The sequence below is a fragment of the Lissotriton vulgaris genome, chromosome 3_1, assembly GCF_964263255.1.
Source record: "Lissotriton vulgaris chromosome 3_1, aLisVul1.2, whole genome shotgun sequence".
Lineage (NCBI taxonomy): Eukaryota > Metazoa > Chordata > Amphibia > Caudata > Salamandridae > Lissotriton > Lissotriton vulgaris.
The window spans coordinates 335,286,579-335,430,757 of NC_141689.1; the positions used below are offsets into that span (position 1 = coordinate 335,286,579).

A 144,179-nucleotide genomic window follows, 5' to 3' on the forward strand; every position below is an offset into this window, starting at 1 on the left:
AGTGCTTGAAATACGATTCAAATATCTGCGTAAAGGAACTTCAGAAAAAACGACATCAACATTTGAATAATAATACTGTAATTTTCCAGTTTTATAAAATAAACTAGCTAAAATGCTACATGAAATACCATAGGTCAGAGGTAAGTGATGGTAAGTGACCCCTTCAGCTACTGATGTGGGCAACTTCATGCACACGTAGCAATCACTGATTTCCATAGCTTCTACATAATGTACTAACAAATTAGCAAATACATTTAAATGAATTCTATTTCTAGCTTTTCATCTGGTGCTTCTAAACCTACCCCAAGTTGCTTAAGACTGACTGCTTTCTCATGTGTATGTGTATCTACTTTCTTTGGTGAATCTACTTGCTCAGGTATATTAGTGCTATTCTGCATTTCTTTGCTCATTAGGTAAGGTATAGCTAATGTCAATCCAAACCATACTATAACTATTATAACTATACTACAAGTGCATATTCTACAACATGTCTTTAGACAATTTCTTTTTGGTCTTCCATTAACATTATAATCAGCCATTTCTGACTAAGGAGATTTTATCCCCTCTTTGTAACTTTTCCACAGACTTTAACCTGTGATTCTTTTCTCAAGTTGGTCTCACTTCTTCGTCAGTCTGATCAACAATCAGTTCGTCGTCACTCAATTCTAGATTTTTGAACTCTTCAAGTATGACGTAGGTCCATCCAGGTCCTTTGAACTTGTTATTCAGTCTTTTCAAACGTGGATTTCTCCTTCTTGGTTGCCCTGTGAAAGGTCCAGCTTGGCTTGATATCTCATTTACTTGCTCTGGATCTTCATTTATTGTGTTAAGGCGAAATTTTAGTCTTTTGACAAAACCAGGCCACTTATCTCCCTTTCTAAGTCTTTTGGCTGGCACTGTGCTTTGATTTTCTTCAGAAGCTCCTTATTTTCGTTCAGTTGTGGCACTAATTGTTCTTCATCAACTTCTGAACTCCTCTCTATCTGACTTGGTCCAGGGCTTAATTTTGTTTCTTCTGCCTGGATACTAATCTGGCCTTGTTCAGGATTTTGCTGTATTTGACTTTGATTTTGACTTTGTTCGCCTTCTTCTTCCTGAATACACTTTTCTACACCTATCTGGTCCTGCTCAGGTCTTTGGATTTCTTGATTGTCTTCTGCCTGAGCTTTCGCCCTAATACCTATCTTTCCCTCTTCAGACTCTGGAGTTCTGGCCGGAGTTTCAAATGTCTGAGTACACCGATCTTTGCTTATCTGGTCCTCCTCAGAATTAGTATTGACTTGGAATTCTGTAATCTGAGTACATTCTTCTATTCCTGACTCATCCTCATTATCACTCTGTCTGTCTAGATAGGTTTGACTTCTGGTTCTCACAAAGTCTGTAGGTATGTCGACTACTGGAATCCATTCATCCTGACTGGTGCTCGGTTGTTCCTCATCAACTACTTCGGGATCAACTTCTTGAGACCCCTCAGCTGCACAACCTTCAGCTCCAATATCATCAGGTTCAGTCACTGTCTTGGTATGACTCGCATGGATCCAGTTTGGAATTCCTCTGCACTTTACAGCTGTGGTGGTAACCAATATCACTTGATGTGGCTCTCCCCACCTTGGTGCTAGGCAAGATTCTCGAGTATGTTACTTTATCACTACCCAGTCACCTGGATTCAGGTCATGTGCTGGAGTTGATTGTCTGGTGACAGCGTCTTCCCCAACCTGATGAGAGATAGAACGCACTTGGTCAGCCAGTTCTTTGCAGTACTCGAGCACTAAATCATCAGATATATTTATCAGCTTGTGTCCTGATACACATTCCTGCCTCATTGCTCTTCCCATGAGTATTTCACGGGGACTCAAGCCAGTGTTTCTGTCTGGAATGCTTCTGAGTCCCATCAGAACAAGAGGTAAAGCAGCAGGCTACTCCAATCGGGTAGATTCATACATCTTTCCCAATTGTTCCTTGATTATGCCCTTCAGTTGTTCTACCACTCCAGAAGCCTCTGGGCGGTATGCACAGTGCAGTTTTTGCTCAATTTGGAATGCTTCACAGATCAGACTAATTATTTCATTATTAAAATGAGACCCTCGGTCTGATTCAATTGTTACTGGAAAACCAAAACGTGGTATGAGTTCCCTCAATAATAATTTAGCTACAGTGATGCTATCATTCCTGCGGGTAGGGTAGGATTCCACCCACTTTGAAAACAGGCAGACAATGACAAAGACGTACTTCAATCCTCGGCATGGGGGTAACTGGATGAAATCAATATGGAGTCGTATGAAGGGATCTTCTGCCTTTCCAATTTGTCCTGGCAACACTACAGTTCTCTTTCCAGGATTAATTTGTTGGCATGTTAAACATCTCTGGCAAAGACTCTCTGCTACGTTCCTGAATCTCTCATTGAACCAACTCTGTCTAAACTGCCTAATCATCACGTCTCTACCTATGTGTGAACTTCCATGATACATCCTAGCCATAGGAGCAAGCATACAATCTGGTAACACAGCTCTCCCATCGAGATAGACAATAACGCCATCCTCAGCCCTTCTCCGACATCCTATTTTCTCCTACTCTTCCTTTTCCTTCATTTCTGCCTCATTTTGCAAATCTCTCACTTCTTCCCATGTTTTCACCCTTTCAAGCAACATAAGTTGACAGCTGTTTCAATGTGCATTGATTTTCTTATTTATTGCCATCTTATGTTTGGCACAATGCTGGGCTAGTTGGTCAGCATATCCGTTACCTGCTGTCACCCTGTCATTTCCAGATTGGTGAGCAGCACACTTGACCACAGCTACTTCTTTTGGTAATTGAATTGCTTCCAGCAAGTCTTTTACATAATGTCCATTCTTAATAGGAGTACCAAAAGAAGTCGGAAATTCCCTTTTGCATCCATTGTTGGCCAAAGTCATGAACAACCTCGTAACCATACTGCCTGTTAGTGTATATGGTTAATTTCACATTTTTCCCAAATTTGCAGGCTCTTGTCAATGCAATTAATTTGGCTACTTGTGCAGACTTGACTCCAGGTAAATAGGATGCTTCCACTGGACCCCACAGAGTACATACAACATAAACAGCCCTTACTCCTCCTTCTTCCTGTCTCATGCATAAGCCATCCATGAACAGCTCATATTCAAAAGTTAACAATGGCTCTTCCTTTATGTCTGGACGGGGTTTAGTACTGTATTCCGGGAGGTCGGTGCAATCATGCTCAACTTCCCCTTTCACCTCTTCAAAGTGTGAATCAGGTAACAGTGTAGCTGGATTTAAGACAGTGCATCTAGCAATGGTCACATTTCCTGCACATAGAAGAATTTGCTCGTACTTAGTCAGCCAACTAGGAGTCAAATACTGAGTATGTGTTCTGGTTAACAGAATCACCACTGAGTGTGGGACATATACAATTACAGGGTGTCCCATAATAATGGATTCACTTTGCTCAAGACTCATGCAGGTTGCAGCTACTGCTTTCAGACATCCTGGCAATGCAGATGGCACTGGATCTAGTGTGGATGAAAAATATTAAACAATAAGTTTTGGTCAAAACAGACAATGCACAATTGTCACGTGCATCACAAAACAATGCAAATTCTTTTGAATAATTGGGCATCTCTAAGGCTGGAGCTGAGCAGTGACAGTCTTGCAGCTTCAAGAAGGCAGTCATGCTTTCATCATCTCGCTCTACTGGGTCTTTTGCTCTCTTTGTTGTCATCTGTATCAGGGGTTTAGCCAGGACTGCAAATCCCACAATCCACTGCCTGCAGTAACCTACAACTCCAAGAAACATTCTGATTTCTTTCTGTGTTTGAGGTAGATTTGTGTTTCTGATTATTTTAATTCTTGCAGAGGTAACTCTTCTGACACCTCTCTCTATCTGGTGCCCCAGATATTTTACTGATGTGGTGCAGAATTGCAACTTCTCAGGTGACACTTTATGCCCTCCTCCTGCCAAATGATTCAGCAATGCAATGGTATCAACAACACAGTCATTTCCAGTCTTAGACGCCACCAATAGGTCGTCTATGTACTGCACCAAGACAGACTGTCTGGGTAGAACAAAAGATTCAAGAAATCTTTTCGATCTCTCATTAAACATCGATGGACTTTCTGTGTACCCCTGATGGACACGGTTCCAAACGTAGACATGGTCATCGAATTTGAACGAGAAAAGATATTTGCTATCTGAATGTAATGGAATGGAGAAAAATGCATGGCACAAATCAATTACCGTGAACAATCCGGCTCCCCACAGTATCTGATACAGAATTACTGCAGGATTTGGCACAACTGGACAACCTGGGACGACAATTTTATTAACTTTGCAGAGGTCTTGTACGACCCTATATTTCCAGCTCGGTTTCTTTATGCCAATTATAGGTGAATTACATGGACTGCTCATTATTTCCTGTAAAATGCCTTGTTCAACCAGACACTTTATTTCTGCTGCAATGCCTGCTTTTATTTCTGGGCTCATTTTGTATTGTCGAATATTTGGGTAAACTGCACCTTCTTTTACTGTCACTTTTACTGGGTCAACATTTGCCAATAATCCTACATTTTTCCCAGTGAAATCCCACACTTCAGGATTCACCGTATGCTGTAATTCTTTTGGGAGATCTTCCACTAGCATCTTTTAATTTTCAGTTTCTTGTTTGGCTAACATTAATTTATAAACTCCATCTTTATCTGGGGTTTGAATTTCAACACCACTTGGGGTACAAAAGATTGTGCAATTTATTTTACACAATAAGTTCCTACCTAATAGATTCACTGCACTGGAGTCGCCCACCACAAAGATTTCCATGGGTTCTGTAACAGGGATACTAATTTGTTTATTAGAAACGCCCAGTACTTGGATCGCATCTCCCGAGAGGGGTAGGTTTGGAACGTCTGCTGTTCTTACAGTAGAACGGGTAGCGCCAGTATCCAACAAAAAGGTAACATCATTTCCCTCAAGTTTTCCCTCAATGTATGGACCTGACTGATCTACCGGCAAGGATGCACCAAGCACGCACTCCTCGTCCTCCCCTCTCAGGCAACGTCAGTAACTATCTTCCTCAAAAAATGTGTCACTCAAAAGAAATTGTGATGTCACTGCGTCTCTCCTTCCACTTCCCTCCCAATTTGTGGTATTCACCTTGTAATTTGCTTGGCTCCCAGAATCTGGCATAAGTGCAAGCGGTAACTGGTTCTGTATTACCTGTTGCTGTGGCCTCCTTGACACCCCATTCTGTGACTGTGAATTTAAATTATCATTTTGCACATTGTTACTCAATACAGCCTTACACTCATTCCTCCAATGCCCCATTTTTCCGCACCCATGACACCCATGGCTTGGCCTGCCAGAAGATTTTATGATCTTTAATTATTTTGCGAAATTTCTGGCTTTAGCCCTGACACAAATTGATAAATAAAATGTGTCATGTCTTTCGTATCAATGCTTTCCAAACCACTGTACTGCTTGAATTCCTGTAAAAGGCGTTCATAATATACATGTACTGATTCATCTTTATTTTGGGTAGTTCTGTCTATTCTTGTTCAATCTGTTTCTTTTGGGGGTACATTCCCTTTCAGAAATGTTATGACTTGATGATACTTTTTGATCATGTCATCTGATGGTGCCCCTGTCTTTGGATCTCTAGGGTACTCGTCATTAGGCCAATCAATAGTGATCTTACATTCTGTCCATAGATCGGCGGGGACTACAATATCAAACAACCCATCTAAATCTTTCAACAATACTTTTGAGACTTTTACAAACCTTTCGACTTGCCTGTACCACTCTACAGGTTTCTCTCTGAGTTTTGGGAAATCATCTGTAAATGATAAAATATCCTGTCGGGACCATGGGACATGCACATAACCTCCCCCGGGCACTTCTCTCATTGGGCACAATCTTTCTACCTTTTCTGGTTCTTTTAATAAATATTCATTTGTAATATTTTTTGCTTGAGCTTCCGCCTTTTTCTTTGCCCATCTAGCTTTCCATTTGTCTAGATCACCCCACTTTTGCAATAGGGACAGTAGCTCCTTGATTTGCACTTTACGTCCTGACACATTCCTGTTTTCTAAATCTTTCTCAGAAAATTCAGCTCTGTAAGGTTTCTATAACACTTTAGATTTTCCAATATCAATTCCCATTTCAGAAGCCAAACTCATTAACTTTTCATGAAATATTTTTGTATTTCGAGTGATACTTCGACATATAAACAATAATTTGTCTTCACTGAAATGTGTTTAACCTGTCCAATCCCACATTTCCAGCAATAATTTCTTCTAATTCAACTCTTAATTTAAAAATATCCAATACCTTTGGCTTTGATTTTGGCTTTTCTATTTCTCTGGACCATCTCTCTATTTCTTCTGGGGATACTAAAGTAGCGCTTCTTCGACCTGAGGATGTTTCCATCGGTACCTCTCTAGAGCTTCCGGAAGTGTTTTTCCTGATCGAGTCACCCACTGGTTCCCTTGTAGGTAAATCCATCAGGGAAATCACTGACTCGCATTCACTTGCTTGATCATCAACTATCAAGGGTTCTTTTCTAGATTGCACTACAGGTGTAGTCAGAACGGGAGGTTTAGAACAGGACTGCTTTGCTCCATATAATGGAACAACGGGGCCTATGGTTACCGGAATGGTCAAAACTTCAGGACTCGTATTCAACTGTAAAATGTTGTGAATTAATTCACTTCTCTATTTATTTATGGCTTCTCGTTCCCTCTCTTGTAGAACTTTTTCTAACGAAGTTTCATGCGCTACTTGCGGAACCAAAGGTGGTTTTAAAAATGGGACGCTAGGGTTAACTCTATTTGCTTCTTCATGGTAAGGTGGCGGACTTTTCATTAACAGATCCTCCGAGTAGTAATCATCTGATTCACCACTAGTCATTACATTTCTCGTTTTCTCTGGGCACTTACTTCCTGATGGTTCCTCTAAAGTCAGTACAGGATATAATCCTTCTACTAACATAGACTGTCTTCATTTGTTTATTTCTTGTCTCTTTAGGAAATCTGGGATAAAATGTACTCCAATTTCTGTCGCTTCTAGGTCTACCTCGCTCAAAAGCCTCAGATTCCCATTCTTATAATGCTTCGTACTGAGTTAATCTAGGTCTGGGATCTAGTTCATTCATGTGTGTTCTCAAATTGTACAAAATTCTACCATTAAAGGTACCATGTTCTGGAAATGCCAAAGCACCATCATCTTTTGTGTACTCCGTCCAGTTCTCTAACCACACACAAGTGTGGTAGCCCCTTTCTACCATCATGTATGATGTGGGCGTATTTGGTAGTGAAATAATAATCCCTTCTCTAGTTTTAATCGTTTTATCTTTCTTAAAGAAATTTTTAATTTTCTTATAAAGCGACATTTTTCTCTCTCCTCCGTACATGATATGAGGTCTTCCTCTTATGAATTGCTCTTGTGCAAAATCTAAGTACCTCCTATCGGGTCTAAGTCCTTCACTTCTCTCTCACCCTCTCACCGCATTTTACGTTGGGAGGCACACTGGTATACCGTCCCCCGGGTCCCGCTGGACCTGTCCTTAAAGCGCTGGTCGATGTCATTGTGCCCCGTGCCTTGAGGTTTTCCAGATTCCTTCTCTTGGGTGACTTTAACATCCATACGGAGGTGGGCAAGTCATCAGACTCCAAATATCTGTTGGATTCGCTTGGCCTGGCCCAATTAACTCAATGGGTCACAATGCCCACACACGCCGGGGGTCATACCCTGGATGTGGTGTGTTCCAATTTTTCTTTATCGGTATCTGACCCTGAAATTCTTACTTGGTCGGATCATAGGCTGATCAGGTTTTCCTGGTCCTTAGAAAACCCCCCTCCAAATATAAGTTTACTACCTGTCCCAAGAAGATCAACTTGTCTGCCCTCTCCAATGCCCTTTGTATGGGTCGTCCTATGTTAGGCCAGGAATTGACAATTGCTGTGCAGACCTTTAACACCTGGATTTGCTCGGGGCGGAGTCCTCCTCCAAAGGGAGTACTAGATCTAAAATGCGCTCCACCCCCTCTAAGCCCTGGTTTTCGCCGGCCTTAAGAGAGCTTAAACTAGGTTGTAAAAGAATAGAAAAACGCTGGTGGCTTGCCTACTGCCCTGCCGCTAAGGTGTTAATACGTTCTGTTCAGAGGGAGTACTATGCTAGCATCAGGATGGCTAAGAGCGAATACTTCGTGGGTAGGATCTCTAAGGCCAATATTAACAGTAGGGACATTTTTGCTATTGTCAACAGCTTTCTTGCCCCTTGCGCCGAGCAACCAGAAGTGCCATCTTCTTCGCGCTGGTGTGGGAACTTGTCGTCATTCTTTGAAAACCAAATAGCAGGGATTCAGGCTAGTTTGCGGACCACCTGTCTTAGTCAGAGCCTCTCAGCTCCTGTTCATTCCTCGCTTCCTTCTTCTAAGGCCTACACCTTTGAGGAATTTGTTCCACCTTCAGAAACTGACATCTTAGCAGTTTTAAAATCCTTGAATTCAGAATCACTTACTGACCCCTGTCCCACACGTGTTCTCGGCTGGGTGGCCGAGGTGGTATGTTATGAGGTCACCGAAATTGTGAACCTTTCCTTTAGGTCTGCGACAGTTCTGGAATGCTGAAAGCAGGCCAAACTCCTGCCACTGTTGAAGAAAGCGGGTTTAGATCCGGAAGTTCCAGCCAACTACCGGCCAATTTCGTTATTGCCAGTGTTGGCCAAGGTTTGTGAAAAGATTGCTTTCCGCCATTTGAATACTTTTGTGGAAACATCTAATGCCCTTCACCCGGCTCAGTCCGGATTCCGTGCTGCTCACAGCACTGAATCGGCATTGGTGGAAATTTCAGAGGCCATTAGGGACTGTTTGGACGCAGGCGGCAGAACGGCTCTAATATTATTGGACGTCTCTGCAGCGTTCGACACGGTTCCCCATCAGCTTCTTCTTTCTCGTCTATCAGCCATTGGCATCACTAGTCTGGCTCTAGAGTGGCTAACTTCTTTTCTTTCTCTCCGGACTCAGCAGGTCTGGTTGCCCCCTTTTGCGTCATCGGCTAACCGGGGTGCCCCAAGGGTCAACTTTAAGTCCGTTATTGTTTAACATATATGTGACACCTATGATTGTCTAGGCTGAACAGCTGGGGGGCAAAATAATAGCTTATGCCGATGACACACAGCTGTTGTTCACCTGGCCTGCTATGGATTTGGATGTTGCCTCTGCCCAGACTTGTCTCTCCTCAGTTTTTACTTGGTTGGCTTCTGCCCAGTTAAAGTGCAATGAAGATAAAACCAAAATCTTACTGTATGGGCAGTTTCCTTCACATTTTAGAGAATCCCTGTGGCCCATGGACTCTCCCTTCCCTAGCTCCGTGGGTAACCCGGCAAAAAATCTCGGGTTGTGGTTTGGGGAAGACTTAAAATTTGAGGCCCACATTAAAAAACTTACCTGCGGGTGCTTTGGCGCCCTTGTGGCTCTTCGGAAATGTTTTCCTCTTCTACCTAGAACGGCGAGAGAAACAGTGGCGAGAGCGCTTATTCTCTCTCGCATTGACTATGCCAATGCCCTGTTTAGTGGCTCCACGGCATATCTGACTAACCGTCTTCAGATAATCCAAAATGCGACTGCCAGACTCCTTTTTAACATCTCAAGGAGGACTAGTGTTCGTCTCCATTTGCGTAGTCTGCACTGGCTTCCGGTGTTTCAAAGGATTATCTTTAAGACCCTGACTTTCGCCCACAGAGCCATTCATGATCGGTTGGCGGTTCCACTATTCAAACATTCTCGTTTTGGTGGACAATCCATTGCTGTTAAAGCAGCTGTGGCCTGGAACTCTCTACCTTTGGCCCTTTGCGCTAATCAGAACTATTCGCTCTTTAAAAAAGCGCGTAAGCCTCACCTGTTTAAAATGTCATCTTAATTCTTTGTCTTTTTTCCTGTAGCCTCTGCCCTGCTGCATCGCCCCTGTGCTCCAGGATACTCCAGTAGGAATTGAGCGCGCTATAAAATCCTATATAACATAACATAACATAACTGTTGGATCTAAATGCCACATATACTGAGGATTTTAATATGCAGCTACACTCAATTGTTTACTAAATACTTCACCAATACCAGTGCGTTTCTTATTTTCAAGAACCAATCAGCAATTAGAATCCAAATAATTTTTGACCAATAGTTGCGCGGCTTTTCTCGTGAGACAAGTTCCCACGCTCCTGCACTCACCCCTCATTTACAATTATTACCTCAGCTATACACCCGCTGTCTCAACCAATACCAGCGCAGCTCTTGGTAACATCAGAGCAGCTCCGCAACTGACTCCCTCCTTTGCAAGGTAATACATAAACTTATTTCTTTTCACTTTTAAATGCAATATTCATTATTTAACAATGTAAAAACATTTGTCACTGTGCCTAAGTGACTAAATTCAAAGGAAAGAATAATTTCTCTCACTGCGAGTGAATCCCTTCAGCCTACTCTTCATACACAGCGAGTAGATCCCTTCCGCCTACTCTTCATACAAACATTAGAGAACCTGTTACTCTCTCGGGCTTACCCTTTCTAGGTGATATAAGGCCAAAGTTTCACCAGCGAAATCCTTTGCTATCATTTATTCACTCATTTATACCAAAAATCCCTAATCAGTGCTTCCAGTTTTACCATGCACTTACTTCCTTAGGCAAGTGACCTCACTGCAGTGTGGCTTCCATTTATCACCCGCTATACTGCCCCCAGGGATTCCAAAACAAACATAGAACAATACAAACGGGTTTTGGATAATACATTAATCAAATACAATCATCTGATCAATACACGACTAACTACCTATCTTAACTAAACCCTAACCATCATACTGCTACCAAAAGAATACTGATAGACCGCAGGCTCACCTGCTCGTTTTACCATACTCACCTGGGCCCATATAAAACATAGACACTTTGAACAGGTAAACCTACGCTTAATCAGAATTTTATTATTATTTTAACCAATTAGGACCTATACCATTATTCTTACGAATCCTTTATTTTTTTTGTCCTCATTTTCCACCCTGGTCGTTCCGTCAAAGTCTGGAGAGAGTGACACACTGCCTCAGTACACTGGATGGGTGGGCTATTGGTTAGATAGTGTTCGCCTATCAGTGATGTCAAAACCTCCAAGACCTTTATCCAAAGACCATAGGCGAGCCACCATATTAGGCATGTATCCCAGTGATCAGGGCGCAACCTGATATATCTAGATATGCCTAGAAAGGAAAAGAAGGAAAGGGCAGCCTAATCATTGGACAGGGGGGGGGCGGGGGCCCATCCAAACTCTCACTGTTGGCCCCACTTCAAAAGAAACCAGAAGGCTTGTTTGTTTTGGTTGCCCGATCTCATTAGGTTTAGTCTGGAAACCTGCAATACTGTTGCCCGCCAGTCCAAAAAAGAGGGTGGGATAGCGTCCTTCCATTTCTTACAGTCAAGTCAAGATTTATTGTTTCCAATTATTAAAAATTATTACAAATACATTAGAAAATCATTCAATAAAAAATGTGCATGAGTTTTGTCATATTAAATTGAATAGTCCATAAAATGATTAAGTTCTCACTTATTTAATTTCGGTTGAGTTCTTCTTGCTTGGCCGATCTTCTCAAGTGTGCATTTCCTGCGCTTTTTAATAAATACTATCTTTGTCTATCAAGTGTTGGATTTAGCGTTTTCAACTTCTCTCGTCTCCCCAATTTCTGCTTGTCGTAGGAGAGATTGTACTTTCCTCAAGTATTTAACCCCCTTACAGGCCAACCTGGGGGACGATCCATCCAACCATCGAATTATAGCTTGCCTGCATGTTCGAATGTTCAATTGATTAAAAATATTTTTTAAAAGCTGTCTCCTTAAGTCCATAAGAGCTGGGCAAACACATAGCAGTTGGGTTAATGTTTCATTTTGATAACCATATAGGCAACATTGAGGTCAGTGTAACTACCTTTCCAGGATGGTAACAAGTCTTTTGAAAGCTGTAAGCCCAGCTGATGTTCTATATATCCGTGTTTTAGTGTCATATTAAAGTGACTTTCTAAATAAGGCTGAGGCTTTATCCCGGAGTATGAATTTATCACTGTCCACCCATGTCGTTGCTTCGAAATTATTGATTTGTCTTCCAAATAGGATTTCCATTTGACAGCATTATTTGTTATTTTGTCGAAGCTGGTTCTATCTGACATCGAATCCCATGTCGATTGGATGCCTATGCAACTCAAGGATTGGGTCAAGAAATCTCCCCAACTGTGTGGCGTATGCTGTTTCTGCTGGATTTCGATTTCTTCCCAACACAGGCTATCCAGTGAGCCTTCCTCTGACAAACGTACTTTATGACAAAATTTCACAAAAGTACCCATGCTGCGAAACTTCTGATTCAGCAGGCCAAGTTCTAGGAGAACCTTCGCAGGTGAGGCTGATTTTGGGAGGTTTAAAGCCGCCTTGTCTGTCTTTGTTTGTAGGCTGTTTAACAACCCTGCCTCTTTGCCACACCAGGTGACTAATTCATATGACAAAGTGGGTATGGTTTGCGATTTCATCACTTTAAGCAGGTGTGTATAATTTGGGCAACTTCATTTGTTCTGTAATTGCCGAAATGCATATATCAGGGAATGTGATTTTGCCTTTAGATCTATTTTATGTTCCTTGTTAGCTAGGCCTCGCCCCAGTTTTTGACCTATGTACTTGTAGGATACTTCCTCCTTTATTAGGGTACTATTTGCGTACCATTTAAATGTCGATTTTTTCGGGTCTACTAGGCGAACCACTTTGGTTTTCTCTGTATTTAGTTCCAAACTTTTGTGCTTCAAGTAGGTTATCAGGTTGTTAATCATTCTTTGGAGTCCTATTGGGGTTTTACTCAGAACAACAATGTTGTCAGCATACTGCAGGAAGGGAATTGGGGTTTTTGCCAAGTATGGTGGATGTCCTTCCCCCACCTGCATGTGTCTGACAAAGTCCGCCATGTAAAGATTGAATAAGCTGGGGGCCAGGACGCAGCCTTGTTTTAAACCCTGTTTCGTGCTAATTTCGTCCGTAATACTGCTACCGTCTACCAATTTAACTCTTGCCCATGTTTCACTATGCTGGCTTATTATTGCCCCCAGTAGGTTCTTCGGTATTCCCCATGATCTTAATTTTTCCCATAATCTATTTTGGTTCACCCTGTCAAAAGCAGCTCGTAGGTCTATAAAACATGCAAACAATCTGATCTTCTTTGTTTCTGCTTTTTCCTTCAGGAGAGCCAGGGTTGTTAGGTTTGTCAGTGTGCCCGTCCTTGGCCGGAAACCCGTTTGGAACAAGGGTATTATGTTTGTACTCCCCATCCAGTCTTGGAGGTGTAGCAATAAACAAGAACCGTATAGTTTCGCCTCCACGTCCATCAGCGATATCCGCCTATAGTTTCCCGGCTTGTTATGATCGCCTTGCTTGAAAATAAGGTGTATTATACTCCCATTCCAAGACTTGGGAATTTTATTCTGGTTGTAGATTGAGTTAAAAAGTGGTGTTAAGTATTCTGCCCAGAACTCAGGAGAATGTTTAAAAATGGTGTTTGGGAGCCCATTGGGACCTGCTGCGCCCTCTGTTTTCAGGCGTTTTATTATTCCTTGTAGCTGTTCAACTGCTACAAGGGTGTCTGGGCCTAGTACTGAATCTTCTGATTTTTTGGGAGGTATGGTTGGCCTATTACCGATGTTATCTTTGGTCCAATTTTCATTATCATGCGATGACTTCCTCATATCTTTTACCGGAATTTCTTGTGTTCCTAAAATATTTTTCGCATGCTCCCAGTTTCTAGCGCATATTTCGCACTCTTTTTTGCAATGCCATTTTTGTCCGTCCTCCCTGTCAATAAACATATTTTTGACAAACTGGATCCACTTATTTTCTCCAATTCCTGCCTCTTGTCTTAGAAGGTTTCCCTTTGTCAGTTTGTTAATGATACCCCAGAATGTCCGGCCATTTTTGTATTTACCAGCGATTAGTAGTTCTGTCCAGATTTCTTCTTGGTATGATTTTTTTTGCATTACTCAGCAAAATCCTGTATTTTTTTCGCATGGCCTTTAATTTTGCCTTATCCGGTTTCTTTCCGTTTTTCATCGTTATTACCTGCTTACGGACTTCACGTGTGATTTTCCAATTTTCCTCCCGAAGGGTGATGTTGTACCATGCCTTTTTCCCGGTATTGGGTCTTACGTTATTCAATTTCGGAGTTGGGGGATTTCTGGTTAAGACATCACATAGATGTTCCCATGTTTTTATAGGGTTTTCTTTTTCTTTTAATGTGAGTTTGAGCAATTCTTTTTTGAAATTGTTCATTGTTGGTTTTATATCCTTTCCACCCCATTTCAATTTCAGTAGGTTGAATTTTTCAGTATGTTGAATAACGGTATTTACTTTTTGGATTTTGTTGGCCAAGATTTTGATTTTGGTAATTAGTGGGAAATTATCACTTTCTGTGTGTTGCCCCACCGAAAACGTGCTTACCATCGGCATCAGGTTATTGCTCATTATTGTGAAATCTATTAATGATTTCCGATTGCCGCTTAAGAAGGTTATTGGTGTAACTACGTCCCCCTTTTCGTTGCCACTCAAAATTGAAAGGCCCAAGTCTCCGAAATCTTGAGTTATTTTATTATATTTTTTTTAATTACTATTAAAGTCTCCTGAGATGATCATGGAATATAATTTGTGTGAGCTTTGTAGAGCCCGGATCAAAGTCATTAATGTTATCAGTTTTTCCTTTTTCTGTTTCTTTTCCGGGTGTATATCGACATTGAGTACTAATAGGTTTTGAATGTGTAGATTTGAATCGGGCTTCACTGTGAGTTTTATTGCCTGCAACCAAATTACCCCAGTATCTACTTCTTCCACTTGCCATCTGCCTGCTGGGTGATGTATGTTGTTAAGCCTCCTCTCGGGTGCCCAAATTTTGAGAATTTTTCAGCTAGAACATGAAACTCTATGTAACCGGGGATGGATACTTGGCTCAAATTCCAGGTTTCTTGTAATAGTATTAGGTCATGTTGTTCCAAGAAATTTGCGGTTTCGTGATCTTGCCCTATACTGTTGAAGCCATGGAAGTTCCAAGAACAAATGCTGATCGTATGTAAGTTCAAAGCGATTATTTGGTCCTTACATTTTAGGTTTTCTTCCCGATTCTTTTTGGTTGCAAAATGTTATCCGTAGCTGTAATTTATTGTTCTCGTTCTTCTCTTTAGGCTAGCTAGGAACTCTTATTATTCAATACCTTTGCAACCCAAGACCAGTCAGTGCTCTTTTCCAGCATACATTCTTGTTCCTCTGATATTACCTGTCTCCTTATACTTTGTGATGTTTTTTGTGGAGTTACTGAACATGCACACTTTAGGCATGATTTCTGGGTATTTCCCTCTTCCATTCCGTCTTTCCTGTTTTGATGTTTTTTAAAAGGGGAAATGGATATTTTTTCCGTTGATGACGCCTCAGCCCCATTCTTTAAAGGATGTATTCATAGCGAATATTCTATCTACTATGTCCTTGGACAACCAGGTAGGTAAGGATTCCTCTACCTCTGGGTTGTTTTTATTGCTTTTAAATTCTACTGACAGAAGATCTTGCGATGATATATCGTCTAATTCTGGAATTTCTTTCAAAAGCCGCATTATGTTTCCTCTGTTCAAAAAGTCTTGTCCACCAGTTGTCTGGTATTCCGGTACAAATGACAATTTCTCAGTAGTTTCTCCTTATGATTGGGTTACCAATTTATTCTCTTTTTCAACCTGCCGTTGTGTAATTTCTATTATTTCTCCCTTTACATTCATTATTCTACCTAGCCCCTGAATGTTTTTTGTTCTTTCTCCAGTTGCATCAGCTGTTCTATATGGCTGAGAGATGGGTACAATGGTCCTGCATGTATTCAACTTATTCTCTTTGTTTTTTATATCTTTGCCTTTGTCATTCTTTGTGTATTTGGGTATCTGTGTATGCAGTATATATTGGTCTATTTGATGAAGGTTGCAGGTTCGTCCGTGACCATTTGATTTTATTATTATAGGTGTTCTTGTTTTTCCATCTTTGTTGACTATTTTTATGGGTTGCCCTTGGATAATTTTGTCGCTTACTTTTTGTTGTGTTTCCTCGTTCTTCGGGGAGTTTTGGGTCCACATATCTCGCTTCGCTTTTTTTTACTTCACATGTTGGGGTTTCGTCTATCCGCTGTATCATATCTACCCGATTTCCATAGTCCTCTTGACCTAATCGCCTTTCTTCACCTTCCACTTTGGTCCAATCTTTGTCTTGTAATTGTGTAATTTTATGTTTTTGAGTAACCAAATTTTTACTTCCTTGTGTGTGATTTAGCTGTGCGGACATGTGGCAGGTCGATGATTCCTAAATCGAACTGCATCCAGTCTCTGTACCTGACTGGGTTGATTGATCTGGCGCCCTTGTCTATTTACTTTGAAACGTTTGCTTCAGTAGGTAATTTCTCTTTCCTTGAGGTGATATGGTGGAAGATGGGGTACGTGTGAACATTTATCGGAGGTGGGTCCATGAGCTGGTTCCTCCCCTACCTAGCGCGTTTTCTTTGTCTTTTTGTTAACTTTGTTTTTATATTGTCTGTTGCACTTTGTGTGTCATCAATTTGACGAGTATTACGATCTAAATGTTCCTCGTTTATCTTTGTTGTCTCTCGTTCAAGGTTGTTGTTTTGGTAAAGTTCTTTGACTTCGTTTGGATCCCGTTTTCCTCTTCGATTTCGTTTATCCCTCTAGGGCTCATGTTATTTTTTTTTTACTACTGATGACTGAACTGCCCTTAGGATATCTTTTAGTATGTCCGGTAGGTTTGACAATTTGTCCACCAATTTACCACATACGCAGCTTGGCTGGAAGAGATATGTGTGCTGTACCATATCTACCCTCCTCGGTAACAGTGTTGCCATATGGTCCTATCTGGTGTTTATACCTGAAATGTGACCAGCAATAAGGTTTATTAGATCGATCTGAACATCCATTTTATCAAACTGGAAATTCAGGGCCTTAATAGCCTGATCCAAGGTATTTAATAGTGTTTCACTCCATGGGACCTTGGCCGGTATTTCCAGGATGTCTGACACTTTTTCTGACCTGCTCATAGAGGAGATCGTGATTGGGGACGTCAGGTTTAGTTTTTTTGGCCATCATTTGGTTTTTTCATGGATCTCATCACGTTTGTCGGGGTTTTTATCTGAATATAATGGTGTAGATTCCAACCTTTCTTTACCACCAAGTCCCTTTTCCTGATCTTGTACTGGTCTATGTCTAGCTTGCAGACCTTGTTTGGTCTTGGGATTTTCTTCCAATTGGGATTGAGTGAGATTTTCTATTTCAATTTGTCTGTCCATACTTATGTCGTCGGGTAGGGAAAAGGAGGTTGGCCACGTGTCCTCTTGTATGGCAATATGCTCAACCATCATTTTTCTTCCTTTATAGGTGGATTGTCCTTGTCCTTATCCATGCTCGTATTTTCCACTTCTTTTTCATGAACTTGGGAATTGTTCTTGTGTATTTGAGCTGATACCACGACTGACTTACAATCGTCAGAATTGCTTTTTGACTTGGCTGTAGTCTGAGAAATGTGTAACTGGTTTGTTGGTTTATTTGGAGGATCATTCTCAGTATAGATTTTCTGTACTTCTTTTTCCTCCTTTTACTCATTAGTTGAAGCTGTTCAATCTTATTTATCCTTGTTGCTGGTATGATTGGACTTGGTAAGTGGACTTGTTCTTGCGTTTGGCCATAAATGGCCGCCATGGGGTCCTTCAGGAAAAAAAGAATTCCAATCCCAATGATTTTTTTGGACTAGTTGTTGACAGTTCATATGCAGATACTAGTCTCTCTCTTTGTTGTACGGCCTTCTTCTTCTTTTGGGTGCCCTGATCTTTATCTTCTTCGTTTTTTTGTGTCTCGTCGCTTATCTCCTGCCGCACTTTCCCAGATCTCATTCTTACCAGCTTACTTAATAAGAACCACCACCACCACCGCTGACAACTTCAAGCTGGGGTGCGGTATGAGGTGGAGTGGGGCGGCTTGGACATGGCTTGGACACGGCTCACAGAAGGTTGGATCAGCTGCCGTCTGGGAAGGGCAACATAGTGGCGTTGTGGTATGTGGCAGTATGACGGCTCTACCCTACTCAGAGTACAGTGTTTCTATGTTTCTATGTTTTGCTTTTATGCGGATTGAATGTGAACTACATGCATGACATATGTGACAGGGGCATTCAATTTTAGGCAGCACAGATTGCAGGGTGCTTACTGTCCAGATCCTCTGACCGGTCACTTTCCTTTCTTCCACGAGATTTTCCAAGCCCCCTAGTGTCGGGATAGTTGTAATAAATTGAAATGTAGTTAGTGCCCTCAGTTTGGAATAAATCTGGCGTTTCCCCCGGCGTCTGCGCCCTTCTGTTGGAGAGCCACTGAAGGGCTAGCGGGAGCGAGCGGGGCACGCAGGGGGGCCACTGGTGAAGTCGGACCTAGTCACACCAGCCTAGACCACCACCCCCGGGCTCTTACTCCGCAGCTGCCTCTAACGGCAGACGCGCTCGCAAATTCTCTGGTCAAACATGGCAGCCCAGAGTCAGTTCTGTAAGGTTCTGAAGAGTCTTGCCTTGATTATGGCTTAGCTGTGGGCACTGGGCCCCCCGATGCTGCTCCAAGGAACCCCGCGGCAGAGGGATGGCAAGGGCTGCACTGGCCTCCCCTAGTGGTGGTCCGGTTATGGGCGGTCGCTGCTACGCGGTTTACTGGTGCGGATTACTGGTTACTAGTGCCAGTTGCAGGTTGCTGATGTGGCTGATTTTCCGTCACGGGTGCTCTGCGGAGTCTCGAGTCTTGAGAGTCCTTTCGCCCCTGTTTTCAGAGTTCAGAGTACGGGGCTGCTCCTTAGTACCGCGTTGTCCGCAGCGCCTCACGAAGGGACTTGCACAGAGATATCACAACGGTATCGCGATTTTCACTGTTTTCGCTGCTTCACTGGAGTTTCTCTCACTCCTCTGTGGCTCCCCCGGTAACCTACTACTTCCGGTGCGGGGGTGGGGAGAGTAAGGGAGAGTAAGTGGGATTCCGGGATTGCGGGCTGCAGAGAGGCTGCGGGTAGGGAAGATGGTGGTAGTGGTACAGATGCTGGGGGAGAGACGAAGAAAGCAGGGAAGCAGGGAAGCCGCACCAACCTGCTCAGCTGCTCGACCCCGTCCTGCGCGACTCCGCCTCCGCTTCCTACTCCGCTCCTTCGCTCAGCCACTCGATCGCTCGACCCCCGGTAGCTCAACCCTGGTTTGGCCCGGGTCGGGTCCTCGCCCTATTCCGTGTTTTTTCCGCGTAACGCTACGTTCTTTCTCTGCGTTACTGCTGCAGCGGTCCGCTCCAACTCCTGCCCCTCCCGGTGCTACAAACTGCTTGCTAACGTGACTCCTCCTCACTCATGAGCAGTCTGGTCAGAGAAATCTTACAGATTTCTCTTCTGGCCAAGAGGATGGTATAAAAAAGAAGATGTTTAGCAGGACCCATGACACCCTCCATCACACCAAAAATTGCAAGTGCGGGATTTAAGATGGGGAGGCCGAGAGAAGTTGACAAAAGACTGCTTATGGAGTCCCAAAAAGGAGACAAAGATGGGGATTCAAAAAACATATGAAGATTAGAGGCGGCTATTGCCCCACACTTCATACAAGATACCGATGATTCCTTTGAGAATTTTGAGAGCCTCTGTGGTGAATAATAGGCCCTGTGCAGGGTGTAGAGCTGATTCCTTCGAAGCAATGCTGGTTTGACAATTTCCCACAGAAACTTCAAGGAATTAAGCCAGAGGTATCCCACATCCTGATCCAAAAAGGAGCTCCCCCAAAGCTTATCGGCCAGTTGAAATTCACCATCAATCTCCTCTAGAATTGCATGGTACCAAAAAGAGATTTCCTTTTTAGCCGGGATTTTATTAAGAAGTTGGAGCTCAAGGTGGTTACCTCCCCCTACTGGGAATCTGCCCTTAGTGGTAGACTGTGACTGAGCCCAGCTGGCCATCTGAAGGTATTTAAACCTAGAAAGGTTTGAACCGACTCTATCTCTAAGAGATTCCCAAGATACAAGAACCCCCTCTACTAACAGGTCACCCCAAACCTCCACAGCTGCCTCTCTCAAGGGCAAAGCAAGAATGTCCTCAAGCCAACCCGGGCACCCAGGTGAGTCCCACAGAGGTGCCTTACTAGAGAAATACCCTAGCATTACCGAATTACGCAATTTGACACACGTTCTAGCCATTTATTGTGGTTCTGCTGTTTTTTTCATTGCCTTCTGTTTTATCATTGCTGTTGTCCCCCTGTGCCTGTGTGCGTAATTATTGCCTTTGTATTAATTTTATTGTCGTCCCCCTGTGCCTTGCCCACCCCGCTCACCGCTTCCCGCCGCTGTTCACGCGGCCACGCCCCCTTTTGTTTGTGTCCTCCCCGCTCCCGCCTCCCAGCTGTTCCTTCCTCCCACTTGTCCATAAATGGCGACAGCGCGGCGCAGGTGAGTGTAACCTGTTCTCAGGACACCCCCGCGCCGCACGGCCACCAGCTGTGTGAGTGCCCCTCGCCCCTCCCTGCTGCTCGCAGCCTCGTTGTGCTGTTTTGCCGCCCTAGCTGCCTGCCTCGCTGCCCCCTGCCCCTCCGTCGTGCTTTCGTAATTTATTGTGGTTCTGCTGTTTTTTTCATTGCCTTCTGTTTTATCTTTGCTGTTGTCCCCCTGTGCCTGTGTGCGTTATTATTGCCTTTGTATTAATTTTATTGTCGTCCCCCTGTGCCTTGCCCACTCCGCTCCCCGCCGCCGTTCACGCGGCCACGCCCCCTTTTGTTGTGTGTCCTCCCCGCTCCCGCCTCACAGCTGCTCCTCCCTCCCACTTGTCCATAAATGGCGACCGCGCGAACGCGTAGCGGTCACGTGCAGCGGGCGCACCGATTGTGCGCCAAAGGTGCGCCAAAGGCAAGCCCGTCTGCGCCAGTCCGTGCCTGGACCGCGCCCAGTGCCAGGACCCCTGGTCCCCAATGCTGCAAGACGACCCGACAGACCTACGACTCCACGGCCCTCAACGCACTCAATGCCGGCCGGAACCCCACCTGCTGCCGGGCTGCCCCGAAACGCCAACGCCGACGACACCTTCGCCACCGCCGAACACCTCCACTTCCAGATTCACACCGACCCAAAGACGACCCTCAGAGGCACCCTCATCTACAGACCCCCAGGACCACGCACACAATTCAGAGAAGACATCACGGACTTCATCAGCCCACACGCCCTCCCCTCCGCCGACTACATCCTCCTAGGGGACCTCAACTTCTACCTGGAGAACACCAAGGACCGCAACACCGTCACCCTGCTGGACAACCTCGCCAACCTCGGACTCAAGCAACTGGTCAACACCCCCACCCACTATGCCGGCCACACGCTTGATCCCGTCTTCTCATCCAGCAAGCACATCACCTTCAGCCACTCCACCGGACTCCACTGGACCGACCACAGCTGCGTCCACTTCAGCTTCAGAAAAGCCACAACCCACCACCACCCGCAACAGGTTCCTCACAGGAGCTGGAGCAAGATCACCGCCGACCAGCTCACCACCTCCCTCAGCCAGAACCCACCTGCCAGCACATCGGACCCCAACGAAGCAGCCCGCAACTTCACGCAGTGGCTGACCGCCTGCGCCGACGACCTCGCACCACTGAAGAACCCTCCCAGCAGACCCAGAAGCAAGAAAGCCCCCTGGTTCACCGACGAACTCAAGGACTCCAAGAAGACCTGCCGCACCCTCGAGAAAACCTGGCTCCTCGACCAGACCACTGACAACATGACCGCCCTCAAACACGCCACCCGCAAGCACCACCAGCTCATCCGCACCACCAAGAAGAAATCACTGAAGGAGCGACTGGACAACAACGCCCACGACAACAAGGAACTCTTCAGCATCGTCAAGGAGTTCTCCAACCCCAGCACCGGCAACAACGACATCACCCCTTCACAAGATCTCTGCGACTCCCTCGCCTCGTTCTTCCACCGCAAGATTGCCAACATCCACAACAGTTTCCACGCACCCAACCACCGAACCAACGCACCCCACCGCCACCCTCCGCACCTGGACCACGGTGACCACCGAAGACACAGCCCGCACAATGAACACCATCCACTCCGGTTCTCCAACCGACCCCTGCCCCCACCACGTCTTCAACATGGCCGACTCCACCATCGCACCCCAACTCCAGGACGTCATCAACATCTCCTTCAACACTGCCACCTACCCGGAGAGCTGGAAGCATGTCGAGCTCAGCGCCCTACTGAAGAAACCGACAGCGGACCCCACTGACTTCAAAAACTTCCGCCCCATCTCGCTCCTCCCTTTTCCTGCCAAAGTCATCGAGAAGATCGCCAACAGACACCTTGCCGCCTTCCTCGAGACGAACGGTTCCCTCGACCCCTCGCAGTCCGGATTCAGAGCCAACCACAGCACAGAGACCGTGCTCATCGCAGCCACCTACGACATCCGAACTCTGCTCGACAACGGGGAAACAGCAGCACTCATCCTCCTGGAAAAAACACACAAGGGTTGCTAAGGTCAATAGTGGCCTCGGATGTCTACCGTGTACTTAAAGTATAGAGGTATAGGCTGTAAGAATGAGAGGAAAGAGCAGACGTGAACCCATCAGCCCACCCATTGGCGGAACTTCATCATCTGGGTTGGAAGAACACCAGCCTGGTGTCTACTAGGTGTCTCACTTAGGAAGAAAATGTGAGTACAACAGCTAGTATGTAGTTCGCCAAAGATGTAGAGTTGGGTAATAGTATCTCAAGGGCTGTGGAAAGAAGAAAAGTTGCAGTGTAGAAAGCTAGTGTGCTATAAAGAAAGTGGTGAAATAAAATTGACTAACATGGTGCCTGCAAAACCTTTATTGAGACGGTCACCATGGTGCCAAAATTAAAAGCAGAGTGAAAATGGATATAAACAAATATTACCATTATGAAGTAGATTAAACGGTCGACATGTTTCAGCCTTGAAAGGCTTTCTTCAGGACCTCATGGAACACTACTGCAACAGTGATTGTGAAACTCAAACTATATACCATGCCAAAACACATTAACCTACCAGTATTTTGTGGGTGAATTGGTAGGAGATGAAGTCATGGTAATTAAATTTATTCTGCTCCTGAAACAAGAAAACAGTGTATATACCAGAATAAAGTACACGTGTTATGAACATTAACAAGTAAATCTAATTTAAAGATTTCAGACATAAAGGACCACAGAGCCAAGACTCTTTTACTATAATCTAATTAATCAATTAATCACTCACCCGCACATTGGCTAGGAGATGGCCTCACCTCGCCTGGCGCTCGCTCAGGACAATGAGGCCCCGCTCTAATAAGAAATAGGGAGAAAAAATACCAACAGAAAAATTGATGGAAACTCTCTATTTCTATTACCACTAAGTGTTTATAAAAGAATAGTGTAGCAGGACATTGGTGTCTGCTGGCCAGCTAAAAACTGATGTTAGATCATTTTATCAAATCTGTGAAAGAATTTTAGGGTTCTATATGTAAATTCCCCATATCCTAATAACTATACACAAGCAGACCCAAACATGAATCTCTTGTAGTCTTAAATTAGGATTTAGTAAACTTAAGTTAGAACAGACTATTGAGCTAAAAAACAGATAAGGCTGTTTAGCTGAAAAACAGTTTAGCTGCAAAACAAAGAAGAAGAAGCAGCAAGAAGAATCAATGCTAGTAAGGTCTATCCTCCCCTGGAACCATCAAAGGTATGTACTTGTAGACTATGACCCAGGAGCTAGCAAGCACTCACCTGTCCGTCGGTACCTCGAAGCCCTACTGAGACGAGGGGAAGGTAACTCGACGGACAGGGAGAGCTGTTTAAACGGCATCCAGGCGGACCAGAGAGTGAGCCTGTCAATGCCACGGAAAACGAAGCAAGAAACACACCCTTTGTATAGTTTCGAAGCCCTAAAAGCAATAGAACAGTTGATAGGGTCCCGCCGTGTACAGACAGTGCTGATTGGTTAAAGTCTTGGCCAATCGTGAAGTCAAATCCGTCAGTTGTTTTGTGAGAAAGGGAAACTGTATTATCAACCTTAGAGGATTTTGTGCGGAAAGTAAGCTTGAACTCCAAAACGCTATTCACGTCGGGCCGAAAAGGGATACAAAACCCGATTGTAAGCGCTATATGGAGAGGTAAACAACCGAATAGGCAAAAAGCTGGTTGGACGCAGCCGCGCGGCGGCAGTCCGGATTGGTCAAACTCTAAGACAATCAAGGAGCCGGAACTACGGAACGTTATTCGTGTGTTCGCCGCCCTTGTCAGTATGTCCCTGATTTATACGTCTGTGAGCTGGAGTGTCAGTGAAAACTATACTTGTATCTCTGCACTAGATAGCATTATATGGGGCTAATAATATGAGGGGCCGCAGATAGCTACGGGACTACTAATGAAGCCTGGCCACATGTAGACGCAGCTGATTGGACAAGGCCGTACAACGGCTACCCTAATTGGTCGAACCCCTGGAGTCAGAGCCTAAGAGCCTCGGAGCAGGGTTCGTGAATATACCCCATGGTCAGCGCGTCTTTGATATGATCGCTGTGAGCATATTCAGTGTAAAATTATGGCAAAAGGAACTGGACCCGGATTTATAATGGAGTCCAATTGACCGTATGTCAAAAGTGCACCAAGGGCCTATGTAAAGATACACGAGGTGTTGATTATGGCCACCTCATTTGCGTGTGTTATGTATAAAGATCATAAGCGTCATGATGCACGGGGCATTCAAAACACATGCGCCGCTCAACCGTATACGGAGCGATATAGTTCACCACTACAAACCACATATATAGTAGAACTAACCAGTGTTCTGATACAGCCTAATGTATAGGTGCCCTAGTGGAAAGGTGCCCTATTAGAAAACCTCAACATAATCTTCCGTGAAAATTCAAAGTGAATTCCAGGGAAGGAGTGTCCTAGATTAGACTTGTGTAAATAGATGTGGCCAGTGAATAGATGTGGCCAGTAAGGACGTACATTTTTGAAGAAGCAAAAATGTTTTACAGAGGGCAAGGAAAAACTAGTGAAACCAGTGACTCTAATCTGACACATGGTTCGCAGATGATGGACTGCATGTTGAAAGACTGGACTGACAGGCGATCTTCTAATCATGGGAGAAGAACGCAAGACCTGTGTGTAAAACCAAAATTATTGTATGGAAAGATGCATAATCACTACAGGATAAAGTGAGGAGTACTTCAGGCATGTGATGGCCCGGTCATAGCCATAATCTGAGTTATCAGACATCCTATTACACACGTTAAATTTGAATCCAAGGGATCTCATCATTCAGCCCGTTTGTTACACAGTTAAGCCGGAAAATCAATTTTTGTTCTTTAACGAACAGATAATGGGCTACATCACTAGTATGTTGTGGAATAAAGGGTTTCTCAATTACAATCCACTTCAAATCGTCAACGTTGTGTCTCATGGTCAAAAAATGGTTAGTGAGACGTGTTGCTTGGCGATTACACCTAATGGTGCTCTTATGCTCCAAAATCCTGAGTCTAACCTTCCTAGTAGTCATCCCTATACATCGTATGGAACATGGACAGGAGATCATATATATCACCTTTTCGCTATTGCAATTGGTGCGGTGTTTCAAGATCCAGGGACGGGCTGTGCCGATGTCCAATGTTAGAGTTTTTTCAGTTTGAGGACAAACAGAACAACAGCCACAAGGGTAATGACCCTGAACTGGTGGAAGGTTCCATAAAGTGTTGGTAGGCTCAGGTGGAGGCATATGTGGTCTCGTGTGTACTAAGCCATCGCGGAGATTGGAGCTTTGTTTAAAAGAGAACATAGGGCAGGGTATGGAAACTCCAGCAGTGTTTAGGATGCGCCAATGTTTTCTGTTGATCTTTTGTACATGAGTCGAGGCAGTGCTAAAGGTGGTTACAAACGTGAGCTTTTCAAGGGGAGGTTTGGGAACTGGTGGAGCAAGCAGAGCATCACGATGGTTATTAGAAGCCCTCTTTTTTGCTTTGCGTGTGATGGAAGGTGGGTAGTTTCGTTTCTTCAATTTAGTGCTCAGATCTTGAGATAGATCAATATAGTCACACATTTCTGTACAGTTCCTACGTACCCTCAAGAACTGACTAAAGGGTAGGTTCTCCCGTAGGGAACGTGGGTGGTGACTCTGAAATAGAAGCAACAAATTTCTCGCCATAGATTTGCGATAAAGTTTACTGGCTAAGTGGTCATCTTTTGGAAAAATCAGTAAGTCCAGAAAGGGGAGCTCGGTTTTACTGTATTCAAGTGTGAATTTCAAAAATTGATTCTGGACAATCAATTTTTGAAATTCACACTTGAATACAGTAAAACCGAGCTCCCCTTTCTGGACTTACTGATTTTTCCAAAAGATGGCCACTTAGCCAGTAAACTTTATCGCAAATCTATGGCGAGAAATTCGTTGCTTCTATTTCAGAGTCACCACCCACGTTCCCTACGGGAGAACCTACCCTTTAGTCAGTTCTTGAGGGTACATAGGAACTGTACTGAAATGTGTGACTATATTGATCTATCTCAAGATCTGAGCACTAAATTGAAGAAACTAAACTACCCACCTTCCATCATACGCAAAGCGAAAAAGAGTGCTTCTAATAACCATCGTGATGCTCTGCTTGCTCCACCAGTTCCCAAACCTCCCCTTGAAAAGCTCACGTTTGTAACCACCTTTAGCACTGCCTCGACTCATGTACAAAAGATCATCAGAAAACATTGGCGCATCCTAAACACCCCTGGAGTTTCCATACCCTGCCCTATGTTCTCTTTTAAACGAAGCTCCAATCTCCGCGATGGCTTAGTACACACGAGACCACATATGCCTCCACCTGAGCCTACCAACACTTTATGGAACCTTCCACCAGTTCAGGGTCATTACCCTTGTGGCTGTTTTTCTGTTTGTCCTCAAACTGAAAAAACTCTAACATTGGACAGCAGCACAGCCTGTCCCTGGATCTTGAAACACCACACCAATTGCAATAGCGAAAAGGTGATATATATGATCTTCTGTCCATGTTCCATACGATATATAGGGATGACTACTAGGAAGGTTAGACTCAGGATTTTGGAGCATAAGAGCACCATTAGGTGTAATCGCCAAGCAACACGTCTCACTAACCATTTTTTTACCATGAGACACAACGTTGACGATTTGAAGTGGATTGTAATTGAGAAACCCTTTATTCCACCACATACTAGTGATGTAGCCCATTATCAGTTCGTTAAAGAACAAAAATGGATTTTCCGGCTTAACTGTGTAACAAACGGGCTGAATGATGAGATCCCTTGGATTCAAATTTAACGTGTGTAATAGGATGTCTGATAACTCAGATTATGTCTATGACCGGGCCATCACATGCCTGAAGTACTCCTCACTTTATCCTGTAGTGATTATGCATCTTTCCATACAATAATTTTGGTTTTACACACAGGTCTTGCGTTCTTCTCCCATGATTAGAAGATCGCCTGTCAGTCCAGTCTTTCAACATGCAGTCCATCATCTGCGAACCATGTGTCAGATTAGAGTCACTGGTTTCACTAGTTTTTCCTTGCCCTCTGTAAAACATTTTTGCTTCCTCAAAAATGTACGTCCTTACTGGCCACATCTATTTACACAAGTCTAATCTAGGACACTCCTTCCCTGGAATTCACTTTGAATTTTCACGGAAGATTATGTTAAGGCTTTCTAATAGGGCACCTTTCCACTAGGGCACCTATACATTAGGCTATATCAGAACACTGGTTAGTTCCACTATATATGTGGTTTGTAGTGGTGAACTATATTGCTCCGTATACGGTTGAGCGGCACATGTGTTTTGAATGCCCCGTGCATCATGACGCTTATGATCTTTATACATAACACACGCAAATGAGGTGGCCATAATCAACACCTCGTGTATCTTTACATAGGCCCTTGGTGCACTTTTGACATACGGACAATTGGACTTCATTATAAATCCGGGTCCAGTTCCTTTTGCCGTCATTTTTCACTGAATATGCTCACAGCGATCATATCAAAGACGCGCTGACCATGGGGTATATTCACGAACCCTGCTCCGAGGCTCTTAGGCTCTGACTCCAGGGGTTCGACCAATTAGGGCAGCCGTTGTACGGCCTTGCCCAATCAGCTGCGTCTACATGTGGCCAGGCTTCATCAGTAGTCCCGTAGCTATCTGCGGCCCTTCATATTATTAGCCCCATATAATGCTATCTAGTGCAGAGATACAAGTATAGTTTTCACTGACACTCCTGCTCACAGACGTATAAATCAGGGACATCCTGACAAGGGCGGCGAACACACGAACAACGTTCCGTAGTTCCGGCTCCTTGATTGTCTTAGAGTTTGACCAATCCGGACTGCCGCCGCGCAGCTGCGTCCAACCAGCTTTTTGCCTGTTTTGTTGTTTACCTCTCCATATAGCGCTTACAATCAGGTTTTGTATCCCTTTTCGGCCCGACGTGAATAGCGTTTTGGAGTGCAAGCTTACTTTCCTGCACAAAATCCTCTAAGGTTGATAATACAGTTTCCCTTTCTCACAAAACAACTGACGGATTTGACTTCACGATTGGCCAAGACTTAAACCAATCAGCACTGTCTGTACACGGCGGGACCCTATCAACTGTTCTATTGCTTTTAGGACTTCGAAACTATACAAAGGGTGTGTTTCTTGCTTCGTTTTACGTGGCATTGACAGGCTCACGCTCTGGTCCGCCTGGATGCCGTTTAAACAGCTCTCCCTGTCCGTCGAGTTACCTTCCCCTCGTCTCAGTAGGGCTTCGAGGTACCGACGGACAGGTGAGTGCTTTCTAGCTCCTGGGTCATAGTCTACTAGTACATCCCTTTGATGGTTCCAGGGGAGGATAGACCTTACTAGCATTGATTCTTCTTGCTGCTTCTTCTTCTTTGTTTTGCAGCTAAATTGTTTTTCAGCTAAACAGCCTTATCTGTTTTTTAGCTCAATAGTCTGTTCTGACTTAAGTTTACTAAATCCTCATTTAAGACTACAAGAGATTCATGTTTGGGTCTGCTTGTGTATAGTTATTAGGATATGGGGAATTTACATATAGAACCCTAAAATTCTTTCACAGATTTGATAAAATGATCTAACATCAGTTTTTAGCTGGCCTGCAGACACCAATGTCCTGCTACTCTATTCTTTTATAAGCACTTAGTGGTAATAGAAATAGAGAGTTTCCATCAATTTCTCTGTTGTTATTTTCTCTCCCTATTTCTTATTAGAGCGGGCCTCATTGTCCTGGGCGATTGCCAGGCAAGGTGAGGCCATCTCCTAGCCAATGTACGGGTGAGTGATTAATTGATAAGTTAGATTATAGTAAAAGAGTCTTGGCTCTGTGGCCCTTTATGTCTGAAATCTTTAAATTTGATAATATTCATAACACGTGTACTTTATTCTGGTATATACAATTTTTTTTGTTTCAGGAGCAGAATAAATTTAATTACCATGACTTCATCTCCTACCAATTCACCCACAAAATACTGGTAGGTTAATGTGTTTTGGCATGGTATATAGTTTGATTTTCACAATCACTGTTGCAGTAGTGTTCCATGAGGTCCTGAAGAAAGCCTTTCAAGGCTGAAACATGTCGACCGTTTGATCTACTTCATAATGGTAATATTTGTTTATATCCATTTTTCACTCTGCTTTTAATTTTGGCACCATGGTGACCGCCTCAATAAAGGTTTTTCAGGCACCATGTTAGTCAATTTTATTTCACCACTTTCTTTATAGCACACTAGCTTTCTACACTGCAACTTTTCTTCTTTCCACAGCCCTTGAGATACTATTACCCAACTCTACATCTTTGGCGAACTACATACTAGCTGTTGTACTCACATTTTCTTCCTAAGTGAGACACCTAGTAGACACCAGGCTGGTGTTCTTCCAACCCAGATGATGAAGTTCCGCCAATGGGTAGGCTGATGGGTTCACGTCTGCTCTTTCCTCTCATTCTTACAGCCTATACCTCTATACTTTAAGTACACGGTAGACATCCGAGGCCACTATTGACCTTAGCACCCCTTGTGTGTTTTTCATTAGTCTCTAGGGTAGGGTGCTGTTAGGTCTCTAAGCTTTCACCCCTTCCAGACCCTCTCCACATTTTGTATTTTCCCACTCATCCTCCTGGACCTCTCCGCAGCATTCGACACTGTCTGCCACCGCACCCTAGTCCAACGTCTCAGCAACACCGGCATCCAAGAGAAGGCACTGAAGTGGATCATCTCGTTCCTCGCCGGAAGAACACAGAGAGTCCGCCTCCCCCCGTTTCGATCCGAGGCCACCGAAGTCATCTGCTGCGTCCCGCAAGGATCATCACTCAGCCCCACCCTCTTCAATGTCTACATGAGACCTCTCGCTACAATCGCACGGCAACACAACCTCAACATCATCTCCTACGCCGACGACACCCAGCAGATCCTCTCCCTCACCAGAGAACCCGACACCGCCAGAACCAGCCTCCACGAAGGGATGAAAGACGTCGCCGAGTGGATGAAGAACAGCCGTCTGAAACTGAACTCAGACAAGACGGAAGTCCTCATCCTGGGACCATCACCCTCCACCTGGGACGACTCCTGGTGGCCCCCAGCCCTGGGCACCGCCCCCAAGCCAACAGACCACGCACACAACCTGGGCTTCATCCTGGACTCCTCCCTCTCGATGACCAGACAAGTCAACGCCGTCTCCTCATCATGCTTTCACACCCTTCACATGCTTCGCAAGGATCCCGATCAAAACCAGGAAGACGGTCACCCAGGCCCTCGTCACCAGCCGACTGGACTATGGAAACACCCTCTACGCCGGAACCACAGCCAAGCTACAGAAAAGACTCCAACGCATCCAGAACGCCTCCGCCCGACACATCCTGGACATCCCCCGATGCAGCCACATCTCCGGCCACCTGAGGGACCTGCACTGGCTCCCCGTCAACAAGAGGATCACGTTCAGGCTCACAAGTCTCTCCACGACCTGGGCCCCAAGTATCTCAACGACCGCCTGACCTTCTACACGCCCACCCGCCAGCTACGGTCTACCAGCCTCGCCCTCACCACCGTACCACGCATCCGAAGAGCCACCGCCAGAGGCAGATCCTTCTCCTACCTGGCGGCCAAGACATGGAACTCCCTCCCAATCCACCTTTGGCTGACCCAGGACCACCTCGCCTTCAGGAGACAACTCAAGACCTGGCTGTTCGAGCAGTAGTGGACCCCTTCCCCAAGCGCCTTGAGACCCTTCCGGGTGAGTAGCGCGCTATACAAGTGTTATGATTGATTGATTGATGTCCTGTAAGACCTTTAGTTTTATTAATTTTTTTTAATTTGGGGTCCCCAAATTTGAACAAAAACCCCTCCTGTAATAGGTTTGCCCCACTGAGCATAGCTCTGAACATAGAACCAACCCCGATGTTACTGGGCGTCTTCAATAGCATGCGTGAATGGGTAAGTTGGAATGCCCACGCATTCAGTTGAAGATCCGGAGCAGCTGTACCTCCCTTTTCCATTCGGCACCTAAGTTTTTTCCAGGCGATCCTAGGTAAATGGTGAGCCCAAATAAATGAGTTAATATCACTCTGTAACTTAGACATAGAAGAATGATCAAAATAAAGAGGGATTATATTAAACAGAAAAGTGATTCTGGGCAAAATAGACATTTTTATTAAATTTACCCTTCCCAACATGGATATGGGTAAAGTAGACCATGATCTCATAAGTTTCCGACAGTCTTTCGCTACTGCAGAAAGATTAGTTTCAGCTATTTTACTGACATCGTGGACGATATTGATACCAAGGTACCTCATATTCAAACTAGACTGCACCCCTGCAACTGACTCCTCCATGTTCTAAACCATGATCTCTGTTTTAGAGGCATTAATCTCATATCCAGAGATTGCACCAAAGTCCTGAGCCAATGTAATCACTGACGGAAGGGCTGTACACAATTCCAAAGAAAAGATCAAGATGTCATCCGCATACAGGGCCACCTTCTTCTCCCACTCCTTGTACCTAAAAGGCTTGATAATCAGGTCATCCCTCAGTCATTGGGCGAAGGGTTCAATATATAGGTCAAACAGGAGAGGGGAGAGTGGACAGCCCTGACGCGTTCCCCGTGTAATGGTAAAAGGGTCAGTCAAGGCTCCATTCACCAAGAGACAGGCAGAAGGATTCTGGTATAATAATCTCACTGCTCGACAAAATTTGTCTCCGATGTTAAACTTACCTAAGACCCCCGACACGTATGACCAGTGCACCCTGTCAAAGGCCTTAGTAGCATCAAGCGTGAGAACAGCCAAAGGAAGAGAGTCCGTGGAAGCCATATCAATAGCCCCTATCAGGTCATATCTAAGTTCAAAAAGTTGTCGACCATTAACAAAACCCCTCTGGTCTTGGTTCAAGATGTTACCTGCTACTGACCCCAATCTATTGGCCATGATAGAGGCAAAGATTTTGTAATCCATGTTAAGGATGGAAATCGGTCTGCAAGACCCGCACTGTGATGCAGGTTTAACAGGTTTTAAAATCAGGGTTATGGATGCATTGTCCCATGATGCTGGTAGTGACATCCCTTCCTGGAGGATCTGGTTGAATAGGGTAGTTAAGAAAGGAACAATGGCCTGCTCCAAGACCCTATAGATTTCAGTGGGACGGCCATCTGGGCCTGCCGCCTTACCCTTCTTACTACTAGCAATGGCCGCTTTGACCTCATCCTGCGAGATCGCCTGATCCAGACAGGCACGTTGTTCCAAGGTCAGCAAAGGCAATGGTATCTCCTTCAAACAATCTTTAATACTATTCAACTCAAAACATTTATCCTCCTTATAGATTTTTGAAAAAACAGCCTACAAATCGGACGAATCTCTTCATCCGATGTTTATACCAAATTATCATGGGTGATTGAACCAATGTTATTTCGTACCTGATCAGTCTTAGATTTCCAAGATAAAAGTCTACCTGCTCCCTCCCCATTTTCAAAATGAGCGATTTTGCTTGCTTCCCACCTTTGTAAAACACGTGTATTTAACACTGTGTCCAGGTGTCCCTTTACACGCGTTAACTTGTTGCGTAACTCCTGTAATGTATCGAGCGAGGCATCTGAATGTAAATCTATTTCCCCTTGTACTTTAACAATTTCAGCTTCACTGGTGAGTACCTCCTCTCTATATAGTTTCCTCCTATAAGTAGCCCTACTGGTAATTTGGCCCCTTAAAAAGGCCTTATAGGAGTCCCAGACGCAACCTAATGAGGCTGAACCAATGTTCACTTTCATGAACCACTCCGTTTCATTCACCAAGGAGGAAATCTCCTCTTGTTCCAAGAGAAGCGAGCGATCAAACGACCAAATTCTGGGAGAGGCTTGGCCAGTGCCTACCATTTCCATCCATACAGCTGAATGGTCTGACAGATGTGAGGGAAGGTAAGAGATGGTTTTTACTACACTTTTCAGGGTCTGACTGATCAAAATGAAATCAATCTTTGATTAATGATGATATTTATAATTACGAAATGACACGCCCAGTTGTTGTCCAGACTTTAGTCTCCATATATCCAAATAGCTGTACTGTTTCATAGTATCCAATATGAAGGCCCTGGTTTTAGAAGGTATTGAGGCCCAAGTATTTGATGATTTATCGAGGAGGGGGTATAAAACTATATTGAAATCTCCGGCCAGGATAATAGGTTCTGGATACAGTAATAAATGAGAAAAGATGGATTTAACAACAGAGGGGTCATCATAGTTCAGACCATAATATCTGACAATTGTAATTTGTACACCAGGAATATTTACTGATACAATGACCCATCTGCCACCTGGGTCTACTAATTTAGAAATGAGACAAGCGTTTGCTGATTTCTTAAAAAGTATTGTGACCCCCCTAATATTCATGGTCTGAGTTGTAGATATAGATAAATCGATCCACCTATTTTCTTTAACCAGGGAGAGCATCTCAGATTCTGTCAAATGTGTCTCCTGGAGCACAATGACCTGCGCATCAGAATCACGAAGATATTGCAAAATATTGTCCCTTCTAGGTCTGATGCGAAGGCCATTAATATTCCAGGAGAGAATCCGTAAACTACTCATAGGTAAAGTTGCCTCCCCCTTCTGACAGAAACCCCCTAAGCCCATCCAGAACCGCCATATTTACACAAGAAATCACTCTATAAGAAAAAGAAGAGTACAAGAACGTTACAGAGGAAAAAATGAGGACATTTGTAGGTTTTTTACCTTGCGACACCCACCCACCTTCCCCGTGCCCTAGTGTACCCACCTACCCTCCGTGGGAAACACTTGCCCTATCTATCCGGACCTAGTCCAGAAAGTAGCGCCCCACCAGACTCCGGCAGCTCTTTACTCCTTACCAAACAAGAAGAAAGGGAAGAAGAAGCAGATAATATGCTGAAAAATTAGTGTCAATTCCCACAAGAAAATAATTGGGAGTCAAAATATATATTTTTCCCCATTTTTATTTTTATTTTTCCACCTTTTAAAATAACCTCTTAATGCTCAGTATACACAAGATATAAATATATAAATGCCCAAGCACTATCCTACCAAAGCTAAATTTACCCACTGTTGAATTTGATAATCAGAGATAATCAGAGAGAGGAAGACCTACTGAAGATCTACTGAAAGACTGGGACCAGCTCAAAGCTAACCTGATGGACCTTCCTCCTTACCCAAGTCCAGCAACAATTCATCTGCAGCCTGTACAGATCTTTGTTATTATGCATTATCCTTTGTGTAGCTGGGAACTTGAGTTGTGCTACCGCCCCTAGCTTCCTGAAGGCGTCCAACCTCCTCCCCAACTCCCATTGTTTGTCCTAGGTCGCCCTAGATAGATCTGACCTTATCTGAAAAGCAAACCCCTTGCCACTCAGGGATTTCTGTTTTAGGGCTTGGTTAAGGATAGATTCCTTAGAGAGTAGGTGTGGAAGTTGACTAAGATCTTCCTAGGCTTGGATCTTTGTGGGTTCTTCCTAAAGGGGTCCCTATGGATTCTTTGTATATCCGTGCCTAGATCTTCTACCGACTGATCAAGCCCTAAGAAATCTTTTAACAGTATGGTGACATATTGCTTAATATCGGTACCCTCACTCCCCTCGGGAATATTAAGGATTCTAAGGTTATTGCGTTGAGCATTGTTCTCAAAGATCTCCATTCTTTCACACAAGGCAAGATCCTCCTTTTTAAGATGAACAATGTCAGCTTTGGCTTTATCGAGATGAAGAGAGAGGCCCACCACAGTATCTTCTAGTGCCAACGTCCTAGTGTTAAGTCCATCTATTTTGCTCTCCAAGGATTCACAAAATTTTCTGATTTCTGTCTGGTTAGCAGTTAAGACTTCGAAACCCCTTTTTATATCCAGTGACAGAGATGAAAACATAGTTTCCAGGGAGGTTGCTTCTGATCCACCTCTACTTCCACCCTCAACCTCAGAGCTGTTTGCCGTTAAGGCCATACGCTCCTGCTGAACCACTCCCGACTCCAATGCCTATGTTGTCTGCTGTGATTCTAATGCAGGCTCATCCAGTACTCCCATATCTCCCATCACTGACATTGTAACCTCTAAGGTTTCTACAGTTTCAACAGTGCCCGGGACCCCACCGCTGATATCGCACTTATCTCCCCCTAATGAACCCCTTGCCAGATCCATGGTGCAGGAAGGGAAAGAATGGGAAGAAGGGGGGGAGGGAAGTTTGCCCTCACAAAGCTCTCTCTTTCGCTAGATCTAGGACTGGTGGCACAACTTTAAAATAAGACCTTAGAGAGGGCGTTACTTTTGTGCCAAGGGCGGCAGTGATTTTAACCGCTTTTGTCGATTTACGGCCTTTTGAGCGTTTAGCTTTCACTTCCCCACACAAAAATGTAGAGAAGTTGTCTCTCTTACAATAATGGATAGAGCCACGATTTTGGGTTTGAGACTGAGCCCTTGTACATCTACTTGTCTCCAACGAGGGGTCCTCTCACCTCTTTCCAGTTACTTTGGGTCTTGGCACCCCGCCTTCCTCTTTTTTTCACTGCGCCTGGCCCTACCACAATTACCGCCTCCTGCTCTAACGGGGACCCGGCTATGGCGTCTATCAATAGTTCACCGCTCACCTGAGTCTGACTTTGGCTTTGTTCCTCCAGCAGGTGGAAGCTCACAGCCTCAACCTCCGTCTTGCCTGAAATGCCTCCACCTTCGGAGGTCCCGGAAGCACCGATGCTGCCACGGACCCAAGTGCCCCGGAGGAGGCTCCGAATCTGACGCCCTCTTCGAAGCTCCAGTGTGGCCGACCCCCACCGCAAGAGACCCGGCGGCAGGAGAGCTGCTGTGTCGAGACACATACGCGGTCGGGAAGCAGTGAGAAAAAAACTGTCTTACAGGGTAGGCCGGGAGCACAAACCCGCAGAAAAAGCACCGGCACGCCGAAACGCCGACCCGCTGACACGCCAAGTCGTCAAAGGTAGGGATTAATTTCTTTTAACCAATTCACATTGAAAAGTGTCTCATCTCTGATAAATTCATCATTTCATCAGCATATTGGCACAAAAGATAAAATCCTATGGCACAGATTGAAGAAAGGAGAAGGAACTACGAGAGCCCTAGTGTGGAGCGCTGCGGCGGCGCAACTCGCTGCCGCCATGTTTACCCCCAGACACAATAATCTTACCAATTCTTGTCACCGGTACCTAAAGTCCTAAGGGATCAAGGGAGTTAGAGTAGTAGGTAGTAAATAAACATTTGCACTCATTAAAAATAACCACAGACTCTGGAAAAGTTTTAACACTTTTATCTAAGTAAATTATTAAATGTCAGAGTCCATACTAAATTAGTCACAACTTGTTCAATTAGGAAGAATATAATCAAAGCAAGATGATGCAACATTATTATGAGACTTTCTTTAAGAATTGAAATATAGGAAGGGTATGAAAAGGGAAACAGTACAATGATATACCCACATGAATTTTATATTTACCTAGAATGGTGTAAAGACCAACCCTGGCCACGGGCTGGGATAAAGAACAGGACTTCTAGCAGTTCAGATGCCAGTAAAACAGCACAGGTGTAGATCAGGACCAGTGATGACCAAATCAGGATGGATTCAGGTTGGAAACAGGTACCCTCAGCTAAGTGCAACGCCAGCATCACACCCCTTACTGCGGCTAACAGTTGGACCCCGATTGGGTTATCGAATCTTCTCACTCAGGAACCCCGATTGGGTTATCGAATCTCCTTCCCAGAACCCCGATTGGGTTATCGATTCTTCTGACAGAGTGCTTCGCCAGCAACTCTGCTCTCGATCGCCTATTGAGTGCGTTGGGTCAGTGACAGATCAGCTATTCGGACAAGTCGGACAAACTAACTTGCTAAGCCTACCTTAGATATTCAATTTTCCAGGGCAGTGTACCACCCCCCAATGTTGCAAATACGTGTATTCCCTCAATTTGATTGGTCAAATGACGAGGAGAGGTCATCACACCATACCAGTTATGAGGTCAATGGATTCAATAATGCACATTATTTTCCCGCCCATAACTTTAATTTTCCCATGCATTTTATTCCACCCAACAATAAATGTTCTAATAGTAAATACAATGTTAAACAATTTATTAAAGCTTCGTCCTCTCGAGAGGTCGTGGGGTGAGTTTCCCACGAGCATCTTCAAGCCAGACTGTCGTTGGCATAGATTTAATGCCATGGCTTGTGGACTCTTGAGAACGCAGCACATGCGCAGTCGCGGGAACCAATATGGAGCAACATTGTACTTGATTGGTCCAAACACGAAGAAATAGCAAAGTCAAAGAATAACAGTTTTAGAACAAAGAATACATGAATGCACTGTATACCACTTATCTCTACTCTACTCCCATTACTTTATTTTAACTACAGCGTTAGGAATTAAGCAGAATGAGCAATTTAATAAAAACAGCAATGCAAGCGTTAGCACATGAAAACATAGAGCAGCCATCTTTAGTTCTAGTGTGCAGAAGCAGACATTTCCCACCAAGCTAAGAATACATCACGTCACGTGAGTGTGAAGGACGCATGCGCAGAATTGTTCCAACGTTGCGGCGGCCATTTTAAGATACTCGAGTTACGGTTAGTAGAAAGCACATTGAAAAGCTTCCCCTAGATACTAGAAATGTTGTGTGGTGCATTGTTAGTAAGACAAAATAGGTTTATTAGAATATTATATATTATTTCGAGAGGGTTGAATCATCAGGACCCCATTGCCTGGGGGCACAATTTAATTAATTAGGGGAGGGGGCAAATGGCCCCCTCCCCAAGGCTATATTTGGCTCCAGGATCCCACTGTATTTTCTGAGGGGAGGGGGAAGGCATGGCGTTACTCCCTGAGCCTTTAAAAGGCAATGGGAACCCCATCTCCCAGAGCGCTAAAGTACTTCAGAGGGAGGGGTGGTATGCAGCCCCCTGACCTGAGCCTTTATTAGCCCTTGGGACCCCATCCCCTGGTGCACTTACTGTGTCCCGGGACACAGTCATTTCCCTGGCCGCACACACGCATGCATGATAACTTGTGTTTGCTCCTGAAAATGGGAGCAAACACAAAGTCTGCTCTCAGCAGGTATGAGCTTTAAAAATGCTCACGCCAGCTGAGAGCAGACTTTAGTCCATTGCCCTGCCTGCACTTATGAAACAGTGCCTCATAGAAAAGATATAGCTCCCGCCCGGGAGCAGTATAAATATCGGTTTCCTGCGGGCGGAAGCAATGCTGGCTCCCACAGCATGCAGGGAGCTGTCTGGAGCTCTGGGGGGCCCTGGGGCTCCCCCCTCGGCCCAGTGTGTATGGTGGGTGCCCTGGCAGGCACCCACCTTAAAATAATTTAATCCCATAGATGGGGTCTCTGGGCTCAGAGAAGGGGTCCACATGGCCCCTGCCACTTAAAAAAAATATTGGGGTCCCCAGGGCTTTTTTAAGGATCTGATAGGTGGGGCACGGTCCTCCTTCCCTCATTTAACAGATTGGCCTCTGAATCTTTGATGAAGGTGAATGCATTGTTGATTTATTGGAGCGCAATCTCCTCTGTAGTGACTGTCCAAGATGAGTGGATTCTTTCTTGTCATCTCCTGGTCTGAGAGCAGAGCCAAGGATTCTACCTATCAATTGCTGCAGATTATGCAAAGGCACCAAATAAACCTACAAGCTCCACCGGTTTTAGCCCACCCATCAACATTAGTAGTAAGAAACTGTGCTGCCTCCGGTTGTGTTGGCTACAGGGCCTGGCCACGAGCCATGCACTGCTGCCATCCCCGTGCGAACCGTGGGATTGACTTCCTGTAAGGGACTTGTCAAAGGTCTGGCTGGAGGGCTGGAGGGCTGTGCGGGGCAAGGGGTTGGCTTTAGGTATGGTAATTAAATATTATTTTACGTTTAAAAAACCCTAGCAAATTACTGAAAAGAACAGGGTTTAAAGTAATATTATAGCGGTGTTGTAAAAAGATCTGTTTTTGTTTTTAAATGATCTTAGAAATTGGTTGAAAATACCAAAGGTTAAAGTAACGTTATAGTTAGGTGAATATGTCAGTGACAACATTAACATTTTGAACTACAAAAAACAGATTTTCACCAGTTTTTAGTAGCAGAAATAATTTTAACTTGTGTCCACGCCACACACTGTTTATGACTTCACATATTACAAAACTCATGACATGCTTATGACATCATTTAAGACATTGCTGATGACATCTCAAATGACATAATTTATGACATCACTGGTGACATCATTGATGATGTCATCCAAGTTTCTTTTGTGCACATTACTCTGTAAACTAGTATTCCATTAGAGGCATGAAAGTAAGTAAAAAATAGCTCAGAATATTATGAAACCTCATTAATTCCATCACAGATACAACTCTGGCAAGGCAAGCATGCGTTATGTGCAACATTGGCCCTATAGCATACACTTCAAATGTAGCCTAGTTCATATTAAGAATTAACCACAGAGATATGGGAAACTCTCATTGCACATGGCATGGTGTTCAATATTTGTACAACTGATCAGAGAAAGCTAAGTTCCTCAAGATACTCAACTTTTGTTCCCAAATGAATGCCCTTCTATGGACAGCTTTTATCTGTATTAAACCTCTCACAGTCACTGGACCTACATTGAGAAATGAAGTTGATATGAGTAGACAATGGGTACTGTAAACTGTGTTTGTTTACTCTGTACCACTCTGTTTGCAGACAGTGAAACTCTCATGAGAAATACACCACAGAGTATCAAACAGTATGTTGCAAGGATTCTGTACATACACAGAATTATACGCAGGAAAACAGGACCTCAGTGTATAGGGGCTAGGCCTTCCTATCGCCTTAGTACCCAAAATCCCAGGACCGAATAGCTATAGTGTCTCACTCGCTCTCCTACACAATCACGAAGATGCAAATGATTAGATACCCCAGAAAACAACACTCCTGACTCTCTCAGGAATCGCTGTAGCAAGATGAACCCTTTTCGCTCACAGACTCGTACTTGTCCACAATTAGAATTGACAGAGTCACTGTTATAGTTCAAAATGTTTATTTTAACTACACTACTCTATAGTGCAGTTCACGAGCCACTACCAGCTGCAAAACGCATCAACCTAAAACAGTTAGCATTGTAGCAAGTCCATATATTATAAAGGGGGATGTCATCGTAGATAGACAGTAGATTACGGACTATAAGACCTAACCATCCTCCCCTTGATAAGAAGAAGTTTTATTATATAAAGGAAAATCTCTGGGCTTTGTCAGCAGATCCCATACCTTAGTGCTTAGATGATATTTCTACATCATAGGAAATGCATTGCTCTTCTCCCTGGAAAGGTCCCTCTCCAAGTGTGTGTCAACCAAACATGCATTCCAAAAATATAAAATGACGAGTCTTCAGCAGCCGCAGCGGTGTTAGCGTGTTTTGTCTAGGTGCTAGGGACTGACCAGTACAGAATAACAAGTGGGCATTGTTTATCGACCTTGTTCACCGTGTTCAGAATAAACTCCAGGAAGAGGCAGAGAATGCAGAGACAGCAGAAAGCAGACTGTTCTCATGTGAAAGGCACAAACAGAGTCTTGCAAAATAAAGTCATGTAGTAACGTGTGCAAAAGCAGTATCATGGCAGCAGAGCTCATGCTAACTTGACAATGTCGACAATGACCCTAACTGCCATATGACAAGTATCTACTTAGGCATCTACTTAGAAGACTGCACACTCTATGCAACACTTGTCAAAAAATATTATTCTCTTAAAATAACCAAGGTCTGAAGGTACTAAAGATTATGCTACCTGCAGCCTTCATATCGTGGGGAAAACATAACAATTAGTCCATCCTCTGAAGCAAAATAAGCTACAGTGATGAACATAGTCTTCTATGTTATGTAGAAATTGCCATGTGATGTTTCTATCTAATACCTCAGGGCTATATAGAAGATGGGGAGAAAGAGCACATGAGGGTCTAGCGTACGTCCTACAATCAATTCTAGAGTAAATAAAAGGGGAATGCAGTTCCTAAGGAAAATTATTGAATAGAAAAGACAGGTCAGTGTTAGAAATGAGGAATCAGATAGGGGCATCTGATTGCTCAGGAGCAAGAGCGCTCACACACCCAGATGGGTGTCATGCTTCATCATAGGGAATGCTCCTGATAAGGCTGGAACTGCAATACACTGATGGCAGACTGACAACTAACACATCGAAAAAAAAGCCCACAGACAGCAACAGTCTACTCTTGTATGGTAGCCACCACCTGAAATCTCTCAGGGATAACCTCCATTCTGGCCACTTTTTGCAGCTCCAATGTAATTGCAGTACCCCACTAGATTTTGAGATATAAGCACGATCTCTAACCTCAAATCTAGAGGCGCGTGACTATTCACCCCACAGTGTCAGATTGACATGCAAAAGGGCAAGAAACAACGTTAGGGCTGCCCTGTTGGAACCATGCACCCGGACACAAGAAGATGTGATGACATGTGTGACCACATTCATACCTAAATCATACAAAATACAAAAAATCTTCCAAAAACACTGGTCAATTCTTCAGACAGGCAACCTCATTTTCCCCCAAACATGGGTTTCCTGCAAATACACCAACAACATAAAGGACATTATTGTACATATGAGACCACGCAAATCCGTAGGTCCCGAGCAATGCCCTCTATGGGCCCTCCCCCCAGTCAGAGGTAATTTCCCTTGCGGATCATGCATAGTCTGTGTCTGCACTGAAACAATGAAGGAGATCAAACTTGATGCAATCAATACCTGAGTTCAAAAGACACACATCAACTGTAATTCCAAAAATTGCGAATATATGTTAATCTGTCCATGTGACAAAAGATACATTGTACATTGGGATGACCACTAGACCTGTCAAGGTGCGAATCATGAAACACCATAGCAGCATCCGCTGCAAAAAGACAACCTCAAAAATTAGCACACCTTTTATCGACCAAAATAACACACCGATGACATCCACTGGACGATTTTGGAAGTCCACCAGCACATAAGCAAAAGCAGCTTGTTCAGAAGGTAGCAAAACTGGATATTTCACCTTGCCACTCACCAAAATGGCTTAAACAATGACATCTCTTAGAGTGAATTGGATAACTGACCATACCACTCTATGATACTGTTCTAACACTGCCTGTGAGGTCATTTATTATGTTGAAACTCTTATCAAATTCCACCAGTTATTGCCACTCTTCCGTTGATTGACAGATCTATGCACACACCATAAACATCTGAGTATTCATGTAACTTCATTCCACTTCAAGATGGCGCCCATTACTAGCCATCATTCAGCTCCACTAGCGGGTCACATACTGCTGTTTGGGTCGTAATTGCTCTCACCTCAAATTACCAGAGACACATTAGTACTTACAACCTCGCCCGCACTCTGTCTCGTCACCTTCAAGGTGGCAGAGACAGGGTAGGTTACTCTACGTACTTCGTGTCAAAACATAGAGAGTGGATCTTTTCTTCCTCTTGCAGGACCCTTTCAGCTTCTCCCGACACGTTTTGAGGAGCTGTCTCTTACCGACTCTCATATTGTCTGTAATTGTGTTTCCAGCCAGCTAAAAATAGTGTGGCCTCTGCATCCATTCAAGGGGGCTTACAATCATCCCAAATTTGGGTGAGACATTCCAATGGACGCAGTGCTTGTCAAGATTGTTGTGTGGTATGTAAATGTGTCTGTTTTCATGGTTTTAAATGGTTTTCATTTTGTCTTGCAAATCACGCACCTTCACTATTCTTTATTGTTTTTAAACATTTTCATTGGCATTTTCTGGTTGGTACACATTACTATATATTGATAAGTATAGTTATAGCATGGTGCATTGATTAGTCATACAGGGATTGAATACGGTTGGTTGCTCTGCATCACATATCCCTGCATACTTATCCCAGCATTTTTATGTACAATATTGAGTGTGCCACAGTGTCCTTGGCGTAGACAGTTAATCACTGACATCTGACATTGACTCTTCTTGAGTCGGATCACAAATGTTTCCCCTGAAAGCTTTCCACCCTCCCCACACCCGTGTCCATTTTTTAGAGAAACCTCTATATAAATACTCCACTTTCTCCGCAATCATTGCACTGTCCATGTCACAGCACCATTGTCTGTAGGTGGGAATTGACCTCAATCCCCAATGTTGAGCCATGTTTTGTTTCGTAACCATCATACCCAATGTCGCCCAGCTGGGCTACACCTAGCTATGGTCCCCCGAGTGACGCGTCATCGAGCTGGTGGATGATCTTTTCGCTGGTTGGCGGCTAAATTGTGGAATTCCCTGCCTACGCATATTCGTTGTCTGGACAGCTTGATGTCTTTCCGTAAGGCCATTAAGTCTTTTCTCTTTCCTGTGGCTTAATCCCATATCTCTTTATTGACACTGCTACTAGCACTGTGCACTATATAAAATGATTTAACATTAACATTTGGACATTTGGTTAAGGTCTGTTGGCTCCCAGATATTTAAAAGACATCTCTTGGATTCCGGTTCAATAGCAGCTCTGCCCACCCACAAGATGGTGCCCATGACAGTCTCCCAGTATGGTATGATCTTTGGGTATCCCACAGTATGTGGTGAAAGGTACCCAGATCCCCGCATTGTCGCAGACAGAGTGGTGTGTCAGCATGACCCATTTGGTGCATGGTTGTACGTGTGTAGTAGATTTGATGAAGGATTTTCAGTTGCACTAACTTTAAGGGTATTGCCACCTCACGCGGGGAAGCCGCCTGACAGTCTGTCTCATCCAGTTCCCCAATGTCACTCTGCCATCTATCCCTGAGGGTTTTCATGGGGTCCGGTTGATTATTTATAATTGTAAGGTAGGTTTGGGAAATCGCTTTTTTGTCATGTGATACGTCAACAGTCTATCCTCTAATGGTGAGGCCTCTGGGAGCTCAGTTCCCGGTGGAATAGTTCTTGTACGTGCGTGTCTGACCTGCATGTAGCGAAAGGCTTCTGTCGATGCCATCCCATATGTTTCTTGGAGCTGAACTAATTCAATGATCCTGCCCTTATTCCACAGATCCCCCACCTGGGATATACCTATTAAGACCCATTGTTTAATCCTTTACTATTGCGTAATTTGCCCAGTCGTCAGGTTTCCCAGAGTGGGGTGGCTTGTGTTATAGTCCTCTCCCAGCCAAGTGCGCGGGCATGTTTTCCGTCCTACAGGAGATTGCGTACTTCAGTTTCGATTGCTTTAAAATAGGTGGGGGGGACCGGAAAGGGGGTATTTTGTAGGGCGTTGAGGAATCCAGGGAGCGCCATCATTTTCCCAATAGCGTCAACGGTAGGGAGCACCAGTGTTTTACATCACGGCAGAACCATCCAAGGGGTTCCTTAGGTTTTTTTCCGTGAACTGCTCAGGATGGGGCATAACATGAAGGCCCAAGTACTTATAGAAAAACAATGAGAGAGAAAGGGTATTTTTATATGTCCATGTATAACGGGAATACTCCTAGTCCCCTTGGTTAATGATAAACAAACAAATGGAGGAGTACCCCCAGGAGGTGCTACAATACCTCTATCAGAAGAAAAGAGGTGCACAAAAATGTCTAAAAGGACAGATTCATCCTTTGTTAGAAGACCCCTCACTCACCAACCTAGTTGGTGACATGCTTCATCATCGGTGTCTCACCCGGACAGCCGAGTGCCATCCGGGTGTGCTGCGACACCTGACTACAGTGGAGCTGGTTTGTTTTTTGAATTTTATGTGTGAGTAAAAGAAGAGGTGGTGATTTAAAAATTGTCCAGTAAGCTACTCACTTAAAAACTTTATTCTGGAGTGTCTGGGCAACTATAAAAGATTTTTAAGCTGGACACCAATGCTAAATTAGGTAGGACTCAGATGTCAAAGCTTGTGTAGTGAGAAATAAAAAATGGTCTACATGTTTCAACCGCTGATATGAATATAGGGTTTTCGTCAGGACCAGTGGTTGTAGCCCGGGTGGTATACACTCGCTAAGGTGTACCCTGCCCTTGGCTAGGTGAAGGACCACCTAAAAAATTCAAATAGCTGCTGTAGAGTTACTTCCTCCAGGAATCCTAGAAAAAAGTACCTGCAAGGAAAGAGAAACAAACAAAAGACAAACACACATTTTTCAGTACAATTGCCAAAAGACGTGTGCAAAGTGCACCTCAAAATATGACACTCAGAGTGGTCGAGAAGTCTGGTGGGTGTTGGTGCATGACAAGGAAGTTATCATGCATAAGCATCAAGGTGGTGTGGCGAGCATCATTGCGCATTTGGCAGGGCCCGTGAATAAATTATTACAACCCACTTCATTGCGGTGAGTCTGTGCACTCATAGCCCACTCACTAGACGAGCGTGAGTTAAGGTGGGTGCTGGTATTCAAAGAAATGCAATAGTTCCCTGAACTTTATTAAAACATTCACAGCTTCTTCCAATTCACATGGGTGTCCAAACGGCCCAACAGGGCGTGATTGAAAAAGTCGCTATGACAGCATACCAACATCCAGCTCAACACATGAGCAGTAACTATAAAAAAAAAATTTTTTAACAAAACAGAGAAGACCCCACTTATTCCAAGGAACAGGGTACTACAAACAGTCAAAGTCATAAAAAAAAGTTTTCCCTGGATCAACTATTAAGAGTAGACTATCTAGTCTCATTCACACTTCACAGTAACTTGATTATATTCTTTAAGGATTAGGCCACAAGCTAAAATGTAACGTTTACACTCTTTCTTTATTAAAAATTCTCTTACTTCACATAGTATTATCCTTCACATAAGGAGACAAACACAAAGTTAAAATTTCAGAAAAAAAGGAAAAAATGTTCCCTGAAAAACAGTGAATATAAAAACATCTCATAAAATACAATGAAAATTAATAAAACATTCATTAATATAAAAAAATGTATACAGTGTACATGAAAGACATTTTTCACAACCTAATCATACAGGACTTATGTTAAACAAAAGATCTATGGCAAAGAGTCCCCTTGTGGGTGCCCATCGGGCATAGCAGCACTAGCCCAACGAGGACCATGCCCTATGATGAAGCTTGACACCCATCTAGGTGTGGAAGAGCTCTTGCTCCTGAGAAATTAGACACCCCCTATCTAATTCCTCAGTTCTAGCACTGACCTATATTGTCTATTCAGTAATTTTCCTTAGGAACTGCATACCCCCTTTTTGTTGCTCTAATAACTCAAGATTGTTTACAATATTTAGGGGCTTATTTAGGAGAGCCCTATGTCACTTTTGCACCACGTAAAGTGGTAGATGTGTGACGCAGAGCTCTCATAATGATTTATGAAGCCATGCAAAGCTATCCTGCATGGCTTTGAGTGGCCTCATAAATCATGAGAAAGGCAATGCAGATCGAATAACTGAGTCGCCTTACTATGCCCCCGGGAGGAATTCCATGGGTTTTGGGGTAGGTTTTCCCAACCAACACCCATAGAATTTTATGCTGCCCCAGATATACACAGTGATGTAATCCTGGGTAAGCACCAAATCTGTATGCCTCCCAAGGTGATGAGAAATATTTAATTATTTACGGGATTTATAGAGCGCACATCTACTCAGTCGAGTGTCCCAGCGCGAGCCCGAGCATCAAAGGGGACCACAGCAGAGTAAGCAGAGAACAAGCTAATTGAACAAGAAGGTTTTATATTTGTTCCTAAACTGAGAGGGATTCTTTAGGTTACGTAGATCGAGGGGGAGAGAATTCCAGTAAGTTGCTGCAAGATAGGACAGAGAACTACCACCCTTATGTTTCAGACGAAACCTGGGGACAGATGCTAGAAGCATATTTGAGGAGCGCAGACACCTGCCAGGGGTATAGAACTGAAAACGTTTCCTAAGATATGCAGGGCCATACTCGTAAAGTGCAGTGTGAGCGATGGTTATCCTAGCTTTAACTGGCAGCCAGTGTAGTTTACGCAAGAGATGCCTGACACTGGAGTGCTTAGGAAGATCCAGAAGGAGAAAAGCAGCGACAATCTGAACCACCTGTAGTTTGTCCTGAAGGTAACAAGGCAAAACGGCATAAAGTGCTTTCACATAATCTATAAGAGAGGTGACCAGAGCACGGATAACTGTTTCTTTAGCAAAGAGAGGCAATAGTGGCAGAAATCTACAGAGAAGTTTTAAAATACCAAAGCAAGTGCCAGTAAATTTGCCAATCTGGTTACCAAAACTGAGTTTTTCATCAAACCAGATGCCAAGATTTTTCACAGGATGGCCAGAAGGGGAGGGCAGGGAGACTCAGCGGCCAGAAGTGATGCCAAAACAGAGGGGGAACTCCCCAAAGAAGAGAATCTCAGTTTTGTTTATTTATGTTTATTTCTCCTCATTTGTTCTTCTTTCCATGTGTGCTGCATTCACCAGCACACATGGAAACCGGAAAACGTCTCTTTGGATTGTTTTTGTGCAGAAAGGTGCCCCTTCCTGCACAAAAACAATTCTGCCTGTAACAAGGGCACCCTTGCACCATGGTGCAAGGGTGCCTACATTGGCGCTAGGCTGATGAAACGGTGCCACCGCAGGCAGAAAGGACAGGAATGCACCATACTGCTTAGTTCTGGTGCATTCCTGCCCTTTCACTTTAGCATAGTCAGCGCAGCTAACTATAACTGGTGAATTTCTATGTGTTTTTTAGTTCAAAACGTTAATGATTTCCCTGACATATTCACTTAACTATAACATTTCTTTAATCTTTGTAGATGTACCAGAATTAGCTATCACACCGGCATCTCTCGGGATACTGAGAAATGTTTAAAGGTGACCTATGCATATTTAATGCGAAATGTAGCAGTGTTGGCTATTTCACAGGCAACGGTTGGGACTCAGAAAAATGTTTTAGAGGTGACTGGTGCAGGGGAATGATGCAAGCCAATCCATTTAGGAAATGATGGTAGAATTGTACAGTCAAATCTGGCAGGCTGATCGGCCAATTCAGGGTATGGGCGCAGTAAATTTTGGCAATACTATCATTGTATAAATTTACTTTATTCATTATCAATGCATAGAGGACAGTATTTCCGTTTGTGTTATATACATTATAAAATGGCAGAACTCTGTTGCCAACACTGCAGTCATTTACTTACACAGTGGTCCTTTTACTGTTTTGTCTACCCGGAAATGTATGACGTCTATGTTTGTTGAATACACAAAAAATGGTGGCTCCGGCGTTTTTGGCAAACATCGAAGAAGGCGGTTGATGAAACGCATCTATGTGCCCTGAGTCCGTTTTGCTGAATACAATTATGGAACTCGCCCCCGTGAGTGCTGTCATCCTTGGTGGGTACGATTACCCGGTGGAGTTTGGGAGCAGTTATACATATGCGGGAGCACCCCCGCATTGTCAGGCACCCGTTCGAGAGTGCACCAGGCTGCAATGGAGCTGTTTGGATGGTATGACTCAGATTGTTTATCTGTCCTATTATCACCTGGGCCGATGGCATCCCCAGGGTTCTCTATTGTCCAGAAATTTATTAATTTTGTACTAGAAAACCTTTCTAGGTCTTATCAGTCACCATCACTTAATTTTCAATCTTACACCATTGAAAAGCAGAATACACTTAAAATCACCATGTGTCTGAACCAGTATAATAACTTGCCACTCCTCTCTCGAACATTGAATTCTGAATCAATTTCAATTGACCGTGTAACCCATTTGGCTCCACAATAAGGACCAGGAATCAGTAGCTGGGGTTAAGAAGCTATATTACAAACTAGCAATCAAGTTAAGGTACACAACTCCTAGCATCATACTATAAAGATACAGAATAACCACTGGAAATTCTAACCTCCTACAAAGGTTTAGGCGTACCAGTGTTAGGCAAACAAGAAGTTCAGTCACAGCAATACAAAAGATTAACAAAAGTATCTGATGCTCAGAAAAGAGTCTCAGATTCTCTCATCTACACATTGGTACATCTAAATCCCCTAAAGTAAAGTCCAAGCTAAGAGGATGGCTCTAGAGACTAAAAGATCTCAAAAAGAAAAATGTTACATAATGGAAAATAGAACGGGGCATGAAATTAAACAAGAATGTGTCAGCATTGAAGAAGCTCAATCAAGAGTCTTCTTGGGTCAGGGAAATAAATGATAGCCTAAAATACACTCAGGAAAGGATCAAGAGAAGCTTAACGGTCTGAGCCTCTCAAAGTAAAGGGAAAAGTGCTGTAACCTCACACAGTGTAAACTCCAATTATTCACACTAAAATCGTTCAGATAACACCTCTATGTCCGCATCATCAGGGGTCCATTGTCTTTCTCCCTTCTCAGGTAGCAGACTTCAACAGACACAAACTATCCAGGGCCGGACTGGCCGTAGTGGACACTGAGCGTTTACCCGGTGGACCGCCAGGGTGGGGACCAATTTTGGACCTCTAGGGGACCATTATTGTTACCAGGGCCCCCAGTAATAAAAGCAGCTGCAGTGTTCCCCCCCCCCCCACCCGTGGCCGGCCCAACTCAATTTTAAGGGCTGCTTTTCGTGCCCAGTTGGTTGCTGAAAGCATCCCACACTGGACATGGGAACAACATCATCCTTTCTCACTCAGGTTAGGTGGTAACATAGCTGAATAGACCTTTCAGTTAATGCTCTGGCTCTCCACGTTCTTTTGTCAAGGTCTTCTTCTCAGGCTCTCTCCTTATATCACTAGTATAGTAATTATTTATTCTCAAACTAACAATTTGTGTGAATACCGGCAAAAAAAAAACAGTAGGTAAAAAATGTCAACTTGGCGAGTTAAAACAAGTAAATGTAAAATGTCTGTACATTAGATTCATATTACATGTGGTATGCAGTAAAATATTAAAAGTATGTGTGTAAGAGTGTCTAGGAGGTGCTGAGACAGAATATCGAGTTGGAAATGTCGACTTACACATTTATCGAGTTGAAAGTATCATGATACAGTAATATCGACAGCAAGAATATTGTGGTCAAGAATATCGAATTTAAGGTAAGAAATATTGTTTTTAAAAATATAGAAGTAGTTAATATTGTTTGCAAAAACATAGATGTTTAAAATATCGATTTTCTAATTAGTGTTATGTATTTTAGTTTATATTTTAAATGTATGTGATGTATTTTTTTGTATAAGTATTGTTTCTGTTTTTTAATATAGCCTTATAGCCTGCCATAGAGGGCTGTGCCGGTGTTAACCCCTTGCCTGCGGGGCTGATTCCCCCGCTGTGCTGGGGGGTGGGAGGGCGCGCACAGCGACCCTGTGCCCATGACGAGCTCAGCTCGTCATGAGCCACGGTGGTCGTGTGCTCATGACGAGCTCAGCTCGTCACAGCCACACCCGTTTCTGTAGAACGCTCGCACAGCAGGGGAATTAGCCCCGCATGGGGGCGTTTAAACGGTCATGACAAGATCACCTCGTCATGAACACATGGGAACCATGGCTCATGATGAGCTGAGCTTGTCATGAACTTGGGAGGGGTTAAAGGCCAGAGCCTCAAAAGAACAAAGCGTTTTGGAAGCGTGAGGGGATTGGAATACCAACCATTATAAGCCCGGAGAACTCCATTGTTTTCAATGTAGCTCCCAACATTCCAATGTTCTAATATATGTGTTACAATTTTAGTAGTTATGAATTTTATTTTAATTAAATTATGCATTTTTTAGTTCCATAGCGGGTTGTGGGTTTATAGGGGAATAGGGTGGAAAGTAATTTTATTCTAATAAATGAATGATAATTTTTTTATTTATTTAATTTAGATTTTATAGCATTAATTGTGGGAAGTAATTTATTTGTAATTAATTATTCATTTGTTAATTAATAATAATTAATTAATTGATAATTAATTATGCTAATTGTGTATCAAAAATAGGTGTGAGTTGTGGGGTTTATAGGGGTAAAGGGTGGGAAGTAATTTAGTTTTGATTAATAATTAGTTGTTAATTTATATTAATTATTTTATTGAAAATTAACTATCGAAATTGTGTTATTAATTTTAGGTGCGGGTTGGGTTTATGGGGGTGTATGGTGGGAAGTAATTTAGGTTTAATTAATTAATAATTTGTTGGTAATTTATATTAACTAATTCATTGATCATTAAGTATGGTAATTGTGTGTTTTTTATGTATGAGATGTGGAGTTTATGGGGTAAAGGGTGGAAAGTTAATTTTTTTTAAATTATTAATTAGTTCTTAATATTATTAAATTGATAAAAATGGATTACAGAAATTGTATCATCAATTGTAGGTGTGTGTTGTGGGGTTTATAGTGGTAAAGGGTGGGAAGTAATTTATGTTGAATTAATTAAAAATAAGTTGATCATTAATTATAATTAATTAATTTATATTCAATTAGGGAATTTGTTTATTTTTTTGTGTGCTGGTTTTATTGTTATAGGGGTACAGTGTGGGGAGCATATTAATTTTACTTACTTTATAATTAGTTGTTAAATACTATTAGTTTTTTTAATTAAAAATAAGTTTTAATTGTGCAATTAATTTTGTTATACTTTAATTTTAACTGTGGGTTGTTGGGATTATAGGTGTAAAGTTTGGGAAGTTAAATACGTTTTATGAGGTTTTTTAATTGATAATATTTCTTTGATTATTAATTAATTATGTTATTTGAAGAAGTACATTTTTTTATTTAGATGTGTGTTGTGGATTGTCTGGTGTCATAGGGTAGCAAATAAAAAAGTAAATGTATGTAATAATGTTTTTGTTTCTAAATCATTTTTTATTCAAAATATTTCTATTTTTGGAAATTGTTTTTTATTTTATTTAATATAATATTTGTAAGGATATGTTATATACATTTAACAGTATAATTTTTTTATTAATATTAAATATATTAGTATTTGAAATTTTAACATTTTTATATTTTTTTAATTTATTTAGTTTTTTAGATATTTTTATTGTTGTTAAAATTGTGTTTGTTTTTAATTTTGAAAACACTGGAGTGAGAATATAAATTGTTACTCCTCTGAAATCCAACACTTTCCCTACTGTTACACTCACTGGAGTGGGAATAGTAATTTTTACCCCTCCGCTATTTAAGACTTTGTCTTCTACTGCACTTACTAGGGTGGGAATAGTCATTTCTACCCCTCCGTTATCCAACATTTTTCCTACTGTTGCACTCACTGAAGTGGGAATAGTAATTTATACCCCTCCGCTATCCAATACTTTCCCTGCTCTTGCCCTCACCGGAGTGGGAATAGTAATCTCTCCCCCTCCACTATCCAACACTTTCCCTACTGTTGCACTTACTAGAGTAAGAATAGTAATGTTTTTCTCCTCTATCCAACACATTCCCAACTGTTGCTCTCATTGAAGTGGTGGAGTGGGAGTAGTATTTTTTACTCCTCCACTATCCAGCAATTTCTCTACTGTTGCATTCAATGGAGTGGGACATTTAAGTATGAAGATTTTTAAATAGTTGAATGTTTTAATGTATAGTAGAATGTTTTTTTTGTTAGACTTTATGTTATTGTATATATACATATACCACCAGCTCGGGAATAAGAGCACAAGCTCCTGCTTTGCCCCTCAAAATCTGTCTTCATTCAAAAACTACACCAGGTCCTGAAGGGGTTCTCTGGAGGCCAACACCATACAGTGTGTCTGAACTCAGAAGGTGAGTTAAGTCTATTCTTTATTCCTCTGTCTCTGCTGTGGGAACTTAACACCATTGACATCATTGTTTTGTGTTATAATTTATTATTTGTTTACTTGGAAACCTTTAGACTGCTTGGAGGGTACTTTTGATTTCAGTGGTTCTCCAAGTATGATTGTACTGATTATACAGTCAGTTGTGTATCTAAAGCTTTACAAAAGGTAATACTTGCAAGTGGGGGGGTCCAGCTACCCTTTTGTGGTGTAAACCTTCATTTGCGCCACAATTGCATGTGTTGTTTACCTGCCCGCATGTCAGAAGCTTGCTCTAAATTCTATACATGGATGTGCTTTCTTTGAGCTTTTTACAGGTGTGGGCTTTTTCTTTTTTTACCCTAGTCACATGTTGAGCCTATTGATGAACTCTATTGGTTGTGTGGGGACATTTGCTTATTGATGGCTCAAACCTTCGCTGCTTGGCCTTTTTTCTCTTGAATGCTAAGGCCTTCTTTGGCAATTTGAGGGTAGTTGGCGCTTAGGTATCCATAAATGTTTCTGCATAAGTATCCATGCTAAATTTGCATGCTTTTCCCCCAACATTCTGTGTATTACCCCAGAATAAGAAAATGGCCAAAATATAGCAAAATGTGTGGGTTTTTTTATGAATTGGAATAAATTCCTCCGCAAAAAAGCTTCTGGTTGTGTCCACCACCCTTAAATATGGCATCTACAGGTTTGCTGTGTTAAACTCACGATTTACCCGGCTTTCAGGAACATACCTAGCTGAATCAAATCAATTTTTATGCAACAGTTTTGGCATTTTTCAAAGAGGTAGCCCATTCTTTCTATGGGCCTGATTAGGACTTTAGCACAGTTGCGCTGGCTATCCGCCGACACAGCAGCACCAAAGCCACTCAAGGACCGCCCGTCTTATTACTAGTTGAGCTTCTGTAAGGTGGACAGTCCTCCGCCTTTCCCATGACAGTGCGTGGAAAAGAGCTCCACAATGGGAACGGCAAAGTTCCAGCCCAGTTTGTGTGGTGACATAAATGCAGTGATAGAACTTTGGAAAAATACAGAAATGTATCCTCATGGTGGGGGAGGGGGTGTGTGGGCCCTGTAGGGCTCTCTTTGCTCCTCCACCACCAGCCTTTTCATGGCAGGGCTCACGCCATGAATTGGCTGTCAGTGGGGAAACTCGAAATATGTTAAGCAGGACTGCGCCAGTCGCGCTCAGCAGGTTACATGGCGGCGCAGCTCAGCTCTGCAACTGCCAGGGAACAACTGTTTCCTGGTGCAGCCGGTGGTCCTCTGCCGCAGCGACTTTCTGCAGAAGTACCACTGCGAGTGTGGCTGTCTTGCCACTGCCAGACTCTTAATCGGCCCCTAACTTTTGGGCTTTCAGTCATCTTTCAGTTTGTGATGGAAACAAGGGTGAAACCCATGAGTGGTCTGAGAAGATATAGATTTCTGAAAAAGTAGATAAAATTCGAAATTCAGCAAGGGGTCATACCAGACTATCGAAATATTTCCAGAAGAACTCAGAAAATGACCCATACGCCCTTTACTGGGCTACTCCTCTTGGACCTCTCAGCTTCCTTTGACACAGTTGACCATGACACTCTGAAACAAAGACTCTATGAAGCCGGCATAGAGTGAACTGCTCTGGACAGGATCGCGTCCTACCTTCAAAACAGAACTAATGTCATCCATACCCCACCTTTCTCGTCCAAACCCTACTCCACAAAAGCAGGGATCCCTCAAGGTTCTATCATCTCACCCATGCTTTTCTACCATTAGGCAAGACTAGGCAGCCGCCTAGGGCGGCAAAAGGGCTAGGGCGGCAAAAAGGGGAATTTTTCTTTAAATTTGAACCTACGAAAGTAAAGCTAGGCACCCGCCGAGTCTTGCCTAATGGTAGTAACGGCCCTGCGCACCAGCAGCATCTGCCCCCCGGACCTTTCTGCAGCCCTGCAGCCCCGGTGGAGCCGCACAGCAGGGCCTGCTGAGCCCGCCACCTGCCCCATGGAGCCACCAGCCTCATCAAAGCCACGAAGCTGTGCGCCGGCCTGAGAAGCCGCCCTACTCCTACATCGCGCTGATCTTCATGGCCATCCAAAGCGCACCGGCGCGGCGCCTGATGCTGAGCGAGATATTCCAGTTACTGCAGGCGCGCTTCCCCTTCTTCCGCAGCGCCTACCAGGGCTGGAAGAACTTGGTGCGCCACAACCTCTCCCTCGACAAGTGCTTCTTCAAGCTGTCCAAGTGCCTGGGCCTGCCCGGCAAGGGCCACTACCTGCCTCCGAGTTCATGTTCGAGGAGGATTCCTTAAGGCGAAGGTCCCGCAGCTTCCAGGGCAAGTACCAGGTTCTGAAACCCGCCAGGCACCAAGTACTGCATGGTCAACGGCCTGAGTTTCAGGGCCTTCGACTCCCAGGCGCCCCTGGGCCGCTGGGCTGCCACTTGGGTGGCTACGGCTCCGTAGTCCTGCAAGGGCTCGGCGGCGCCGGCACCCACCACATGCCCCCTAGCCCTGGCTCCAGCTACATGGCTTGTTGCCACTCCTGGGGGAAATTGGGGGGGGGACAAACCGCCAGAGAGCAGCGGCAGCAGCCAACCCCCGGTTGCCAGACTACTCTTGCATATCAAACCGTGAGACCACATCTCACCTGCTTTGAAAGTCCTGCGTTGGTTACCGGTTGCAAGAAGATCCACTTTCAAGCTACTTTGTATCACCCACAAAGAAATACATGGAATGTGACTCCTCTTCATCAGGAACAAAATCACCAAACGCATTCAACTAAGGAACCTACGCTCTAAAGGGTCATCTCGCCTCAAAATCCCAAGATACAAGAATAAAAACATAGGTGGCACATCCTTCTCTGTTTAAGCAGTCAAACTATGGAACTCTTTACCCCCCAACATAAGATCTACCGACAACCACCTTATCTTCAGAAAACTACTCAAGAATTGGCTCTTCCCCACATAAGCACCATACCCAAACAGAAATTTACAGCATATTCCTCTGTATATAAGCATTTATTTTCACTATAGATATGTACCTATCTGTGTGTATTGCTTTATATAAACATGTAAAATAATTATGTTGTTGAAAATAAATAAATAAATGAAAATGATCTTTGGTCTACATGTACTTACTTCCATTGTGCATCTATGTACCTTCCATGTACTTGGATCTGTGTGTCTGTTACTATTCCCCTGAAAAAGCATATCCAATGCACTACCCTATTTCTCATCCTGTACCTCTATCAATATCTTTAATCTACATATACTTGCCTCCTTTATGCATCTATATACTTTCAATGTACTTATGGATCTATATATTTATCACTTTCTTCTAATTTAGCAATTCAAATGCACTACCCTATTTCTCAGCCTATACTTCTCTCAATATATCCTCTAGCCCAACCTTCTGGCTCATCTCACACTCCCTTCTACTACTCTTTCCAATGTACTCCCTTATCTCTCACCCTATACATCTATCAATATATCCTCTACATCCACTCTCTCATTTATCCCAAACCCCATACCACTACTATGATCCCCAAAATAACCCTTTCTAGACTCTCTCCTACTCTACGCCTCCTTGCATCATCTGACACCTCTTTTACTATACCAATCCCTCAAAACAAACCCTTTTAAACTCTTCTCTCTGACTCTTCCCCTCAAAATTTCCTTTTTATTCATCCATAAATCTCCCCCTACTGCTATGACCTAAAACAAATTAAAAATTAAAAATCTTTCACTCTTCTGTCCCTCCAATATCCGTTTCAATCAAAATAACAGACTAACATGTTCACTTCTCAAATTCCATAATACAATACTAATTCACCACTAATTCTTTATGGGTTCCAGAGTAGTGTGATACTCGCCAATAAAGCGTTTCAACACCCCATCAGGGTTACCAGCGCTATATAAATGCAAATCTGTTTCCCTTTTCCACCCCTCCCCAACCCTTCTCAATCCAAATAACTGACTAACATATCCACCACTCAAATTACTTTCATGTTTCGCCATACTAATTCAACAGTAATCCTTAAGGGTTCCAGAGTGCTACTCACCAATAAAGCGCTTCAAAACCCCATCAAGGGGTAGCAAGCACTATATAAATAGAAACCTCTTTACCCCTTCTATCCCGCAACCTACCCTTCTCTATCCAAAAAACTGAATAAGATATCCACCACTCAAAGTACTTCATATTTCAGTATACTAATTTTCAAAACTAATCCTACTCGCCAGAAAAGTACTTCAACACCCATCAGGAGTAACAGGGGCTACATACATGCAAACCTTTCTTTCCTTTTATCCCTCAACTATCCTTCTCACTCCAAATAACTGACTAATATCCACCATTCAAATTACTTTCATATTTCACCATTCTAATTCAGCACTAATACCTGATGGGTTTCTCGAGTAGCGTGCTTCAACACCCCATCAGGGGTAACAAGCGCTATATAAATAAAAACCTTTTTTTTTACCTCTTCTATCCTTCTGCTATCCTTACAAATCCAAATAACTGACTAACCTATCCAGGACTTAAAATGTACTTGCATGTTTCACCATACTAATTCAACACTAATCCTTTATGGGTCCTGGAGTAGCATGCTACTCGCCGAAAAAGTGCTTCAATGCTTCGTCAGGGGTAGTAAGCAGTATATAAATGCAATTACAATTACAATACAATGCAATGTATATATATATTTGGTGGCTCAGGCTGCTCCCGTGATGTTCGCCGAGGTATCGGATCATTCAGAGCCCACCTTCACTATCCGGGAAGAAGAGAAGCGATGCTGAGGCCATTCTGCCTCACACTGGGTCTGATGCACTGACATTGGAGCCCTCGCCGAACTGACTCTTGGACAGGCGGTTGGTCCGGTGAGGGGACTCGAGGGGGTGCTTTTGCTCCGTGGACACATCAGGATATTATCCGTGTCCATTTCCCTGACTCGCCTGCACAAAATCATCTAATGACTTGGTGTTGACCCACCCCAACATCGCCCAACACCGGAACAGTGCATTCTGGGATCCACAGTCCATTACTACACAATGGACAGCAGTAGGGCGGTGTTTCCACTTGGAGGGGGTGTGATTGGGTTTCAACCAACCAGCACAGAGCGGGACATATTTCCTCGGGGACTGGGCACGCCTCCTGCTATACTTACCGGGCACTGAAGAAAGCCTAACGGCCGAAATGCGATACCTGCCATGAGTGATGTACTGAAATAAAGCGGCCTCCTTGATGTTCCCCCGCTGTGGCTTCCACTCTTTTCTCGCAAAGGAGGTGTTCATTGGGAAGAGTTCAATTAATATCTGGTCGCTGCGCTGTAATATATATGTATAAGCACATGAATTTTCATTAACAATTGTGGTGTCTCATTATGTATTTAGCAAATGTATGAATGTCAAATATGATGTCACAAGGTAGAAAGAGGCAAACGAAATAATGCCAGTAGTGTTTTCTTTATGTTCATTACTCACGTGATTGGGGTGTCAGCATCACAAGAAAAAAAAAACGGCATAAAAATAGCAAGCGGACTGCGTTTCCGCTAGTGATCAAGGATACTAAGGTATTCGAACAGCGTCTGACGATGGCTAAATAAATCAAGACCTGCTAACCATGATATTTGGTGTCCGTTTCCTGTTTCTCAGAGCATTACCGGCTGGAGTGCGAGAGATTGTCGGGAGAGTACTGTTTGGATATTACGCTGCGGAAATTGGTTGATTCCGCCTACGGACCCCATACCCCGGAAGTGGCAGCCGCTTGCAACCTCTCTTGGAATTTTATCCTGAAAGGAAGGACCGGCACCGAGCGGTTGCGAACTTTAGCAGGGTCAGAGGGCTCTCCAGTCCAACACATACGGCGGTGAGTGTCCGGGTACAATTACACTTGGTGGGTAGGTGTGTGCAGGCACAGCAAACTCTCAGATTTGAGTAAGCACAACGTACGCATACAGCCATTACGTCAGCGGACGCGGTCCATGCCTGGGAAGCAGCAGCTGACGATCTGTTCAGCAACCTGCCATTAATAACACAGCGGGAAAACAATGAATCGAACAATGCAAATGTGAAAGTTGATGATACCGCTAAAACCTTATTGAAACGGCTAGAAAAATGCATGCGGGTAGAAGTCACCAAATGGTGGGAAAAGAAATCCCTAAGCAAATATGAGGCAGCAGGACGGGTACCCCATGGACTCCGAATTCTTCTGGCCCCAAGTTACGAGATCCAGACCCCAACATGTTAAAAGAATGGGGTACAAGTAACTTGGAGGCCTCAATGAACCTGGTATGAATACTAATTAAATATGCGGAATCTGATAGACTTAAACTACTGGATGAGATCGAAAGCATCAATGAAGCACTAGGCAAATTGGAACCCATTGAACTAATTACTAAAACACGAAAGGAAATATAAGATTGACTGACAAAACAGGAAGAAAAAAATCAAACAATGAAAGATCTACAAATTCGCCAGAGACCTAGCTGACTATGAGCAAGGAAGAATAAACACATTTGCGCGCAAATATGATACAGCAAAGAAACTCAAATCTAATCCCACAAAAGATAGTGCACAGCAAAAAACCCCACAAGCAGGATGCTCGACAGAGGTCAACTCTGATACTAGTTCCATTTACAGTGAGACAAACTCTAACTGCAGTAACAGAAGTGCATCCGAAGAAAACATGGAAACAAAAAGGCTGGATCTAGGAGAAGAAATTGATTTTTTTAGTGGAGGACCGGTGCAACACCTGAAGACCCCGGAAACCAACACAGCCTCAAACAAAAGTAGAAATGCCAAGAGGCGAGAAAGGCGCAAAAAAAGTTCAACTCAAAGCCAAAAAGAGGATACTGGCGCAAATGATTGAGAGCAACAAAGATGATAAAACAATCATAAATCTGAATGATATGCAACTCAATGAAAGAGAACAACAAATCCTGAAATTTGAGGGTCCAATAGGATGGCGGGTAGACTTAGTCCGCCCGCCATCCCAACGGTATTCGGGACCGCCCGCCATAAGGGCGGGGGTCCCGCGAGGGGTATTAGGATGCGTCCGCCACTGTGGCGGACGCATCCTGTATTTTTAGCATTATGGCGGGCGGTGCTCTCAGCACCGCCCGCCACAATGCTAAAAATTCACTTTTACATTTGCATAAACAAAGCGGCAGGCACCGCGTGGTGCCTGCCGCTTTGTTTATGCAAATGCAGGGGGGTACCACAGGTACCCCCTGTGTGCACCCCACACCTCTCTTTCACTCCGGGGGCCTGCAGGGGGCCCCCAGAGTGAAGACCGCATACCTTTCCGTGGCAGCGATTTCGTCGCGGATAGGCATCTCCGTAAGCCCATTGTAATATGGCTGGCGGTGTCTAATAGACACCGCCACCATATTAATCCTTTCCCGTCCCGGCCGCAAGGCGACCGGGGCGGAAAAGCGGCGGACGGTCTTTCCGTCCGCCGAGGTCCCCCCTGCCATACTAATATGGTGGGGGGAATTTGAATGCGGATGTCGGGCTGATCGCCCCCGCCAGGCTGGTGGTAGCCACCGCCAGCCTGGCGGGGGCAATCGCCCGACATCCTAATAGGCCCCTTGGTCTGTCATACTGCCCGCCTATCAATTTCAATTATGCTCAAACCAGGATAGACATTTTCAACTATATTCGCAAACTCAAATTAATTACATTTTTCACATTGAAAAATGGTTTAGCGAACAGACAGACACTGACTACCACGGATCAATCCAAGAAAAGCAATTTGCTGGTCACAGACATCCCAGTGTAATTAGCTGTACAATCTATAGCTTCCAACAATTAAGAAAATTATACAGAGTTTTCAACTCAGCAACAATTACAACTAGCAGCAATAACGAAAGCAAGGGCGGGCAGTAGCCCAAACAAACGAAAATCCACTTTTGTTCCACAAATGCCCTAAGATGCCATCAACATCTACCATGAGAGAATAACAGACGGCATCAAACAACTTTACTATCGTCTGAATCACAAACAAAAGAAAATACTACAATGAAATGCAATATGCTAAAGTCATGGACAGATTAAGCAAAAACACAGAGGTGGTCATAAAGCCCTCGGACAAGGGAGGAAATATAGTCCTTTGGCCCAAAAGTGACTATCTTAAGGAAGCCCACAGACAACTATCTGATGAAGCATGTTACAAACAAACTAATATCAAAGAGTAGACTGATGCTATAGAGAATCTCAGGAAGCATCTCCAGCAATTTAAACGTGATGGCATGATTTCCAAAGATGAATTCAACTTTCTATGTATTGAATATCCAACAATTACCTCCATATACTTTGTTCCAAAGACCCACAAAGGCATCTGTCCCATTCCAGGTAGACCGAATATATCAGCGATAAACAGTGTTGGCGAACACCTATCACAATATATTGACTACTACCTACAGGATTTGGTTAAAGATCTTCCAACCTATGTCAAAGATACGATGACTTTTTAAATAAAATCAAGAACATCCAATGGGATGCTAACATGAGATTAATAACTTTGGACATAGAATCATTATATACATGCATTGACCATGATGTGGGGCTCAAGGCGACTAAACACTTCTTGAACAACAAACCAGCAGAGTGCTATGAACACAACAAACTCATAGTCAAGAGCATTGAAGGGTGTCTCAATAACAACTATTTCATGTTTGGCACACAGATGTATAAACAACTGAGGGGAGTAGCGATGGGATCCTGCTTCTCCCCCAGCTACGCCTATTTAATGGTAGACTAGTGGGAGGAGCAGACCCTCAAAATGGAACATCGAGAACAATACAAGACACATGTCAGACTCTGGCTCAGATTCATTGATGATGTTTTTATTGTTTGGCATGGCAATGATGACAGTACTAATGTGTTTATCACTGACCTCAATAATAATCAGGTCAATCTTAAATTCACCTCACATATCAGTGACCAGGAGGTTGAGTTTCTGGATGTGAAAGTATATATGGAAGCAGGAACCATTAACACCACGCTCCATAGAAAAGCCACAGCGGGCAATTCCACGCTTCATGCGAAGAGTTCCCACCTCAAACATCTAATTCAAAGCATACCTAAGTATTGAGAATAAAGCGAACATGTAGCACCACTGACCAACAGGAAGTATGCATTAGGGAGGCACTAGAGAGATTTCGCAGGAGAGGGTACAGCACATCCCCTCTCAACCAAGCACTCAGCAAAGTCAACATAAGATCTAGAGAATCATTATTAGATCCTCCCACTGCCATTATAGAGCCTAATAATAAAAATAACACACCAAGACTCATCCTCACGTTTAATAAACAGCATCGCCAAATTCGATCAATTATTTATCAGAATTGGCCGATAGTTTTGACGGATGCAGTCATGGCTCCTGAAGTACCTAGCACACCAACCATAACATATCGTAGATGAATCTCTATGAGATCTCAGGTAGTGCGCAACAACCCAGAAGTCTCCAAAAACAACAAAACCACATGGATAATGCCTCGAGAAGATTTTTACAAATGTACATCATGCAGGGCCTGCAAATTTGGAATCACACCCACCAAATACAAAACTCCAATCAGCCCATATGAAACTAAAATTCAAGGATATTTGAATTGGCAAACTGAGCACGCCGTATACTTTCTGACATGCATCTGTGGCTTCAAATATGTAGGCAGCACAAAACTACAGGTGCATATCAGAATTCTCCAACACCTCAGGGCCGTAGTCAATAACGATACAGCGTACCCAGTTGCCAAACACTTTAAAGCAGTGCATGGCAATGACCTTAAATGCTTGCAATACTATGTGATCATAGCCATCCCAGAGTACCCTAGGGGAGGCAATAGAGAGAAAGCATTAAGGAAACTTGAGTCCAAATTCATCCTGGAATTGGGCAGCAAATATCCTAAAGGGCTTAACAACACGGAGGACCTTCACAACTTTCTTTAACAAACATGAATTACTTAAGCGTCTAATAAAACATACAACGTATACACGTTATCACTGTAATTAGATTTCCCTTTACTCCCATGAGTCTGTTTTTTAATATACATATTGACTTTTAAATATGCATATTTTTTAATACAACCCCTTTTCCTTGTACATATATACTATTTGCACATTAGCACAATTCTTTTGCACTATTTCAAACACTCCTATGGCAGCTATTATTCCTTAACACCACCCAGACTAGCATAGCATTTGCTCATTGCAATTTTGCACATATACACAGACGTCTATCCCAATACAATTCTCCAGGGACTTACACACCACAGGAATGTATTCCGACATATAGCTCAATCTTAAGTACTGTAGCGATTTGATAATAATTATTTATTTTTATATTAACGATTTTTTATAAAAATTGTATTTATTCAATTTTTTATATATTTATTTGTCAAATGATTATTAATCATTTTAAATACTGCAATTCAATGCATGCAATCAATGAACAATGTACAGTACTATGTGTTGCATTTAAGCACATGAATTTTCATTAACAATTTTGGTGTCTCATTATGTATTTAGCAAATGTATAAATGTCAAATATGATGTCACAAGGTAGAAAGAGACAAACAAAGTAATGCCAGTAGTGTTTTGTTTATGTTCATTAATCACGTGATTGGGGTGTCAGCATCACAAGAAAGAAAACACGGCATAAACATAGCAAGCGGACTGCGTTTCCGCTAGTGATCAAGGATACTAAGGTATTCGAAACACGTCTGACAATGACTAAATAAATCAAGACCTGCTAACCACGATATTTGGTGTCTGTTTCCCGTTTCTCAGAGCATTACCGGCTGGAGTGCAAGAGATTGTCGGGAGAGAACTGTTTGAGTATATATATATATATATATATATATATATATATATATATATATATATATATATATATATATATATATATATACAGAGCAAATCCTCGAACCTCCACGCTGGCAGCGTAGCGAAAGAAGAAAGCAGACCCCACGTTTTCAGGCAAGATGTTGTATTTATTTAAGACCTTTCAAATTACGCGTTTCGAGTAAGATGTACTCTTGTTCACACACACACACATATATATATATATATATATATATATATATATATATATATATTACCTACTGGCGGTCGCCAGTAGGTATATATAGTTAGGATTTTTTTTGAATAGGGATTTCTGAAAATTCTATGTTGAACTTTGGCGTTGATGGACGGAATTGGCTGAACTTTTCAAGAAAATGGCACATTTTGTTTCTGAGCGTCCCCTGAAAGTTTGGGGGGGTTTCGTCAAGCGGGGGCCAAGAAAAAAGGGGGGTCCCAAAACGTGTTTTTAACATTGAGTTTTCCATAGGGCGGTTAGACTCACTTTTAGATCGAACGGCTGAATGGATTTCTATGAAACTTGGCAAAATTGTAGAGACTGTTTGCCCGATGTGCCTTTGCTAGGTCTCAAGATATGTGCTCCAGTGGATTTTGAGAAATTAACTTTCAAAAAAATATATATATCTGTGACAGCGCCCCGGTTCGCGTACCAGACGCGTAATGGAACTTCGCGAGGAGAAGTGGATTGGCTCTCCGGTGACTCTCAACATTCTAAACAGTCCGGAGCGGCCGCCATCTTGTCTCTCGGTAGGATCGAGAGACAAGAGGTGGAAATAAACGAAGGGGGAAATGAATGAAAGGGGCAAGGTAGACCCCTCCTGACCCCCTAGGATTGATGTGGGGGCTATTTTATATTATATTATACATTTTTTTCGATTTTTTTCGCGGTGGAAGCGCTACCCGGTACGCGAACCGGGTAGCTCACCGGTAGCATAACGGGAGTCCGCCATCTTGTCTTTCGAACGAATTTAGTCACAAGATGGAGGATAAACAATGTTGGGAATGGGTATAAGGGGGCACGGGAGACATATCCTGACCCCCTAGGTTTTCTGAGGGTGGCTGAAGAGGCCCATATATGGTAAAAAAAAAAAATTCAAATTTTCGCACGGTTAGCGCCCGGTCCGCGCACCGGGTAGCGTTCCGGAAAGCGTAACAAGGGAAAAACCAAGGGAAATAGTAAAATAATATTTTAGAGTGCTTTGAGGTAGGGTAGCTCTGAATAGAGCTGTTGTGGTGTGTGGGTGATGTAAGTACCAACATGTAGGTACCAATGAAGAGTCTAAAATTCAATGTACACCGTCTCCTCTGTAGATATTTTGTATGTTCTAATATGAGTTATTTAAGTGTAAATGTGTGGAAAAGCACTTCATGCTTTAAAGCAATTGTATTTTTGAACGGATTGTTCTTTCCTCTTAGTCCTCCTTTTGGTTTTTTTTCCCCACACTCTTCTTCAGCATGATAGTTGATAAATTTGTTCCCTCAAAAAATGTATATACAGAAAACAATTATATTAAATACATATAAAATATATTTTTCCTTTAAAAGAAGAATACATTTTACAGCTTTTGATATTTGCTATTAAAAAACCATTGAAATTCACTGAAAAAACCATAGGTTATAGACCATATATAGTTAGGAATTAGCATTTACAAAACCTTGAAAATTCACTGAAAAAAACATAGGTTATAGACCATATATAGTTAGGAATTACCATTTACAAAACCTTATTTTACTCACACAAAACCATTGAAATTCGCATATATAGTTAGTTGCACTAACTATATATCGCACACCCACAATCCACTGCTGATCATGTCACATATTACATCATTCATGACATGGTCTGTGACATCACTGATGACATCACTGAAGACATCTCAAATGACATCACTGATGACAAAGTTAAAGTATGTCTTACATATTGAAGAATGAGTGGATGTATAAGTGTCTGGATGAAGGATTTAGTAGGTGCATGACTGACTGTATGAGTGAGTGATTAAATGTGTCTCACTGAGTGCATGGGTTAGTGACTAAACTGTCTTAATTTGTGCATCATTATGTCTGTTGTTCTGTAAACTGCTGCATGTGTTGATCAGTAGCTATATGAGTAACTATGTGGGTTATTGATTGGTTGCCCTAGTATTTGTATGGGAGACTGAGTGTGTGTGTGGGTGGCTGGGAGGTGTATGACTCTGTGCATAGATGTGTGAGCAGTTGATTCACTAGATGTATGGGTTCAAAAGTGCATGTGGAAACAGCTGTATGGGCGGTTGACTGTGTGCATAAGTGTATTGGTGAGTGAATGGATATCTCAGTGCTACATGTCAAAGTAAGTAAATATGTAAAACACAGTACATGTGAGAGTTGACATATATAAATAACTGTGCATAAGAGCCAGTGAATGTGTGAGTGGCTGTATGGATTATTGTGAACTTGTATCAGGGATTGTATAAGAGAGTAAATATGTGTTAGTATATGTTTGAATAAGTAAGGTGTGTATAACTGTATAGTTGAGGAAATGGAGGTGTGATTGATTCTTTGCATGACTGACTAGGTGTGTGAGTAACTCCATGGATGAGTGACAGTCTGTGAGTGTCTGTTTACACTGAGTGTATCTAAGGTTATATTAGAGTCTGAAGAGGTTCATCGTATTATCACATGAATGATGTCATCAGTGATGTGATCAGTAATGTCAAATGAGATGTCATCAGTGATGTCATCAGTGATGTCATTTGAGATGTCATCAGTGATGTCATCAGTGATGTCATCAGTGATGTCGTTTGAGATGTCATCAGTGATGTCATCAGTGATGTCACTGACCATGTCATGAATGATGTAATATCTGACATGATCATTTAGAAAACAGGGGACCCCTATAAATAGACTAGCTATAACACAGGGTATGAAACTAGTGGAAGGAAGTTATAGCTAGAAAAGGTACTAAACTGTTGTTAACTGAAAGAATACCCTTCTATGTCTCAATTGTAGACATATATGAGATAAGCACTCTATAACAGCCTGATAGACAAAAAGATTTTTTATATACTTATTTTAATTAGTTTATTTGAAATATTTTTTTCCTTTTTGTTGACTTATACAAAGTTCATATTTAAATAGACGAATCAATGATACAAAAAGTGCGTTTGAAAATCAAAAATAAATTACATGTGAATAAATTCATACAGTATCAGAAACTATATACAAATCCATGCAATAGATGCAAGCGTTGATTCGGGCAGTGCGGCAGATGTCTTACAACGCGCGTTTCGGTTATTAAAGCAGAATTCACTAGGCAAAAAACAATGCTCTCAGTGTGGCCCCCCTGCACTACGCATTATCGCAGGATACGTACAAGCTAAGCGCCAAAGATACTACTAAGTCAGTGCACCATAAATCATCGCAAAGAAGAGTGAACAGTTGTATGTCACAGTGAGACATACTGTCAGTTTTAGATGGAATTCATGCAAAATTTTAACAACAAAACACATTAGTCCAATTACTGTACCCTCCCTTCCCCCTGAACACGCATCATCACAGGATACGTACACGCTAAGCTCCAAAGGTACTAGTAACTCAGTGCACCAAAAATCATTATCACATGGCCTCACTAAGGCAGAATTCACAAGACAAAAAACATTACGCATCATCGCAGGCTTCACAGAACCTTGTTGTTACAGATACCACTAACTCAGTGCAAACCAAATTAGGTATAACACCTATCAAACCCTATACAATATCCCTTTGATATGCTTCCTTAAAAAACTTCTTTTATATCACTTATAGATTTAGTTGAATAATAAAATGTACGCTGCATACATGTTCTATCTTTCACTTCAATCATGATTACTGATGATGCAGTCCACCCTACACTGCGGACAGCAGGGTTTACAACTTCAATTCAGCTTTGTATCTACTCTATAGACAGTACGGAATTCAGCCTTCATTTACTTATTGTAGAGACAATTATACTGTATGTATTCAGATTTTGTTAAAATAAGTGAAAAAAAGCATTCTTCTATAACTGTGCTGAATAGTGGCTTTAATGAACACTGTGGTCAGTAGGATTCACAACTTGAATTCAGCTTTGTATCTACACTACAGACAGTAGGGAATTTAGCCTTGATTTATTTAAGTCACAGACAAAAAAACTCCTGTGGCACTGCTAGTATGTGCAAGCACCTTTAATCCCTACATCCAGTGAACTATGTTTACAAAGAAAGAAGAACACAGCGCCAAAATGTACATCTACCACCGGCAATACCAAGTACCTCTGGGGTATCACCTTCAAAATCACCACCAGACATACGTCCCCATTTTGAGAAAGTTAGAATGCACTGCGTGAAATGCAATTGTTTAATTTGTTTTGCAGAGCAATCAGTAGACCTAGTTTGCAGAGCGATTGATAACCATTGATGGTAGTTTTTTGTTAACCTCAAAATTCATGCAGAGCAGTATGCAACACTCAATATTTTGTATACAGACCGTTCGAACCACGCATCATCGCAGGGTGAGCACACGCTGAGCACCACATGTACCACTTACTCAGTGCACCATAAATAATCGCCATGTGGCCTTATTAAGGCAACATTCAGTTGCCAAAAGACATTCTTACCAGTGCGGTCTGCCTGAACCACGCATCTTCGCATGCTCCACACAAATGCCCCCTACCTCAGTGCACCACAACTCATGAACCCTTTATGATAGAACCTGCTGTGTATTATTTCACATATATTGCTCCTACCTTTGTACAGAAGTCATAAAGTCAAGTCAAGTCAAGTCAAAGAATTTATATAGCGCACTACATACCCAGAGGGTCTCAAGGCGCTTAGGGAAGGGAGGGGGATTACTTGTCAAATATCCACGTTTTAAGTTGCTTTCTGAATGCTAGGTGGTTCTGGGTAAGGCGAAGGTAAGTGGGGAGTGAGTTCCAAGTTTTAGCTGCCAGGTATGAGAAGGATCTTCCTCCCATAGTGGTCTTGTTGATGCGGGGTACAGTGGCGAGGGCTTGGCTGAAAGAGCTCGGTTGGCGGTAGGGGGTGTAGAAGGACAGTCGAGAGTTGAGGCATTCTGGTCCGATGTCGTAGAGTGATTTGTGTGCGTGGGTCAGCAGTCGGAAAGTGATCCTCTTATCGACGGGCAGCCAGTGGAGGTCTTTCAGGTGGCCAGAGATGTGTTCGTTACGCGGGATGTCTAGTATGATCCTGGCTGAGGCGTTTTGGATTCGTTGGAGTTTCTTCTGGATTTTAGCGGTAGTACCTGCGTAGAGGGTGTTTCCGTAGTCCAGTCGGCTCGTGACCAGAGCATGGGTGACTGTTTTTCTGGTTTCGGTGGGGATCCAGCGAAATGTTTTTTTGAGCATGCAAAGAATGTTGAAGCAGGATGAGGATACGGCACTGACTTGTCTGTTCATTGAGAGTGAAGAATCCAGGATAACGCCTAGGTTCCGTGCGTGGTCTGTCGGGATGGGTGCTTTTCCAAGGGCTTCTGGCCACCAAGAGTCGTCCCATGCAGAGGGGGATGTACCTAAGATGAGGACTTCTGTTTTATCTGAGTTCAGCTTCAGACGGCTGTGTTTCATCCATTCGGCAACTTCTTTCATTCCTTCGTGTAGGTTGGTTTTGGCAGTGCTGGGGTCATTGGTGAGAGAAAGGATCAGTTGAGTGTCATCTGCGTAGGAGATGATGTTGAGATTGTGTTGGCGAGCGATGGCCGCAAGGGGGCTCATGTATACGTTGAAGAGGGTGGGACTGAGTGAGGATCCTTGTGGTACGCCACAGAGAACTTCAGTGGCCTCGGACTTGAATGGTGGAAGGCGGACTCTCTGGGTTCTTCCGGTGAGGAACGAGGTGATCCATTCAAGTGCTTTTCCTTGTATTCCGATGTTTCTGAGGCGTTGTAAAAGGGTGCTGTGGCAGACTGTGTCGAAGGCTGCAGAGAGGTCGAGGAGGATGAGGGCGACTGTGTCTCCATTGTCCAGTAGAGTTCGAATGTCGTCTGTTGCTGCGATGAGGGCGGTCTCAGTGCTGTGTTTTGCTCGGAAGCCAGATTGTGAGGAGTCGAGGGATTTGTTGGCTTCGAGGAAAGCGGCGAGTTGGTTGTTGACAGCTTTCTCAATGACTTTGGCCGGGAAAGGAAGGAGCGATATGGGGCGGTAATTTTTGAGTTCGTTGGGGTCCGCTGTGGGTTTTTTCAGAAGGGCGGTGAGTTCAGCGTGTTTCCAGCTCTCCGGGAAGGTGGCGGAGTTGAAGGAGCAGTTGATGACGTCTCGGAGGTGCGGTGCTATGACGGAGTCCGCTTTGTTGAAGATGTGGTGAGGACATGGGTCTGTGGGGGATCCTGAGTGGATGGAGTTCATCAGGCGGATGGTGTCCTCAGTGGAGATCGGGTTCCAGTCGTTGAGGGTGTTCAAGGGGGGAGAATGTCCAGCATATGGTTGGGTGGGTTGGTCTCCGGGTTGGTTGTCGAAGCTGTTGTGGATGTCTGCAATTTTGTTGTGGAAGAATAAAGCTAGGGAGTCGCAGAGGGCTTGAGAGGGGGTGATGTCGTTGGAGTTGGCCGAGGGGTTGGTAAATTCCTTGACGATGTTGAAAAGTTCCTTGCTGTTGTGGGCATTGTTGTCTAGTCGATCCTTGAATGCTGTTTTCTTGGCTTTTTGGATTAGTTGGTGGTGTGTGCGGGTGGCGTTTTTGAAGGCGTCCTTGGTGCTAGTGGTTGGGTCTTTTTTCCAGGCCTTCTCAAGGGAGCGGCAGAGTTTCTTGGACTTCTTAAGATCATCGTTGAACCATGAGGCCTTCTTGCTGCCAGGTTTGCTTTGACGTTTTTTCAGTGGTGCTAGGATGTCGGCGGTGTTGGATAACCATAGGGTGAAGTTGGCGGCGGCTTGGTCTGGGTTAGAAGAGTGGGCTGGGGTGTTTAGAAGGAGCGATGAGGAGATCTGGTCGATGGTGATTTTGTTCCAGTTTCTTTGCAGAGTTGGTTGGAGGTGGTTGGTGGGTTTCGGCTTGTTGTAGGTGAAGTGAACGCAGCTGTGGTCAGTCCAGAGGAGATCCGTAGTGTGGCTGAATGAGACATGGTTGCTGGAGGTGAAGATGGGGTCGAGTGTGTGACCTGCGATGTGGGTGGGGGAGGTGACCAGTTGTTTAAGTCCGAGGTTGGCGAGGTTGTCCAAGAGGGTGGTGGTGTTGCGGTCGTTGTTCTTTTCAATGTGAAAGTTGAGGTCTCCCAGAAGGATGTAATCTTTGGAGGGGAGCGCGTGTGGAGTGATGAAGTCCGTGATGTCTTCACTGAATTTTGCGCGGGGTCCTGGTGGCCTGTAGAGGAGGGTGCCTCTGAGTGTGGTCTTGGGGTCGATGTGGATCTGGAAGTGAAGGTGTTCAGAGTTGGCGAGATTGACGTCAGAGCTGGTTGAGATGTGGATTGATTTTTTATGGACGATAGCGATGCCTCCTCCTGTGTGGCCGGTACGGTCCTTGCATGTGATCTTATAATCTTCAGGGATGGCAATGGTGATGTCTGGGGCGGAAGAAGCGTTCATCCATGTTTCTGTTAGGAAGGCGACGTCTGGAGAGATGGTGTCTAGTAGATTCCATAGGTCAATGGCGTGTCTGTGGACCGATCGGGTGTTGAGAAGGATGCATTGTAGGTGGTTGGGGTCGAGAGTCTGTGGTGTGGTCGTAGCGGAGATGTTGTCGGTGCCGCTGAATTTGCAGGAGTAGCAGGAGAAAGGTCCATGGGTGTGTCCAGGAGCGGCTTGGACGCAGTTGGGGGCGCGACCGTGGTTAAGGACTAGGAGGGTGGCGGCATCGTAGGTAATGCGGGAGGGCTGGGAAGCGCGAGGGGCAGGGGGTCTGGCGCTGGGCGCGGTCCAGGCGTGGACGGGCGTAGACGGGCTTACCTTTGGTGCACCTTCGGCGCGGCTGGGGCGCGAACGCTGCGCGTGAACGCTGCGCGCGGGAACTCCTGTCATATATGGAAGGTGGAGGGGGAGGGGCGAGGGCGGCTCAGCTGGGAGGCGGGGCGGGCCACGGAGGAGGACAACAACAACCAAAATGGCAGCGGAGGGGTCAGCAGAGCGGAGCGCTTGGGGCGAAATGCGCAAATACAATTACAATGCTTATACAATGACAATCGCGCTTTGAAAATGTAATTTAAGTAAAGCGGCAAGCAGGGCAGACTGCAGGCAGTTAATTAGGATAAAGCGGAACAACGATACCACAGTTCGCCAGGGAGGCAGGGGAGCGACCACTCAGCTGGAGAGCGAAGCGAGTCACAGCGCGTTCAGGACACGGAGCGCTGTTTCTAGGCAGTGGGAGGGCGGCTCAGCTGGGAGGCGGGGCGGGCCACGGAGGAGGACAACAACAACCAAAATGGCAGCGGAGGGGTCAGCGGAGCGGATCGCTTGGGGCGAAATGCGCAAATACAATTACAATGCTTATACAATGACAATCGCGCTTTGAAAATGTAATTTAAGTAAAGCAGCAAGCAGGGCAGATTGCAGGCAGTTAATTAGGATAAAGCGGAACAACGATACCACAGTTCGCCAGGGAGGCAGGGGAGCGACCACTCAGCTGGAGAGCGAAGCGAGTCACAGCGCGTTCAGGACACGGAGCGCTGTTTCTAGGCAGTGGGAGGGCGGCTCAGCTGGGAGGCGGGGCGGGCCACGGAGGAGGACAACAACAACCAAAATGGCAGCGGAGGGGTCAGCGGAGCGGAGCGCTTGGGGCGAAATGCGCAGATACAATTACAATGCTTATACAATGACAATCGCGCTTTGAAAATGTAATTTAAGTAAAGCGGCAAGCAGGGCAGACTGCAGGCAGTTAATTAGGATAAAGCGGAACAACGATACCATAGTTCGCCAGATTGAATATCTGTGTATGATATCATGATTACTATTCTACTTGTTACCAACAGCAACGTAATGAATTGGAGTCAAGCACACGTGCCCATACCCACTTCAACTATCTGTCTGTGTCTGTGTATTCATTATGTTTGTAAAATGCTGATCCTGCGCCCTACGATATTATATTGCACTGTAAATAGGGTATGCAACCATCTTACCTCCGACAGTAAGTGTGGGCTATTCCTCCTTTTTTTATGCCATATTTATATAGCGCAAAATCAACCCAAAACTATATCAGCAATTTACATGAGCACTATATTTACAGTACATTTTCAGGCACGCGTAGATTATGTCATTACTCTACAATAACAGGATGTGGACGCAACTCCGAGCCTTGAACACTGCTTTCCAGCACCAAGTTCAACAGTATACCTGAATGACCACATACATATTTATATTATCTGCCTTTCATGTGCTAAAACTGCAACTTAAACCTTTCACAGCCCTGTATTACTACAGCTACAACACTCCACTGAATGTAGAACAAACATTCATAACCGCAGAAATGTGTCATGTCCACCATCTTTTATGTGTGCATCTATGGGGATGAATATAGGATCAGTGATACCCCATACCTTCCATGTTGACCATGTTGTGAAACTTTACATATATATTTACACATTAACGTTTAAGACCCGGGTGACGTCTGCACTACAAAACGGACACCCGAATCACTTGAACTCACATAGCTAATGACGGAGCCACGCCCATAGCTCCGGGATCATGGTTCAGAGCCTTGCGCAGCACTGGCATACGTCAGTCCAACCCACTCCACTTACGCTTCCAGGAAAACACAACAACGCAACATTGCCCAGACTTCCATTGTACTGATTTCTTAGTTCCAGGTCCAATTGTCAGAACAGCACACACACACACTCCCTCATGCCTGGTATACACCCACACCACACTCATCCAGCATATGCGTCACTACACACGTGACCATACCAATAAAAAAGGTGAGGCGTACGTTCTTTACATCATTTTAGAGCTCCCATTGCAAGCGCTGTGATGGCCAGTCCTTGTGGTTCGGACGCCTCATGTAGGCCCGAAACACTGAGTACAACGTTCACCACTATGTGCGTGGCCTCTTAGGTCACTGAGTTAGTGGTACCACAAGGACTGAGCGGGTGAGGAACCTGCGATGAAGATAGGTGCACGAATATGTCCTTTCCTACAACGATATCAAGACTCACACCATATGTCAGACTTCTTGGTGGCAGAGCTGGACTGCATTATGTAGAAAGTGTCCTGTCCACGAAAAGGTGAGCAATGAGGCCCGGGTGTGCATCGGAGGGAGTGTAGCAGACTGGATACAAAAAGGCGACGCAGTGATTTAGGAGTACGCAGTCCTAAATACCGTATCTTATTGCATTTATATATTTTTTTTCAATAGCAGGAACGTTTTTATAAGCGGTCAAATGTCTGACTCGTGTAATGAGCGAAACCACGTGTATCACTTCGCACCACTTGCTTTCACAACAGAATAAAAAGATTACTACCAATGTTCCCTCTAATTTTTTTCCTCTGTGCGCGGCAGTGGAGGGTCTCTGTGTGCTGCAACCATGGCTATGTGCTCCAGGAACCAAACCGCGCGTGCCTGTGGCGCAAAATGGCACTCAAAACGTTTACTTTACAAAGTGAAAAGATGGTGCATTTTCACACATACAGCGCCACAATAAGGGTCTTAAGGGCAGTTTGCAAATTGGATAAGCACACCATGACATGAATTGGTTAAACTGGCCCGTTTTGCCCTCTGTTCCACTGGTTTTTCCCTCGTTTTTGTTCCCCTCTGCCCTCTGTTCCACTCTTTTGTTTGTGACTTTCTGCCCTCTGTTCCACTCGTTTTCCCCTCGTTTTTTGTGCCCTTCTGCCCTCTGTTCCACTCGTTTTTTGTGCCTTTCTACCCTCTGTTCCACTCGTTTTCGTCTCATTTTTTGTACCCTTCTGCCCTCTATTCCAATCATTTATGGTGCCTTTCTGCCCTCTGTTCCACTTGTTTTTCCCTTGTTTTTTGTACTCTTCTGCCCTCTGTTCCACTCGTTTTTCCCTTGTTTTTTGTGCTCTTCTGCCCTCTGTTCCAATCGTTTTTTGTGCCCTTCTGCCCTCTGTTCTACTTGTTTTTGTGCCTTTCTGCCCTCTCTTCCACTCGTTTTTCCCTTGTTTTCTGTGCTCTTCTGCCCTCTGTTCCACTCGTTTTTTGGGCCCTTCTGCCCTCTGTTCTACTTGCTTTTGTGCCTTTCTGCCCTCTGTTTCACTCGTTTTCCTCTTCTTTTGTGCCCTTCTGCCCTCTGTTTCACTCGTTTTCCCCTTCTTTTTTGTGCCCTTCTGCCCTCTGTTCCACTCGTTTTTCCATCGTTTTTTGTGCCCTTCTGTCCTCTTTTCCAATAGTTTTTTGTGCCTTTCTGCCCTCTGTTCCACTCGTTTTTTCCCTTGTTTTTTGTGCTCTTCTGCCCTCTGTTCCACTCGTTTTTTGTGCCCTTCTGCTTTCTGTTCTTCTTGTTTTTGTGCCCTTCTGCCCTCTGTTTCACTCGTTTTCCCCTTTTTTGTGCCCTTCTGCCCTCTGTTTCACTCGTTTTCCCCTTCTTTTTTGTGCCCTTCTGCCCTCTGTTCTACTCGTTTTTTGTGCCCTTCTGCCCTCTGTTTCACTTGCTTTCCCCTTTTTTTGTGCCCTTCTGCGCTCTTTTTCATTCGTTTTCCCCGGTTTTTGTGCCCTTCTACCCTCTGTTTCACTCATTTTCCCCTTTTTTTGTGCCCTTCTGCCCTCTGTTTCACTTGTTTTCCCCTTTTTTGTGCCCTTCCGTCCTCTGTTCCACTCGTTTTTTGTGCCCTTCTGATCTCTCAGTTTCACTCGTTTTCCCCTTTTTTTGTACCCTTCTGCGCTCTGTTTCATTTGTTTCCCCTTTTTTTGTGCCCTTCTACCCTCTGTTTCACTCGTTTCCCCCTTTTTTTGTGCCCTTCTGCCCCTGTTTCACTTGTTTTCCCCTTTTTTGTGCCCTTCTGCCCTCTGTTTCACTCGTTTTCCCCTTTTTTTGTGCCCTTCTGCCCTCTGTTTCACTTGTTTCCTCTTCTTTTTTGTGCCCTTCTGCCCTCTGTTTCACTCTATTTCCCCTTCTTTTTTGTGCCCTTCTGCCTTCTGTGTCGCAGCTCTTGCGTGCTGTGAGGACGCGGGCAGACTCTGGCCTTTTGTTTAAGTATTGCTGTTAATCAGAGCCCCTTCACGGGCTCCGATTAACAGCAATACTTAAACAAAAGGCCAGAGTCTGCCCCACGCTTTACTAACAAAAGCGTAGCAACTTTCCAAACGCAGCGTGTGCTAAAGTACACGCTGTGTTTGGAAAGTGTCTACGCCTTTGTTAGTAAAGCGCGGGGCACACTCTGGCCTTTTGTTTAAGTATTGCTGTTAATTGGAGCCCGTGAAGGGTCTCAGATTAACAGCAATACTTAAACAAAGGCCAGAGTCTGTCCCACGCTCCCACATAGCCGCAAGCGCCACAAGCCCTCCCTGCCTCCTTACCTGCACTCCTCACGACCGCTCCGCCGCATTTGCGCTGCTCGCTTCTTTCAAAGCGGCCGGCGGCACAACGCCCTGACTGTGTGCGCACTCCACGCGAGGTGGTGCGCGCTGAGGTCAGGAGCAGTGCGCGCGCGCACGCGTGCGCGCCATAGAGGGAACGGTGATTACTACTATAGACATTTTTTAAAAATCAAAGCCTATTTAACAAGTTGGAACTGTACAAATAGTTGTTTTTAAATGAGGGATGGAAGGTGTGTGAAAGGGCGATGTAATTCTACTCCACATTAAGATAGTAACAATTACCAATCATAACATCTTTCTTTTACTATCTTTTAGATGTAGAACTTCAGGGTGCATTACCACCTGGCACATAGTGAAAGACACACCGGTGACAAAAAGGTGAGCTGCAAATATTCTTTTCATTCACTCTCTCACTTCCTCTCTCCTTTGATAAAGAAACGACACACAATGTTAACTTCCTTTTTATCTTACAGGTTGTGTTTCACAAATTAGCGCCCCCCCCAAACACCTCCAAAGCGCAACGTTCATGCATTCTGCGATGATGCGTGGCCATCGTAACAACGTCTGAGAAGGCTGCTTCGACACGTGGTGCGCCCTTTTTGAATCACGCCAATGGCACAAGGTGAGCAAAGAAGATTGTTTCCAAATCAACGACAAGTCATCTGTGGACGAAGAGAGTGGTTAGTGTGCAGCAGCTTGACTGCGTAGGAATGTACAATTACCTCTGAGGGGCAGATTTACAAGCCACTTGCGCCACTTTTGTGTCATTATTAACATGGGAAAAGTGGCGCAAGGAGCTTGTAAATCTGCCCCTGAGTGCGCAAAAAAAAGCACTCACCTCCGGACTCTGGGAATCAATGGGGTGCAACAGTCTGGGTACACAGTATTGAAAAATCACCGCTATGCAGTAGGAGTGCATGGGATATAGTACTTTGGAAGAAAACCAGCGCACAGACACCTCCTTACAGTGGAAGTTGATGACATACAGTATCCTCAGTGTACAAAGAAATAAAGCAAAAATCTACTTGTGCAGTTGTATGTACTATGCTATTACTAACTCTATATACTATCTTTTAGATCACTAAACTAGAGGGTGCACTATGAACCGGCATATGCTTGGACACACAAAGGAGGCAAAAAGGTGAGCTACGAAGATTTTCTCCAGTATTAACTTACAGGAGTGGATGGCCTCCCTGAGGAGTTTTATGCGATGTATGTGAACCTCCTTGCACCGCAATTGCAGTCAGTGTACAGAGAAGTGTGGGAACTTGGTAGGTTGCCATCTTCTACCAGGGAGGCGATCATAGTGCCGCTGTTGAAGAGAGGCGGGGATCCCAGCTCTAGGTCGGCATACCGGCCGCTATCAATGCTCACGGTGGATTACAATGTCCTAAGCAAGATTCTTGCAACGCGACTCTTGGAACATATGAGTGCTTTAGTGAACTCGGACCAAGCAGGTTTCATTCCCACCAGGAACACAGCGACGTGTATACGCCGGCTGGTTAGGATTATGGGTGATAGCCGCGATAGGATGCAGTGCGCAGTGGTGTTATCGGTCGACATTGAGAAGGCCTTCGATAGTGTGGAATGGCCGTATTTGTTTCAAGTGTTGAGGGTATTTGGCCTTGGGGATCAGTTTGTGCGGTGGACTAAACTGTTTTACAGCTCGGCTACAGCTAGGGTTCGAACGGGGCGTGTCATATCAGCGGCATATCAAGTAAGGAGAGGTACCCGCCATGGCTGTTCCTTGTCGCCGTTATTGTTCGCCCTGGCTATTGAGCCGCTGGCTGCGCATGCTAGACCGGGACAGTCTTACGAAGGATTATCGCTACGAGGGGAAGTCCACTACATATCCCTGTATGCGGACGATTTGCTGCTGTACTTGGCAGATGTAGTTGAATCACTACAGGGTGCCAAGGCCCTGCTTCTGGAGTTCGGCCCTCTTTCAGGGTTAAGGGTGAACTGGCGTAAGACCTGTTTGTTCCCTCAGACCCCGGATGGCCGGGAGCCTCTGACTGTGGGGGATGTGTGTTGGGAGTCTCAATGCCTACCTTACCTGGGGGTCCACATTTATCACACTCAGCCCGACATTTTGGAGGGCTATGTGGGCTCTGGGGCAGCATGGATTTCTGGCGAACCCTTCCCCTGTCAGTGGCCGGGAGGGTGGCACTGTTAAAGATGGTGGTGCTCCCACGTTTAGTCTACTTTTTTCGTACGCTACCCGTGTTGATCCCGGCTTCATTCTTCCTGAGGCTTCGGGCCTTGACTACAGGGTTTATCTGGGGCTCGGGCAGAAGGCGGGTCGCACTAAATACCCTGATGTGACCGAGGGCAGAGGGGGGGACTAGCGGTCCCTGATTTTGAATGGTATTATCTTGGGGCGCAGCTGCAGTGTCTCACGCAGGCGGTGGCTCGAGAGTTCAGAGGCCCAGAGGGACCACAAGGTAGAGTAATCCCCCGCCATGTATTGTCGTTTATAGTTCTCCAGCAGAAAATCAGTCTTGACCAGCTTACTCTTGAAGAGTCCACTCTCCTCTTATGTTGGAACCGAAGCCAGAAACGCACAGGTTTTTCTTGCCCGTAAGCTCCGGAGATTCCACTGGGCATGTGTACAGCCCTCCCGCATGGAGGGGATTGGTCTGCACTAGCTGTTTGGGAGGAGCTTGGGGTCTATATGCTGGGGGATCTATATGGATATGGGGCTCTGTTATCTTTTCATGACTTGCAGAGCGCTTTTGAATTGCCGCGGGGAGACTATTTGTTGCATGCTGCCCTGGTAGCAGGGATTCAACGGCAGTGGAAGATGGGGCTATTGGAGCCCCCGACGTCATTGGGCTGCCAATATATCACCATGGCGGCAGGTATGTTTAAATCTATCACGTGTCTCTACAGGTAACTGTCGACCGAGTGGATACTCTAAAGGGTAAATGGGAGGCAGATATTGGTAAATCCATTGCTGAGGCGCGCTTGGAAGGGTACGCGCAATGCCAGGTTCCAATTAGTTCAATTCTTTACATTAAACAGGGCCTATATGACGCCGGTTAAAATCCTACAGTATTTTGGGAGATCCTGATCATCGTGCCCCAGGTGTAATGCCGACGGAGCTGATTTCAGTCATATGTTCTGGTCTTGTACGGGGCTGAGATCCTACTGGGAGGAGGTGGTGGCATGTTTAACACCTTGGGTGCTAAGGGGTTTTCCCCCTCCGGTGCTGGATTCCCAGATTCCCCATTGTTCATGACAAGGTCAACTCGTCATAAGCACAGGGCAGGTAAAACCCATGACGAGTTGACCTTGTCATGAGCACTGAAGAGGTTAAATCAGGCGACAGGACACACGATAGAGGCAGAGATGGGGACTTGCCTATCGCTTTGGTTCCCACATACCCCCAGTATTAAGATTATTAGCAAATTCTATGATTTGGGGTTAATAATGGCGAAAAGGGAGCTTACCATGCACTGGAAGTCAAAAGCAGGGCCCAATTATCTGAGATGGAGAGCAGGTTTTTTAAATTGGGGGGGTAGCGAAGGGACACTTCGCCTACAGGTAGCTAGGTGCACGGCTAATGAAAAGGCATTGGAGGCGGCAAGGGCCGGATCTTCCTGTTTGTTACAAATGGTTATTCTTTATCTCCTTTTCTCCTGATTGATGAGTTGAAGATGGGACAGATTTGTAGCTATAGATTGGGCTGTACAAGCCAGGGCACACTGACGGGGGTTGGGGGTAGAGGGGAGGACGATTAGGAATGTTGGGGAAGGATTTTGCCAGTTGATCTTAAATGACACGTACAATGATCAATGGCCCATCTGCGCAATGGCAATGCAAGAGATGAGTAATTGACTGTCATGCATGATATTGAAAACAATAAAAAATTATTTTAAAAAAAACTATAAGTATAATACTGAGGCTAACTCTTTACCAGCTCTTTACCAGAGTCTATAGCTAGGACTAACCAGACCCCCCAGGATATAGCGGCATGGATTAGCAAATTTAGCGGCACAAAAATGGAAATTCATCGGCACAAATATGGAAATTTAGCTGCAATTTTGCGGCATTTTATGTGCATCCATCCATTTGCAGGGGGACCCATTATTTTGCATTATGCCACTGGGTCACAATGATCCAGTGTAGAACAACAGTACTGGATAGAAATCACTCCAGGCTTCCTGCAGTGCGAGCACCCGGTGTTGCCCAGCACTGCAACGCAGTGATGTCTGCCATCACAGCACCCATTCATAGCCACCACCAACACAGAGCAGCAGAGCTATCTACCATTACAGACACCCATGCCTGGCTAAATCAGAGCAGCTGTCTTTCTGCCATTCTCAACACCCCTGGGTACCAAGCACAGAGAAGCCTGGATTTCTTCCTCCCCAGACCATCTCTGACTGTGTGAATGGGGCAGAGAATTTCATAGGCTGACTGACCCCTGTGTCCCACCTTCTAAATCCGCTTCACCGGGGCAGGGCCCTAGGCGGAAAGTAAATGTGGTGTTTGATATTGGGCGAGGGGGGCAGGGGAGTCGTTGCGTAGTCACGGCCGGAGGTGTGAGGAAGATGGGCGGAGAGGGAAGGGGGTTAATGGCGGTGCTACAAGTGACGCTGAGGTACTTCAAGGGCTGATTACAAGGTCTTTAAAGCAAACATTACTTGCTCTCAATCGGGTCCCATTAAATTAATGGGACCCGATTGAGAGCAAGTGCAGCTGCCTCCTGCTGCGCCTCTCGGAAAAGTGGCGGGCCGTGTCCAGGGCTGGCTGGCCCAGGCATGCCTGGAGAGGCTGCCCGCGTGGTTCGCCATTTGTGGCCGGTTTTGTATAGACGTGGTGCGTAAACCAGAGCCTGCAGCCAAGAACACAGAGGCTGTTTGTTCTCAGGGAGGATGCCTTTTCAGACCCCCCAGGATATAGCGGCTTTTGTAAAAATGCCGCTCGATTTCTACAAAAGTGCCGATTTCGCGGGCACTTTTGTAAAAATCGCTGCATTTTTACAAAAGTGCCAATTTCGCGGCAAACCGCGAAATCGCGAAATCCTGGAGGGTCTGACTAATGGTTCCTATGGAAAACGTTTACAACTCCAGAACAGTAACTCTTCGATTAGCACTATTCTGTGGTGAACTTCTAACCTCTGTGCTCATGTAAGAGTTCGATGAACTGTTACCATGGTAACAGGCAGTAAGCAGTTTGAGGGTACGGTTGAAAGGTACTGGCTGTACAGAAACCGTTATATTTACCCAGGAACCTCTACATGACAGAAAGGAAAGCAAAGTAAGATAGAACACTGTGTAGCAGATTTACAAGCCCCTTGCACTACTTTTGCGTCACTTTTCCATCTTAAAAGTGATGCAATAGTAACGCAATAAACTTGTAAATCTGACCCTATGCACATTACAAGCAAAAGAAGTACACAACTCTTTCAATTCTTTATCAATCACAATTAGACAGTGTTGCGTCACGATTCACAATGCACTTCAATAAATATTTTGTGCCTATTTAAATGGGAGACGGGATTGTCGACATTACAAAACTTGGGGGCATATTTACAAAGACGGGGTTAAAATTGTGGCCGCTTTAACGGCAGCAAACTACAACAAAAATTGTGAAAATGGACTTCAAAATCCTTTGTTATCTTACCGGAAGATTTTTTCAACATAGCTGTTTGTTATGCAAGAGTGAGATCTACCCCCGTGGCTATAAAATAAATGGTTGGGGTGGGGCTCCAAGGCCCCCTCCTGCAAAATTAGAGGTGGAGCGCCTTAACGGCCCCCCCAAGCCCCAGGGACCACCACCCCCCAGGGCTTTCTGTATTGGGGAATAGAGGCTGCGTGACCCCTGCCTGGAGCCCCAAGGGCCCTGGTCCAGCTCCTGCAGCGTCCCGAAGTGCCCACCCCTGGGGCACTGCTGTTTGTTCTGAGAGGGCGGGAGTCTCGCGGCTCCCGCCCTCCCATAGCAAACTTGGTTTGGATTTTGAAAGAGAGAGCAGGGGTGTAGTGGTCCCCAGGGCTAGGGGGCCCCTCCGGGCCCACCATACATTTTTAACATTTGCCCCCGGGATTTGGCCCCCCGGGGGCTAATTATAAAAGAAGCCCCATTGGGAAACACCTGCCAGGTTATTTTTTTATTTTTTTTTAAATACAATTTTGAGACCTGGGGGTCCCCTAAACAGATCTAGAGGATCAGGATATTTCTACCCTGCTCCCTTTCTACGTTTTGCACACTTGTTCCACTAACTTCTTCAGCCTCGCATCTACCGAGGCACAAAATGGCTGCCAACAGTTCCTGGTTTCGAATGTTGACAGCCACTTGACAGCCAATTAGCATTCAGCGCGTGATCGAAAGGGTGCGCTTATGGTGCGTCCACGGTGTGCTCAGAGTCCATGGATCCACCACGCCAATAGATATATATATGCTTCAATTTTCTCAGGAACTACTGAACAGATTGACACCATTTCAGAAAAAGGCACGAATCTGAACTGAGGACTACATCTCTGCCAAATTTGGCGTAATTCCGTTCAGCAGTTCGGGCTGTAGCTGTGGCTAAAGGTCCTATGGGAAATTGCATGGAGAAAACACACTTTTTGGGGCTCCCCTTTTTTCATGGACCCGCTTGACGAATCACCCCCAAACTTTCAGGGAAGGAGCGGAACGGAACAGGCCATTAGTTTTGAAAATTTCGCAAAGATTCATCAACCAGCGCCAAAGTTATTCCACATAGAATGTTGCGGGTTTCCCATGGAAAATAGGTTCTAACTACAACTACCTACTGGCGACCACCAGTGGGATATATATATATATATATATATAGATATATATATATATATCTATATATATATATATATATAAAATATATAGCGCGGTTCCAGTGACGCGCACGAGGGACCCTTTCATTAAGTGGCCGTGGAGACATTGGAATTGAACTGAAGTGTTGCCGAGGAGTCGGAGAAATCCACAGCCCGCCATTGAAACTTCCTGAGGCATTAAGGGCAACTGAAAATGACATCGAGCATGGAAGGTGCGGAGAGACGCCGATGCCTGATCTGTGCTTTCGGGTGTGTTACCTCAGAGGATGTGGCAGAGAGTTCGGGACTTTAGTGGCCACAAGTATTGTTTTAATAAAGTGAAGCCCCATCACCCTGCATTCGGATTGCCAGCACGCTGCATTTCGGGACTGGTAGTCCCTAACACAGACGCGAGCAGAGACAATCCTTCGCAGATGAACCCACCACCACTTGGAAGGAGGAGCTTGTAATACACTTATGTGTGGGTGCGAGCACTTCTTAAGGACTAAGGCATTTGAAAAAGGCACAAGCCTAAACCGGTCATGCCACTATTCCTGAATTAAATACCATCTAAAAGCCCCGCTGTGTCCCTGGTTATCTTCTTCACAGAGGAGAGAGTGATTATATATAAATATATATATATATATATATATATATATATATATATATATATATATATATATATATATATATATATATATATATATATATATATTTGTACATTTTTATATAATTTTAAAATCATCAAATAAATTAAAATTAATAGTTTATTAATTGCTTTAAAGGAAATATATATGAATTGTGTATGTGTGTTTAACTTTTTTTAATTAGGTTTATTTATTATATTTTTTATAATTTATATTAAATCTACTTTACCTTTTTATATTAATTTTATTATTTAACATATTTTAATATTTATAATTTCATTATATATATATATATATATATATATATATATATATATATATATATATATATAGATGTAAATTCGATATTTTGTATAACTATTTTTTACATCGATATTTTTTACTCAAAATCTTTTTTTATTGTAAATGCACTCCAGAAATAAATGTAAAGTGGAACACTTATGTTAATGTTATCATCATCATCATAATCTTTATTCGGTAGATACTGCTATAAAAGTACACACATGGATACAATTCACATAAAACATTAAAACAATATAAACAATAGGAATCCTTAAAACCTCGTTTAACACTTTTAATTGGGGGGGGCGTGACCAAGATGGCTCCTTTGCGGTAGTGGGACCTCAGAGCTCCGCTACGCCGGCTTTCCTATTAGTGATTCCCGGGGGGGGCCCCGTGTTGCTCCGCAGAGGGCCGAAGACCAGTGGGACAGATCCTTGTGCCTGGCAGCTTCGTCGGCAGTGGAGGCTAAAGCCGCCGCCGAGCCGCATTTCGCACGCACGCTGCCTCGGAGCGCAGGCAAAATGACGGCGCTTTGAATTACGAGGTCACAGTGAGCGGGCAGCCCTCAGGAGGATATCTTTCTCCCGTTATGTTCTGGCTGGGCCTGAGACGGCGGCTGCTATCGGAGACGGGAGGTGGGTGTGGCGGACTCCTGTGTCTGGAGTCCCAGCGGTGGGGGCTGAGTCCGATGCGAACTACAGCACAAGCCCTTGCAATCCGCAAATAGCGGCCGTTTGAGCCATGATATCCTGGAGGGCAGGGAATGGCAGACTTAGCAGAGCTGTCAGGGCCCAGTGTGCAGCTAGCAGCAGAGGTGAGCCAGTCTCCAGGTTTGGCCCCGGTGGACATTGCCAGAGTGCTTCGGACTTGGTGTGGAGTGCTCCGGTAGCCAGTGACCATGTGGTGCCGGCTGTGTCTGAGCACATCAGAGGTGGGTGAGCCTCCGCACCGGGGGCTGATATGCAGCCTTCCCCTCCGAGGGTGCCCTGAGTATAGTGCCTGATGCTATTGAGGGGTGGAGGTGCGTCGGATATCTGGATCAGCTCCACTTCCCCAGATCCGACTGTGGCGAGCTGAGTGATCGGGACCAGTTTCAGCATGTACAGGTCCCTGTACCCTAGGTCGCAGTGGATTACAACGAGCGGCCAGGTGTGGGCCTCCTGGAGCGCTAGGACCTGGTTCCTTATAGCAATTTAATGTTCGGACCCCAGGCCCCCCTAGCAGGAGGGTTGAGCCTAGAGGGACTTCACGATTGACTGGAGGCCTGCCGGTTGACGCCTTCTGTGCGGCCCTCCCTTGCATTGGAATCGCCCAGAGTGAGGTTTCGGTGGTGCCTCCCACCCTGCCTCGACATGGCCATGGCAAGGTCAAAGAAGGACAATGCTTCCATCCGGGACCTTTTGAGTAAAGGCTATAAAAAGAAACTGGAGTCCACGGCGCCCATCCTTGACGCGAGCGGATCTGGCTAGCCACTGCGTCCAGAGGCAGATAATGAAGCCCTGACCACTAGGGATTTTATGGAGGCTCTCATTGGCGTGCTGCGGAGCGATATTGCGGCCCTCCGATCGGACATGGCCACTGAAGTTAAAGATCTGCGACATGACCTGGGGGAGCTGGAACAGAGGGTGGATTCTGTAGAGCGCACTGCAGACTCCAGAGATTAAGAGATAGAGGAGTGCCGCAGGGAGATTCTGGTACTCAAGGATTGCAATGCAGACCTCAACTTGCATCTGGAGGACTCAGATAAAGGTCCCGCAGGTCTAACATTCGCATTAAAGGGGCGACTCTGCAGGCGGATGCAGGTCGCCTGGAGGATTATGTTCTGCGTCTCATCAGACACATTGTGCCGACTTGGGAGGGGAAAGGCCTTCTTCTGGACCGGACACAGAGAGCGGGCTTCCCTCTAACTCTCCAGATGCCCCACAGGACATTTTGACATGTCTCCATAATTACACCTAGAAGGACCTTATTATTACAGCGTTGCGGAACCAGCCCCATGTCCTTTTTGAAGGCCACAAGGTCCACTTGGACAAGGACTTTCAATCATTTCGCTTTAGAGGTAAACGCGACGTGTCACGGCATTCTTGAGAGACAAAGGAGTGAAGTACAAATGGAGTCACCCGTTCCGGTTAATATTCGCTTGGCAGGGCGAGACATGGGTAACCCACAGACCCACGGAGGTGGCGGATATTTTGGACCTAACGCTGGAGCACGATTCTTCCCCACCATGCATTAGCTCACAAGCCTCAACTGCGGATGTCCGGAGATGATGCAGCACCAGGACCTCTCCATTGTTGCAGCTCTCGAAGCCCACGAAAACTGAAAGCATCAAGGAAAGCTTTGAGCTGCTGTGGCAACTTTCCGATCACCACCAGTCCCCGAACCAAGACGACGACTAGCGGCCTCCCGCTCAACACTTCGTTTCCAGAGAGGGTGATGGGTGCCCCCCCCGGGGACATCGTTGTGCTTCCTCCTTGCCTTGTTGAGGGGGGAAGGAGATCTCCCCTTTCGTTGTTTCTCTCCTGTCGCCGACCAGTGACATGGATCCTCTCTACACAATCGAAAGTTGGGCACCTCTTGGTGCCTTTGTTAATTTTTTCTATCTTTCTTGTTATGTATTTTTTCTGTTTTTGTGCTCTCCACTTCTTTGGGCAGATTCGCTGTGCATTCCGGTTGTGGGTGGGAACTCTACAGGGATTGTTGGGAATCTGTGCAGCGGCTCTGTTCCAGGATAACATGGTGAAGATACTTAGGGGCCCATTAGGATGTATGGCGGGGGGGACCTCGGCGGACGGAAAGACCGTCTGTCGCTTTTCTGCCCCGGTCGCCTTGCGGCCGGGGCGGAAAAGGATTAATATGGTGGCGGTGTCTATTAGACACCACCAGCCATAATACAATGGGCTTAGGGAGATGCCTTTCCGTGGCGGCATCAAATGCGGTCTTCACTCTGGGGGTCCCCTGCGGGCCCCCACAGTGAAGGAGAGGTGGGGGTGCACATGGGGGCTACCTGTGGTACCCCCCTGCATTTGCATGAACAAAGCGGCAGACACCGCACGCAGTGCCTGCCGCTTTGTTTATGCAAATGTAAAAGTGCATTTTTAGCATTGTGGCGGGCGGTGCTGAGAGCACCGCCCACCACAATGCTAATACCCCCCGCGGGACCCCCGCCCTTATGGCCGGCGATCCCGATTACCAATGGGATAGCGGGCGGACCATCCTAATGGACCCCTTAGTCTGAATGTACAGGGTCTCAATTCAACGGCTAAAAGGGTAGTAATTCTCAATCAACTTAGGGTGGCTTGCTGTGATCTTTGTCTCCTACGAGAGACGCACCTGTTGAAACAGGACTCGTCTAGAATGCGATTGCGGTGGTTCTATTGCCAGTATTGGTCTCCGGTACAGGGGAAGAAGGCTAAGCATGGGCGGAAAATCCGTTCCGCTCGCGGATTTTGCAGATTTTCGGTAAATTCGCAATCCGCGAACGCTCGCGAATTTACTGAAAATCCGCAAATTCGCACGCAGCGGATTTTTTTTTCTCGGTTATACAATTTTGCGCGCGCGCGGCGTTCACTTACCATCATTCAGCGTTTGCCGAGTTGTTTTTCTTGATATTTTGCGAGTGCTGCGCCATTTTGGATCTTGCTGCGGATCCCGCGGGAGTTTGGCGAGCGCGATTACGTCATCGCGGCTTGCCAGCTTGCACAGCGAGAGTTTGTCAACGCGAGTACGCCGTGATCACGTATCGCGGGAGTTCGCAATTGCGAACACGTAGATGCGGCGGGCAGCAACAATCTCGCACTCGCGAAAATACAAAATTTGCAATTCTGCACAAGGAATCCACCAGCAAGCAGCATAAACCTTCTGGAAATGATGATTTTTATCAGAATAACTTCTCAGGTTGACATTTGCCTGCACTTTTTTTTTCAAGGAGTCCATTTTGGGGGTGGGGGGGGAAGGAAGTGCCCCACAGTCTCCAACTTCCTGTTCCTGTCCAGCAGGCTCCTCCCAGTGCTTTCTTCATGTGCTGGTCACTTTCATTCGGATTCTTCACCTGGAAGGATTACTTTTTGTGGATGCTGCTGGATATTTGGATTTGAGGCCTTTTTGACTTTCTTTGGATCACTTTTGGATTAGAAATTTCACAAGTAAGTTTGTTTGGGGCATTACAGTTGCTGCAACTACAATTTTCGATTTTTGGGCTGTTTTGGGGCCTTTTGCCCAGGGGTACTCAGTGGTGGGTGGACTGAGTTTTTCTGTGGGGTGTCTTGAATTTAAACATCATGGAGGGCCTGGATGGCTTGGGATTGTGCTGATGTTTCTGTGATTTTCGTTTTTTGGGGCTGTTGTGGCCTTTTCACCAGGGGTAGTGAGTGGTGCATGAGCCTAGTCTTTCTGTGTGGTGTCTTGAATTTAAACATCATGGAGGGCATGGATGGCATGGGATTGTGCTGATTTTTCTGTGTTTTTCGATTTTTTGGGGTGTTCATGGGGACAGGCCATGTGGGTGGAGGCCTTTTTGAGTGCTGCTACAGGCAGGCCCTGGCCATGTGCTGGGAGGCAGGGGGCCATTTTGAATGCAAGCAGTGTTCTTAGGTCTGCAACCATTTTGCCTAGCTTTCAACCTTTATGCCCAGGGGTCGTGAGTGATGCATGGGCCTAGTCTTTCTTTGGGGTGTCTTGAATTTAAACATCATGGAGGGCCTGGATGGCTTGGGATTGTGCTGATTTTTCTGTGATTTTCGTTTTTTTTGGGCTGTTGTGGCCTTTTCACCAGGGGTAGTGAGTGATGCATGGGCCTAGTCTTTCTGTGGTGTGTCTTGAATTTAAACATCATGGAGGGTCTGGATGGCTTAGGATTGTGCTGTTTTTTTTGTGTTTTTCAATTTTTTGGGGTGTTCATGGGGACAGGCCATGTGGGTGGGGGCCATTTTGAGTGCTGCTACAGGCAGGCCCTGGCCATGTGCTGGGAGGCAGGGGGCCATTTTGAATTCAAGCAGTGTTCTTAGGTCTGCAACCATTTTGCCAAGCTTTCAACCTTTATGCCCAGGGGTAGTGAGTGATGCATGGGCCTAGTCTTTCTGTGGGGTGTCTTGAATTTAAACATCATGGAGGGCCTGGATGGCTTGGGATTGTGCTGATTTTTCTGTGATTTTCGTTTTTTTGGGCTGTTGTTGTGGCCTTTTCACCAGGGGTAGTGAGTGGTGCATGAGCCTAGTCTTTCTGTGGGGTGTCTTGAATTTAAACATCATGGAGGGCCTGGATGGCTTGGGATTGTGCTGATTTTTCTGTGATTTTCGTTTTTTTGGGGTGTATAAGTGAACTGATGTTCCTCTGTCTTCCATTGCTTTTAGGTGCACAAGACTCAAGAGAACCACCAGTGCCAGGAAGAAGTCCTGCAGCGGTGTGTGTGTGCAGCATAACGTCACGCGACGTCACGTCTGGCCACAGACAACTCTGCAACTCGTGCAACTGCGGCCTGCTGTTCTGACGTGCTCTGAAGAATATGGCCACAAAAAAAGTTCCCCGTAGCTCCTCTAGCAAGAAAGTTGCCAGTAAGGAGCAGAAGAAGCAAGTTACCAAGGAGACTGGTGTGCCGCCCGCCACATTTTTTGGGAGTAAAAAAAAAAGTACGCCTGCAGCAGCAGCGGGATCTGCTGGGGACCAAGCTGGGAGCAGCACCCCCGCTACATTGGGCTCAGTGCCACCAACACCACCACGCCAACTTAAGTCCAAGCCCTTGAGTGCTGCAGAGGCAGCCAGTGTACTTGTTCAATCACCATCGACCAGTGATGTTGGCTCATCGCAAGAAAGTAGCAGCAATGTCCCGCAATCAACACAGGTTGTTGTAACTCATCTGACGAGTGTTGAACAACCACAGCCGCAACAACAACCACATGTGCAAGTACAAGCCCAAGTACAAGTGGAAGGAGAGGCAGCGCAAGGAGATGCGCAAGCAGAGGTGCATGGAGGGTCACAAGTGCCCACAATAGTTGTTCCTGCCGAAGTAGGGGCACATCAGGAAATCGACAATCAAGGCGAGGTAACATTTGAGGAAGCCACTCCTCCTGATGATCATTCATTGTCTTCCACACCCCTAGCCAGGAAGAGATCAAGGGTGAGGTCTACATCTTCTTCAAGCACACCTCCTTCTGATGATACGGATCACAATTGGGAACCAGCACCACTGCCGTCTGAGAGTGAGGCACACCATGATCTGACAAAGGTACTTAAGCGTAAAAGGAAGCTCGTCCAAAGTCTCATAGTTATGGAGTGTGATGAGGCTCAACAAGAAGTGGCGGATACTGCTGCTGATGAAGGCTCTCACGACGACGACCCAGTCATCATAAAGGTCACTGTAGCCCCAGCAGGCATGCAGCAAACAGACATTTTGACCCTAGCCCAAGAAGCTGCTGAGCGTGATGATGATGTCGACGAGGAGGCACTGGAAACACAACAATCATTGGAGTTAAGTAGTACACCAACACGTACCGCTTCCATATTTCTTCCTCGCCAGAAGGGACCTCCATCCACCTCGACCTCAATTAGTGGTGGTGAAAGTGCACAACGTACTAAAGTTCGGCAATCCACATCCTCCACTTCATCTGGCATTAGCAGCATGACCACCACCACGAGTATCGCCGCCTCCTCCGGCCCCCACAGACAATTCAAGTCCCCAGCTTGGGACTTCTTTAGTGTTTGCCCAAAAAGGGAAAACTTCGCCATTTGTAGCATTTGTAAGGTTGCAGTTAGTCATGGTAAGTTTGGTACCAACTATGGTACCGGAGGCCAGAGAGGTCATCTTAACAGACACCACGCTGTCCAATGGTTTGCGCACCTAAAGGAGATCAAGGAAGCCCGAATTGCACGTCAAGAAAACGTTGATGTTTCATCTGATGATGACGAGGAGGAAGAAGACGTGTCAAACACTTCACTTACACCCAGTACCCCTGTCAGCAGCACACCGCATGTGAGCCACACTAAGAGTGTGGGAGAGAGTGAGACACCAATGTGAATAAGTTCATCAGCGAGCGTAACTGGGCCGAAGAAGTCATCATCATCATCCCGTAAATGCTTGGTCCAGGGTAACATTAGAAGCATGTTCTTTACAGAAGCGCCATATGAACGCAACCACCCACTGACGCGTCTGTATAACACTAAGCTGGCTAAAATGCTAGCTCTGGACCTTCTCCCTTTTTCTTTTGTAGAAGGGGTTGGTTTTCTAGAATTAGTGGCAGCGCTCTGCCCTAAATGGAAGGTTCCTAGCCGGTTCTATTTTGCCAGAGTTGCGGTTCCAGCACTACATGAAGATGTGCTGGAGGTGATTGGGGCAGCTTTGCAGAAGAGTGCTGTTCACACTATACATCTGACAACAGACATGTGGACCAGTGGCGCAGGCGCTGATTACATGTGCATCACTGCACACTGGGTCTCTTTTTCTGGGGTTAAAGCAAAGCTAAACGCAGGTGTTGACCCGGACCAAGTTTTTAAAGCTGCTCGGAAACATGCAACACTAGCCATGTTTGGCTTGGAGAAACGTCACACAGCAGAAAACATTTTGAATGAGTTTAACACAAAGGTCTTTCACTGGCTGTCCCCCAAAAAAACGCCAGATTGGTTATGTTTCCACGGATAATGGCGCCAATATAGTTAAGGCCATGGAGCTGGGTGACTATTTCAGAGTGCCGTGTTTGGCGCACTGTATAAACCTGGTTGTTAAAAAATTGTTGAGTGATGAAGACAGTCCAGCGTGCGAGATAGTGGCCATCTGCCGAAGAATGTGCAACCATTTCAGCCATTCTTTTAAGGCCCGGAAGCATCTGAGGACCCTGCTACATGAACGTCGAATGGCAGTGAAAGGACTCATCCAGGAGGTGGCAGCACGTTGGAACTCAACCTTCTACATGCTTGAGCGTCTGTATGACCAGTATACGGTACTCGATCAGTATTTCTTAACACTGGGTATAGCTCAGAAGGACCTGAGGCTAGATGCGGCGCAATGGGACCTAGTTAAAAGCCTGACAGACATGCTTCGTCCTTTTGAGGTCTTCACGCGTTCAGTCAGCAAGGAGGACTGTAATTTGGGAAAAGCTGTCCCATTGTTGCGCATGCTGGAGCACCAACTGAAGGTGGTGTCTTCTATGTTTGAAAAAGATGAAGAAATGAAAGACGCTTTTCTTTTGGCGGAGAAATTATTAGAGCGCCTACTTGGTGATGAACGTCTTAAAATGATCCACTCAGAACAGCATTACATTTGTGCTACTATTGTGGATCCACGCTACAAAAAGGCGCTGGCAGGCCAAGAATTCATTCCTTTTGGTGATCAAGATGTTACAAAGTACAAACGTTGGCAAGCCTTGTCAGCCAAGAGGTTTGAAAGAGAACGGCAGCAAATTGAAGGAAAAGGCAGTACATCAGCATCAGCAGGCCATCCCAAGTCAAAAGAATCCACTTCTGCACCTGTGGCTGTGGCACAAGGGACCTCTCAGCCGTTAAAGACACCGGCAAGCGGATCATCTGCACCAGACAGAACAGTAAAATTGGATGCAGAAGAGGATTGGCTAACTCGGCTTGGGTTTGGTTCTCAAAAGGTCACAGCAAAAAGTAAGCCTAGTGGAGGAACCTTGGAGGACCTTGAGTCGATGGTGCAGGACTATCTGAATGACTCAACAGAGGACTATGTTAATGCTGACCCATTTGCGTATTGGCATGGGAAAAAAGAATTGTGGGCACAGCTCTCCAACCTGGCTATAAACTACTTGTCTTGCCCACTCGCAAGCGTGTCTTCTGAACGTGTTTTCAGTGCTGCTGGTGGCATTGTAACTTCCAAATGGAGCCGCCTCTCGCCCAAAAATGTGGAGAGGTTAACAATGATCAAGATGAATCAGCACCTCATACCACCAGATTACAAAGTACGAGAAAGCACGCCGGATGAAGACGAGGTGGACAGCAACGTAGATGAGGAAATTTCTTCTCTGTTAGGTGACACTGACCGCACCCTGCCTGAATTCCCAGAGTATGATGACGAAGCCTTATTCTTAGTCGCTGACACCGAGCCCTGAAAATGAGACAATGAATCAATAACTTTCTTTTTCGTCCTTATTCACTTTTATTCCTGTGTGTCTGTCTTTCTTTGTTGTGCACAGTTAATATAATTCAAACTTTAATCACCTAATCACAAAAACAAGCCCATCAGCAGAACTGTCTTCACTTGTTTGCTTATTGATTTGAAGGTGCCGCAGTCTGCATTCCTCAGGTTCACAAGTTCACAAGAACATGCTCCTCTATCCTCCTCCTCCAGACTCCTATTTCCCTCAAAGCAGACGGCTGGATTACGCCCAATGAAGAAAGACTCTGCACTTGTGGGGGTGTTCTACTTCTTTGCGGGTGAGTTGACGGCTCTGGGGCCATTGCTGGGAAGCTCTAATACCGGATAAAAGTTGTTTGGACCATATCGGAGGCAGAATGTTTTTTACATTTTTGGTGACTTGCTTGCCTTTGAGGTGCTCTTTGGGGGGGTTCCGGGTGTTTGTGGGTGAGTTTTGGGGTCTGGGAGCACTGCTGGGACAGTCTAATCTTGATTGCATTTGCTTTTCAGGAAATCCGGGGTGGGAAACGGGAGTTATGACCTAGCTGCACAGCGCGTTTGGACCGAAGGCCGAGAAATATTGTAAGTATGAGATTTTCCATTTTGGCTGTTTGGGGGTGTTGTGCTTTTTTGCGGGTGGGTTGGCGGGTCTTGGGGCATTGCTGGGAAGGTCTAATACGGATAGAAGTGGTTCGTACAAAATCCATGCAGAATTTTTTTTTGCTATTTCTGACATTTTGCTCAATTTAGCATTTTCGGGGGCCTGTTTGGGGGGCTTCCTGGTGTTTGTGGGTGGGTTTCGGGGTCTGGGAGCACTGCTGGCTATGGATACTTTAGATTGCAAGAGGTTTGAAGCAAATCCATGGTGGCAGAGGGGAGTTAGGGCCTAGCTGCAGAGCACGCGCGGAGTGATTTTGGAAATTTCCCAAAAAATGACTAAGTCCCCATTTTTGTACTTTTGCTTTTTGGCTGTTTGGGGGTCTTCTACTAGTTTTCGCCTGGGTTGACGGCTCTGGGGGCATTGCTGGGAAGCTCTAATACCGGATAAAAGTGGTTTGGACCAAATCGGAGGCGGAATTTTTTTTGCGTTTTTGCTGACTTGCTTGCCTTGGAGGTGCTCTTTGGGGGGGTTCTGGGTGTTTGTGGGTGAGTTTTGGGGTCTGGGAGTACTGCTGGGACAGTCTAATCTTGATTGCATTTGCTTTTCAGGAAATCCGTGGTGGGAAACGGGAGTTATGACCGAGCTGCACAGCGCATTTGGACCGAAGGCCGAGAAATATTGTAAGTATGAGATTTTTCTTTTTGGCTGTTTGGGGGTGTTGTGCTTTTTTGCGGGTGGGTTGGCGGGTCTTGGGGCATTGCTGGGAAGGTCTAATACCGGATAGAAGTGGTTCGTACAAAATCCATGCAGAATTTTTTTTTGCTATTTCTGACATTTTGCTCAATGTAGCGTTTTCGGGGGCCTGTTTGCGGGGCTTCCTGGTGTTTGTGGGTGGGTTTTGGGGTCTGGGAGCACTGCTGGCTATGGATACTTTAGATTGCAAGAGGTTTTAAGCAAATCCATGGTTGCAGAGGGGAGTTAGGGCCTAGCTTCAGAGCACGCGCGGAGTGATTTTGGACATTTCAAAAAAAATGACTAAGTCCCAATTTTTGTACTTTTGCTTTTTGGCTGTTTGGGGGTCTTCTATTAGTTTTCACCTGGGTTGACGGCTCTGGGGCCATTGCTGGGAAGCTCTAATACCGGATAAAAGTGGTTTGGACCAAATCGGAGGCGGAATTTTTTTGCGTTTTTGCTGACTTGCTTGCCTTTGAGGTGCCCTTTGGGGGGGTTCCGGGTGTTTGTGGGTGAGTTTTGGGGTCTGGGAGCACTGCTGGGACAGTCTGATCTTGATTGCATTTGCTTTTCAGGAAATCCATGGTGGGAAACGGGAGTTATGACCTAGCTGCACAGCGCGTTTGGACGGAAGGCCGAGAAATATTGTAAGTATGAGATTTTCCTTTTTGGCTGTTTGGGGGTGTTGTGCCTTTTTGCGGGTGGGTTGGCGGGTCTTGGGGCATTGCTGGGAAGGTCTAATACCGGATAGAAGTGGTTCGTACAAAATCCATAAGGAAAAGCCTTTTGGCACTTTTTGTAACTTAGGATTCGTTAGGGTTAGCCCTAGCAGCAGGATTGCATGTGTTTCGGGGTGTTCTAGATTTTTGCAACTGAGTTCTGGGGTCTTAGAGCACTCGTGGGAATGTGTAATTTTGGTTGCAAGTCATTTGAAGAAAATCCATGGTTGGAAAGGGGGGATTTGGCATAGTTAAAGAAAGCCTTTGCCACTATTCTTAACTTAGGGCTCGTTAGAGTTAGCAGTATTTCTATTGCATGTCTTTGGGTGGGGGGGTTTTTGAGCCTTGGAGCGACGCTGGCTATGGATACTTTTGCTTGCTTGCAAGTGGTTTGGATACAATCCACGGTGGGTAAGGGGGTATTTGGGCCTACTTTTACTTTCAAAGTACGTTTTGTCAGCAGTTTTCTGCTAGGCCTCGTTTTTTTAGATCTGATTGGCGGTCTTCTACATTTTTGCGACTGGCTTTAGTAAGGGTCTGGGTGGGAGCACTGCTGGGAAGGTCTAATTTTGTTCTAAAACACAGTTTACAGTACACCTAGCTTGAGGGGAAAGATCCGCAAAATTAATTTGCCCATACTTATTTATCCTTCAAAAGGTGACTCAGACAGAGTACGCACTTTCAAAAATATTGTACTGTCTATTAGGAAAATCAAAGTGTGACTTTTTGCACTACACAGCGTACATACCTTATATTTATTTATCAGTGGTGTTCTAATATGACTTCCTGTTTTTCGTTCAATAATTACAGGCCGGGTTTCAGTCTGTGCAATGGGGAAAAAAGGATGGAGTCAGGCTTCACATTAGCGAGCCGCAATTCAGCATCCGCCAGGCAGGCAGTGGACAGGGTGTCTTCTGGTCACCAACACTGATGGACGAAGCGTCAGCTGGAATGGAGGAGTGCCGCTAATAAGAGGAATTGTTTGCTGCGTGCAACTTACTTACCAAATTCAACAGGACAACTACAACAACATACAGATACAGTATCCATTGTTTTCTTCTATGAGTGTGACTGCATTTCTTGGATCTCTCTCTGCTTCTAAATTGATCCCTACAGCCATTCTATAGGTTTTACTTCGGCTATTTTTTAAACCTAATTTAATATAAGAAGTGTTTCTCTGAGTGCAGAGATAGGCAAGTGAAAACGCTGCAGCCCTGTACTGTCGCATTCTAGTACTACTTACTTTTCAGTAACAATGCATGCAGTAGTGCATGCACTTCCTTTATGAAACTTAAAAGATTTATGGTTAGCTTTGTACCCAAAGATTTCTTTATCTTCAATTATTGTTTGTCCATGCTGTGCTTTTTTTTTCTTCTCTCAACAAAACCTACCCAAAAAGAAACCCCCATTCCCATCCATTTTCCAAACCCTAACCCTCTTCCCCCGGACTGTGTGGTTTTGCTTGATGTGTGACTAAATGACATCAATAATTCCACACACTTGCTGGGGAGGATAAGGTCATAGCAACAGGCTGGTGGAGGAATCCGAGGATATATTCTAGACTTACTCAGCTTCAGTACTATTTCTTGTAGTAGTAGCCAATGTCAAAGAAATTCAACACAAGTACAAGTTATACTTTCAATACTTTACCATTTGTTAGGCTACATTGTGGCACTGTTCTAGTGTACTGTCACCTGCTATAATCTCTATCATACCGGTGTAATGCTACAGTAAGGACAAACCAGGTTTCATTTTCTTTTTTTCCATAGGCATGCAACTGCCACTGTGTCACACCACTAGTACCACCGCAATGAGGAGGACATTTTATCCGCCCAGGATTGCCAACCTTAATCGCCATTTCCCGTGGAGCCAGCCCTGGGCCTAGCCCTACTTTCAAACACAAATTACAGGTAAGATAAGCGTTTGGTGGGAGGTAGTATAATGGAGTATTAGGAGAGACGATAGATTGACGGTAGTACTACTAAAGTCCTAGGACTCTTCAGGAAAACAAACTTACTGTTAAACCCCCACCCACCAGACTCAAAAGCAGTAAAAAACAGGTATGGTCAGATAAAGTTTCAAAAAGTATATTTTTGTAGCCCTAACAAAATAATCTCCCACAAGACCCTCCCTAACCCCAACGATTGTCCTTCAAAAGTCCCAAAAACAACCCAACTCCCAATTCCCACCCCCCACAAGTCTCTAAAAAAGGGGCAAGGGACACTATGGCAGGGTGCTGTTGACTTTAGCGGCCAGGGCATCATACTCCTTGCGGAGGGTGGCATGGTCGAAGCGGAGGCCCTCCACCAAGTTCTTATAGGTTAGGACCTCCTGCTCCAGGTAGGACACTCTGAGGCATAAGCGGCGCTGGCGTGCCTTGCAACTCCTGTGGGGGGCAGGTGCTGTCTTTGCTGCTCAACGGTGGCGGTTGGCTTTGGTAGCCCGGCTCCGTACCGCTGGAGCACTGCGCTGGCTGGCAGCCCGTGGGGGCACGGAGGAGGATGCAGCTGTCCCAGTGGATGTTGTTGTTGTACCGGTAGACTGCGTGTCCTCCTCCTCCAGGGCCACCAGCCGCCGATATTCGGCGACAGTGGCATCCAGCCTCCGTTGCCAGGCCATTCGAGCCAGCTCCCTCCTTGATGGTCTGTTTGATTTGGAAGGAGCAACTATATGAAGAAAGAAGGACATAGTCTGTAACCAATGCTCCTTAAGATTAACACAAAATGATTGAGCAGAAAGTTGTGTCACAGTACAAGTAGCAAATTGAAAGCACAGTACATAACTATTGAGGACAGTATCTATCTAACCTCCCACTTCTTCATCCTCGCTCTAACATTAGTGGGAGTTTAAGGAACAAATTCTACGAGCACTATGGACTTTCATTACAGTCGACTATGACAGTACACCAGTCTTATTCTTCTTCTTCTCTCTTGTTTAGGAAAATTGGTACGTTATCTTATGCAAGCCGGCATAATGCCAGCGCAGTGAACTTGCACCCGAGAAAAACAGACGCACACCATGATGAGTGAGACAGACTTGCGTTACTGTACCGGTCCAGTACATGCAGGTGGTGAAGCTCTTACTTTTCTATTACGGTTGGCACTGAGAATACTCTGTTAAAAGGGCTACTGCTTAATTAATTTAGCTTTCACCCTACAATGCAAATGAGTACTAGAAAAGGAAAATGAAGGAGCTAAATAATCTGATTATCTATCACTTCACATGGGATGTATTTGATGACATATGGGATGACTTTAGGTGCTTTGCTTATTATTGAGTGATACACCCACACATGAATGACGTACTACTACTAAACTAAAGTTATTAAGAGAGGTAGGGAGTGTCCACCGTAATAACCGGATATATGCTGTGCTTGCAGTTGCAATACAAACTACTGCTACTATTCATGGTAGTATTTGGACAAAATTACAACTTCTTTTCCTTGCCTTTCCTACACTGGAACGGACATGCGGGTGCGGTGTTACATGCTCTTCAAAGTAACACTTAGTTCATCCAGTGACCGTCTACTCTCTCTAGATACACATATGCTATCTAAGAGTCAGATAGTACCATGATCCAGGCATCCATCCATTCAAACTATGGGGCAGATTAGGATTTCGGATTTCCCGCATCCTCCGGGCCGGCGGAATCCACCGCCGGCCCGGAGGATGCGGGAAATCCGCAGCGGACTGAAAAAGACCCCCCGCCAGATTAGGATGGCTGGGGGATCGTTTTTCAGTCCGCAGATTTTCCGCCGCGGTCGCCTCCCGTCCGTGGCGGAAAAGCACTAACATGGCTGGCGGTGTCTATCAGACACCGCCAGCCATATTAGGATGTCTGGAGGAACACATGCCTTTACACAGCGGCATTTCCGACGTGCAAAGGCATACAGATTTTTATTTGCAAGCCCCCAGAGGTGAAGGGGGGTGGGGGGTACCTATGGTACCCCCCTGCATTTGCCTACACAAAGCGGCAGGCACCACGCGGTGCCTGCCGGTTTGTGCATGCAAATGCACAACTTACATTTTTATCATTGCGGCGGTGCTGCTTTAAAAATACAGGATGTGACTGCCAGGGTGGCGGTCACATCCTAATTACCACGGAGGGACCGCCACTGCACCTGCGGACGGTCCCTCCTATTCTATGGTGGCGGACGGACTCAGGTCCGTCCGCCATCATAATAGGCCCCTAAATGTCAATCATTCTTCTTCATGTCTCTCATCTGGACAAACCTTACGTTTTCTCACGGGGAGCAGCACACTATGCAGTCTGCAATCTTAATAGGTAAGGAATATAAGAGCTTACCACTGCCCGCCACTACCGTGGCAACCCGCACAGCAGTTTGGTCCAGTTTCTATTTCACCCACCCAGGCTGTTCTCCTTCCACCCATCCTTGCTTCATCATTCACCCAGCCATGCACCATACCATATTCTTTCCTTCCCAGCCACCTCGGGGACCAAGCAAACACATATCATTCTTCTTTGCCAGTCATCATTAAATTTCTCGTCCTTCCACACTTACTTACACCCTTCTTTTGCTTTTCGTTCATCCCATCCATCAAGTTCATCTCAGATCTGATTGGGATTCTTCTCGCCAAAAACTTCACAGCTAAGTCGAAGTACATTTAGAGGAGGCTACTACCTGGTTGATTTATAATACACCCATGCAGAAAGCACACTCTGCAGTCTTCAATCTCAATAAGTAAGGAATATATAGCTTACCTCTGCCCGCCACCACCGTGTTAACCCTCACAGGCACATCCGGCACTTGCACCGCCTCCTCCCCAGAGTTGTTCCCCTCGTCCAATACCACCACCTCCGCGCTGGCCCAGCCACCAGATGTTCCACCTACAAAGTACATTTAAGAATGTTAGAATACACCACTCACTACTATATAATATTTGGTCTAGGGGGAATAAAGAAATGTGAAAAAAACAGAATACAATGTAATAATTTGTGACTGTCTACTCTAAAGTAAAAATGTCCCTTTTTCCAGGGAAGGCTGTTGTCTTGCTGCACTTTTTGGCACAACTGATGAATGCTTGCTTTTTATTTTTTCTCCTAACAGACAGAAGCTTGACTTCTAAGAACGCGAGCAATATCAAGTTCAAACCAGGTGAGAGCTCGGCTCGACCACAAGAAATGTGTCCAATTAATCGTCAGCACTAAGCACTTTTCCATTTTCAGTTAAACGTTTAGTTTTATGACAAACTTGATTTTAATAAATGTGTTTACTTTTAATAAAGCTTTTTAACTTAAATAGACTCTGTGGTTTTTGGTCCTCCAGACTAGAGTGGATGAGCTAAAGGTTTTGGAATTTTTGCAAGCATGAGTCCGTGCCTCTGACACTTCTTGACTCTGACTCCGTACTCTTGTCCTGCGTTGGATAATCTAATCATCATTGGGGATCAATCATCGGTGACTTTGGGAGCTAAATGACTCTGCCACACTATCTAGTCAGTAAGGAGATTGGGGGTTCAACTTCAAAGTCTGTTATCACTGAGGTATGTGGAAAGTCTAACAGCACCTATTATAATTGATAAGCTAAGCAATGCATTATTTAGTGTCCATAGTTCTGTTTGTGCAGATTTGTCCCTGCAACAGTAGTAGAATGGATTGTCCTACTATCCAAACCAAAAGTAAAGTAGTATCTTATTCTTTCTTGGTGGTCATTCACCTTTTTATTGTTGGCAATTGTCAAAGCATAAACATTTAGAAGACTTGAAAATACATTATGGACAATCCCAGAGGACTGCACTCAGTGCATAGAGCTATTGCTGACTAGAATGGGAGTCCAATGGAATTGCCAAATGTGCAATCTTAGTTAGCTACACAGACAGGCTAATAAGAATAATCTAGTAATACCACAGGGAGTCATAGTCGAGGCAGGATAAGAATTTAGATCCAGTCTACAAGAAGATCAAAGACGATTTAGAAAAAATCAAATGAGGAACGCTAGGAAAAAATAGGTACTCTATATTAAAATTAAAACTTACTGGGGCCAGCAAAGGAGCCCTCGCCTGCCCGATCCTGGCCTGCATCCTGAACAGCACCCTCCTCCTCCTCCTGTGTCCTCTTGCCCCTGGGGGGAGCTGATGTACAACATGAAAGAAAGAAAGACCAGAAAACATGGATGATAGTTGTCAACCAAATCAAACATTTCAAAAGAACAATAACAAAATATTTTGGCGAAATAGCAAATAGACAACTATTCCACGGGATATATTGACCGATCTCATGTGGTCTACTACGTTATTAGTATTGCTTGATTTGCGGACCGTCGATTTGGAAAGTTCTTATGTAACTCACTAAACAAAGTACTAAAAGGGTTTGCCTAGGATTGGCAGGCAGCAGTCCGCAGCACGCGAAGTGACAGACAAAGTCCATTGTGATTGCAGATCAGCGACAACACTAAAGTTTCCTACTACATTAACCAGTCATTAAAATACTCAAACTATCAATCCACCACCACTATTTCTTCCTATCGCCATGTGTACAAAGGAAGGACTGGACTTGAGTCTGTAGGGGCTGATTTAGAAGCCCCTTGCGGCTCTTTTGCTCCATTGTTGCGTGACTTTTGTGACGCAGCGGCAGAACAAAAGAGGCGCAATGGTGCAGCGTATATTAACAACGTGACGCATATGGGAGATGCATCACGTTGTAAAGCCCTGCGCCATCAGGGGGCGTTACAGAGCAAGGGAGGGCGTTCCTGCGCAGGAACGCATCCTAAAAGTGGCTGAGGGAAATCTACAAGATTTCAATCAGTCACTTTAAGGACAATGATGCGTGAATCAAACCCTGCGCCTGCTTGAAGCAGACGTACGGCTTGACGCAGCCTTGGGGAGATAGGGCACCCCAGAGCATTGATGGAGCTGCGCCATCGTTGCGACGCAACTCCAGCAATGCGCCGCCTTTACGGCACAGATGCGTAATGCTTTGGTGACGTTTTGGGCCCATGGTGCTCCGCATTGTAAATACGGCGCACCATGGGTGGTGGTGGCGTGGCGCACAATTACTGGCGCATCCCTGCTACTTTGCAGGGATGCGCCGGTAATTAAAAATCTGAACCTTAGTGTCTAGCATTACACAGTTCTTTAAACTACACTCATACATAATTTCACAGGCCAATGAAATGAACACAAAATCGAAAACAAATAAGCATAGTAGCAACACTACTGAGAAGGAGAGCAGTGCACCTGAAATGCACAGAAGATTTTGAAATATAATTTACCTACAATGTAATCAGCAGCATTATTGCTCTTGGTAAAAAACAAACATTTGCAATATAATAACACACAGAGCAGGAGAAAACAGAGTAGTAAAGAAATAGCTACTACTGCTCACCAAGCCCGGGGATCTCAAGGCCAAGCAGGTCGAGCAGATCGCGTTCATGGTCCAGGACATCCGTCAAGCGGTGGGTGGCCTGGTTGTAGGTGCGCCGGACCCGAGAGTGGTGGTTCATGGCCCGGCACACCTTCTTCCACCGCTTCCGGCGCTTCCGGATCCCGTACCCGCTACCGATCCTGCCGCCTGCCATGATGGTCCTGGGGAGGCGGCGCTGAACATAAAAAATTAGTGCGGCCACCTCTTCCGGGCTGAAAATCTCCCGGGGTGCGACTGTCTCCCCCCTCAAACGCCCGCACGGGAGCCGGGCACGGGGTGCGGGACCCTTCCCCTTCTCGGGATGCTTACCGGCTCCCTTCACCATGGTCTGGGCGGAAAGGAAGCTAAATAATAAAGAAAATAGAATAGGGAAGAGAAGAAAAGAAAAGAGTTAAAAAAAAGTAGTTTAAAATTAACCAAAAGTAGTAGAAAACACAAAAATATAGGGCTAGAAAAATAGAGGGATAATAAGTAAAATAGATCAAAAAAAACTTCAAACAAGCAAAGGATGGCAGAGATTTAGAGAGGATACAAAAAGCATGCCCAGAACCATAGCAATGAATGAGAAACAAGATGGCCGCGCCCGTTCACGACCGCGTGGGTAAGTTCGCGCGAGATTTTCCTCGCGATCACACGCGAAATTGTACTAGCGAGCCGCACACTTTGCGTAATTACACATCGCGCCCGGAAATGGAAATACGTCATGCAAACAAGATGGCCATGCCCGTGAATGACCGCAAGGGTAACTTCGCGCCGTGCGCTACAACGGCTCGCTAAAACGCACAAAACCTTGCGAACTAACACGCCGCAAAAAACAAATCGCATATTCGCACGAATTCGCTGCTTCCGAATTTGATCTCGCGCAAGTTCGCGCCCCGCGAATCCCGCGAAATTGCAGAAAAATGAGTTTTGCAAAACTGAAAGCAATCAGCAGGTGCAAAAGTTCAAACTCATCATTAGTAACCATTCCCTGTAGTGCTTCCTGACTGGGGCCCCTCCAGAGTTCAGTTGCTAGTTGCAACAATTGTATGACCCTGCTCTGACCCTCACAGCAGGCTCATAGAATAGCTACAAGTAGGCCACAAAGGTCCTGGAAAAAAAAATTGCACTGCAACATAAAGCAAATTACAGATAAGGAAGCAGGTGCCAGACTGGAATTTTAAAACAGTGACACATTAATAAACCAACCCCAAATTAATTCATGTCAGTTGAAGCAGGGCAGGTGTGCTTGCTTTTCCCCCCCATAATCTACAGTGATGATGAACCAGAGGGTGGCATTGATGTACCAGAGGGTGGCATGGGTGAAACAGAGGGTGGCAGTGGTGAAACAGAGGGTGCTGGGATCCTGTGATGATGAACCAGACGTAGAAACAACATAGTCGCGACCGTTGCGAGCCGACAAGTAAGTTCGCAATTGCAAACTGGTACAAAACACTCGCGAACTGGCAGAAACCCTTGCGAACCCAAAAAAAAAATCCGCAAATTTGTGAGAATTCGTGGATTTTGCGGATTGCGAGTATGCAAATACGCAAATTCGCAAACGCCAGATTCGCAAAATTCGCCCATGCTTAAAGAAGGCAGGAATAGCAATCCTGGTGGCCACACACTTTCAGTGGAGGATTGAAGGGGTGCAAGCTGAACTTACGGGTGGCTGTTTACTTTGAGGGTGTCTCTGGCTCACCACACATTCACTATTGCTACTCTCTATGCTCCCAATGAAAAGCGGGAACTCTTTATTCGCCAAGCACTTGGTGAGGTACTGACATCTCCAGATCCCAACCTAATAGTAGGGTGACTTTAATTTGGTCCTGCATGCAGCTATGAATAGGTTTCCTTCTCGTTCGTGGCCCGCTGGGATGTTCTCTTTACAAGGGGTGCGCTGGGTTGAGGAAGCTGGGCTTACTGATATTTGGCATACACTGCATCCTCAATCGAGGTCCTGTTCTTTCTTTTCCGCAGCCCACCAATCTCATGCTCGAATAGATCATTTTCTGGTTTTGGCCCCTTTGTGCCTAAGAGTCGTTGACACCACAATAGACGTGGCAGCCACCTATGACCATGCCCCGATTCAGTTAGATATTCGCCTCCCAGCTGCGCATCAGGCTAGCAAAACGTGGTGCCTTAATTCTAAACTGCTCACTTATGAGGCTGCGGCGAAAGAGGTAGAGAAGGCGATAGTTGACTATATTTCTCTCAATGACACGCCGAACACAGTGATCACGACACTTTGGGAAGCCCTTAAAGCAGTCATTAGAGGGACCTACCTTGCAATATCGGCAAGGCTTAACAGGGACAGGGACTCTAAGCGAGCAGCGCTTGAAGCCAGTGTGAAAGAGCTGAAGGAAGAGCACTGCCGAGTAACCACCCATAAAAATAGGTGACAGTTAAATGCAGCGTGGAAACAGCTTCAGGCACTAGATATGGATGCAGCTGTGTATGCCTTGCTAAGAACGCGACAGAAGTACTTTGCAGGGAGCAATAAGGCAGGGAAATTATTGGCACATAGGCTGCGGGCGTAGGTGCACTCTAGACGGGTACAGGCGGTCATAGATAGTAATGGACGTCATCTTACGAGGGATGAAGGTATATCGTTGGAGTTTTGCCGCTTTTATGCACAACAATATGCACCCGGGGACATCCACACGGACACTTGCACCTCATACATCGCATAGGCTCCTGTCACAAAATTACTGCCATTTCATTCTAACCAAGTCGAAAAGGACATTTCTGAGAGGGAAGTGCTAGATGTGATAGGTCGCTTGAAGCTAGAGAAAGCGCCAGGGCAGGATGGGTTTATAGCAGCCTTTTATAAGCAATACACATCCCTTTTGGCTCCCATTTTAACTCGCCTCTATAACTCCTTTAGCAAATCGGGGGAACTTGCAGAATCGATACGTTTGGCGGTCATCACAGTGTTACCAAAGCTGGAGAAGGATCCCTATTGTTGTGCCTCCTACCGCCCCAACTCTCTTTTGAATGTTGATGCTAAGATATTCACTGGGATTTTGGCCGGATGCCTGGGTCGGCATATGCCGGGCTTGATAGAGCCTGATCAATCCGGCTTTATACTGGGTCGTACCTGTAGTGCCAATAATAAGCATCTTTTTCATCTATTGGATAAAACTCAGCGATCTCGGGTTCCAACGTTGTTCCTGTCCATGGATGCCAAAAAGGCCTTTGACCGTGTACATTTGCCATGCCTCCATAGGGTGCTGAAAGCGGTGGGCTTCAGACCCAGGTTCCAGCGTTGGGTTGGGGCAGGCTATACGGACCCCAAAGCATGGGTGCGGGTCAATAATACGCAATCCCCGATCTTCCCGGTTGCTAGAGGGACTCGCCAGGGCTACCCCCTTTCGCCCCTTCTATTTGCACTTTACATGGAGCCCCTGCCAGAATGCATCTGCCGTCATCCACAGGTAGGGCGTATGGATGGGGGGGCCAATCTCATAAAATAGCTCTGTACACAGACGATGTTCTGCTGACTGTCACTAAACCATGTGGCTCCCTCCCCCTCCTCCTGGAGGAACTGGTGTGGTTTGGAAAGGCTTCCGGTTTCAAGGTAAATACGACCAAGATGCAAGCCCTGAACATTACTATACCATGAGCGGAGCAGGCTCACTTGGAAGCCTCATTCCCCTTCCAATAGTCACAGGATATCTAGTACCTGGGGATCCAAATACTGCCCACAATAGACGGATCGATAACCCATAACTATGAGGCTCTGTTGCACACCGTTCGATCCCTTATTCAAACATGGCGGGAGGTCCTCTATCTTGGGTGGGTCACATCGTGGCAGTGAAAATTACCCTGTTGCTGAAAATCCTTTACTCGATGAGAGTTATGCAGTTACCGCCTCCTCCTACTATCTTGCGGAAATTGCAGGATGCACTGGAGAACATCATATGGGCGGGTAAGTGGGCTTGTATGGGGAAAGAGCATAAGTACCTGCCACTGGCCATAGGGAAACTGGGAATACCTTACCTGAAGAAGTATTATCAAGCCGCTCAGCTCCGCTATATAGTCGAATGGCAGCGCCTAATATCTGAGAAACACTGGTGTTTTCTGGACCAGGCGGTGGCCGGCATCCATGTCTGGAAGATCCCGTGGCTACAGCATAGATACCACCCGCCTGGGATATACATCTCACCGGTGGTTAGGGCAACTGTCGGGGTCTGGGACAGGGCGTGTCCCTCCTACCACCTTTCCACACGTATCTCACCACTTACGCCAACCATCGGCAATCTGGACTTCCCTCCGGCGATTTCGGAGAAAGAGTTTGCGCCCTGGCAAGAGGCACAATGTAAGCGACTGGGAGACCTGTTTGATAAGCAAAGTCTGTTGGATTTTGAGGCATTTCAATGGGATTTCGGCGTCCCGAACTCAGAGCTTTGGCATTACTGTGCATGCTAGCAGGATGTTCACCCTGTTTGAATGCTGGCTTTTCACTAGAGCAGATGAGTCCCGTCTTTTATCGAATATTTACTCCTTCTTAAATTCTTACCTACACCGCTGTGCACTTCAGCCCGGAAGCGCTTGGAGCTAGAATGCGAGCGCAGCTTCACGGATAAGGAGTGCCTGGACGTCCTGCACCGAGCACCCACATCCGCCACAAGTGATGCGGGCAAAGAAACACTATTAAAATTAGCACATTACTAGTACTATACCCCAGCACTTTTGTCCAGTGGCAGAAGGGGAGGTCGGATGAATGCTGGCGACATTGTGCACACTCAGGCGCGCTCACTCATTTGCTGTGGCATTGCCCTAATCTTCATAGATGTTGGTCGGACGTCCTAGCTGACATTGACACAATGTTTGATACCGAAATGCCCCGCTTCCCTGCCTACATCCTATTAGGATTGCCCAACGCTTTAACCTACCCATTGCACTCCGAACGGGGTAAGTAAGGCATTGTGCGCTGTGAAACAAGTCTTGTCGTCCAAATGGGGTACAGAGGCGATTCCGACCCACGCAGACTGTCTCCATAAACTGTGGGCCCTATTGGGAATGGAGAAGTTGACTGCCATGGTGAACCACACTTTGCCCACATTTGAGAAACGATGGGGCCCCTTTATCTGAATATTTCAGAGTTCCAACAATTAACATGTCCCATATACCTACGCATACTACAGATTACGTCCCCTACACCCCCAGTTGACCCAAGGGTAATGAAAGAGTGAGTCTACATTTGCGCAACCTGAACACATGTTGTTATTTGTTGTTGAATGTTGATGTGAATTTGACCTATCTCTCCATTCCTATGTCTCCCCTCCTCCCCACTCCTGCAGCTCTTTCTGATCGCATAAATACTGCACCGGCCTCTGGATGTAGGTGCAGGTTGATGTAACCTGAACTAATAATTTGCTGCTTATTCCTCGCCGGCCCAAGGATGTAGGCGACAGCTGTTGTTCACTCATACCTTTTTTGGAAATAAAATAAAAAGTTACAATCCTAAAACCTTCAAATCTTTACTCGTGTAACAACTCGAAAAATAATCGTTATTCATAGTGTTTCATAATATGTCCAGAGCCATTGACTTATATTTGTGAGTTCCAGTAACAACTCAATTAGGAAGGGTCAATAAATTAGAAGGTAGAGCTAAAAACTTGCGCAAATCACATTGCTGACAGCAATAGACAGTGCAGTAGGGATCTCAGGACCCAACACTACTCTGTCTGATTCTCCATACCCCCATTAAAAAACACATGACAAGTAAAACACAGTTGAGGGTGTTGTGTCAGATCTGAAAACTCTGAAGACATACCTATAATTCCTGGTCCCCGTACTCCGACTAAGTGAAAGTATCCACTTCTTTCTATTATTTGATTATCGCTAACAGAAAAATAATATGTAATTAATGCATTCTTTCACCTGAGTAAAAAACAATATCCTTTGTACAAGGCTATTTTATCCAAAAATCCATCAATCCATACATTACATTCAAGTCTAATTCCTCACTTTTCAAACTCACTCATCAATGATGGGGAAGATTCAACCACATATAGTCAGTAGATAAGAATACGAAAAAGCTAATAAAAATCTACAAATGTATTTATTATTTATACAGAACACAAATAAAATAGGACAAAAAATTGGTTGACGTGATCTCTCACAATATTCATCAGCAGCAGTCCTTTATACAATACAGTAACATGAGATAATAAAAATCCAGACAATAAAAGAGAAAGAGAACTAAATCAGACAAGTACAATATGCCATTTGAGATTAACATATCTGTGATATAACAATGCCTAGAGCGTGGAACCTGGTACTTTGTGGTTTATACTCGTTAGCCACTGCTCATGTTCACGGATTGTGTAGTTAACAGGGCGTCGACGCGTTTCTATGGATTAATTATACCTCCATATTTCTCAAGACCAAACACTTGACTCTCTTATATTTAAAAACTTGCAAATGACCAATTAAAAACCTATTGTTGGTGAGGAAAGCCACCATCGATATGCATGCCCGATACTTTTATTGAAACTAAGGTAGTAACCTCCTTATGTCAAACCGGATAACCCTGAGATTTATCTTTACTTTCCTTGATCTTTTCCCTTCAGGTTGGCTCGTTATAAATAATTTGGCCAAAGTGTATCATCTCAATCCAGAATATGTTGTGTCTGGATTGTGACAGAGTAACCCGTCCTTCGAGATCCCATAGCATTTCACACTTACTACCTGCAAACTAACCCATAGGATCATAGGATCATATTATTGGGAGGGGGCTTCAGAAGGGCCACAGACAACTTAGAATGTGACTGTCAATACAAGTGACATCATAGACAACTCAGCTTCACTCTCGTATTCTATGATGTCATTTTCAACCCCTTGTCGGTGGCAACCGCCATCTAAAACTCTCGATGCAGCAGAGAGTGAACCTTTGTTGGCCACAAATCTGTTGCCTGTCTCTGCCATGCCGAGCGAGCGAGATAAAAAGCTGCTTTATAGGGAGACCGCGCAGGGCTTTCAACGGATGTGAGAACGGGCTCAGCCAGTCGAGGAAACCATCACGGGAGCGAGCCGAGGCCCGCATTTGAAGTTTGATCCAGGCGGATAATGGTTACCAGGGCGCGGGCATTGTGTTTGCCCTCTGGGTGACCCCGCAGGATTCATATCCCATGTCCCTCCATCAATGCGGCCGGACCCGTGAGGATTGTGGCTCCCGCTTACACCCTCGGCGGCCCAGCACACGAACATAATAGACCTCAGATTCTTTTACAGTCAACTAGGAAACGGCAGGGGCCATTTCTATGCTGCGCAGCGCAAAGGGCGTCGCAGAGGCTCGCGTGGACCGACACAACGTTGTCAGGGGTCCGTGGAGAGGCAGGGAAGCAGCCGCAGCCGGAATCTTTCATTTAAAGGGCAATACACGCCCGCCCCTTACCGTACTGCTCGCTAAAATAAAGGGCGCCTTTAAAACAAATAGGAAGTGACTGTGAACGATCCTTAAAGCATGCATAAGTGTGCAACACACCCATGCTGTGGTAACCTGATATGAAGGAACTTACAGCTGATGAATGATACGAAACAGGCCTCGATTGCAATGTTGGGCAATTCGGTTGCAACTGGTCTAACGTGTGGTCCAATGTGCACTGCTGTAGCGCTGGTCCGCACAGATACATAATTTGGAGACTCGCTGGGAGCTATGCATAAAGAAAAGCATAAGCAATGCAGCTGTTGGCATGGCACTGCCTGGCCCCCAACCTTCGACTGTTCTTTACTGCTGCAACTCTTCCGAAGAGTGGCTCCGTGTCCAGGTGACCGGCCCCAGGCTGGTAATCAAGTGGCAGTGCTTAGTTTGAGCCGGTGCTTGCAGGTGGCAGCCACCTGCACCATTTTTGGGGACTGGGCTTACTTTTAATCATTAACTTTGACCCACAACAAGAGAGAGAAAAACATCAAACAGGGAAAGGAGGAAGAGAAATACAGATAAACAGTGACAAGGGCTAAAATAAGGAATGACAGGAACCTCCATGAATGAGATACAGGATGAGTGAGAGTGTACTGAGGGAAGAAAGAAGCACGAGGTGGAATCAAGTCTGGAGAGCCTTGGCGTGTGACAACCTTGACATTCGGCAGTGGCGCCAGCAGGCGTCTGAGAAAAACGTGGGCCCCAGCAGTTTATTCTTTTACAACTTTAACACTGTCCGGCTGCATAATTATTAGTACGAGAGTGGGTAGTCCTCGGAATAAAAATCCCTATAAACAAAAATATTCATCCATTGAATGTGGCTGGGGTTATAAGGCGGGGTAATCAGAAGCTAAACCTTAGGAGAGGTCAACGTCCTGTTGATGGTTGAGAGCAGCAACGAGAAGCCAGAGTGAGTGGTCACCTTTGGAGCCCTGGGTCGGACATGATCTCAGTGCCACCACTGCCCTCTGCTCTCATCTGGCATGGGGACATTTGAACATAAATTGTGACTGAGAAAGGTAGAAGAGAAAATAGAAGGGGACTGCCTAGACCGCCCCTATGATGTGACAACGACAGAATACATCTTATCCTTCCCCCTTCCCAAATATTATCCAAACATCATGTAAAGGTAAGAGAGGAAGATAGGAAATGGAGGTGAAGGAGTTAAAAAGAAGTGGTGAAAGAGAAGTCAGGGGTGACTAAAAATGAAGGAGTAGAACGAAGAGGGAAAGAATGGAGTAAAAAAACAATAAAAGAAATTCAAGTTGAATGACGCTGTGTTGCAGAAAAGTTGTGTTCAACCCTTTCCTTGAATCTTTTCTTGTGCTTCTGGTCTTAAAAATTAAGTCTTCTCTACATTTTAACCTGATGATGTTTCTTGAGTTGGTCTAATAAAGAGTATTAATTGGTAGCAGCGTTTTCATTTGTAATGTATCATCAAATACTGGTTTAGTTCTCGGTGAGGTTTACTACCCTCACATTTCTTTGGATCTTTTACACAGATGTAAAAAGCTGTTTATCAGCTGCTCATTAGTAGTTTTGTGAGATAAAGGGAGGGCAAGGAAACATTGAAAGTGTTAAAGCATGGGAACACCTGGTGGCTAGTTTGTTGGCCCCAGAAGCAGAGACAGATTTGTCAAATGGCTCCTTTAGTCCTTGCGGGTGAAAGAAGGAAAATCTAGTTTAATTCAGATATATGGATATGGTGATAATGGGTACTATGGTGATATACTTGTCAATGTTGGCACTTTATTTATGACTCCTGTACTTGATATGGGGTAACTGTGCCCGGGGGATTGACATTATAGTATTATTATAGTAATGTTAGTGGACCTAAGATATGTATGACATTTATAGTAGTTGAAATATGTTTGAATGATTGTGGATGCATGTCATATGAGATATATTGATTATCACTTTTAATCTATTAATTATAGTTATCTGGGTATTTCTCCTTTTTAATCTATCTTTTAATCTATTATAACTATCTGTGTATATCTTCGTTTTGTTTGTTTGTTTGTAAAAACGTTATTTCGTCCATTCAGGCCATAAAAGTGCATAATATACAATTTTCACATATATACACAATTTATACAATGATTAGATCTACATAGTGTATACACGGTTACAAAAACATACTACCAAGTTCAGTTTTCTAAAAAGAGAGCAGGACAATCATTGAAATACACTTTAAGAATAGACAAGGGGTGCCTCCAATTGATCCTCCCCTATACATGCTTTAAAAGTCCTCTCCTAATGTGCCACATGGCATTTAAAAACCGAGATACCGTAAATACAATTGGAGGAACAGTATCATATTTTAAAACTCTAAAAGCCTCAGCACAACAGGTAAACCCTACATTTTTACATAATTGGGTAACTCAGCGTTTGCGGGGTAGCACATATGCCGGGCAGAAAAACAGCACATGCAGAACAGCTTCAGCCGTTAGTTTACAACCGGGGCACACACTCGAGTTCTTCGGAGCCCATGAACTAGTGTACTCTGCCAAAGGTAAATTCCCCCATCTAAATTGAGCGTACAGTTTCCTTGCCATAGGTGGCTGGATCGCATCCAGAAAGGGTTCCTTCATGTACATCTCCTTTACTTGTAAAAACTTCCTTTTCAACCTGCCCTCGTTAGCGCTCTCCTGTAGCGACAGCAGGTTGGATTCCCTAAAATGTTTTACAAGATCCACCCTGGATGTCGTGGGACAGGATAGCTCAGGAGACAACCAAAGTTCCGGTCTCCCAAGCCAATTCGAGAGGCTTCTGATATGGGCCAATCATGGTGTTTTACTAGGATTGAGTCTGGGGAGGAGCTCCTTCAACTCTTCTTTAAACACATTCAGCTAGGGAGTTATCCATAACCTCCGCCAAAATGACAGGGGCCTGAGGGCGATCTCTTGATCAATTGGCCTCATACCCAATTCCATGCGGAGGGGAACCAATGGGGTACTGTGTGGTAGACCTATAAGCTGTCTCATGAAGTTATTTTCTAGCTTCACAAGGTCTATAGTAGAACTGTGTCCCCAAAGCTCTGCTCCATATAGTGTGGCCCCTCTTGCTTGAGCCTTGTATATCTCCACCACAGGGGCTGCTGGCTTTTAAGCAGATGTTCTGAGCATTTTCATTATCCCCACTGCTGTCTGGGTGAGCCTAAGCCATGCTTTGGTCATCTATGGGCCCCACTCGAATTGCTCGGACAATGTTATGCACAGAAAATCAAACGTCCTTACTTTGTCGAGGAGGATACCATTAAGAGAGGGGTTTGGACACGTGCTCTTTGGAGGGTTGAATACCATGAATTTGGTCTTGGATACATTTATCTCCAGACCTCTCATATTGCAGAACTGTGCAAACCCATCCAGGATGAGTTGAATGCCTAGGGGTGACTTGGACAATAACAAAGTATCGTCCGCGAACATCAACTCAGGTATTTTCCCAGTGGCCAGTTTTGGTGCATCAGTATCTTTTATATTGTTTAAAAAAGCAATAAGCCCGTTAATGTAAAGACAAAATAATGTAGGGGCTAAAACGCAGCCCTGCCTAACCCCCTTTCTGACAGGGAAGCGTGAGGAAAGTTCCCCATATTTACTGCATCTAACTTGTGCATAATTATCTGTGTGTTATCTCACCAACACATTAAGAAGGTATTGTGGGAACCCAAGCTCGTCAAGCACCTCCCACAACTTCTTTCTAGGCACAAGATCAGAGGCGGACTTCAGATCAGCAAATATGAGATAGAGGCTGCCACCCTCCATCTTCACTGTTTTCCAGAAAAGTAGATGTAGTCTGAATATCTGGTCCACGGTGGACATATTTGATCTGAAGCCAGCCTGATAGGGGCTCAAAATTCCCTGCTCCTCCATCCACCCCTGTATACAGATCAAAAGGACCCTGTCCATCAGCTTTTGGGTGCTGTCAATTAGACTGATGGGTCTATAATTGGTGGGTAGAAGAGGGCAACCCTTTTTTAAAATGGGTACTATCTCCGCACCCTTCCAAGTATCTGGGGGAGTGATGCACTTCAAAATTGCATTAAATAAGGCACACAGGTATGGGACCCAAACAATCGGCTCTTCCCGGAAGAGGTCCCCCGGGAGTTTGTCAAGACCCGGGGCTATATTGGGGGGAAAGCTAGTTAAAGCATTTCGAACCTCCATCAGCGACATGTCCCTACCTCCCTCCTGACAACGCTCTAAGATGTTACTCGAGATTTCTGGGCTTGGGGGACTTTCTGCCTCCCAATCATACAGGGACCCAAAGCGTGATTCCCAAGCTTTGGGCGCTATGTTAGGCTCTATAGCTGCATGTCCCCCCTCCTCACCAGAGCTAACTAGCTAGCCTCCAGAACAGTTTAAAATTGTTTGCCTTCAGGGCAAACCCCAGGGCATCCCACCTTTCTATTTCCCAATCTTTCTTTTCCTGATGCAAGGTTTTCCTATGCTTTATTCTAGCTAGCTTTATATTTGGCCTATCTTTGGTTTTCAACACATTTACACGATCTGGTTTTGCTTTACAGCATTTTCTGTTATACCAGGAGCTTTTAGGTCGATCTATTTCCCTCTTAGATGTTTCCAGGTAGAATACATCTGTCATCTTTACTACTAGCTTCTTCGTGGATTATTTTAGCTTTGTCTCTGTCCTCTACGGATGTCTCCACCTGTCCCAATTCTCTCATTCTGTCTATTGCAGGTATTGCAAGCTGGTACACTTTTGTCAGTTTGGGGGGAGATTGCTGGACATGATTCCATCTAACTTTCCTTCGGTTATTAGTGGTTACTAGACCACCGATGCTAGTCGCCGGGTTTGAGCAGATGGCAGATGAACCCCGATTCCCCAGCTTCAATGTTACAATCAGAGCGTTATGGTCACTGTCCTGCTATCTTTGGATCTTTTGGACGGATGTAAAAAGCTGTTTATCAGATGCTCATTAGTAGTTTTGTGAGATAAAGGGAGGGCAAGGAAACATTGAAAGTGTTAAAGCATGGGAACACCTGGTGGATAGTTTGTTGGCCCCAGAAGCAGAGACAGATTTGTCAAATGGCTCCTTTAGTCCTTGCGGGTGAAAGAAGGAAAATCTAGTTTAATTCAGATATATGGATATGGTGATAATGGGTACTATGGTGATATACATGTCAATGTTGGCACTTTATTTATGACTGCTTTACTTGATATGGGCTAACTGTGCCCGGGGGATTTACATTATTTTTTTATTTATAAAGTTTTATATCGCGCGAACAAGATCCCGAAGGATATCAGAGCGCTTTACAGTAGGCAGAAGGAAAGAACAAGGGGGTAGTATAAACATCAACATCAATTGGGAAACAGCAGCAAGAAAAGAAAAAAGGAAGATAGTACAGAGGAGATTATCCATGGTAGCTGGAGGCACCAAGGTGAAAAGCACAAAGCCAGACGAGTTGGATGTACCTCCTCCCCTTAAGATAGTATTATTATAGTAATTTTAGTGGACCTAAGATATGTATGACATGTATAGTAGTTGTAATATGCTTGAATGATTGTGGATGCATGTCATATGAGATATATTGATTATCACTTTTAATCTATTAATTATAGTTATCTGGGTATTTTTCCTTTTTAATCTATCTTTTAATCTATTATAACTATCTGTATATATCTGCTTTTTGAAACACATTACTATATATGTAGTGCACATAATTTTGCTCTGTATTATATGCCTGTCACTATTGCACTAAGGTTTATTTAACTAATAAAAATTATTTAAAACTGATCACCAGTTGATAACCCCCGCGAACAGCTAAATAAGATAGGCTAGTGTTTTTACAATTTGGAAGTGCATGTTTTGGGTATCCCTTCCAATTTTCAAATAGATAACTATGTATTAATGATTGCGAACAGAATGATAATCGCAACCATTGACCAGTTACAGACTCCAAATTTGGAGTGGTAACTGATTCTGAAATAGCAAAGGAACCCCTTTGGATTGCTTGCCCTTCAGGAATCATGGTGGTAGCTTGCGAGGGAGTAAGAGTTTTACAGGGTACCACCGCCTGCATGCTCTCATTTTTTCTTCTTTTAAAGCAGCCTTGTTTCCTTAAAGAAACTCAGTCTGCTGTATAAAATCCATTTTCAAATGCTTTCATAGGGATGATGGTCTGATGTGCCTTGTATGCCACCATAAGTGTGAAGGTAACCAATTGGAGACTATCACAATTTGTGATCTTCCTTATGAATTTTTTATTAGACATGTAATTCTGCTAACCTTCTCTGATACCTTACTTTGCTTATTGGCCTATTAGTACATAGGCTGGTTTGCCTAATAAATTGCTCACCAATTTAGTGCAGTGAGTACAATAGTAGATCTGCCCCTTAGTGAGTTATTGATTTTGTTGCTTGTTTTTTTCTATTGCAGGAAATACAATGGGTAATATCTCTGAGGGCAGTCTGTTTCAGAGTATGAAGAAAAATGTGAAGAAGTTCTGTGGAGCCAAGCTACTGTAGGAAATCTCCACAGTATGGTGCATAAAACATGGAACATTAGTCTTAGTGGGATGAATTATGCAGATGACGTCTAGCTGATCATCACACTGGATCAAGCGGCTGAAAACCCACTTGAACTATTTCACCAGTGTGTGGCTGCGGTATCAGAAAGGCTACATTCATACTCTCAGATTTAACTTAGACAAAACTGAAGTACTGCTGGTGAGAGATCCCTGTATCTCTGATCTTATGCAATCTGACTTTTGGTCAAGTTCCTGAATCTCTTCTCCATCACATGCAAAAATAGTAAAATGCCTCAGGCTTCACCTGGACCCAGAGATCTCTTTAGAGCATCAGATAACTGACATTGCATCCACGTGCTTCTTCCTTTTAAAACAACTGAAGAAGATCCCGTAGGGTAGTGATCCAGCAACAGACCGGAGTAGCCTAGACTATTGTAACTCCCTTTTCTTAGGCCGTGATGCCGGGCCTTTGAAGCAACTACAAAGAATACAGAATGCGTCTTAGTGCTTGGTTGGTGATGTTCTTCTTCTTCGACCCACACACTCAAAGCTCTTCATTGGCTGCCAGTGGGCAAAAGGGTGATGGTTAAATCACTCTGGCTAGTCTTTAAGGCTATTCATCTTAGTGGCCCTGATTGTTTGGTGGATGAGTTCCAACATTACATTGTGGCTCGCAATGTATGTTTTGTAAATATCAAGGACCCCCTGATGAGGATACGACTCCTGGGTCAGGGACAACAATTTCTTGTAGGGATAAATACCCAGGCAGACTGAAAGAATACAAAAGCTGGCTGACTGTACAGATAGTGTTAAAAATAGTAACAAAATTAATATACAAAAATGATTTAAGCAATGGACTGAAATGATATCAAAATATACACTTTAATATAAATATAGGGTAGACATATACACAAATGATAAACAAATTACACAATAGACATTTCATGAAGTTCATTTGTTTGTTATTAAAACATCTTCATAAAGTAGTTCTTTTTAAAATTATTTTGTCGAAACGCGTTGACACATGATATACAGCCATGTTTTGAAAGAAAATAATTTTAAAAAGAACTACTTTATGAAGATGTTTTAATAACAAACAAATGAACTTCATGAAATGTCTATTGTGTAATTTGTTTATCATTTGTGTATATGTCTACCCTATATTTATATTAAAGTGTATATTTTGATATCATTTCAGTCCATTGCTTAAATCATTTTTGTATATTAATTTTGTTACTATTTTTAACACTATCTGTACAGTCAGCCAGCTTTTGTATTCTTTCAGTCTGCCTGGGTATTTATCCCTACAAAAAAAAAGGCTCGCAATGTATGATCAGCTGTAGTTAATTCAATAGTAATTCCTTGCTACAAATGCTTCCATGCGGAGGGCAAATCCTTCACAGTAACAGCATTGAAGATTTTGAATAATCTCCCATTGGCATTATGGCTTGCATCCACCCTTCTCAGATTCAGAAGGGCTTTAAAAGCCTGGCTTTTCACAAATTAATTGGCTCTATAGTACTACTTGGAATTCCCTAATATTACCCCATGGTAGTCTAGTCGATCATCCTGTTTTCTCCCTCCTTGCTACTCCCTCTGCTCTGCTAGCGTTCTCAGGGCCTTTGAGGTAGCATTTGCAGTTTATGACATTTGTAACATTAACATAAAAGCATAAAAGGGCTACAACCTGCATATAGCCAATATGCTAGGATCCTTTACGGAAAATGAAAACACCAGAAGACCACATTTCTCAATCTAGGCACCCAGAAATTGCAGTGGCATCCCTCCACATATCAGGCTCACCCCATCAATCCCGATATTCAAAAATTAAATAAAGTTAAATCTCTTTAAGGAGCACCACATATAAGGAACTTCCCAGTACCCCCCATTCATGGACCATTAATTGAGACTGCCACACCCTCTAATCCACAAACTTACATCATTAACCATCCATCTCTTCCACAATCACCAATCACTCTACTCTCCAATCACTATAGCCAGAGCTTTGTTGCTCCCGAGCTAAACTTGGGTTTTAAAAATACTTATGCATGCAGACATACACACACATTATACGCTGACTGATCCGCCTAATTTTAAATGTTATTTGGTCAAATCAATGATCAATACAGAATTATGAATCTTTCGACTATTAGAAAATTAAAGTAAGGTGACTTTGTACATCATTGAAGGAAATGGGAATGCTCCATTCTCCTAGTGATAGATGGGTAAATCAATGGAAATGAATGAACGATTTTAATAGAAGAGGTAAAGGTTGCAGAGTGGGGTATCTTACAAAACAAGAGTTATAACTAGGAACAGTTCAAATCTGTGTCACATATTTTTCTAAGGAAATCATAGATTCCTTAGTTCCCCACACATTCCTTGAATGATTTGGACAGTCTCAACATTTCCACATATATCTGAACATTCTGGGATCACCTGACGGTGTTCTATGAGTTTCCCAATTTCCAGGCAGAGGGAAAGAATGTAAAATGACCAGGAAAGATGGAATGTCTGGGACCAACGAAGCGGGTCAACACTGTAGGCACTGTCTGGGGTTCCCATTCATTTTAATAGCTCCCCAGGAGCGTTGCAGGCGGGGAACCTATATAGTGCCTCTTTTCAAGACACCCACAAACCCCCAAAGCACCGAGCCACTCCTCTCCTCCGTAACAGAATGCAATTAGCATGTGTGTGATGTCAGAAACACAAACATCCACATGCAGGCCTGGGGAAAGGTGTGTGATGGTGAAGATGCCCTGCCATCAGGGTGCAGTAAAGCGCCCGAGACTGAGAATCGTATACGGTGGCAGGGAGGGCTATGTGGAGACCTTGGCATCAGGCATCACAGAGTCAATGTGGCTGAAGAGAAAGGTACACAGGGTGACAGACACGTCCATATTTCAGTCAACTTGCTTTCCAAACATTCATGATAGCTGACATGTACACAATGAGAGGGAATTTTTTTAGAGATTCTGGGTCACTCTGTGATAAGACCATGAGCCAGTAATTACTTTACGGCCTCTAATAAGCATGATATTGCCGCAATTAGATGTAAACGGGTAATAGTACATGGGAATGCTTCCTGCTTCTTTGCCCGCATTTTCTGCAGGTGCAATAGTAGCGCCAGAGCTCAGAACCGTGGATTTTCCATGCAGAGGTGAAGCATTATGCCACTTTTCTCTATAGAGAAATACTGTGTTAAATGTTGTCATAACCATTTTCCGCACGTTGAGGACTATTTTTCCCAACTCTCGATTAATTCTGAGTGCAGTTTGGTGAGCTACTCACATACATTTTGCCATTGTAATCGTCGAAAAAATTAGTCTTTTTGCGGTAGCCCCTTTTTTGCAGAAATTAAAATATTGCTTCAGATTTTCACGTTTTTTTGCAGATTTGGGCTGCCTCTTGTCATGTCTACAGGTTGACATGGTATAATAAAAAATATTGCTGTTTTCTATAGATTTGAACTACCTAAGATCAAAGCTACCTCTTTGACCCGAGTTTGTATATAAAATCAGCCAGAGACATGTTTATAGACAGACAAGTGACTTTGATTCAATAACACGTATGTTGACTTTTACTTTAATGTATGTTGGCACATGTTTTAACATCCTCTTCCATTGTAACTGAATGCCTGTTGGAACTTTGGGACGGACACTGTACGTTGCATATGTGATTCATTACAAGTGGTTTGTGGCACGATTAAGGATCCAGAGAGCTGAGTGAGAAGATAGTAGACAGCGGCAATGAGGGCTCGTCTGCTCTTGGAGGGAACCAAGTGGGCTTCATTCTTGACCAAGCTCTGCTTAATCCTGGCGAAGACGAAGATTAAAATGGCTAAATGACAGCAGCGCAAAATGCTTTGCACTGTGCATTTCCATCTCAGGTGTTAGGTCACATTAAATCAAACCACTCTTTAGTGCTCGCAAAATCACTGCAGCAGAGTTCTTAGCTCTTTTCCTACCTTTTTATTCATTTTTTCGCTCTATGAACACACAGAGCCTGCAGCCAGCGCATAGGGCTGCGCATAGGCAGTCCCTGGCCCATTCGGTCCCCACCCGAGGCCGATGTCCCACCATTGTTCCCGCTGGGAAGCGCTAACAAGCATGATGAGCCCCATCACCCAGGAAACTGTTTTCGCTTTCCTTTTTTTTCTTTGGGGAACTAAGACATCCTTTTCACCAGGCTGAGAACCTTTTTTTCACACACTCTCGTTGCTATGACGTAATGTCTTTTCAATATTCAAGCCTTCATTGAGCTAACTTTGTGGGAGACGCGAAGGAATTTCTGGAAATCCCAGGCTGTCAGAGCCAAGTCCATGAATAGTTGCGTTGAGAATCTATTACCTACCAAACCCTTTGCTTCAAATAGGCGCACCATAGGTTTAATGAAGAGTCTGCAATTCCACAAGGAAATGTTTAATTATTAATTTCTGCATTTTCCAGCTGTGTTTCAGGAAATCAAATTCAGAAATATAATCTGGCATAAATATTGCATCTTAAATATTATATACAAAAATATGTTCCTTTCGGTATTTATTTCCTATTAATCCAATGGCCTGACAATATTGTAAACATTATTTAGGACACAATATTTATGTCAAATGGTATTATAAAAGTGATATTCTGGTACCACACCAATCTGGGCAGGATACTTGACCAAATGTTTCCTCTGTAGAAACACATTGTCGTTGTCGGGGCTAAGATGTTGATAGCAAAAAAGAATTGTATCTTTATTTTCATAGCATATGTGCAGTGTGGGGCTTTTATAGGGCCTAATCACAAAGACATTTTGGATTGTGTAAAGTAGTACTCTGGTAGTACTCTTTTACTTACTCTTTTATGGATTTGTGAGTTGGCCCCAAAATATGTAAATGGGAATTTTCAGGGATTATTCATATGCAATTAGTACAAATAGGAAGGATATATATTTTTTCCAATAGCGAGTTGAACGATACCCATAGGCATTTAAGAATACATTAAAGAATGCTCTTGTAGTACTACTTCCAGTACTAATAAATGGTTTGTGAATTTAACCAAGATGTTTAAATGCTTATGTTACAGTATGAAATGTATCACTACATTTTACAAAAGAGAGGCCAAGTAGGAATAGAGAGCAACTCTCAAACATCTTTCTCTCAAAGATGGTTCATCCAATCCCAGCAGACGCATAATATTTTTCAGTGGGTAAAAAACACCTTATAACTCATCACAAATGCTAAAATTGGTTTGGAACCACCAATAAATGGATTACATTAAAGTACTCTGAGACCGTCCATGCCTGGACCGCACCCTGCGCCAGAACCCCTGACTCCACTACGATGCCAGCACCCTCCAGGAACTCATCCACGGACCAGGCCACCCCGAAGCGCACCCAAGGACCCTTCACCTGCCGGGCCTGCAGCTTCACCAGCTCCGGCCCACCGAACCACCAGCAAAAGAAGCCAACTACCTCAGATGCATCCTCCTCAACACCCGCTCCGCCCGCACACACACCCTTGAACTCTGGGACCTCCATGACTCTGGGACCTCCATGACTCTACCGCCCCAGACGTCGCCTTCCTGACGGAGACCTGGCTTAACACCGCCTCAGCACCCGACATCGCCATAGCCATCGCGCACGGCTACAAGATCTCCCTCAAGGACCACACCAACGGCATTGGAGGAGGAATAGCCATTGTCCACAGGAACACCCTCACAGTCTCGACCTACACCGACGACTCCCTCAGCACCGCCGAACACATGCACTTCCAGATGCACACCGACCCGAATATCACCGTCAGAGGAACCCTCGTCTACAGACCCCCCGGACCACGACCACAGTTCAGCGACTAAATCGCTGACCTCATCAGCACGCACGCTCCACGGACTACATCCTCCTCGAGTACCTGAACTTCCACCTCAAGAACAACAACACCAACTCCCCCACCCTGATCGACAACCTAGCCAAACTCGGACTCAGACAGCTCATGACAACACCCACCCACGCCGCCAGCCACACGCTTGACCCCATCTTGACAGCAAGCCCCCACGTCACCTTCAGCCACACCACCGAACCCCACTGGACCGACCACCATTGCATCCACTTCACCTTCAGGAATCCCACCACGCACCACCGCACCCAGCAGATGCCTTGACAACACTGGAGTAAGGTCACAGAAGACCAACTAAGTAACACCCTTGCCCTGCTCAAAGCACCCTCCAACAGCCACACCAGTAAGAAAGCCACCTGGTTCACAAAGACCTCCAGGCCTCCAAACGGACATGCCAAAAACTGGAGAAAAACTGGCTCCGCGAACGAACACCGGACAGCTACGCAGCCCACAAGAACGCCACCCGCAGACACCACCAACTCATCAGAGCCGCCAAAAGGGCCTCATTCAAATACCGCCTGGAGAACAATGCACACAACAGCAAAGAGCTCTTCAACATCGTGAAGGAACTCTCCAACCCCAGCTCCAACCCCAACGACATCCAGCCTTCGCCAGACCTGTGCAACTCGCTGGCCACCTTCTCCCACCGCAATATTGCCGACATCCACAACAGCTTCAATGCCACGACCGCCCGACAACCACCGCCCCCATGACCACCACCTGCACCAGCCGCCTGCTCTCCTGGACCAGCACCAATGGCGAAGTTACCAGCGAGACCATGAATATCATCAACTCCGGATCACCGCTGGACCCATGCCCCCACCACATCTTCAACAAAGCCAGCACAACCATCGCACCCGACCTACGGAAAGTAATCAACATTTCCTTTGAGACAGCAATCTTCTCAGAAAGCTGAAAGCACGCCGAGATCAACGCCTTGCTCAAGAACCCAAGGCGACCCCTAAGGACCTCAAGAACTTCGGACCCATCTCCCTGCTCCCGTTCCCGGCGAAGGTTACCGAGAAGATCATCAACAAACAACTGACCCACTTCCTCAAGGAGAACAGCATCCTGGACCCGTTCCAGTCCGGGTTCTGCAGCAACAACAGCACCGAAACCGCCCTTATCGCCGCCACCGATGACATCAGGACCCTGCTTGACAACGGAGAAACAGCGGCCCTCATCCTCCTGGACCTGTCAGCCGCCTTCGACATGGTCTGCCACCACACACTAGGAACACGCCTACACGACGCCAAGATCCAAGAGAAGGTCCTGGACTGGACCACATCCTTCCTTTCCGGCAGAACTCAGAGCATCCGCCTCCCCCTTCCGCTCCACTGCCACCGAAATCATCTGCGGCGTACCCCAGGGCTCTACCCTCAGCCCAACGCTGTTCAACATCTACATGGCACCCCTGGCACACCTTGCCCGACAGCACGACCTCAATATCATCTCCTACGCCGACGACACCCTGCTGATCATCTCCCTCACCAAAGACCCTCACACCGCCAAGACCAACCTCCAAGAAGGAATGAAAGCAGTCTTCAAATGGATGAGGAAGAGCCGACTGAAGCTGAACGCGGACAAGACGGAAGTCTTGATCCTCAGCTCCACCCCCTCAGCCTGGGACGACTCCTGGTGGCCGACAACTCTAGGAACAGCCTGACGCCCACCGACCACGCATGCAACCTAGGGGTCATCCTCGATTCCACCTTCTCTATGACCAAGCAGGTCAATGCCGTCTCCTCAACCTGCTTCAACACCCTCAGAATGCTCCGCAGGATCTTCAAGTGGATCCCCACCGAGACAAGAAGAACTGTCACCCAGGCCCTCATCACCAGCAAGCTGGACTACGGAAACGCCCTCTATGCAGGAACGTCGGCCAAGCTCCTGAGGCGACTGCAACGCATCCAGAATTCGTTTGCACGTCTGATCCCAGACATCCCCCGCCGCAGCCACATCACACCCCACCTGAGAGACCTGCACTGGCTCCCAGTCAACAAGAGGATAACCTTCAAACTCCTCATCCACGCACACAAAGCTCTCCACAAGACCGGCCCAGCATACCTCAACAGACGACTCAACTTATACAACACAACACAGCACGCACAGTCAGTCTCTTTTTTTTTCTTTTGAAGTCTCTTTGCTTCTGTTTTCTTTTTCTTTCATGAAGTTATGGTTTATTATGTTCTTGTTAACAGTTCTGAACTAGCAAGTAAAATGTTTTGAATATTGAATTGCGTGCACAGCCCCCCTAAGGGCCTGTCCCATTGGTTGGATGAATAGGCTCAGTTGTATTGATGCAATGGCCTGGTGAATGGTTGTTTGACTTTTTAAAAGGGACATGATGGAGAACGCACCTTACGCGTAGAAATCACCGGCCAGAGATATATATGTTTAGGTGAATTGTGATGCTATGTAAGCATCGCAACTCCCTTGTTTCAAATGTACTCTGAAGCCAACTGGCACCGTTGATGAAGTGGCATTGATTTAACCTGTTTGCTGTTCTCCTGATTATCTTTATGTGACTGCACCTCCTTTTGGGCTAACTGTTTCTTCCTCTTCTCGACATATGTGCTTTCAGCTGTACACCTGATCAGTGAATGTTGAACGGCAAGTGATGACATCGTAGCGAACTGTTGGTGCCAACACATGTAATCTTGTGCAATCATGAGTCATTTTCTCCTGTTTTCTTTTGTGATATGGTCACAGTGTAGATTTAATGCTATGTTATGCAATATAAACGAAAAATGCAATAAAAGATATTCAAACAAACAGACGACTCAAATTCTACACCACCACCCGACAGCTCCGCTCCGCCAGCCTCGCCCTCGCCACAGTCCCCCGTGTCCGAAAAACGACCACCGGCTGCAGATCCTTCTCCCACCTAGCCGCCAAGACCTGGAACACCCTCCCCACCAACCTACGACAGACCCAAGACCTACTGGCCCTCAGAAGACTCCTCAAGACCTGGTTCTTCGATCACTAGCAGCAGCACCTCCCCCACCAGTGCCTTGAGACCCTCACAGGTATGTAGTGCGCTTTATAAATGTCTTGATTGATTGATTGATTAATTGATTGATTGCTGCATGGGTTTTTTTCACCACTTTACAAAAAGACCAAATAAAAATACTGACCGCAAACTGTGCCACAACACACCACCGACAATGGATCATTACAAGCCAAAATCTACTCTGGTTTGTAATGGAATCCTCCAAACCATGGTTGGAAAGCACCTAGATTCTGCTTCTGGTTGAAAAAGAGAAACTCATATCAAAATACATGATAGAATTGACTTTTACATATTGTAGCATAATCAATGTACCCAATCCACGAACTGCACACAGCTTTAAATTCCTTTTCTACTAGATTTCCAAGACACTCATCCGGGTTACATCCTCACAACAAACCATAACAAATCAAACCAACTTTAGCTCTTAAGAGAATGATGGTGTATGGATATCTACACTCAATCTCTTACTAAAGTCAATGAATATATTTCCCCATTGGTCGTATTGACCTTTCATATTTGACTTGATGCATTGTAAGGGAGTTAACATCAGAGCTACATTTCCAATTTATGAAGTCAATGTGACTCCACAATGAGGACCAGAAATCGATCAATTCAATTATGTGGTTTTATTTCTGGACATTATTCCATCCAGTATAAATGCAAAATAGAAATACATTTAGAAGGTACAGCAATATAGTTTGAAAGCTAAAATGTTCCAGAAAGTTAAATCGTAATAAAAATAGAGAAACAAAAAAAATCTTTACTAATCGAAAAATAGGTTGAGGCTAAATTATCTAAAAGAGATTCCTTGTCAGGATCATTGTAGGTATCAACCTATAGTCAAACTTCTTTAGGAGTTCAGGGAAAATAAGAGGAGTGTTCTGCATGAAGGTTTACACTCAGAATCAAGGAAAAGTCTGACTCTAATGTGAAAACGCCAATTAGATATAACCAGTAGCTTCATAAGCATCCATATCTCTCTTCCCTAGCCAAAAGCCAATCATATCACCATAAGTGAAGGGAGTTGACATACTCCCCAAGTTCCCATCTCCTCAGAATTAGGTATGCAGCTGGTATCCTTTGACATCTCATGCCCCTGGTACGCAGTAAACAGAAGGCCTCCTCTCATCTTCATTTCTCTGAGTTTGTTGCCAACTTCCTCCACGCAAGCCTCACTATCAGTAGTCAAATACAAAAATAAGCCTTTCTCTAACTAACGAGAAGCATGACAATGCGCCTGCAGAAGAAAGAATCAACACACTGGCAAATTAAAGTAAGCATTTCCAGGAAAAGTCCTCATGTCAAATTGGGCTCTCTCGAAAATCAAAATGGATGCTGTTACAGTATTGTGTGTGTTTATATATATGTGTGTGTGTGTGTATATTCACTACAAAAACATAGGTTTCAAGGACTTTATAGTTAGAAATTAGCATTTAAAAACTTAGAAATTCACTGAAAAAAACACTGGTTTCAGGGACGTTATAGTTAGTTGGACATTTCACTCGTACAAAACCAGAGAAATTTGTCCGTTATAGTTAGTTGAGCTAACTATAACTCGTGCCCTGCAAAGCTCTGCTGATGATGTCACATATTACATCATTCATGACATGGTCTGGGAAAGAGGGAAGAGGGGTGCAGAAAGAGGCAAGGGAAGTGCAGAAAGAAGCAACAGAGGTACAGAAACAGGCAGAAGAGGTGCAGAAAGGGGGAACAGGGGTGCAGAAAGAGAGAAGAGGGGTACAGACAGAAGCAAAAGAAGTACAGAAACAAGCAAAAGAGATGTGGAAAGAGGCTAGAGGGGTGCATAAAGAGGCAAGTGAAGTGTTTAAAGAAGCAAGTGTGGTGTACCCCGCAAAGCACTGCTGATGATGTCACATATTACATCATTCATGACATGGTCTGGGAAAGAGGGTTGCAGAAAGAGGCAAGAAAAGTGAAGAAAGAAACAGCAGAGGTGCAGAAAGAAGCAAGAGCAGTGCAGAAAGAACCAACAGCGGTGCAGAAAGAGCAAAAGAGGGATACAGAAAGAGGCAAGAGAAGTGCAGAAAGAAGCAAGAGAAGTGCAGAAAGAAGCAAAAGAGGTGCAGAAAGAGGGACAAGGTGTCAGAAAGAGACAAGAGCAGTGCTGAAAGAACCAAGAGACTTGCAGCAAAAGGGAAGAAGGGTGCAGAAAGAGGCACAAGGAGTGCAGAAAGAAGCAAGAGAGGTGTAGAAAGAAGCAAGAGAAGTACAGAAAGAAGCAACAGAGGTGCTGAAAGAGGCAAGAAAGGTGCAGAAAGAAGCAAGAGAGTTGCAGAAACAGACCAAAGAGGTTCACAAAGAGGGAACAGTTGTGTACACAGAGGCAAGAGAGGTATAGATAGAACCAACAGGTGCAGAAAGAGGGAAGAGGGGTGCAGAAAGGTGCAAGAGAGTAGCATATAGAAACAAGAGCAGTGCAGAAAGAACCAACAGAGGTACAGAAAGAGGCAAGAGGGATACAGAAAGAGGCAAGAGAAGTGCTGAAATAAACAAGTATGGTAGGGTGACCAGATCTTGAGAACCAAAAACCGAAAAAATAGAAGTACTGACATTTTTCATCCACGGAATGATGCAGAATTACAGCTCTCATCCACATAGGACCACAGAAGATGCATTAAGAAAATAAATAAAATATAATTTCTACAACTAACATCAAATCTATAAATTAAATTGCTTACTTATAACAGCTGCTAACTAGCACACCTTTAGAACACCAAAAAAAGTGCCTCTCACTGTTTTCAGTCGACCCCCTCTAAAAACTGGGACATGAGCCAAAATTGCCGAAATCTGCCGGGACAGCTGGTGAAAAACCGGAACGTCTGGTCACCCTAAAGTACGGTGCAGAAAAAGGCAAGAGAGATACAGAAAGAGGCATGAGGGGTGCAGAAAGAAGGAAGAGAAGTACAGAAAGAAACAACAGAGGTGCTGAAAGAGGTGTGAAGGGTGCAGAAAAAGGCAAGAGAAGTGCAGAAAAAAGCAACAGAGGTACAGAAATAAGCAAGAGAGGTGCAGAAACAGGCAGGAAAAGGGCAGAAAGAGGGAACAGGGGTGCAGAAAGAGGAAAGAGTGGAGCAGAAAGAAGGAAGAGGGGTGCAGAAAGAGGCATGAGGGGTGCAGAAATGCAGAAAGAGGCAAGAGAGGTGCAGAAAATGGCAAGAGTCCATTATTACATGGTGTGACCTGGTCATTGTATTGGGCTTAGTGACTGCTGGTAATTGGTACATGCGGCTGGGCATTGGGGACCAGGGAGAAGAATTTACTGCAGCAGCAACAAGGTTTTTCAGCCAGCTTCAACTTTTGAACAACACTCGTCTAGCCCTCAATACAAGCCGGTAAACATCACTTACCAAGTAGTCCTGCCATGTGCATGTTGGGTACTGTGGCTCGTCGATGTCGGACTACAGAGAGGCAGGATTTGCCAACTCGACTTAGCTGTTCTGCAATTCAGTGCGGAGTGATTGGTCAGCTTTAAAAAGAGGTTGGAAAGTTAAAACGTTGGTGTTGCAGGCATTTGATAAAGGTATTGCACGAAACGTGTCATGCCTCTGTTGCAATAAAGACTCTTCCAGGAATCCCCGCTGTGGCCCCTCAGTAACTTCTGCAGAAGAGACTGTATCTTTTATTATCTTTTATATATAGTTATAAATATTAATATATATATATATATATATATATATATATATATATATATATATATATATATATATATATATATATATATATATATATATATATATATATATATATATATATATATATATATATATATATATATATATATATATATATATATATATATATCCACGGACTCCTTTCGATCAGGAAAAGGATGACGAGCCACACCACCAGGTACCGAAAAAGTTGTTTATTTAGGGCATAAACAAACGACGCGTTTCAAGCTCACGGGCAAGAAAGTAGTAAAACAAATGTGTAGACCTCAAAAAGGGGGCAAGGTAGAAGCACCCTGACCCCCTAGGCCTGCTCAGGGGGTCCCACAAAAACCCCCAAGGCAAAAAAACAATACTTTTTTTGAAAAAGTTGCGGGGTATGTGTACTGTATGCGTACCCCGCAACTTTTTTCCCCCCAATTTTTTTTTCTGCCTTGGGGGTCCTTGTGGGACCCCCTGAACAGACCTAGGGGGTCAGGGTGCTTCTACCCTGCCCCCTTTTTGAGTTCTACACATTTGTTTGTTTGCTTTCCTGTACCTCACTCTATAGAGGCACAATGTGGCTGCCCACAATTTCTGTTTTAGAGAGTTGACAGACAGTGGCAGCCAATCAGCATGCAGCTCGTGCACGTAGGGATACGTGCATGTACATGTACTGTACACGTACGCATGTACATGTACTGTACACGTACGTACACGTACGGTACGCATACCGGTACGCTTAGGAGTAAGCTTAGTGTGAGCTCATATAGATATATATGTGTTTTTTAAGTTAATTTTCATAAAAACCACTGGAGCAATTTTCACCAAACATAGCAAAGGCACATCTGCGTACCAGTCCCTACAATTTTGCCACGTTTGGTGTAATTCCGTTCAGCGGTTCGGGCTGTAGACTTGTCAGATCGTCCTATGGAAATTAACATGGAGAAAACACGTTTTGGGACCCCCCTTTTTTCTCAGCCCCCACTTCGCGAATCCCCTTGAAACTTTCAGGGAAGGAGCGCAGCGGAGCTGGCCAAAATTTTGGAAAATTACACGCAAATTCCTCAACCGGCGCCAAAGTTATTCCCAATAGAATGTTGCGGATTTCCTATGGTAGCTAGGTCCTAACTATCTATACCTACTGGCTATCGCCAGTAGGTAATATTTATATATATATATATATATATATATATATATATATATATATATATATATATATATATATATATATATATATCCAAGAGAAATTTCCCATGTACAATGAAACGTTACGACAACACTCCAGAAGTTGCTGTGCTTAAGAATTTATTCGGCAGCAAAACAAACAACGCGTTTCACCAAACAGGCTTGATCACGTGATCAAGCCTGTTTGGTGAAACGCGTTGTTTGTTTTGCTGCCGAATAAATTCTTAAGCACAGCAACTTCTGGAGTGTTGTCGTAACGTTTCCTTGTACATGGGAAATTTCTCTTGGATATTTGGGCCGCCGGGACCCTAACGACGACCCGCTCGTGAGCAGGTACTGGCCAGATACCGGAATTGTGGTTTGCAATATATATATATATCGTGACCAAGCCTGCTGGGTCAGGCGAAACGCGTCGTAAGCGACTTTGAAAAATAAAGAAAGTTCCATCACCACGCTGTGTCGTCTCCTTCGGAAATTGTTTCGGAGTTTGGAGCGCTTTATATATATATATATATATATATATATATATATATATATATATATATATATATATATATATATATATATATATATATATATATATATATATATATATAATATATATATATATATATATTTATACACATATATATATATAATAACGCTCCATGGGGTGAACCGCAACAGCCTCTGAGTATTGAAACATGAAATGCGTCAGGCTGCAGTTTCATGCTTTTATGGAATTTAAAGGAAGGTTGTTCATACCAATAAAGATGCTTTTACAGGGAAAAGCGGTAGTGTGCAGAGTGCTGCTTACTGTTGGTCACCCCATGGAGGGTTAATATTGAAGGTGGCAGTCCAGTCGCTGAGCAAGCACCACCTCAGACTCATAGAGGGACTCCAGCTTTTCAGGGGGCTCATTCAGAGCCTTGGATTGAGCATTTATTCAATGAGCATCCATCAGTGAATTGAAATCGAACTACAACTCCCACAAATCCTAACGCAATTCTCATACAGAGCAGCTGATACACAGCGTACGATATGGATAAATAGGGAGATGCGGCACGCTCATGTTCCTTTGACCCGCGACAGCCTCTAAGGAAGTGAAACACAAAACACATCAGGCTGCTGTTTCATGCTTTTATGGACTGTAAAGGAAGGTGTTCCTACCAATAAAGATGCTTTTACAGGGAAAAGCGGTTGGGTGCAGAGTGCTGCTTACTGTTGGTCACCCCATGAAGCATTAATATATATATATATATATATATATATATATATATATATATATATATATATATATATATATATATATATATATATATATATATATATATATATATATATATATATATATATATATATATATATATATATATATATATATATATATATATACTGAAAAAAACAGAGGTTTCAGACCAGTTTTAGTTAGGAATTAGCATTTAAAAAACCTATTAAATTCACTGAAAAAACCATAGGTTTCACACCAGTTATACTTGGTTGGAAATTTTACTGACATAAAACCAGTGAAATTCCCACGTTATAGTTAGTTGGACTCACTATAACTTGCGCGCCTGCAATGCACTGCTGATGACGTCACATATTACATCACTCATGACATGGTCAGTGACATCACTCATGACATCACTCATGACACCATCCAGTGAATGTGTGTCTTTCTGAAAAATAAATATGTTTTATATATGTATATGAAAAAGGTCGATTGAAGAATAAATGTTTAAGTAAGTGTCTAAATGGATGTTTTTTGTTTTTAAAAATTGATTGGTTAACTGGCTTAATAAGTGTGTCTTAGTGAATACATATATTAGCGAGTAATGTTTAAACATTTAAATATATGTATCAGTGTTTCACTTTGTGTATAAGTGGCTACATGGGTTGGTGAGTAGCTACATGTGTGTGTATATGGGTTGTTAGATTTTTTTTAGTATCAGTAAGAGTGTCTGCATGGTTTGGTGGGGGTGTTACTTAGCACATAGATGCATCAATGACTGACTCACTGTTTGTATGTGTTTTGAAGACAGCATATGTGCAGGACTGTATGGGTGGATAAGTGTGTATATGTGTGTGTTAGTGAGTGAATGACTGCCTCACTAGTGTCTTTATCAGTAACTACATATGTTTAAATCTAGTATATGTGAGTATTTATGTATATAAGTGAGTATATGTGAGAGTGAGAGATTGTAAGAGTTCCTGTTTATATACGTTTGTGTTTCTATAAGTGATTGTTTAAGAGAGTAAGTATGTGTAAGTTTCCTTAGAAGTGAGGTGGTTGTGTGTGTATAGCTGTATATGCAAATAAATGGATGTTCAATAGTTTATTTGCATGTTTGAGTATGTGTGTGAGTAACTTTTGGATGACTGTCGGTGTGTAACAGGATGTATAGGTGTATCACTACATATGATGAGTGAGTATATATATGAGTGACTATATAGAACTGTTGGTGAATGAGTGAATGTGTATATAGATGGTGGAACTACTGAATTGGTTGTTGTAACTGGTATGGGAATCTCAATTTTTTTTGAAAATTTTAGTTTCTATTTTTGAATATGTGTTTCAAGGGTTACATTACAATGAAAGGAGGTCTGTCACTCTCTCACAAGAATGGTGTCATCAGTGATGTCATGAGTGATGTCACTGACCATGTCATGAGTGATGTAATATGTGACGTCATCAGCAGTGCATTGCAGGCGCGCAAGTTATAGTGAGTCCAACTAACTATAACGTGGGAATTTCAATGGTTTTATGTCAGTAAAAATTCGAACTAAGTATAACTGGTGTGAAACCTATGTTTTTTTCAGTGAATTTAATAGGTCTTTTAAATGCTAATTCCTAACTATAACTGGTCTGAAACCTCTGGTTTTATCAGTGAATTTCATAGGTTTTTTAAATGCTAAATCCTAACTATAACTAGTGTGAAACCTATGGTTTTCAGTGAATTTCAAAGTTTTTTTAATAGCAAATGTCTATAGCTATGAAATGTAATATTTGTGAAAATGAATCCTATATTATATATTTATGTTAAACAATTTTTTTATGTATATAGTTTTTTTTTATTATTATGTTTTTTTGTCCTGGAGCGCTCCCGGTGCGCGCCCCGGTGAGCGCCCCGGAAAGCGTAGTCTTTTGACGCGCCCCGGGGCACGTACCGGTGAGCGTCCCGTTAGCGCTATTGCCTCGAACAAAAACATCATTGTGACGTATCACGTAGCCGCGTCCGCGTGATACGCACGGCGTAAGCGCACCCGGAAGCACCCACGCGCATACGAACGCGCTACGTAAGCGCCGCGGGGCGCGTAGCGTAAGCGCGTCGGGTCATGTGACCTGAAAATAACACTTTTCATTGGTTCATAGCAGTTTTGATTTCATAATAATGAAACCCCTGTTCTTGTGACCTGAAAATAACACTTTTCATTGGTTCAGAACAGTTTTTTTTCCAAATGATGAAAGCCCCCACCTTTTTTCCTCATTCTCACTTTGTACTTTGAGTGAGGAAGACCTGTTTCCAGAGCTATTACTACCTACTTCTACTCAGAAATGGCTACAGTAGCAGCAGCAGCTGGATCATCTGCCCCACCACCACCACCACCACCACAAGGACCACCAGAACATCTCATTGGTGGTCAAGAAGAAGAGGAGGAGGAGGAGAAAAAGGAGGAAGGGACAAGGCAGTTCCTGCAAGAAAACACTCCACCATACAAACCTAAGGAGCACTTCATATGGGAGTTTTTTAAAATCCCAAGTGGTTTAAAAAAGTAAACGCTGCAAAGGTGACCTGTCTCATCTGTGGTGAGGTGCTATCCAGGGGGAAACCTAAAAAAAAATATTCCTTTGGGAATCATACAATGATTCGGCATATGCAGCGTTTGCACCCTATTAATTTTTCAGCAGCAGAGATGAGAGAACTCTGCAAAAACCTACCCCAATCATCTGGCACAACCTCAACAACCAAAGAACCCACTCCATCGGGTCCAGAAGCAAGTCAGTTGATTTCAAGTATCCAACCAAAGTTTGGGGGATACAAAATTGTTTGTGTATATTGTGGGAAATTAATCACTTATGGTGAGCAGAGCATTACACTCATCATGCTTGCTGGTGATAACCACAAATGCACAAAGAAGCCTGAATTTTTTCCTGTTTTTTTTTTTTGCTCCAGTTGAGCCGTTTCCAAATCCCTGTTTTTTGTTTTTCCCTATAAAAAATACAAAAAAAAAATAAAACTGTTCATAAAAGCCAAAAAAAGTAAAAGATTTCAAAAAAACAAAAAAATAAATATAAAACAACAAAAAGAATAAAAAAACTGTTCTTTTTAGAACTACCTCCAATTTATAAAAAAAGGCTTCATTTTTTTTAAAGTCTGTCAATCTTTTTTCCCCATGGTACACTCCCCGGTGCGCTCCCCGGTGCGCGTACAGTGCACTCCCCCCGCGCAAATCGAAATTTTTTTATTTTTTTTTGCCCCGCGGGGCCCTTTTATAGCCCCCACATCAAACCTAGGGGGTCAAGGGGGGTCTACTCTGCCCCCTTATGGTCATTTCCCCCTTTGTTTTTGCCACCTCTTGTGTCTCGATTTTACCGAGACACAAGATGGCGGCCGCTCCGGACTGTTTGGAATGTTTACAGACACCCGAGAGCCAATCAGCTTTCCGTGCGCAAGTCGCGGGGCGCGCCAGGTGCGCTCCCCGGTGCGCGTACCGGGGCGCTGCCATAGATATATATTTTTTTTTTTACCTAAGTTACTCAAAAACCACTGGAGCACATATCTTGAGACATAGCAAAGGCACATCGGGCTACCAGTCCCTACAATTTTGCCAAGTTTGGTGGAAATCCATTCAGCCGTTCGGGCTAAAAGTGAGGTTGACCGCCCTATGGAAATTAACATGGGGAAAACACGTTTTTGGACCCCCCTTTTATCTCGGCCCCGCTTGACAAATCCCCCCCAAACTTTCAAGGAAGGACCGGGGCTCCACGAGGCAAATTTGAGGAAAGTTTCAGGCAGATTCGTCAACCGGCGCCAAAGTTATTCCAAATAGAATTTTGAGATTTTGCATTGAAAAAATCCTAACTATATCTACCTACTGGCGGCCGCCAGTAGGTAATATACAGTGCTCAAAAGCTTGTTTCAAGGGCACACACTGCTCGCCGACCTCCGGTCTAAGTTTCTCACAAGTTGGTTCTCTCTTTTAGCTACGCGTTTCGAGGTGAGAATCCTCTTCTTCATGGGCTGGTTTCAAACAAGCATCACATATACATATATATATTCGAGCCTCCCATGCAGCGTAAAAAATTGTGTTTTATAATACACTAGGAATTTCCATTGTGAAATTATATATAAGGTCATATATTCATGTATTGAGAATTTTAGGATGCAATATATATTTATTTGCGTATGAAATGCACTCTTAAGCGATGACCTACATTATTGCCATAATGCACACAGTGCCGAACTACCAGCCTTTCTTCAAGTTTTATTTTTGTAGTCATCACGTTTTGTTTGTGTATCAAATTAAAATGAAGGAAGAAACTTTATGTAATTGTTGGTGAACAAGCCGGTGTTACCGGCGAAACACGTTCAACGATTGTGGCAGACAATTAAAACAACTTTGCACGGAGACACAACATCGACATTTCTTTCTTGAAAAGCAGTTTGATGTTATCGGACTGTGTCTGGGAGTTCGTTTGTCGACGCGCCCTCTGATTAGGAGGAACAACCCAGCATTTTGGAGGAATATATATATAGGTTAGGTGCTCGCCTGTAGGTCATCAATGGTCGGTCACCTATGTTATTGCCTATATCCGGATCTTTCTGGATTATATGCCAATACTTTGTCAGGATTTTTCGAATTTTATAACTTTCTTTGTTGTATGTAATGATCATACGTGGTGATTCTTCTTTGTTGTTTGTCTCTTCAGTGTTTGTTTTTTTCTCTTCCTTTGTTAACAGTGTTTCTGCTCTTGTTTTCTTTCTGGCTTTGCTTTCTCCTCTTTGGATATCGGAGTATTTATACCCTCATTGTGTGAATCACCTTTTTGTTTCATCGAATTTCTTTTCCATTTCGCTTTCCTCCGAGCAATTTCTCTTCATTCTGAGGAGTTCTCCGAATGGAATGCTTTTTTAAAGTTTTTCAGGATGAAAGCTATGACCATGTAGTAGGCTGTTGGTGGCAGTTTTCTTTCTGTGTACTGTTGTTTGTATCTTATTCTCACTTACATAAACTTTGGTGTCCAGAAATTCCACCTCCTTGTTGCTTATTGAGTATGTAAATTTTAAGCCCACATCATTGTCATTGAGTATATTGAAAAAAGTTTGAAGTTCTGATTCCGTACCCTTCCATAATAGGAAGAGGTCATTAATGAAGCGCAGCCATAGCGCTACTTTAGACATGTGATGGTCATTTTCTTCTCTCCAAGCTATGCTCCTCTCCCACCACCCCATCATGAGGTTAGCATAGCTTGGAGAGAAGGAAACTCCCATCGCAGTTCCACACTTCTGCATGTATACTTTTTGTTGAACAGAAATACATTGTTGTAGAGACATAGTTTGATAATTTTTATCAACATTTTTAAATGTTCAAATTCACTGACAGGACGTTGCTGCAAAAAATATTGAATTGCTCTGACGCCAATCTCATGCTCAATTGAGGTGTATAATGAGATGACGTCTATTGTCACTAGTAAATATGTGGGCTGCCATTGTGTGTCTATCAATATGCGTAAAAAGTCCCCAGTGTCTTTAATGTATGAATTCAAAGTTGGTACAATAGGGGACAGGAAGTTGATCGACATATACAGAAATGTGTTCGTACAGGCTGCCACAACTGGATATAATTGGTCGTCCAGGGGGTTTGTTGAGTATTTTCTGCACTTTGGGGAGGAAATATATGGTAGGAGTGATTGGATATTCTACCATAAGAAATTTTCTTTCATCCCCCGTTATGAGCCCTCCTTCCTTCCATGAATTCAATTTGCTGCCCAGATCAATCCTGTAGTTTTGTGTTGGGTCTTTGGGTAAAAGTTCATAGTTTTTAGTGTTGTTTAGTTGGCGCATTGCTTCCTCTATGTAATCGGATTTTTCCATGATTACAATGTTTCCGCCTTTGTCGGCTGGTTTGATTTCTATTGTTGCATTTGCTTTTAAAGTTTGTATCGCCAGACGTTCCAACGTGCTTAAATTCTCTCTTCCACATTTAGCATTTTGCGTCATTTTATCCAGGTCTTCCAATACAAGATCATAAAAGATGTCGATTTTGTTACCAGGATGCATTATCGGGCAGAACTTTGATTTCTGTTTGAATTCTGTTGCTCTTCTTTTGCCTGTTGTGACATTCATTTCTCCGAGTATTTGTGTGTCGGTCACTTGTGAGGCCATAGTGTCGTTGGCCAATTCATAGGCTGTGCGGAGACATGGTATTTCCCCTATGTTGCAGTCACCAGATGCTTGGCTTGATCCTAGATTACTTTGGTTTGAAATGGTGCCTCGAGGTGATGGAGATTTTGTGAAATATTTTTTTAGTTTGTTTTCTTATATATTTGTAGAGGTCAATTTTAAATGTGGAAGAGAGAATTTAAGCGATACAAACTTTAAAAGCAAATGCAACAATAGAAATCAAACCAGCCGACAAAGGCGGAAACATTGTAATCATGGAAAAATCCGATTACATAGAGGAAGCAATGCGCAAACTAAACGACACTAAAAACTATGAACTTTTACCCAAAGACCCAACACAAAACTACAGGATTGATCTGGGCAGCAAATTGAATTCATGGAAGGAAGGAGGGCTCATAACGGAGGATGAAAGAAAATTTCTTATGGTAGAATATCCAATCACTCCTACCATATATTTCCTCCCCAAAGTGCACAAAACACTCAACAAACTCCGTGGACGACCAATTATATCCAGTTGTGGCAGCCTGTACGAACACATTTCTGTATATGTCGACCACTTCCTGTCCCCTATTGTAACAACTTTGAATTCATACATAAAGACATTGGGGACTTTTTATGCATATTGATGGACACACAATGGCAGCCCACCTACCTACTAGTGACAATAGACGTCATCTCATTATACACCTCAATTGAGCATGAGATTGGCGTCAGAGAAATTAAATATTTTTTGCAGCAACGTCCTGTCAGTGAATTTGAACATTAAAAAATGTTGATAAAAATTATCAAACTATGTCTCTACAACAATGTATTTCTGTTCAACAAAAAGTATACATGCAGAAGTGTGGAACTGCGATGGGAGTTTCCTTCTCTCCAAGCTATGCTAACCTCATGATGGGGTGGTGGGAGAGGAGCATAGCTTGGAGAGAAGAAAATGATCATCACAAGCCTAAAGTAGCGTGTAACCGGCGGGACAGGGATAGGCAGGAGACATGTTTTGTTGATTAAACCACTTGGTTTTATTTGAGTCAAAAGAAAGTCTGTGCAAGTTTTACGTGGTACTGTTTTCCTAGGGGAGCGGCTTCTTTCTCTTCGGCTCTTTGTGATCACCCCTTCCTCTCGTCTCCTTGTCAGCGTCCGCCTTCTCACTATACTTTCGGGCTCCGTCTTCGCCTTGGCTCCGCCGGTGGGAAAATAAGAGAGGTATATATCAGGTTCGCTGCCGATTATGCTAGTGCAACGCAATAAGGGAGGGGAGTGAGGAGAACCCGGTGCTCAACACACTATAGTGAAAGTGAGGGATTTGTGAACTCCGTGTTATTTTACAACTCTAACAAAGGGGTCAGGGGTTGCTTTTGCGTTTAACCTTCCTCCCCGCCCAACGCGCTATACGAGCATGCACCTCTGTGAGCCACACCCCTCCAGGGGAGCGGCTGGGCGGCTCGTGGAATCGGTGGCCTCCTGGCTTCGGGGTGTCGTCCTCTCTCGGTCCGGCGTCCGCCTCGGCTCTCTCTCGATCCTCTTGCTCCCAGGGATTGGCTTCTGGTGTTCCTCCTTCCCCGCCTGCCTCCAGTGATGGTATCGCCTCTCCTGATGCCACCAGCGCTCTTGTCACGTCTCCGAATCTCCGGACTTCTCTCCTTTCCTCCTCCTCCGTATACGATGCTTCTCGCCTTTCTCTTCCTTCCAGCGCAGTCTCCAGCACCTCGTCTTCTTCCCACGTTTCGTTGCTGTCTTCCCACTTGCTCCACGCCGCACCTCTCCTTCCGCTGACCGCTCCTCCGGTGTATAGACACACCTGTACCTGTTCTCCTTCCTCCTTTAAGGTGGAATCGGGCCCCGCCTCCGTAGAACCGCCGCACCAGTTAAAGGGGCCGCAGTCAGTCTCTTCCTCATCACAGCTGTAGCGCTCCTCGAACTGGTTCCACGAGGGAGGAAGCGGGGGCTGTAAAGACAAGAGGGAGGGGTCATAGGTTACTGTCTCGCCTGGGGGCACCAGGGGTACCCCCTTACATAGCGCTATGGCTGCGCTTCATTGATGACCTCTTCCTATTATGGAAGGGTACGGAATCAGAATTTCAAACTTTTTTCAATATACTCAATGACAATGATGTGGGCTTAAAATTTACATACTCAATAAGCAACAAGGAGGTGGAATTTCTGGACACCAAAGCTTACGTAAGTGAGAATAAGATACAAACAACAGTACATAGAAAGAAAACTGCCACAAACAGCCTACTACATGGTCATAGCTTTCATCCTAAAAAACTTAAAAAATGCATTCCATTCGGAGAACTCCTCAGAATGAAGAGAAATTGCTAGAAGGAAAGCGAAATGGAAAAGAAATTCGATGAAACAAAAAGGCGATTCACACAACGAGGGTATAAATACTCCGATATCCAAAGAGGAGAAAGCAAAGCCAGAAAGAAAACAAGAGCAGAAACACTGTTAACAAAGGAAGAGAAAAAAACAAACACTGAAGAGACAAACAACAAAGAAGAATCACCACGTATGATCATTACATACAACAAAGAAAGTTATAAAATTCGAAAAATCCTGAAGATGTATTGGCATATAATCCAGAAAGATCCGCATATAGGCAATAACATAGGTGACCGACCATTGATGACCTACAGGCGAGCACCTAACCTTTCGGATCATCTGGTGCACAGCCATTTCGAAATCAAAAAGACTGACAACTGGCTCACAGACAAGAATAAAGGATTTACCAAATGCCATACTTGCAAGGCCTGCAAGATAGGAAAAAAACCTAAGGAACCTAAAAGATCCAGCTGGAAAAATCTTCAAAATCAAGGATCATATCACCTGTGACACCACCTTTGTGGTATACATGCTGCAATGTTATTGCGGAAAAAGGTACATTGGCAGCACTACATGTACACTAAAAAAGATAATCTTGGAACACACACACGCCATACAGAATGGCAACCACTCTTATGCTATGGCCAAACATATCACCAGTCACGCCAACAAAACATGGAAGGACATCCAGTATTTTGGATTAGCAACGATACCACAGCATGAACGTGGAGGAAACAGGAAATTGAAATTACAAAGATTAGAATCCAAACTAATCATGAGATTCAGATCGAAACAACCTACAGGATTGAACGGGGACGAAGAACTTTATTTCCATCTTTAATATGATGTATGACACGAAAGATCATACACCATGCCTGCAAAAGTGATTCAGAAAAACAAATTCTGAGCACGAAGTACTAGTATATTCATGGAAATGCCACTGCAAGATGAACTGCAGATTCATAAAACTCTTTGATCTTAGAAACTTGATCAGGACAGCAATCGCGACTAATCTTGAGCAGTGGCAAGGGCACTCAGCCCTAGATATATAAAAAACACTGTCCGCAAACATGATACTGTTTAAACACAGTTAAATAACATGGTTTATGACATAGCCTTATGTGCACAGTAACACACTGCTTAGTCGCGCTTTTAACACATGCAAATGTTAAATCGAGATGCTAAATGGGACCAATTGGGAAGATAAGCGTTAAACACAGGGCGCAGTAAAGGGCACTCAGCCCGTAACCGCACCCAATTTCTTATGTTAATTTGCCAATGCGATTATCACAAATATAATTCGTAATATAATCCTAATTAAAACTATCTACTGGCCAACGCTAGTAGGTAATATATATATATATATATATAGATATATATATATATATATATATATATATATATATATATATATATATATATATATATATATATATCTATATATATATATATATATATATATATGCAAATGAAGTCGCGGGTCTCGGAACCTCTTAATGGCGGGGGGCTCGCCGCCATTATATATAATCTTTGGATATATATATATATATATATATATATATATATATATATATATATATATATATATATATATATATATATATATAATATATATATATATATATATATATATAATCTTTGGATTTTCACCGTGATGTCGACTCAAAAATCCACTCAAGCCACAGAATAGTTCTTAATTCGTGAGTTTATTTAACAAAACATGCCACAAGTAAACGCCCGAAACGTTTCAGTGCCAGAGCACCTTGGTCACGGGTCAAGTAACGTTTGTGCAATCCCAATACATATAGTGCAATTCATTCTCATAAAAATAGGACTACTCTGTCTTTACAAGCAAATGACAATGGCAAACCCAGGGGACCGCGATGGGAACCTGCTTTGCCCCAGCTACGCTGGACTGTACCTGGGCTGGTGGGAGGAGCAGGTGGCCAGTAACATCAGGAACTCACGAATTAAGAACTATTCTGTGGCTCAAGTGGATTTTTGAGTCCGCATCACAGTGAAAATCCAAGTGTGGAGGGTCGCGACCTCACCTCGAGCCCCCGCCATTAAGAGGTTCCGAGACCCGCGACTTCATTTGCATATATATATATATATATATATATATATATATATGCACTTCACAATCCTGTTCCGCTGCCTCAAACTAGGACCAAGATCCAATCTGCCACATCGGATACCACAGGTACAGACCACTCCACAGCTCAAAGGTGAGATATTAACAAGGTTTAGTCACACGGATTCGCCAGCATGACGCGTTTCGGTCACTCCACGGTGACCTTGATCACATGACGAACAAAACCAATGACAACATATATAAAGGGTCACCAATCAACAAGTAGGGCGGGAAAAAATGATAGAAACTAAAAAAACACTTGATGCATATCATCCAGGAGTAAAAAACAGACCAAAAAATGGAATTAAACATGCCTGATTATTTACATATTATAAATTGATCACAATATTCATATGTACAATCTATGTACAATGGGTCAATTTACAGTACTAATATGTGTTATTTTGCTATACAATATATATACGTAACTCCATCAGATTTGCTGTTTCCTGATATTTACAACCTTTGAACAAATTTTACGTTCCGTTTGTTTGCAAAATCAGATGATGATGTGCATTCAAATTCATCATTAATTATGAACTTTACCCGCTTACAAACCCAAGTCGATTGGCTTGTAAAACCCCTAACGTGACCACCTAGTGTAAAAATAAGGGGGAAGAAAAAATCAAGGTGTGATCTGAACCAACCTGAGATTCAGATAATTAATCAAAAAATTTGATTATTATGTGACTTGATTATATAAATAACACACTGGTCAAAATTTATAAAAATGGGGAGATACTCATGCTTAACCATGTTTTACCCTATTAGGAGGTTTACATGTGCAAGAGTTAATATACCTGTTCACCCTCAACCACAACACTAAACGTGACTCAAATGCTTTGCAAATAGGTACCCCACTAAAATAATAAATACTATAATACATGAACAATCTCAATCAATAGAGATAACATTAAGACATAGTGCCTTAAGGGTACCAAAACATAATGGTCTTGACTTTTCTTTTCAGCTGGTACACATACATCAAGCAAATGTGTCTAGATTGAAATCAACGATGTATCTGTTGGAAAGTGTATATATAAGAGAGGGGAGAATGATCTATCGATAGGGGATAAAACACTCAGACAGTAATCAAGTGCAAAGATAATAACATTATCCTGTGCAAAATGAAATAAGTGAACAGAGGATTGACCCCATTTCTTACATACACAGTATAACTGAGCTATTCCTCCCAAAGATAGAAGTAGCTAATGAATGGACAATTGGAGGGACTACATATTACATAAGATATAATTAGCAAAGCTAATATTTCTGCCATGATATTATAAAAAGCAATGTAGGTCCTCCCCCGTGTTCAGTCCATTTGGGATCCTTGTGTCCAGTAGTAAGATGTACTTACTTTCCAACTGTCTCAGAGATTTCTCCCTATTGCCCCCTCTGATGCTTTTGGGGACTCCATCAATTATAAAATAGCTGAGGTGACTTACATTTTTCTGGTGTACTAGGCCAAAATGACGAGCCACAGGATATTTGTCATCTGCATTCACTATGGCCCTGAGATGCTGGAGTATTCGATTGAAGGCCTGTAGTTTAGTGCTCCCAACGTACCTGAGCCCACAAGTACATTGGAGCACATAAACTACAAACTCAGACCGGCATGTATAATGCCCCCTGATGGAAATGGGGGAAACATCAAATGCAGTTTTGTACTCCTTAGTGGAGACTCCAAACCTGCAGGCCCTACAAGATATACATTTATAAAAGCCTGACCTGTCCAATAGACCCTCCTTTTTGGGGATAACCTCTGGGCTAGATCTTACCAAGGCATCCCGCATCGAGGGTGCCCTCCTGAAAGTTAAAAGTGGCTCTTCAGGTAATAAGGGTGCTATCGTGATGTCAGTTTTCAATAGGGGCCAATGCTTTCTAAGGATGCCTCTCAATTTTTTCTCCTCACTATTGAAAGTGGTGATCAATCCCAATCTATCAGGGACCTCAGATGCTCCTTCCTGTCTAGTTCTGAT

General features: G+C 44.2%; 1 pseudogene; it reads left to right on the top strand.

The window, feature by feature from the left end:
* Positions 1 to 18,057: 18,057 nt before the first annotated feature.
* LOC147726417 (forkhead box protein F2-like) lies at positions 18,058 to 116,610 on the top strand (annotated as a pseudogene).
* The last annotated feature ends 27,569 nt before the right edge of the window (positions 116,611 to 144,179 follow it).